The sequence below is a fragment of the Aristolochia californica genome, unplaced genomic scaffold (genome assembly GCF_029961685.1).
Source record: "Aristolochia californica isolate CCGP_79_NKW_82.1479 unplaced genomic scaffold, dmAriCali1.0.hap1 SCAF_1, whole genome shotgun sequence".
NCBI classification, from domain to species: domain Eukaryota; kingdom Viridiplantae; phylum Streptophyta; class Magnoliopsida; order Piperales; family Aristolochiaceae; genus Aristolochia; species Aristolochia californica.
The window spans coordinates 9,141,416-9,277,019 of NW_027181770.1; the positions used below are offsets into that span (position 1 = coordinate 9,141,416).

The window sequence follows — 135,604 nt, forward strand, 5'->3', positions numbered from 1 at the left end:
TCTCTTTGGCTGAGACATTATTATTAAAGGACTTCTCAGTTGCTGATTGTTATCAACATTGGTTATTCTGATGAAGAATAAAACACATGGTGGTACTATAATTTTATCTTCCGGGTAATTATCTGTTACCCTCCCCCCCTCCTAATTGGCATTTATTACCCCTACCATTTGGGAGTCAATGCCCCGTGTTGGGACACCGAGATGGGTGAGTTTTACTACATTCTTGAGCAATGCCTATAGACCCACTACCTACAAAGAATATGAGTATGCCCAACATCTAGCATGAATCATTTGACTGGAGTATGGAGCGATGTCTTACGACTAGGAGTGATTTTACTCTCACTTATATTATGCCACATGAACCTCTTGGAAGAGACCACCAACTTGAGAGGGAGTGTTGAAATATATGGTAAATTGCCATTTTATATGGGAAGATCACATACACTATTTCCAACAAGTTGGGCGTTCATGATATTCTCTCACCCCCAACTTGAGGGGAGTATTGGAAGATGGGTCCAAACCCACACGACCATGGAAGGGCCGCAAGTCCAAGTGTGTGGAATATGGGCTCAAAACCATAAGACCAAATAAGGCTTACGCATCCAAAAGATGTGAAAGATGAACTCAAAGCCCACAGACCAAGGAGAAGACCCATAGGCCAACATAATGATGGCAGGATGGTAAATAAAGAGTCATCTCATAGAGATGACATTGATGTAATTAGTTTAAGTTCCAAAGGTATTATTGTAATATTGTAGTTTTATCAATCTATAAATTGATCTTCAAGGGGACCTCTTATTCCTCCTTTTTTTCTCTCAATTAGTCCCTCTTTTTTTTTCTCCACGAGCTAAATCCTTAGAGTTCGAAAAATCAACATAAACATGGGATTCAAAATTCAACACTCCCAAAAATTCTTGTCGGCGCCGCCCAGACACTCCCCTCGTCGTCTCGGTAGAACCACGCCAGACGAGACCTAAGTCCAAGGGAAGAAATTATTTCCCCCCTATGCTACCTCTTTTTTAGCACTCGTGTGAGCTCACATGTGCAAAAGATTAAAAAACCCTGCTTCTCGAAGTCCCGTATGACTTTGTACCCATGGCTTTTGAAGAGACTAAGACCACTATTCCCAATGCCCATGACCCAACCAAACCTCCTACAATGCTCTCAACATCCACAATTCTGTCAAACTCACATCCACCAATTATCTTTGTTGGAAGCTAATAATCTCTACACATTTGTTGATGGTTTTTATCCTGTGCCCTCAGCCACAAAGACATTCAATAATATCATCGCTCCCAATCCTGAATACCATACATGGCTTCATCAGGACAAACCGAATTTTTGTGCTCTCGTCGGCTATCTCATACCGTCTCTCATTCCGCTTACCACTCAATTGGACCTCTCATGAAGCCTAGAATACTCTGGCCAATACTTATGTTCGACCTTCATGCAATCATATCAAGCAAATGAAGGAACAACTCAAACATGCGACTAAGGGATCTCAAACAATTTCCAAGTATATGCAGTTTATTAAAACACGCACTGATGACTTGTAGCTGTAGGAAAACATGGATGCAGAGGATCTCATTGAGAAATTTTTTGGATGGACCCGACGATGATTACAAATTACTTGTTGATATTATCAATGGTTATAACATGCCAATTTCTTTTGATGAACTACATGAAAAACTTATCAACAAGGAACTCTCTCTACATGTCCATCAAACTCACTCCTCTCCGGTTCTAGCTTCTGCAAATCACGCCAATTCTCGCTCCAATTCTGTCAAGTCAGGTAATCGTAATCACCGACTACAAGGGGCACCCTCCTCCCGCCCACTACCATCTCTTGCTTTAGGTCTCGCCAACGCTATCACTCCGAATGGTCAATCTCAACTTCCACCCTACCTTGGACGTTGCTAGTGGTGCGGTGGAAAAGGACACACCATTCCACAGTGTCATGTCTTTTGTCAGATGGAACCGCTCCTGTCACTACCCCAGGCTTCTCACCAACCTCCACACTGGCCACCTCGCCCTTCAGTGTCATGGCAACCACGAGCCCATCTTGCAACAGTCAACTCTCTTACTGGTTCTACTTGGCTTCTGGATGGTGGAGCATCGCACCATGATACCATCGACTTGAGTAATTTCTCTATTCACACCTTATGATGGCACCGACAACATTATGATTGGTGCTGGCACAAGTCTCTCTATTACTCATACTAGTTACACTTATCTTTCTACACCCTCACACAAATTTTCCTTAAATAATGTTCTTTCCTGCCATACAAAAAAGTCTTATTTCTATTTCTCAGTTCTGTAAATCTAATAATATTTTCATTGAATTCTTACCTACTTCTTTTCGTGTGAAGAATATTTGCAAAGAGGAAATATTTTTGCAGGGTCAAACTAAAGATAGTGTGTACAAATTGTCGTCATCCTCAATTCTTTTTTTGCCAATAATTACCTTCTCCAGTGTCAAGACCACTTCGTCTGTGTGGCGTCCTCACTTATATCATTTGTCGTCTACAATTCGTAGGTACATCGTGTCCACCTTTAAGTTAGATTTATCATACCCTCTAAATTTTACTTTAATTTCAATTCTTGTCAATACAATAAAAGCCACAAACTACCGTTATCCCGCTCCACCCTTGTCTCTTCTTCCCCTCTTGAAATTATATTCTTGGATGTTGGGACCTCTCCTATTTATTCTATAAATGATTTCAAATATTATATCATTTTTGTCAATCACTTTACAAAGTATATCTAGTTTTACCCTCTTAAATGAAAATCACATGTGTTTGATACGTTTATCCAATGTAAATCTCTTCTTTGGTGTTGTTGGTGGTGGTGGTGGAAGGAAGGCGGGGGGGGGGGGGGGGGGGGGGGGGGGGGGGGTGGGTGTTGAGCTATATCCGGTGACCAATGGCATTTCTCATATCACATCTCATCCACATACACCTGAACACAATGGGTATTCCGAATGGTGACATCATCATATTGCCAAAACAGGTATGTATCTTCTTGCTTATGCCTTCATACCTCTATCTTACTGGTCATATGCCTTCTCCACTACTGTCTATTTCATCAACCGTCTACCTACTCCCACACTTAATCTTCTTTCACCATATGCCAAACTTTTTGACACTCCTCTTAACTACTTTAAACTACGTAGTTTTGGTTGTTTTTGTTATTCGTGACTCAAGCCATACTCCTCCCACAAACTCACTCCACATTCCTTTCCTTATGTCTTTCTTGGGTATTCTACCACTCAAAGTGCCTATTTATGTATGCGTCACATCATGTTAAATTCTTTGAGTTTATATTCCCCTTAACTACACTTTAGTCTCAACTCGACTGTCTTTTATCTCACACTCTCCCACCATTGTCCATTTGTGTTCTTACTTTCGGTTACCGGCACATCCACTGTAGCTTCAATCCATGCACCCTTTGCAAGCTCTATTCAAGACCTCGCACCTAATCACACTCAAAAATCAGACTACCCACACCCATCATCCCTACTTGCTTCCCCCCCTCCTCATGTTATTGTCACAGGATCCAAGAACAACATCTCCAAGCCCATCCAAAAATTAAACCTCATAGCCCAATTTCCTCCCTCTACTGACCGTGAACCAACAATCGTGACTCAAGCTTTCACCGATCCCAAATGGTGATAGGCTATGTTTGATGAGTATAACGCTCTTGTTCAGAATGGGACATGGGAACTTGTTAGGCTATGTTTGAGGAGTAGTTGCCAAATGGTTTCAATAGTGCCCAAGGATTGATTGTCATGAAACCTTTAGTCCTGTTGTCAAACCTACTACTATTCTCATTGTTCTTATCCTTGTCGCAAGTCGTGGTTGGTCGCTTCAAAAACTTGATGTCAATAATGCGTTTTCCAAGGTACCCTATTTGAGAATGTTTTTATGGCACAACCACCAGGCTTCATTAATCGTGATCATTCTCACCATGTCTACAAACTTCGTAAGGCTATCTACGGTCTCAAGCAAGCTCCACGTGTTTGGTATCATGTGTTGTACCAGTTTCTTATTACCTCTGGTTTTACCAACTCACATTCAGACTCCTCTTAATTTATCTCTCACACAGGTACTATTGTCCTGCATATTCTGGTCTATGTGCATGACATCATTGTTACAGGAGACAATGATCAAGCTATGATAACATTCATCTACCTTCTTGCTCAACGATTTTCACTCAACGATTTTGCAGCTACCTCATTCGGCGACTACAAGAGCACTTAGCTCTGATCTTTGGCGACTGAAAGAAGAATAGAATTCTCCCGCTCTGATACCATGTAAAATCGAGACACAGAGAATGGTTTCAAATGATGTTTTTCGATGATGTATTCTTTTCCGTTTAGGAGGCTATTTATAATACATTACATGCTGATTTAGGTCTAATTTGGATCCTAAAATCAAGGAACAAAATCATAGATTGGAATAAAATCACGAAAATAATCCGTTTCCTACAATCACGTTAATCAATTTTACATACAATTCATTACAGATTTGCAAACACTTCCCCTCAAGTTGGTGCATAAATATCGGTCATGCCCAACTTGTCAATTATACCATGAAATGCCTTCCCTGATACTGCCTTCGTGAGCATATTTGCCAGCTGACTCTCAGATTGAATAAAAGGGAATTGTATAATCTTTTCATCAAGGTTCTCCTTGATGAAATGACGATCGACTTCAACATGTTTAGTGCGATCATGTTGAATAGGATTTTGTGCAATTGCGATGGCTGCCTTGTTATCATAGTGGAGTTTCATAGGTTTTGCATATTCAATCCCTAAGTCCCTCATTATATTCCTTATCCATAACAACTTGCACACACCATGAGAAATGCCTTGAAATTCAGCTTCAGCACTTGATCTTGATACTACCTTCTGTTTTTTGTTTTTCCAATTAACAAGATTCTCTTCCACAAAAGTAAAGTAACCCGACGTGGATCTTTTGGTTGTCTGATCACCTACCCAATCAGAATTTGTATATCCTTCAATATTAGATATACCTCTTTTTGAGAATAACAAACTTTTTCCTGCAGCACTCTTTAAGTATCTTAAGATCCGATAGACCGTTTCCGTATGTTCTTCACTTGGTGCATGCATGAACTGACTCACAACGTTAACTGTATATGCTACATCGGGCCTTGTGTGTGATAGGTAGATTAATCTTCCAACTAATCACTAATAATACACTTTGTCTGCTGTGGTTTGATCTAGGAGAATTCTAATCTTATGATTAATTTCTATGGGCATCTCTACTGGTCTACAAGCAAGCATTCCGGTTTCGGCTAAAAGATCCAACACATATTTTCTCTATGAAAGGAAGACTCCATGTTTCGATCTTGCAACCTCAATTCCCAAAAAAATATTTAAGTTGTCTGAGATCCTTCATTTCGAATTTAGTGGCTAAATACTCCTGTAGAACTTGCATTTCACATGGTTCTTCTCCTGTCATGACCATATCATCAACATATACAATTAAAGTTGTTACTTTTCCTTCTTTGTGTTTTATAAACAAAGTATGATCTGAGTTACTTTGCTTATAGCCAAACTCCTTCATTGTAGTCGAGAATCTCCCAAACCATGCTCTAGGTGATTGTTTCAACCCAAATAATGACTTCTTCAATTTACAGACTTCACCTTGACACAAAGAACCACGTTTAACTCTGGGTGGTAGCTCCATGTAGACTTCTTTTTCTAAGTCTCCATTGAGAAAAACATTTTTAACATCTAATTGTTGCAAAGGCCAGTCTCGATTTGTTGTTGTAGATATAAGAATGCAAATTGTATTGATCTTAGCTATTGGTCCAAAAGTATCCTGATAGCCTATCCCATACCTTTGTGTATATCCCTTTGCAACTAGTCGAGCTTTATATCTGTCAATACTTCCATCCGGTTTGAGTTTCACAATGAACACCCATTGACATCCAATTGTCTTTACTCCTTTAGGTTGGGGAACAAGTTCCCAAGTGGCATTCTTTTGTAGAGCCTCCATCTCTTCGTTCATCACCTTTTCCATTTTAGATCAATTAATGCATCCTGCACATTACTAGGCATAGAAACCCTAGATAATTGGTCAACAGTAAATGCATACGATTTAGTCAACCTATGGGAGGACACATAGTTATTGATTGAGTATTTGGTATTGGCTTTAGGATCAGGTTCATACTATTTTTTTGGAACTCCCCTATTCAATCTTTGTGGATATTTAGGGGTTATATTTTCTATAGAAACGCATGTTGCATTAGACTCATCAAACACATGATTCGTATTTATCTAAGGAGGAAAATTCTCGTTTGATTCTTCAGTTGTTGGTGCAGACAGGGGAAACTCTGAGGGTTCTTCAGGAGAAATTAATGAATCACAATCTTGTTGCACATCTTGACACTTGAAAACTTCATTTACTACTTCTAACTCAATAAACTCAGCACCTCCGCTATTTTCTTGTTAAACATTCTCTTCACTTGAACTCTCCCCCTAAAGAGATTTCCAATAGACTCTCCCTGGATAATAAGGCACGGATTCATGGAAGGAGGCATCTAGAGTCACATGGAGCTTTTGGGTGTGTGCATAGCACTGATATCCTTTTTGAAATTCAGAGTAGCCAACAAAAACACATCGTTTGGCACATGGATCAAATTTATTTTGCAAGATTTTTGGGATATGAACATATGTGGTACACCCAAAAATCCCGGGTTCAGGGTTCAGAATATGTGGAATTGAAATTAGGGATTGCAGCTTGCGTTGAGGAGTTTGAAAATCTATTACTCGAGAAGGTGTTCAATTGATGAGGTAGGCAGCAGATTTGACAGCTTTGCCCCAATAAAATCGAGGCATGTTCATGCCAAAGAGGGAGGCACGCACTACTTCCAAAAGTTGTCTATTCTTCCTTTCTGCCAATCCATTTTGTTGGGGAGTATAGGTGCAAGAGGTCTGATGACGAATTCCATGATGGGTCAAAATTTTTTCGAAAGAAGCATTGACAAACTCAGTACCATTGTCAGATTGCAAAACACGAATCTGTTTTTGGTATTGAGTATGTATCATTTTGTAGAATTTCTGAAAGTCTAGACACACATCACTCTTTTTTATAAACAGAGATACCCACGTCATTCTAGTGCATTCATCAATAAATGTAACAAAGTAATGAGCTCTAGAAATAGAGGAAACCTTGGCTAGACCCCAAACATCAGAATGAATAATTTCAAAATGTTCGACACTTTTATTCAAACTCGGTAAATAAGAGATACGGTGACTCTTAGTCAGTTCACTGGTGTCACAATGAAAATCCAAATCATTCAAACCTGAAAAAAAGTTGTGGTTGCAATTTTTTAAGATAACCAAAGGAAAGATGGCCTAATCTTCAGTGCCATAACCATATAGTTGTTTGAGCAGTATCTTCACTGCTAGCTTGATTTACCCGATTGATTTTCAATCTCCCATTCTCTGTCAACTCAAAATAGTAGAGTTTGCCCCGTCTAACACCATAACCAAGAATCTTCCAGGTTAAAATGTCCTAAAAGACACAAAATGAATGCCAGAAGGTTATAATACAAGCAAGAGTGGAAGTAATTTGGCTAATAGAAAAAAGATTGTATTCAAGAGATGGAACCACAAGGACAATTTATAATGTAAGATTATTATATAATATAACAGATCTTTCCCCAATAATGGGAGAGGTACTACCATGGGCTGTTGAAATAACAGATTGCGAAGAAGGTAGGATAGATTGTAACTGGCTGGGATCCCTTGTCATGTGATCGGATACACCTGTATTAATAATCCAAGTTCTATTCTTAGAATTTATAGAGAATATTGATGTTTTACCTTGAATACTTGGATGGGCAACATTTGTCGTAGGTAGCTATTGATTGTCTTCTGCGGATGTCACCATTGCTTTCCCAACAATCTTTTACAGGTTTTTTTTTAAAAATCCCACCACTCCGGATAGCCAATAATCTCATAACAACGTTGTTGCAAATGTCTTTTTTCTCCGTAGTGAGTGCATACCCAATTGTTACCTTTTCCAGAGGATTGAGTGTTTCGACTGCTTGATGATCCTTGTCGGTTTTGGTTGACCAACATAGCTGAGTTCTTTGAGATTGGACGATAACTACCCATTGTCTGTCTCTGTTGATATTCTCGTTTGACATATGCATATGTGCTCTCCAAATCAAGTTTGGGGTCTCTTCGCAAGATTTCTCCACGAACCTGATCAAACTCAGAGTCAAGCCCATTGAGAAAAATATGAACTCGAAGCCTAGCCATTGCAGAGTGTAACTGGATTAACACTTCAACTGTTCCTTCCTGAGATGTAGTTCTATGATCAATCTCCTGAAAAATAGCAACCAGTTCATTGTAGTACGTGGATAATGGTCTACCATTTTGTTTGGTAGAAAATGATCTCTGGTTCAGCTCAAATATACAGGTTTCGTCTAATCCATCATAGAACGTTGTTTATACGGCTTCCCATATCTCCTTGGCAGTGGAGAGGCAAATAAATCGTTGCATTAGTAACATGCTCATTGAGTCGATAAACCAACTTTTTACTCTTTGATTTTCAGTAATCCATTCTCCAAGATTGGGATCTCCAGACGCGGGTTTTCTCATTTCGCCAATGAGATATTCAGATTTGTTGCGAGCACCAATTCACATCTCACATGAGCTGGGACCATAATGAATAATTGGTCTCATCGAGGATGATTCCAGTTGTAAATGCAGAATTGTCTTGGTGGACGATAATCTGCGGTGATGGGATAAGTTCGGTTAATGCGCCTATAGTGGTAGCCATCAATTTCTATCACTATATTATCCAGAATAATCCCAATCACAACTTCGCCCGGTTTGGTTCGGGTCCGGTCACATCCAGTTCTGGTCCGGTTCGATTCCGGCCCGGGTCAGTTTTGGTCCTGTCCGGTTTGGTCCGGTCGTGGTCCGATTCGGATCCACTAGGTTGACCCGTCGGTCTGGATTGGTTCCGTCGACAGATAAATAAAGAAACAATAGTTCCTAAGTTAAAAAAAATTATTCACCTTTCTCCTTCAGCGATAGCGACGAAGCGTCGGCTTCCTTCTGCGACGGCGGTGGTCGACGGCGGTTCTGTCAGCTTTCTCAAGTCCGAGTCCCGTCGACGTTCAGGTTGTGGCTTGGTGTTACGGTGATGAACGAAAGGAGATACGGCTCAGTGTTCGGGGACGACAGAGTGTCTGTAGTGCGATGGTATGGTCTTCGATGATAACGGAGATGGTAGTGCAGTCGTTGGCAATCGACAATGACGTTCTTTCGGCTACGGGACCGTTGGGCTACTGAGTTGCAGAAAATAGAGTTCTGCAACTTCCTTTGGCAACGATTTTTTCTAGCTACCTCCTTCGGCGACTTCTGCGACAACGGGAACACTTAGCTCTGATCTTCGGCGACAGAAAGGAGAAGAGAATTCTCCCGCTCTGATACCATGTAAAACCAAGACACAAAGAATGGTTTCAAAGAATGTTTTCCGATGATATATTTTTCTTCATTTAGGAGGCTATTTATAATACATTACATGCTGATTTTAGGTCTAATTTGGATCATAAAATCAAGGAACAAAATCACGGATTGGAACAGAATCATAGAAACAATCCGTTTCCTACAATCATGCTAATCAATTTTACATACAATTCATTACAAGTTTGCAAACATGTAGATTTGGATTACCACTTCATTCGAGAACAAGTTCAGAGTGGCGTTCTTCGGTGTTACTCAGTCTCCTCTATTGACCACTTAATAAATGCTTTCACCAAACCACTTCCGCGAACACGCTTCATCCTCTTGAAGACCAATATTGGACTCTCATCTCGAAGTTTCATCTTGCGGGGGTGTGATAGAGATAACGGATTATCTTGCAATACTTATATGTAATTGTATCTTTCAACACTTATCACGTAATCGATAAACTTTTATCACGTAATCTATAAACTATAAATACATGCGATTCAAGAAAGTAATACATGGCAAAATATTCTTCATTCTAGTTCCTATAGGTCTTTGGAGTCAGTCAGGTTTTTGTAAGTTCTTAAGCTAGATTTAGGACAAATATTAGCTCTAGAAGCTGGATTCAGTGCAAGTGCTCCAAAGCCGAAGTACTCGAAGAGTTGGACTCTGGGCAAGTCCAAAACCGAACTTAGAGAGACGCACAGACCATAAAAGGGTCAATTAGCAAGTTACGGAAAGATTGGAGAGACAAAAGAGAAGTGAATTAACAAAGAAGGAAACCTCGAAATAATCTCATGGAAGAGATGGTGACTAAGAAGCGGTGATGGCTACTTTTCATCAGCCTTATCTAAATCCAGAAAAGTAGCTTCCACTACCCGGGTGGGGGGACCTGCAAATTCCTCCAGTCTCCAGGCTAGTGTTTGGAAGTGACGAGACAAGAAGACATTTCTGGGATTCTGATTAGGTACATTATGCAGGCCACCAAGGTTGCATTTACTCCTTTATGTCAACTTGTGGACCCACAAGCTCACCTTCGGTGCTTGTCATTCTGCAACTCTTCACATTTCTATTATTGATTACAGTGTTACAAATGATTGAAACTTCTGCTCTCTTATCAATTATACATGGATAATATTCTTGCACTACTTCCATTCCATTGTTCTACAATACGTATACATATTTAAAAGAAAAACAAAGGAGGTATATCGGCAGTGGGAAAGTTGGTGGGAGAGAAAGAAACGAAATCTAAACATCTGAAGCAGAGTTGAATATTGATCTAATATGGCTAAATCACAAGAGAGATGCAACTGAGAGTTCACATTTCAATTTGCCTGTTATATGTGGATTAGAACATATAAGAAGATCGCATCAAAACAACAAGGTGAAGTTGAGAAAGAAAAAAACAGCTCGCCACAGCAATGGGACGTAAAAGGAGATAATCAAGGCCTGCAAAGTGCAAAAGAACATCCACCACCAAACAAAGAAAACGAAAACTAAAGGCTAAAAGCAACATGAATCAATCCCAAATCACGATTTTTTTTATTTTTTTTTTGGATACACATTGAAGACTCAAAATTTCCAACCCATATATCTCCTGTCCAAAACCCTAATTCTCTCCTGACCAGAGAAAGAAGAAGAAGAATTATCCAGAGACTTGATCGGTACTAACTGGTTGGCTTCCAGGCTGAAGCCCAGACAACTGCTTCTTCCTTCCACATCAAGTACAGTCCGGACTCGTCTCCCTCGGCCTGCACGAACGACCACCCTGCTTTGTACCGTTTCAATAGTGACTTCACGTCATCCACCGCGTCTTCGCTCAACCCAAATGGAGAGAAGGCTTCCTTGAGCTTTAAGCACCATTGTCCTCCCCTCTGCCTTCTCTCACAGTCGATCCCTCCCTCGTTCTGATCACACGCTAGTACGCGGACTATGCTCCTGGAACATTCCCTTTCCAGCATCAGTCTTTCATGGCTGGTCGGGACAAAGCTCTCCTCCAGCATCTCGAAGAATAGGCCGTAGAACCTCAAGCACTCGTCGAAGCACTTGACGAAATCGTCCCTTGATCCGGTGAAGTCCGCTTCTTCTTCCACCACTGTCACGACCTTGGGTTGGAGTGACCGGAGCATGCTGATCACCGCCCCCTGTGCCTTGGCGTCTACCCGTCGTAATGCACCGATGCAGTTCACGGCGACCGCTTCTTCTTCTCGCAACCCCAATTCCTCCCTCGTGAGGTCCGCCAGGCGATCCAATCCGCTCACGACGTGAAACTCGAAGGGGACACCCATGAGTCGGGCGAATTTCTCCATCCTCCGCCCGATTTCCCTCATGACGGACCGGGCGGCCGCCGAAGTCACCACCACCGTCAGGCGCAAAGACGGAGTCTCGTCGTTCTTCGTGGCCAGGGCTTCCAACAGGGTCGGCCACTGAGTGCAGTAAGTGTTACTGATGTCGACGATGTGCAACTTCGTCTCCCCTTCCATGGCTTCCAGTATAGCTCCATTGGCCGCGACGTGGCCGAACGTAGTCCAGGGACTGACCTCCTGAAACTTGAGTATCACTTTCCTAGCCGACTCAAACGAGTGACTCTTCTCCGCCACCGAAGACAGCGTCTTGTGGCAACGATCGCCGGAGTCCGTCGCCTTGCAGAAGAGAGCTTGCAAGAAGTGAGAAGCCAGCTTCTGTTCAGTATCTCCGTAAGGCGATGCGAGCTCGTTCAGCATCCACAATAGGTGATGAATCCTGGTGGAATCCTTGTCGGAGATGGCCTTGGCGCACTCCTGGAGGAGCCTAGCCGCCCATTTCCCGGTGGCGGCGGAATCACCGGAGTCGGAGGAGGGATTGACGGACGTTGAAGTGTGATTTGTGTGGGATTGGCTGGAGCTTTGCATGATTTCTTGGGCATGGCTTTGTAGGTTTGTGGGAAGGGAGTGTGGAGTATAGAGGGAGATGTCCATGTTATGGTATCAGGTTAGCATCCATGGATGATGATCCAAGAGGAGAGAAGAGGGAAAGAGGAGAGACAATATGGAAAACCCTGGTATTTTTATATCCCACACATATTATAAACCAAACTATTCTAAGTTTTATTTAATTGTATTTGATACTAACATATGTATTATATGATAAAAAGGGAATAACATGACTTAATAAAAACAAATTTGGATAATTCAAAATCTGATCACTTGTCTTACTAAAGCAATTTTTATGGCGAAATATGATAGATAGAGGTGGTTTTAATGTCTCTAAGACAAGGTCAGGGTCACATCCCTAAGACATATAAACCACCAACAAGGGTACAAAACATAAACTTATTTTACTCCTTAAAAAAGAACCCTCTCTTTCTCTTCTTTCTTCACCTGTAAGCATCCATGGAGACCAAAGTCCATTCCATCACAATCTTCCCTTTCATTTTTTTTCTCCATTTAAAATTCTATTAAGGGGGGTATCTAGATCAAGTTTATTCGTTACTAGGGTTTGGAGAAAAAGGACAAGACGACTGCATGACCCTCGTCACCTACCAATCATTGAGGAAATGCAGATTGTAAAGGAAAAGGAGAAAGATGTGATGTTGTGGCCTTTTTTAAGGATACCCTTTCATCTTCTCCAACTCTTCTCCAGCATCTCTTCTCTGAAGCCTGCGAGACCCACATCACATGTCTCCGCAGAAATATGATCAGTTTCGAGCAACAGACAATTTCCAGACAAATATGAGCAGTTTTTAAATGCGAAAGCGAATGCCAGGCGATTAGAATAAGAAGTGCCTGGCGAGTTTTAAGTTTTTGAAGCATGATGATGCCAAAGGCTGATATAAATTTAAAGACAGAATGTTCCAAGAAGCTTAATGGTTTAATAGCTAGCTTCATCGGATGGAATGCCTGCAATTGCTCCTCAATTTGTTTAAGCAATACGAAAATTAAGAGATCCCCATGGAACTTCATTTCTCACTTCTCATTCTGATGGTTGTTAATAGCTACAGATTTGTTAAAGCAAAAGGAGGGGGTTACTCGTTGGGACTTTTCATTGGGATCCTTCCCATCTTCCTTCAAAATTTTTTACTCGTTTATCCATGGGTTGCAAAGTATAATACACCTCTCTCTCACTCGTTTTCTCTTAGAAGTCATTTTTCCGAGGCTTTAGGATTGAAGACAGGGAATTTTCGAAGGCAAGTAACCAAAACGGACTAAATGACCTCTTTTCTTGAACTGGATTTCCATGGCAAGCAGCTAGCCAAGGACAAGTACATGAAGCTCTTTTCTTGGACTAGGTTTTAAGCCACATTCTTTTGGACTTTGTCATTACACTTTTGACAAAAAATTGTAAAGCAAAAACTTTTTTTCATCAAGATAAAGTAGGTTGAATATAGAAAATAATTTTTCATGTGTACCCTTTCTCTTTCTTTTCTTTTCTCACATTTCTTTCCTACTTTCTCTCTCTAGTCCATTTTAAACTACAAAATATAGAATATTTCTCTCCTATTTTCTTCCTTTTTTCATTCTTTTCACGGCTTTTATGATGAAAGAACGATCTGTATTGCACCTACTGGACAAGTAAATGAAATCTAACGTGTATTCCTTTTGTTGAATGTGTTTAGTCTCTTCTACTAGTTTTTTAGACCCAAAAAAAGTTTCAGATGGTTAAAATAAATATTGAAGTGTTCGATAGAACTATGTTGTTAAGAAAAATGTATTATAATTAAAATAATTTCCTATTGATTTCTTTTTTTTTCTTTTGAGGCACTCCTCAGTTCCTCATCCATTTCCATTTGTAAAATCATTTTGGGCCTGTTAGTGTATCATGAGGGAAAGTGAAAATGAACTCAAATTCATTGTCACTTACCCAAATTGTTAGTGTGCGCCCACGAGGAAAAGTGAAAGTGAATAAACTATGTAATTCACTTTCATTCATTCCAGTGTAAAATGAGTGAAAGTGAATTCTGAGGGTTCACTTAGTTCATTCACTTTCACTCACTCAATCGACACTCTCTACATCCTCTTTTTTCTCGACGCTCCATGTATCCTCCTCTCTTGACACTCCCTGCATCCTCCTCTCTCTCGACGCTCCATGTATCCTCCTCTCTTGACGCTCCCTGCATCCTCATCTCTGCTTCCCAACCCTCATCTCTCTCGTCTCTCTCGACATTATGGTCTTTGTCATCTCGCCATGGTGTCATGTTGCCTCCTCTCGTCATCTCGTTGTGTTGTCGTGCCCTCGACGCCTTCCTCTCAATCGTCTCACTAAACCCTATCCTCGCTCATTATCTATTTTACCCAACCACCTTCTCTCAACTCTTCTCTTTCTTCGATTTCCCCCATTCGGCTTCGATTTTTTTCTCTTTCTTGAATTTCCCCCTTTTGGCTTCAATTTGCCTCTCGCATTATCTATTTTCCCCAACTGCCATCTCCCAATTCTTATTTTTCTTCAATTTCACCCCATTCGACTTCAATTTCTCTCTTTCTTTGATTTCCCCATTTCAGCTTCAAATTCCCTCTCGCATTATTGATTTCCCCAACTACCTTCTCTCAACTCTTCTCTTTCTTCGATTTCCCCCACTTAGCTTATATGTCTCTCTTTCTTCGATTTCCCCCTTTCAGCTTCAATTTCCTTTTGGTATTCTCTTTTCCCCAACTGCCATTTCTTAGCTCTTATCTTTCTTCGATTTCTCTCTTTCTTTGATTTTTCCCTTTTGGCTTCAATTTCCCTCTCACATTATCTTTTTTCCCCAATCACCTTCTCTCAACTCCTCCCTTTCTTCGATTTCCCCTTAAGGTATTTTATTTTTATATTTTTTATAATTAATTACACTAATAATTTTATTTTACTTCATAATTATACTATTAATTTATACTACATTAAAATCTATCTTATGTTATTAATAAAATATCATATTTATTTATTTATTATATTTGTTACACTTAAATTAAATTAAATTATTAATTTAAGAGTGATAATTTGTTAAGTTGTGGAGCCTAATCAACGCCTTACATTGAGTTAGTACATAGATCGACCTTCATGGTAAGGTTGTCGTGGGGGTGGAGCCCCCGCCAGATCTACGATATATTGACTGTTATTTCATTAAGGGCAGTTTGGGATTTTCACTCTTGTAAAATGGTTGCCTTATTTTTCTTTTTATAATTGGGAGGGTGCCACTATTAGGGTTTGATCATTCATTTGAGGAGCATTTTGAGTTGCGGCCCAAGAGAGAGGTTAGAGAAAATACATGTAAGTGTGTACAATTCTCTTGTAAACTATTTCATCTTTATAGTGGATTACTGTAGCAGCGAAAGACACGACGTAGTCTCACCTTGAGGTGAACCTGTATAAATTTTGTGTTTTTTTCAGTGCTTGTTTTTTCCTTCTTCTGTATTTATTATTATTGCTCTAATTAGCTTGGAATTAAGACGTTTAACTCCTTAAGATATTTATAAATTAAGAATTTGATCAAGTATCTAGACATTATAAAAGTAAACATTTTTGTTTGAGTATTTTATATTTTATAAATAATTAAATTAATAATTTAATTTTAACTTGTGATTATTGTATTAATATAGTCTAAACTACAATTTATTTTAATTTATTAATAAAATATCTTATTTTATTATTTATTTTATTAATATATTTTAATATTATATGTAATTACTAATTATAAAAGTAACCATGTTTTTTTAGGTATATTATAAAAGTAACTTATTCTCTTGTTTTCACTACATTTTCTAATTTATACACTAACACAAGAAAGTACTTTCTAGTACACTTTCTAACGTGAAAAAATGATTTACTTTCTATTTCACTTTCACTTTTCATTTCCCTTCCTCCATAAAAGTGCACTAACCCCTCATTTGCGACCTTAAAAGGAAAATATTAACAAAAATGTTTGTTAGTTTTGAAGTAACAATTACTATGAAAATCATATGTTTTTGGTAAGAATTCTATGTAACAAATGGCTACAGAAAGGGCTAACAATTTACTTGATAACCACAACCTCTTGTTTGGATAGATATAGAAAAATGATGTGCCTCAACCTCTTGTTTGGATAAATATAGAAAAATGATGTGCCTCGGCTCTCTTTATTTTCTTCTCTCCTATTCATATTTCTCTTGGGTAACCAAAATCTAACATGTTTTCCTTTTCTGAGTGTGTTCAGATATCTTTATACAACTTGATCCAATAAATCTCTTGACCCGAGTACGAAAAACCTTCTGATCAATGACTATTTCAGCCGTCCAATCATGATCGAATGACTGAGATAACCATTTCGCATGTTTTGCACCAAATGATTTTTTATATTGGATCAATGGCACTCTTGACCTTGTCAGATTTCATCAGCCAGTTGATTAAAGAAGAATCATAATCCAAGAAAGAATTGCTCTCATCGAGTCAGAATAAACAAAACAATCTAGCCTCCAAGCTAGTTTATTTTCACATTCATAATTGGAACCAAACATAAATCTGGGCCACCGTAGAGGACAGGAAACGACTCAAGTGCCAAAATTCATCTGCTTAAAAAGAAACGACCCGTGGGTTCGTTGTCAATCAGGTCAACTATCTCCACTGATGTCTTCTGCTCAGCTCTATGCCATTATTCCCAACTTTTTCTCTTCGAACGTCCACAGTGATCAGAAGTTCAGCTCCGTACTCGTACCCTTTTCAGTGACAGAAATAAGACATTACCTAAATGCTGGAACCCGCTTGGCTGTGTCGAAATCAGTCTAGGACTGTCAAAGAAAAAGTGATTCTGACAGTTTGAGTTCCACTTAAATTTACACTTTCTGCAGGCATACCCCTTAATGGAGTTTCATGTTTTCCAAGTCAAGATTGAGACATTAGTGGGTAGCAGAGGTGCGTATTCAATTTAAGGCGCTGAACTTAAACCTACAGCAGCAGTTACACACACACACACACACACAAAAAGAAGCAAAAATCCACTTAACAACTTCAAAAGTTCAACTTACTGCCCTTCTTCAAAATCTGTACCTCAGGACCAGTATAATTAACAGGAAACTAATGCTTCCATCCATTGGAGTAGCCGTCCTCTGTATATGGCTCAAGAAACCCTATGAACTGGCATAGCATGAACAAATTTTAGGATATCAGCGGATATGCGTGAGAAGAAGATGAGATTGATTTAATAAAGTACCTTTAAACCATCTTGAGACCAGCGCGCACCATAGCCTTCCACAACCCTGATCTCAAAAACACCACCATGGGGTTGCATGATATAGACATTCATCCAACAACAGTTGGTTATTAAGTGACTAATGACTTTTAAGGCAGTCTGGTTTTTATCATAATCTGAAAGAAGCAATAAGAGTAATCATTCCTTCAAGTTGGATGAAAAGCAACAATCTGCCAAGTGTAAAACACAATATGATATATTTCTGACAAACTTTATCATGTAAATCTTTTTTAGGTCTAGTTTGATGAAGGGTTCTTCATAAAACAGGTACCGTTCCAGATCAAGTACTTGCCATTTCCACTAAAAGCACCCCACCAGCTATTCCTGCTCCGGCTGACATGCTTAGATAATGCCCTTGCACCAGTTGTTAAGGTACTGCCTTTAACCTCCAATTCAACAAGCAGAAAGACATAATTACATAAGAGAAAATCCTTTTGACTATGATAGACATTCTAGCAGTTTTTCTCTCAACTCAAGCTGGGCTTTCACAATTGTGTAGTCATACTATATAACAATTTTGGGTTAGATGTGATTTTCAACAGCCAGAATGTCTCTTTTATTGGCTTCAGTGTTTGGCATTGTCACCAGAGAATTCTACTTAAAACCTCAAGTTTGCAAGTTCAAGTCTGAGTTACATGAAAAACAAATAAGAGCATTTTTTCAGACAGAATGTTCACAACAAATTACAGCATCATTCTTTAGCATAGAGACAGAGACAAAAAAAAAAAAAAAAAAAAGGAGAAGAGTGATCATCAAGAATGTGGACCTCACATTCTGATGATGAGGTACAATGAATGATGACAACAGAGCTGATCTTGAAGGAGGTAGTGCATCCGGAACTGTGCCTGCAGTTTGCACCAAACCCAAAGTTCTTCCTATACCACTATAACCCAACCCCCGAAAAACAAAAACAAAAAATCCGAAGGCTTTCTTATTTAAGGCAGGACATGATATTGCATGCATCAATTGGCAATGACATCACAAGCACAATAAAAGCTGAACCTAGCATGATGAATGATGAGATACGATTTGTAAAACAATAATTTACAAATTAGAGTATCCCTTCTACTTAGTCGTAGCTCAGATGTCTTCCCACAATCACGTCTTCGAATTTTCATGCAAAATTTCCTGGCCAGCTACTTGTTGGGGTTGATCCTGTGATGGTTATTAGCAGGTGCAAAAATAACATGGATCCAACTTGGGGGTTCAGCCATATCTTTGATGAAATTTTTTATATTTTTCATGCATTTCAAGCTCTCGGTACCATGTATTAAGATGAGCAAATGGTTTTGTTAAAAAAAGGGCTATTCTACAACAGCTTGTGTGCACAATAACCTCCCCACCCCCTCTTAGTTTTGTCTTGTTTTTGACTTTTCCATTTTAATAAAATTTGCTCACTATTCACCCCCCCCCCCCCCCCCCCCGCCCCCCAAAAAAAAAAAAAAAAAGTCTATTCCGATCATCTACAAATTATTTGATAAAATGGACAATAAAGAACCCGTGTTTGCCATTCCTCGAACTGGCTCGTTGAAACACCTGAGAACTTACAGAAAGTATGCTTGTCACATGAATGTATGGTTGATCAGCTGGTCTTGAAACAGAAATTCCAAGGACACTGTTGATCTTTTCCTTCTCTTTTGTGTAAAATTTTCGGTAAATCTGCACACCTGGAATATCAAATTACCTAAAATCAGGAAAATAAAGATTTTTCCTTTAGTTTTTCTTTTCATGAACACAATGAGAAAGAGATTTCTAAGAAAAAGAAGAGAATGAAAGAGGACAAGAGTTTCCTATTGTTCGTTTCTTCGACAATGGATTTTATTTTATCATTCTTTTCACCTTCCAGACTCTTTGTTATCCTTTTTTTCCTCTTCATTCAAGTTTTGGATTATCAATTTCAAAGACTTCACACACTCTCCATGCTCGACTCCTATTTGAATTCTTAGATGATATGAAATGTAATTATCAAGATATGGCTTTTACTCCATAAATGGAGTAGAAAAAGCAAACACACCTGCTGCATTTCAGAAAAGTTTTATACAGGTTAAAGAACATCACTTTATTTCTTTAAGTAAATAAACCAAATCCTTCATCATATATACAAAATGACAATTAGGATTCAATTAGATAATGCATCTACCTTCTTCAATACTTGTGATGCCAGGAAGAACTTTGGAGAGGCCCTCTGCTTTCATCATCTCGGAGAATGAAGGATACTGTCTGACACACTGCATTGTATAGAACATGTATCTTATGATCTCAAAAGTATTTGGCAACTTACTGCTACGAACTGAGGTGAATATTAATCAAGAAAGCAACATGCAATATATACAACCATGTTTTTGGGAATTTGCTTCAACATGAAGCCTATTATTACTACTGAAGTTCTAAAACGCACTCACATAATACTAAATTGCAACAGAATAATTAGGATTTCTTTCTGTACCTTTAAATTTTATCCCAAGTTTCTTCATTGTCAGAAGATTAGAAGGCCCCATTTTTCAGAAAACAAGAGAACTTAACATTATTAGGATTACCAAAATTATGTATGTTTTTATGAGCTCATGAAAAAATAAAAGAAAAAATTCCTATTATTGAATAGTTATCCTCCAGTATAAGGGAAACAAATGCCAAGCATAGTCACCTGAACCTCCAGCAACAAACATTTGTTAAAGAGTAGCAGATCACCTGGTGCAATTCTGAGGAAGAAACGAGCAAACAAACAGACAAGCACATAAAGGATTACAGTCAGTCGATATGAAAGCCAAGCAGTACAAGGAGGAGGCAAGAGTAATCAGATTTCTGTTCTCCTTTTTTTTGTGTAAGTTTAGGTTTAAAACCCTTATATCAGAAAATGGCCAAAGGGTGCAGTCCTATGTCTATACACATCATGATGGAAAAGCAATTCTCCCAATAGAAAATTTCACAGTTTAATAAGAGGGAGATGGCCCTTTGCTCTACCAGCTAATCCATGTGACTTCGCACGCATCAACTGATGAATGACAGGAACAAGCAATGCACTTATAAAAGGATAGTCCAAATTGTGTAAATCAAAATTTTCATTAGCACATTAGAGTAGACAAACATTCCTTAGAATGGATTTTTATTCTTACTGCTAGTCAAATTCTACTAAGACATAGTGATAACCTTCTGTGACTGAGTGTGCACCAGAAGTGGGTAGAAATGTAGATGCAAAGTAACAAACCAACCGCATAGTCACAAGGAATAAGTATCCCTACATCACATTGTTGATAAGAGCACCCAAATTTTTTCAAGGAATAGATATTACAACTCAAAGAGATTTCTTTTTTGTCTTTTTGATAAAGGCATGCCAAAAACCTACCAATTTGTCCATCATTTTTTTTTCTTCGAAAAATCTCATACCTATTATAGTTGCCAACAGCACAACTTCCTTCCACTGTTTTAAGGCCATCTGTCAATAATTTCAAACTGTTTCTCAGAACGGAAGTCTAACATTTCTTTTTCTGAAAGTCATAACTTAAAATCCAGGTTATTAGTATCAGAAAATTAAAACAGAATCAGGAACTTTTAACTTGTTTCACAAGGTCATGCATTAACCCAGGTATAAAGCAAAAAAATAAAATAAAAAAGATTGGTCATGTACATAATATTGAATACTAAATTGCTAGAATATGACAATGCCCATAACATAAAGCATGACTAAGATTGTAACTTTAAACATATTTAATAGTCTTTTGCTACAATGTGAACAGTGCGAATTATAATAAAAACTGAAATATTACCTCTTAACTGCGTAAAAAAGGGTTCTTGGACATGAAGTTCAAACTCTACAGCGTTCAGGGTCTGTTAAATTACCAATATGCCGCTTAAGTGACATTTTAGGCTTGATCAGGAATAAAGAAACAGAAAAGTAATACATATAAAATGGTTTTACATAACTTCAACAGTGCTAATCCTTTCTCTGATAACAATCTGTTCCATTCATTTTCCTTTTGCTTTATCAGTTCACTTTCTTTGATATTTTCAATTCTATGGGACGCTCTCAATGAAGTCCCAGAAGTAATGCATCGGTACAAATTTGATGCCAGTCGCTTGTAAAGAGGGCATAAAGGGACGCCGTAATTATCCACAGCATCTGAAAATATGCAAATAAAAACATTCAACAGATAAAACAATTCAGTTTCTTTGTCTTTCCGTAGAAAAGAAGAATAGAAAAGCTGAAACAATTCAACTGTATTGAGGGATTTAACGCTCAAATTCACAAGATGAAATCCATCCCGTAATTCAAAGAACCGAAGCCTTCAACATTACTCTTGCCCTTCCGTCCCCTCAGACTACCAAATGCCACTATATATCCATGATAGCTGGAATAATTAATCCAGCGGGTCACATTAAAAACACAAACCAAAACATCACTTTGAAATGCAACAGGTCACAGATGATTCCTCAACATTTTTTTTGTTTTTTGTTTTAATTTCCAGAGAAATCCATCAATGGTTATCTGAGCAAGGTGCCGATCACCCATACCCAGCATCCCAGCTCAATATGTGCCCTCCCGCTTTACCATAAAGAGGCATCCGATAATAAGGAGTTAACGACCAAAATACCCAAGCGATGATACAAAATGAGCAAACTCACCTTTGCTGTGTATGTGGTTGTCCCCCTCGTCTCTGAGGAGCTCGGAGCAGTACTGCTTTGAAAGCCCTAGTTCAGTTGTCCGAAGCTTATCGTCCTTGAAAGAGGACAAAACGTATCTCAAATTCTCGTCGATACAGTCTGAGAGGACGACAGGGAAGAGACATGGAGAAGGGTAGCGAGGGTGTCTGCATGTTTCTTTGGTCGACATCCCGCTAGGAACACCTAACCGCCAAGGCTCAACTGAGAGGAGTCAAATTTATCTATTTGATTTTTTTATTATATAAAATGACAGTAAAATAAAAAAACGTTGGAATATTTATTTTAAACAGATAATTATTTTTATAAAATATATACTTTTTTTATACTAAATATATAACTATTTCTATATTGAATATATGATTATTGACTTCACCTTCCGTGTGCACGGCCTGGCTATACCTGGTTTTGCCAGCCGAACGCCCAATTCTTTGTGCCTTAGACCTCCAGGAAAAATGATGAGAACTCGCTTGCTCTCCTTCGTGCTGGGATTTACAGTAATGGGGTCTGCTATTTCGGTCGCATGGAAGGATATGTGGAGCGATCGATATTCTCTATCTGCTGAAGTAAGAAGCCCTTGTCGTAATCGTTAATTATTTGCAATTTTGCGATCATCTTCATTGATCATTTTTTTCTCTTTTTCTTCATTTAATTCGAACTTATTTTTTCTGCTCCTTCATTGTTAGATGACGAGCCAATTTGGTGCCCTAGAGTCGAGAATCTCTGAGTTGGAATCTCTTGTTCACCAGAATGCAGAGTCGATTAAGGTATTTTTTTGCTCCCTAGCTGCGTCTTATTGGTTGATTGTGAATAAAAGGAGAAATTAAAGAGAACTAGTTTTTCGGTTTATCATCTCTGTGAAATTGGTGAATGTGCTGTGACATTAATGAGTGTAGTAGTTGCCTTTTCCTCCAGGCTGCAATCAATTTGGAGTACCTCTTGTAAATAATTCTCTCGCCTTGTCTTTAGCAAATCCGATATGTACATTAAGTGACATTATAAGAAAAGAGAAAAAATGTACATTCACAGTGGTGGTCTTTTGCTAAAGATAAGGCCTCTTCAGTTATTGTTAATAGGAGACGATTAAACTTTAGAACAATACAGAAAATCTGGAAATAGTGATGAGGTCCCAAAATGTTCTGTACATGGAATTGGATATTTTCCCTGAGTACAGAAATATAACGTTGAAAAACAGAGCTGTGATTGTGAAGTATCGAAAATGTCAGCATCCTTTCAAAAAAAAAAAAAAGAAAAAAGTTTCGACAATGTGGATCAATGAAGAATTTGGGGCAATGTTCTGTGATCAAACTAGCCTCACCCACATGGAGGATCAAGGTGTGGAGATATGAGTACTTTCTGCTGTAAACTTGATGTAGTGAATTGGAAATTAGAACCAAAGGAGCATATATATACATATATGCACACACGCACACCCACGCACATACCCATGCCCACCCAAGATAGGAAAAAGAAAAAAAGTATAAAACAAAAATTGCAACAAGCTATATGGTCTTGTTGGATGTGGATTGTGACTAATCAATGTTCATTGGGCTAGATGTTTAAAAGTTGCTCAGACTATCAAAATCTCATCTTCTACTGTTCAAGGTACCGAGGTCATTAATCATGGCAATTTGGCAATGGTCTTCTAATACACATGCAGCTGTGCTGAGAATTTTATAAAAGGAGAAGGAAAGCAGTGCTTAAAAAAGGTGTCTTGAGACTTGTATGGTTTATAGTGTGAAAAGAGAGGGGGATGACTTAATCAGTCAATTGGTATGGTGCTTGCAGTGTCCAATATAAGTCTTTAAAGGGTCTGTGAATCCTAAAAAGGGCAAATTCAACCCCCTCATCTTGCTTGCATTTTCTTATCTGATGGAGGCGTTAGCTGTTAGATATCAGAGATAGACGTCGGAGGTTGTTTTTTTACTCGCTTATGCTGCTATGGGTTATGCTAGCAACCTGGTCAATGAACTCATTAAGATGCCTGAGGTTTGCTTCTTGTTTAGGAATTTACCTTCAGATCAATAGCTTATGCTGCTGCTTTTGGTTTTACCTTTTAAAGAATATAGAAGTTGCATGTGAACTCTATAAAGTAAAGATGAAGAAAGAATTTTTGAAGAAGAAGGTGGAGGAAAAGAAGAAGAGAAGAGAAGAGGGTGAAAGGGAGATTGCACGTTGAGAGAAAGAGGCTGGTTAGTGGATCTGGTTGATCCCTAACCTCTTTATTGATAACCTAAGTGATTGTAATACAAAATAACCAAATTGCCCTTACTCTAGTTATCTTAATTACAGCCATCAAACAGTAACAAGAAAACGTAAAAAGTACATTGGTGAACATGTCTAATTCATCTCTATCCAACTAGAATGCTGGACAAATACCCTATAGTAAAATTACCAAATTATGCCTTACCTTTAACACTCCCCATCAAGTTGGAGCATGTATATCCACTAATCTCAGCTTGAGACAAAAATGAATGAATGCACGTTTTCCAAGGGCCTTGGTGAATAAATCATGAGCTTGCTCAGTGGTGCTTAAATATGGAGTAATCACTTTATTGCTTAGCACTGCATCGTGAATAAAATGACAATCCACTTCTATATGTTTGGTCCTCTCATGAAGCATTGATTTGCTAGCTATAAATATTGCTATTGGGTTATCACATTTCAGTTTCATGGGACCAATTCCTTCCAAATCAAATTTTTGCAACACAAATTTTACCTACATAAATTCACTTATAGCATGTGCTATCTCTCGATATTCAGCTTCAATGCTTGATCTGACATTCTCACTTTTCTAGCTGGTAAGATTACTTCCCGCAAATACACAATAACTTGTTGTAGATTTCTTGCCTAACTTCGATCCTGCATAATCAACATCTGAAAAACCCATAATGTCTAAGTGTCCATATGGCTCATAACATATCTCTTTTTTAGGAGCCCTTTTCAAATACTTCAAAATTCTTAGAAGTATCCATAAATTGACTTACAATGCCAACATCAAATGATATATCGGGCCTAGTTCATAAACCAATTGTTCAACAAATCCCCACTACATTGTTTTATCACTAGGTATTGGGCTACTTTCATCATGTACAAGAATTCATTTCCATAGGAGTGTCAATGGGTTTTGCGCACAATAATCCATGTTCACTTAACATATCTATCACATATTTCCTCTTAGATAAAATGATACATTTTTTGCTTCTTGCTACTTCTTTTCCCGGAAAGTAATTTAATGCACCAAGGTCCTTAATCTGAATATGTTGCGTTAGATAATTCTTCAATATCTCTAAAAAAATGATAATTCTTCACATCCTTGATACCTTCAACAACATCTCCAATAAGCACTATATCATCAACATATTCTTCTAATACAACAATTTCGGTTTGTAGTGCAAAATAAACAGAGAATGATTGCAATGGCTTCTATTGAACCCAAATGACATCATCACTCTACTAAATTTCTCAAACCATGCTCTTGCCTCTATTTTAAACTATAAATGGTCTTTTGGAGCTTGTATTCTTTACCTGTCTCCCCTTGAGCAACATACCCAAGTGGTTGCTCCATATACACTTTCTCGTACAAGACTCTATGTAAAAAAGCATTTGTTTTTATCTAGTTGGTAGAGACCAGCCGTGATTGATGGTGATTGACACCAAAATCCAAATAGTACTAAGTCAACTTACAAATGAAAAAGTGTCAACTACCAACACAAATGTTAAGGAAATGCCAGATGAAGGGTAAATATCTCCTTCACCACAAACAAATGAAGTAGAAGCATCAACCTATGTAGTTGTTTTATGAAATAAGGATGGTGACACATTTGAGAAAATGGAAGACATACCTGACATGTTGCTGGAGGTGCCAGAGTCTATTAACCAAGAGGATGGAGAAGAAGCATGAATTGTAGACATACCTGAGCTTGTCATTGTGATATTACCAGTTGGAGGATTCGAATGTGCCTGAGCAGCTGGAGTAGTGGTCAATGCTAGCTGACCCAATTGCTGTAATATATTCTGGATACTCCTAGAAGATCTAATTCCATTAATAGCCACTTCTCAACTCTCTATAGAAACACTAGAATTTACCCAATCAGGTTTCCAAATTTATCCCAACACTTGTCTGAGAAGTGATTGGATTTATCACAATGCACACACTTTCTATCTATACGACCTCTAGCTCGGCCTCCACTATCACTCTTACGTCCTCTGGATCAGCCTTCACTATCAATCCTATGTCCTCAACCCCCAAATCCTCCTTGTCTACCTCAATCCTATGTCCTCAACCCCCAAATCCTCCTTGTCTACCTCTAGACGATTCAGATCTAGGAATAGAATTAATATTAAGGGTAGCATCGGAACCAACTGTAATTTTACCATTTTCACCCCTCCTTCAGCCTGAAGAACTTTGTTATATACTCTCCAATGTATCATCACCATCATCAGCTAGTATTTGTGCTTGTACAATGTCTTACTCTGGTCCTAGTCCATCTAGAAATCGGGTAAGCTGAATCTGATTTTCCTCTTTTCAAATCTCAATAGCATCAATTGTAAAAGGATGAAATGCGCTAATCTCTTGCAAAATGCTTCTCATCTTTGTAAAGTGTTGAGTTATAGTTCGATAACCCTTGGACATACCAAAAAACTTTCATAAAACTCATATATTCTTGACGAAATTAGTTTCTTGTGAAAAAAATAGTCTTCAAAGTGTCCCAAATCTCTTTTTATATATTACCGCTCATAACCTGGTCACTTAGATTGTAATTTTCTTTCGTTTTATTAATACATCTTCTTCAAAAAAATAAAAACCTGGTCACTTAGATTTTTCCTTCATGCTATTGACCTGCCAAGTCATAACTTGACTATCTTTAACTTCCCAGTCATCTCATTCCCCTCTTAGGAATTTCAGCTTTCTTTTGGCCTGAAGAAATATTTGAACAGACCTGAACCCATTAATATAATTTCTTCCATTAAGCTCGGTAGAGATTATTTGAATACTATGTGACTCCTTGGAGTCTGAACTTCTTGAGCCTCTTGAACGTGTAACTACTTCAAATGTGCCTACCATTAGTCAATATTCAACAAACAACTCCACAACACTTGCTAAAATATAATTCAGATGCACAGAGATCACAAAACTCATAGCATTAGCCTATGCAAGTAATGTGGTCCCACACACTACAAAATAATTAGGCACCCAAACTTCAATTGATATAATTTCACTAATACAATCCACCAATCCACCAAAAACAGCATTCCAAGTTGTTAATTAGGGCTGGTGTAAAAAAAAAAAATTAGGGCTAGTGTCAGCCTTGATGCTGATGACGTATGCAAACATGGGGTCTGTGAAGGGTGCACTGCCAAGAATAGGGTAGAAGAAACCCTATCAACCCTCAAAGGGTGGCACAAATATCACATAAAGCTGTTCAATTGACGGCACCAGCCATCAACACTAGGGTTATGGCATAAATAAATAAATAAAAGTTGGACCTTTACCTTCAATCAGCAGCAATTTTGTGAAATCCCCTTTCATGGGAAACTTGTACGCTTGAGGGGAAGAGAATTCTCTCTTAAAACCCCACTGACAATCAGATTGATTGCTCTGATACCACTTGAAATACAGAAAAAGTAAGAATTTTGGAAGAAGAAAGGGGAGGAAAAAAAGAAGAGAAGAGAAGGGAGAGAAAGGAAGGTTGTGCGTTGAGAGAAAGAAGCTGGTTTGTGGATCTGGTTGATCCCTAGCCTCTATATTGATAACTGAAGTGATTGTAATACAAAATAACCATAATGTCCCTACTCTAGTTATCTCTATTACAGCTATCAAACAGTAATAAGAAAACGTAAAATTTACATTGGTGAACATGTCTAATTCACTTCTATCCAACTAGAATGCTGGAAAACAATACCCTATTGTAAAATTATCAAAATACCGTTGACCTTTAACAGATTCTGTGGCATGGTAGAATCTGAAGCCAGTTTTACTTGATAAGGTCTTGCATAAATTTATAGGATTGGTTTCTAAACATACATAAGTCTTTCATATAGTAGGTACCTTGCATGTAATGCACATGTATCTGCCAGAGAAATGAAATCCAGAAGGGTACATTGGGAGCCACAGAGAACTTTGCTTGAAAGATGCAGCAGCTAATTTGCTTGCACCTTAATAATAGATAACTCATCATAAATAAACTTTGCTTGTATTGATAATAATTCCCTGTAGGTTTCACTCTGTTGCTTTTTTGTTGTTCTCTACAGAAAATATTACCCTGTAGTTTTATTTGCTGATCAGGTAAATGGTTGTGGAATTGTCTTCTATCAGGACAGTTGATCATGGTTTTAGTTTTCCATCAGGACTTTGGTTAGAGACTGTGCAAACTTTGCTATAAATTCATCTTGAGAACTGAATGAGGCAAGGAAATATCTTAAGAAATACTTTCAATAATAGGAAAGAAAAAGCAGTGAGCAGTAGAAAATCCTAATGCAGCACCATGCAGGAGATTTTGTATTGCTTTGTGGATCTTGCATTCTCTCACATGCGTACTAGGAAGAATTATTTCAAGCCCAAGCTTGTGAACAACAATTTACTGGTCTCCTAGGCTGTGGATGTGTGTGGTAGAGTCATCCAATGTCCTAAATGAGAAAGTTTCCCCCAGGTACCCGTGTAAAAGTTTGTTAGCTTGAAACTCACTCATTTTAGGATTGTGTTTATTCTCTTTAGGATTAGTGGCTTGAGATGTTGGAATAGGCAGGTGGACACAAGACGAGCCGAGCTGAGTTTTTGCAAGCTTGGCTTGACCTGGTCATAAACCTTTAAGCTTGAGCTTGAGCTCATCACCCGCTTTAAAATGGAACTCGAGCTTAGCTCAACTGTAACTTCATGTACTTGAGCTCAAGTGGTTTCTCCTTCCTAAAAGGCAAGACACACAACACACAAGAGAGAAGGAAAGAATACCCTCTAGGTGTGGCACTAAGCCAATCTGGCTAGCTGCTTTGTCTTGACTGGATTTTGGCTAGGAGTGGCTCGGTTTGGATTTAAACTCGAGCTGAGTTCATGCCTGGAATTAGGCTTGTTAGATAGCTCAAGTTGAGTTTTATCTCAAGCATATCTATGTTGTTAATACACATTTGAGTTTAGATTTAAAGGATAAAAATGTAAAGGCAAAAAAGTTATCTATTTGTTCATTTAATGTTTCTTGTATTTGAAACTTTTTATTATTTTATAAATTTTTACATGCACGGTGTCCCATGGTTGACCTGTGATTGAGCTTGTTGTTGACTGCTATGTGGTACGTGAAGAGGGAACTTTGATCTCATGTACGGTTGACAATCGAAGGAGCTATCACGAGTTGCAGCAGATTGTTTGCTGGTTGTGAGCAGATTTTCCTTACACAAGCTCTCAAAATTTCTTAAGCAATTTTTCTCTCCAAAAAATTGCCAACAGGTGTAAGGGCGAATCCTATTTATAGGGTACTGGAGGTGATTCAATCACCCACTTTTTTCTCTCCTTTATCCCCTCCTCTCCCCTTGACTAGTTCCACATTCAAGGGGAGAGAGACTTTTTATGAGCCATTATATCGTTTCATGAGAATGCAGCATTTGTCCTCTCATATAGTTTGAAATAGTGCCACCTGCTTCCTTTAGGTGGCATTTTCCTACAACACCACTTGTTGACCTTGTGAAGATGCAAGCATTATTTTTTAATAAAATGGAAAGTCCACTTCCCATTATGGAATCTAGGTTATCTTATTTAGTCATGGAGCTTCACGTCTTCTTCAGTTTTCTTCTTTCTTCTCATGACCCCTTAGGATTTAGGGCACTTTTTGGAGTGGATTGCAGGAGAAATCAAAACTTTAAGCTCTAAGGAAACTCAAAAGGGTAGCTTCAAACAAAGACAAGCCAAAACTACAAACTCTAAGCAACTTGGAGACAAAAAAGTTGTCTTTGAGATCCAAGTTTCAAGTACATTGGGGGCAAAATTCCTTCAAAAAAATGTCAAGTTTTGAGAGAATTTGGGGAAAACAAGTTGTCCTTCAAATTAAAGCTTCCAAGAAACTTGGAGGTTGAAAATTGTAGTCAAACACAAACTTCATGAAAACTTGAGGGTAGAAAGTCATCCTTGAAATTCAATATCAAGAGAATTGGGGGCAAGACCTCTCCAAAATTTGTCTCTGCAAGGAAATTTGGTGGCAAAAGTTGTTGTCCTTGAAATTCAAGGTTCAAGCAACATGGGGGTGAAAAATCATCTTCAAAATTCCAAGCTTGAATTTCATGAGGGCAAAATTCTTCCAGTGTCAGAATTCACCCAAAACCTTAACCCCTAAAATAATTCGAGGACAAGAAAATTTTTTAAGTCTTCCACCATGCAAATCTTCCCAATGGTTTAGGGGCAAAATGTCATCTTTCACGAACTTCAGCAAAATCCATTTTCCTGCTTAGGGATGTCAAAAATATGATTTGGCCAAACCACCATGTAACTAGAAAAGTCTACAACAGGCTTCTGCAAAATCAGTGATGCTACTTCGTGACGCCAACAACATGATTTGGGTAAACTACCTTATAACGGAAAAGCCTACCATAAATTTAAGCAAAACTTGTCTCCCTACTCTGAGACACCAAAATGAAACTTCAGCTAATCTACTTCTTGGCTCAGAGAGGCCACAAACAAACTTTGGCTAGCTCACTTCATTGTTCGGAGAAATCAAAATTGAGCTATGAAAGGCTTTGATGAATATGCTTAGCTACTTGAAGACACCAAAAACACTCTTTGGCTAACCCACTTCATTGCTTGAAGATGCTTAAATCAAGCTTTGACTAAATGTCTATCTGGTTTCGAGACACCAAAATCAAGCTTTGGCTAAATTTATTTCGCGGCCTGGTTAGACCCTGAACAAACTTCAAATGATCCATCTTGTTGCTTGTGGACATCAAAGACAAGCTTTAGATAATCTACAATGCAACTCAAATAACTTTTGCCTCCCAATGGCTTCTTTCTTTAAGTATCTTACGAGAAAAAGGAAAAGGTGGAATGCAACAACCACATGTCTGACCATGACCTTGATTCACAGCGCCTGTCACCATTTTCGAATTGTCTGATCCAACTCGGACCTCCCTTGGGAGGGATCCTTCTTTGGCTGACCACAACCTTGATTCATGGCCCCCGTTGGGCCACCACTATCAGATCTGTTTGATCTACCAAAACAACTCTTGGGAATGCTTTTTCTTTTGCTGACCATAACCATGATTCATGATGCCTGTCAGGCGCCACTATCTGATCGTTCAACCTGGCCAGGACCGCTCTTGGGAAAGCTTCTTCTTTGGCCAACCATGACCATAATTCGTGGTGCTCGTCAGGTCACCACTATCGGATCATCTGATCTGACCAGGGAGGTTCTTGGAAAGACTTCTTCTTTTGCTGACACAGCCCTGATTCATGGCTCCCATCGGGTCACGACTATTGGATCTTCTGATTTTCGCAAAATAATTTTTGGGGGGCTTCTTCTTCAGCTGGAACTGCTTTTTACTTTGGTACATGCTGCTCTTCTTCATGTAGAGGTGTTCCTGCAAATTCATTAAAAAAACTAAAAGGAAAAAAAAGGAATTGAAAGACCATAAATGGCCGCTTCGGCCATGCAAAGGCAACCTAATCATTATGAGCTTCTTTTGGGGAAAGCACGAAATGGGAACCTAGATGAACTTACTTCATGTGCTCAGCACAATGGGTAAGAGGGCGTGTTTTGTGTTACGTCTTTGGAGTCTTCGATGCTTCTCCCTTCAACAAGCTTTTGGGACTCTTTGCCATCGGCCGTTTGCTGGTGAATCCTTGCTGAAAATGTTTAGCCTTTGGTCATCAGCTGTGTCATTGCTGCCTAAATGAACGAAGAATCTTGATGCCGTAGGGTCCAGCTTTACATAATGGATGCCCAATTCGTCTCTCAAAGAAACAGTATTCCTTGTTAATGTTGGAACAAGCCCACCCATCCTTTGCTGAGGATTCTTTCATGCAGTCTTTAGTTTGAAAACAGTCCCTTCTGCATCCTTTGCCTAAGACTCTAAGCCCAACCGAGATCTGAAGGTGAGTCTTGCGAGCCCCACGAACATGTTTCCCCACACCAACCTATACTTCATCAATCATGAGAAGTTCCTAGACTGATCAGAAGTGGAAGAAACATGTAGGAGCCTCCAACAGAGAGGAAGAAGAACCATGCTGGCCCTTCAGGTGACGCCACTGTTGTCTCAACATAGTCAAAAGTAATGAAGAGAATTTCGGAAATTTGAATGAAAAAAAGAGAAGCAACCGAACCTGTAGTGGAAGACAAAAGAGTCTCACCTTCAAAGAGTTGATGCTTCATCTGGTTCTGAGGCTTCATGGTGGGATTACAGAATTCTTTGATGGCTGTGGCCAGGAAGGATCACCTCTACCTGGTGCTGAGAACTGCAGAACTGGAAAGGCTTGATCAGCTTGGTTTGGAGATGACAAGATCTTCTAACATCCCATACAGACCATTGAAGTTCCTCTTCGATACAGTGGATACAAGTTGATGGTGGTTCTTCTGGTCACACCATATAAAACTGAAGTAGGTCCAGCATCTTCGAGCAGTCATCAGTACCAGAGTTAGATCAATGTGCCAATGGTGCATCGAGAAAGCTGTTGCACAAGAGGGCAGCAAACAAAGATTTCATTCATCTACTAGGTGCTTCTTGAGGAGAATGTTGAGAATGCACTGATGCTGTAGCTTTCACAAAAAGTGAAGAACTTATGAAGCCCAGTGAAGGTCAGGCTAAAAAAACAGCATAGAAGAACAGAAAAAAAGAAAGAAGAGAGAAAAAAAAGGACTCGGAGCTCATCTGAAATGCAGATGCAGTGAAAATGAAGACATCAGAAGTTCAATGACTAGAAAGACTAGAAAACTTCACCTGCCTCTGGTTATGCAACAACTACAAAGGAAGATCTTCTAAGAGGCCGCAGGTGTTGAGTCTCTCATTGAATAGTATAAAGCTAGAGAAAGTGGAAAATTGAGCTCCATTGACTCCTCTATCTACAATGAAATAAGTCATTCAAGAAGTTATGAAAGATGGAGGAAATGGAGGGTGTTTACAGTCATTAATTGAACAGCAACTGAAAGAGAAATATTGTTCGGCAAAAAGAAAGCAGGAAACAAGATAAAGAAGAGAAACCAAAAGGAACGAGATGAGCTCGTTATAGAGTTTAAAAGTTGAAACTAGTAATGAGGATAGAGTTTGAGAAGCTTAAAAATTTCACTTCAGAAGATTTAGAGAAGAGTTCGTTCTCAGAATCTCAGCCTTCAATTACATATTTAGCCAAAGAAAAAAAATGATACAGTGCTTCAGCATGAACAATACTGGGATGAAGAGATAAGCTTTACACGTCTTAAATTTTGATGAAAATCTGAAGCAACCTTAATGAAGCCCCATGCTAGCTTGGTTTTTAAAAGTTGAAACTAGTTAAGAGGATAGAGTTTTGAGAAGTTTAAGAATTTTGCTTCAGAATATTCAAAGAAGAGTTCATTCTTGGATTCTCAGCTTCAATTACATGTTTAGCCAAAAATAAATAAAAAATGAGACATTGCTTCAGCATGAATAATACTGGGATAAAGATATAAGCTTAACATGTTTTAAATTTTGATGAAAATCCAAAGCAACCATAACGAAGCCCCATGCTGGCTAGATTTCTCAAACCAAAATTGCTGGGCCTTGATCGTTATCAAATCGGATAATAGTTGGGGAGGAAACTATGATTTGAACGTGGGAATTCGAATTTTATTGAAACAAGTGTTCATTGAGATTGAGCCTGCCGCATTTCTGATTTTTTTATCAATGTTCAAAGGTTAATTTGGGCAAATATAATGAGGTTTATATTTGAGTGTGCGTTTGGAAGAGTTCAATGAAATTATGGTAGGTCCCCTTTCTATCTTTAATCGATATCAGTCTCTTAACTCAATGAAGATTAAATTTCGTATGTTTGCTATCCCTTGTACATGGGCCCACCTCCAAGTACTCTCTTGGAATCTTAGCTAAAATTATTGCCATTGAAAGGCCCAATTGAAGGCACATGGCCCCACCACTGAAATCATTGAAAAATCGAGGATAGTAGGGATGCAACGGTTGTAGCTATTCAACCTAACTTTTTTTTTTTTTTTGAAAAACTATTCAACCCAACTTATTCAACCTGACAAATGACAAGTTCACAATAGGAGATCCCTACAAATCAAAAGCACTCTTATCCATCCATGAAGAAAGCTTTGAAGGGTGGTGTCTGTAGATATGAAAAATGAGCGATCAAGATTATAGACTGATTAATGGCCACAATTGAGTTAGAAGTATGGGACCATTAGTGGGGATAAATTGGACTCTCAAATCATGATTTTGATCATCATCAATGGTCGAGAATATATTTAGTGGGATTGGGTCCTCCATTCAAAAGGAGTGACTTGTGTCATTGTCCAGGAATGATGTGTGGCATGATGTGGAAGAATCACATAAGATGAGAGGTGGATTAAGGGTAACCCCATGATTCTATTCATATCTGGAGTTGGCATGTGACCTATTCTCATGAGGAAAAGAATGAGTAAAATAGTAGATGACACACTTGTATCTAATTAGATTAAGTAAAGGTTGAGGAGGAAAAAAAAGGGTGATTGGTTAAACTACCTAACCTTAGCCTATAAATAGAGGTCTACTCTCTAGGAAAAGGGAGGATTTTAGAAGGAAGAAACTTTGCCAAAATTGACGGAGCTGGAGATTTAGAAGAAGAAAAACTCTAGATATTGGGCCAAATTTAAGAAATACCATGAACTTTGCCAAAGTCCTCATAGAGCTTGCAACAAGCAAGGAGTTCTACTGCAACTCTATCGAGATTCCTGTATGAAGCTTGTAATAAGCAGACACTTTGTTGGAACTTCGTGATATCTCCTGAATCGTGAAACGTATATGAGATCAAAGTTTTCTTGTCATGCTTCATACAATGGCCAACAACAAGTTCAAACTGCTAGTTGATCAATTAGACCAAAATCCAAATGTTGGATTAATTGCATAACCAACAAAGATTGTTTGTGGATATCGAATTAAAAGACCAAGTTTTTAGATTTTACCCTACACAGTTGATACTTACTAAAATCTTTTGTTGTTTTACTTAAGGTCGCGCTTTTTCACAGACTAGCCACTTTTTATATCGATGTTTTTTCTGTAATTACAATAACAAAGTTTTTAGAAAGTATCAAGTGATGAAAGGGTCTTATGTTTAATTTGATCCTCTAATTTAATATCTTCGCTTCTTTTGTTGGTCTTGTAGTTGAACTAATTATTGGATTTGGTCTTGTGGTTGGTGGCTGCCATGTGTGATGAAAGTACTTTGATCTCGTGTATATTTGACAGCCCAAGAAGGTATCACAGAGTTGCGGTAGAGTCTGCTTGTTGCAGGCTCCAAAAATGGAATTTTGATAGAGTTGTAGCAGTTCTCTGCTTGTAGCAAATGTTGTCAAGATTTTAGAATTTCTAGTGATCTAGTGACTCCTTTAGAGTCTCTTTCTTTCTACCCTGTCCTCCCTTTTCCTAGAGAACCGACTTCTATTTATAAGCCAAATCCTTTACTTGGTCTAATAAGATGCAGTTGTACCATGTGTTCTTTTACTCATTATTCTCTTAATGAAGATATGCCATGTGTCAACTGAATGCATGAGTTGAATCATATGGCTATTCTTGTTCCACCTCTCATCCCATGAGTTTCTTCCATATGGTTCCATGTTTGCCTTTTTGATGAAGCCATGCTTCACCTATCCCTTTAATAATGGGGCCTATTTTACCAGTCACAATCCAAGCCATTGATTATATCATGATCAAAGTCATGAAGTGCATAGCCAATATGACTTTAGTGATAGACCCATGCTTTTGGAGATCATGGTTGTTGATTGGGGCTTGTAATATTGATTGTTTAATTTTTCATGTCTACAAGGCAAAGGTGTCAACTAGGAAATTCTTGTGTCATCTTCTTCTAATAACTAGAGGGGTAGTTTCTTCATGGGGTAGAAAGTTAGAATATTTCAATCGTTTTTTTTAAGAATGTAAGAAAATGATTGACGGTGCAATAGTTGTAGTCAAAGATTACAATCTATATAAAATAAAGAAATTGAGTAGAAATTGCTTGTATCAATTGTTGTGACAGAAAGGTGAAGATTTTTGGGGATGACAATGATATAGGTATCCACTCTAACTAACTATTGGTGAAGCATTTTGGATCTGCCTCTCTTATTTCAATTCTACTATGAGTTTTCAGTTGAAAACTCCTCGCGTTCCTCCTTTATCACATCTCTTGTGTTGTCAGAAAGAGAAGAAACTTCCAAGGTGGTGATTGGTTGGTGCCACCGCAATTCTTCTCCCCCATGGAGGCATTGGGATGTATTCTAGGAGATTTTGGATATTGTTTCTTCCTTTTCTTGTATTTGGTCTCACATTCCGAGATCTGCTAATTCGGCAGCAGATGCGCTTGCCAAGGAGGGAGCTTTCCTGCAATCTCTCGTTGTTAAGGATTTGCGCCCTCCGCTTTTGTGCTTTTGTAGTTTTGTAGTTTTGTAGTTTTGTATTTTCTTTTCCTTCTTGTTAATAAAATTACATCTTCATCAAAAAAAAAAAAAAAAAGAAGGAGAAGAAACTATTTGAGCCTGAGCCGAGCTCAAGCTCATGTCATTTTAGTCGAGCAAAGCTTATACTTCAGTTTTAAGGCCCGTGAGAAGCTCAAAGTTACACCTTTATGATTGAGGCAAGCCTAAGCCTGCAAAAGTTCAGCTCAGCTTGACTTGTGCCCACCCCTAGTACCCCTTTGTTTTCCATCAACTCTCCTTCATTCCTAAGGGGCATGAGAGAGGAGAGCTTTTCAATGGAGAAATGAAAGAGGGATATCGTCTCAGGGGTTCATCATCGATTAGAGCCCGTGGTGCCAATATCATTGCCATAGCCAAAAACCTGCATTCTGCTGTTGCTACTTTTGATCCAGCAAGTAATCTTTGATTGCTGCCATTGCATTGTTGATGGCTTTTTGACCTTGTTGATGTCCAAAGCATTCCAGCTATGGGGTAGAAAGCCATAGCGGAACCACCCATCTGCTTATATGTTATTGACGCTTTTGCCCCAATAAAAGTTCTCCATTTCGCAAATAAGAAGCATTTAGTCTATCAAATCAATAGTCAAACATTAAATAGAAACAACTCTTTTAGAAAAACTATTTAAAAATAAAAAAAGTTAGAGAATTGTACTTAAAAAAGCTATAAATAAAGTATATAATGAAATGGGACAATGTGCCCTTTGTGTTTAAAAAACCATGAAATAATAAAAAAATTCGAAGAGCCTCATATTAACAACTTTTTGTATCTCTTAAAAAGTATTGATGAAATGGGACAATGTGCCCTTTGTGTTTAAAAAACTATGAAATAAAAAAAAAAAATCAAAGAGCCTCATATAATCAACTTTTTGTATCTCTTAAAAATATAAAAAATACAAAAAATGTTAGAGAAATGGGATGTGGTGTCCTATTGTGCCTTAAGAAATTATAAATCAAGTATAAAATGAAATTTGATGTTTTGCCCGTTGTGTTTAAATACCAAGAAATATTAATTAAATAAATGGATAACTTTTACATATCCACTCTTCATATTGTAATGCAAATATACTTCCAAAATGTATTAAAGATAGGGCCATGCGTGAGAAAACCTGATCAGGCACGAGTTTGGATTAGAACCAAGCAAATCTGAGCTAGATCCTGCTGGCTCAGTGCCTCACCATTAGCTCCTTGCGGAGATGTGTTTGCACTCCATGGGTTGCCAGGCATGTCATTAGTGATGCTGTAGCAAAGTTAGTTTTCCTTAAGATTGAAAAGCTGAGCATGTCTATAGGGAAATCAATAATCAGGCTGATCTCCTATCCATCTCTCTATTGCTCCTCTGGGTGCTAAATGTTATAGTTCTATTTGGGGCAGTTCTTCTCCACCCTCTGTTTTCTTGCTTTGTAATTTAAAAAAAAAAACTACCCTTTGGGGTCTATTTCTGTCGAACCTTCCTATGCTTTGTGCTTTTCTTTTGTTTAGTTAGTGGCATAGATTGTGTCAGTTTTCAAAAAAAAAAAAAAAATCTACTCAATGAGAGTTGGCCCTGTGGTAAAATAGTTTATTTACTGCTTAAGAAAATTTTATTTACCATTTTCTGGAGTAACCTGTGAAAAGGGTTTCACTAACCAGCTTTTCTTTTCCAGCGAAAAAAGAGAAAGGCAAAACAAACTGTAAAGAAATTTTGTAAACAAGTAATATGGGGAATAAAAATCAGAATGTTGAGAGGCTCTAGACATAGTCTAATAGGACTCAATGAGGTTCAATTTTGAGTATCTTAAATGAAAAGTACTACTCTTTGCTTTGTGGCAGCTGAAGTTGATCCATCTGCCTTCTGAAGTGTCTCACTATTTATTTTCTGGAAAAGCAAAGAAAAAAGCCTATCTGGCTTTGTGAATTCATATGACAAAAATATTCTTCTTTATCCATCTAAATTCTACAGTACTTGATTTCTTGTGGCCGATTTTTATAACTGGAAATGATCCTGAATGTGGTTGTAGTTATTTACAAGGTATATGGTTTTGTGCCTGACAGTTTTTTTTATGTTGTGTAGCAGGACGAAGGCTAACTGATGCAGTTTGGTTTCTAATGTTTTAGTTTCTCGCCATTCTTACTTGCTGGTGCTGTACTGCTACTGCATCTAATGGTGATCGTGTCTAGAGTTTCTCCGGGATGGGAATCTGACTCTCCTTATGATTTTTGGAAGAGAACAGAAAAGAATGAAATGAAATAGAAAAAAAGAAAATCTGCGATTGTGAAAGCTTGACAAGTTGAACATTTGAAGTTAAAGAGGCTCAAGTACTGGGTGCATCAACATATGTTATGAGATCATTTATCTTTCAAACAAAATTTTAACTGTCAGCTTCTTTGCATCTCAGAGTCCGTTGGAGTAGTTACTGGTGAGTGGATTGCAGAGATGGACACGGTTGAAAAAGGCGTAACCTGTGCCAGTATAAATGAGTAGGAATTTTCTGTTCTTGTATATAAAAGAATAAAAAAATAGAAGAATACCCAAGGTGGACTCTCTCCTTCGGATCAAGTCACTACTCTTGGCTCAAACACCTCTCTCCTATCTTCCAGGGAAAACACTCTCACTTCAAATCATTTCCTCAGCTCTACTCATCTAGAAACCGGGCGAGTGAGGTTCGGTTGTTGCCGAATGAGGTTTCACTGATCCATCCGATGAATGTTTGTCTCTCATGGTACGCTTTTGTCGTCCAATTCAGAATCAGAATCACCATGATTGTCGACAATGCCACCAGTGCCGCCCACACCATCCGAATGAACTTCTTCACTGGTTTGCACTGGCTGAAGAGGATCTCGTTAATAGCATCGTTAACCAGTTGTCAGTCGACCAGGCTTTCCATCCCTGGAAACGCATCGAGTAAATTTTGAACCGCCGTCGTGTAGGCTAAGACTTCATCGTATGTGCTGGTAGGGATGCAGGTCCCGGATTCGCTGCCCGAACAGGTAAACCTGCCGATGAAACTTCAATACAGGTAAAAAACGAAAAGAATCGTGGTGTGATCAGTACGAAGCAGGAACTGTTTTAGTGAAATCGGAATACGCAGAGGTTACCTGAGGAACATCTCCAATTCGGATTGTATTGGCTGGGCAATTCTCTGGTTGGTAGACGTGATCGGGTGAACCAGAGAAAGGATTGCAGATGCGAACCTGATCCAGTAAAAAAAAGTCTGTTCGAGCCGACAAGTTGGAATTCACCTGCAAATTTATTCCATTACGAGGCCATTGGGAAACTAGATTCGAAGATAATCGCTTTCCATTGATTCTGTACCTGATCTATAAGATCATAAATCTCTGCTTTGATATCCTGTAGAGCTGGTTGGGCCGAAACCAAGTCGCAAGGGAGGATAGAGCTCAAGCTGCTGTTGCTGGGATCCGTCCGGTAATCCTCTAGCGCTGTGCATGTGTCCCCAGCAAACCTGAAAATATTATTTTCAGTTTTGTTTCGGTCGGAAAAATTTCACCTCTTTCTTGCAAAACAATTAGTCTCCTTACTTTTCTATGAAGAAGTATGCTCCAAAGTACATCCAACACAGAGCTGTTAAAAACCAGCACAGAGTAATCAGCCTGAAAACATGGAATAATATGAGAATTTGAAATTTGATAAGATTATCACGTCTTGATAGGCAACAAGAGACTAATCCACTTACACATAAAATAACTTGTCCTTGCCAATAAATTCGAGAACTGCGGTGACAGAAATGTTATATAGTTATTAGAGTAGATTCCAGCATAAAGCTTTTAATACAGTTTGGCTGCTTGATTCTGTTGAAGTTCGATTCAGATTCATCTCAATATCAATCAGCTCTTAATCTTGAATCCAAGTGAGACTATTGTCAACAGATGCTTACCCAACAAAGCAAGAACAGCAATCAGATTCATGGAAATGAACCCAATAGTTGTGGCATACCTGCAGGTAGCAAAACATGTTTTTCAGTATTCAGTAGGTAGAAGCCTGTACACTAGAATATGCCAGAGATTTTCCAGAAAAGCTGAGAAAGTGCTGAAATAGGAAGAAACTCACATTACAGAGATTTTCCAGAAAAGCTGAGAAAGTGCTGAAATAGGAAGAAACTCACATTACGGTAAGCCCCAAGCTAACCCAGCGCCTGTTCTTCTCCGCCTCTCTCTGTATATTAGCAGCTTCTACGCCTAGCCTTTCCGAGGTTGAATTCAGGCGGCCTGAAGCATCGAAGAGGACCAAGCTCTCCGGCATCGTTGTAATGACCCTTGTCACATTGTATATAGTCTCGGATGCATCATCTGCCGTGTCCAAGACAATGTTTTTTACAGTTCTTGCCCTTGAGTGGAACCTGGAGCTTCCACCCAGAACTACTCCTGTTGCTGTTCTGCAACAGAAGAGTACATCAGTATATTAGTATTAGATGAGTACATGGGGCAGACTGTGATCATCTGAGGTGTCTGCTGCAGCATATAGAACAAATATTTGAGATGAAAACGTGACGAACACACATGGCAAGTACTGTGAAGAGAAGTCCCAAGAGGATGCGCCAGAAAGAGCAGTGAGTGGTGCAGTTGGGTCTCTTGAAGCTTTTCTTTCTTCTATTATGAAAGCAAAAAGAGGTGAGCAGGAAGATGACTAAACCCAATCCGCAGAGAAGCCAGGCTACTCCAATGCCGTACCCATATATCTCTGTGAATATGGTAGACTGGAAACAAGAAAAAAAAATATTGAAAGTCACAGAACAACAATGACTCATTTTTGGCTGTTTTCACTGATTCTGGATGACAATTAAAACCAAAATAATGGACAATTAAGAAATTTTAGTGTCAGAAGTACAAAGAAATTTTTATGCAAACAAGAAATACAAATCTGAACAAAGAGAGAGAATCTACACTCCAATAGTGCTTGTTTGATATGTTGTAGCCTCCTCTGTACTTTCTCAAGTTATCGAGAGGATCCATCCTCACTGTGTCATCTTCAGGTTTTGCTGGTTCTGAGACACTCACTTCTTGCAATAATTTCCTGCCTAAAATTACATTTGAAAAAAATAAGAATAATTTTGATTAAAAAATCCATATCCTAAGTCAAAGCTCTATATTTGTTTGCAAGCTATATTACCTGTCTCAAACCCTGATAATGGTTTGGAGCCTTCATGAGTGGTACAAGCAGTAATTTGGCTGATATATGAGACCAAAATTGCCATAAGAAGACAAGTGCTTGCAGTTTTTCTAACAACAGTTCTTGAGGGACCCATCTTCATACTTGTCAAAAATAATCAAATTGACCTTGCTGGTATTTCAGGACCTGTAACAGGTTCAAGGAAGCACAAAATCAGAAAAAATGTTGGATGAGATGGTTCATGTAAGATACAGAATATGAATCTCACAGGAATAAATCGTTTAGTATGAAATGAATGATTATATAAGATGAATTGTCTGAGTATCAACTACTCCACAGGAAAAAAAAAGGTAGAAAAGAAAGAAATAATTGATTCCGGAGCTTATCAGGAATTCACAATCCACTTTTGCAATCTTCTTCTGCAGATATTTACCGAGGGAACTCGAAGAAATCCTTAAAAAGCTTAATTAAATCTGAAAACCCCAACATGCAAAGCTATGCTCATCTATCCTCTGAGTTCTGAAATCTTTCTCTTCGCAGGTCGTTAATGGTTGATTACCCACGTCAATGTAATCTTTTCTGAAAGTCTGCTGTGCCCCTGATCAGTAGTTCCTTACGGCGTCTTGCGGAAAGGTACGATACCCAGAATCCCTTCGATCGTAAACAAACTTTCCTAATTCGACAGAACGTCTCCTTCTGAAAGCTTGAAGCTCTCTGAGTTTGAGAACTGGGAAGGTTTTAAGCCAGTCCACGTCGAAAGCGCTGATATAAGACCTTTAAGAACAGACCCAAACAAGTAAACTTCCGAAATCTGCACCCCTCGAAGCCTGCTGAAATTTCTCAAAGCGACACCCAGAAATTCAGAATCGTGAATTTCTAATGTCAGTGAGTTTGAAGAGCGGATGATTTGAAGGGTGTTACGAGGCAGACCCGTGTCGAAAACTCTCTTGTAAGCTTCTCTAGAAGCTTTATATACAATCGCCGTGCCTCTGGTTGACTCCCACTTAAAGCCATCGTCACCATTAAATAAAACTTTTGTTTTATCAGGGAAGGTTAAGAGATGCGCCAAGTTTTTCTGTTTTTAGATTTCTTCTGGTGTGAAAACCCGTCATCGAAAAGAGAGAGGAAAATGAAATATTCCAAGTGTGTTTTTCTCTCTCTCTTTCGGCCTCGTAAAACTATTCAAAGAATTCTTCGTGCTTCAACGTTTTCGTCTTCCAATAGTAATATTCTAATGGCTTATTCAGCTCGTGCTATCATCAGCACTGCGAAGGGTAGAAACAGGATGATCTTAATCGTATTTACAGAGGAGGTAAATTTGGGTCTAGGTCCGATCATCTTCGCCGTATTCCGACCAGCAGAACAATCGAAGGGGGATGATGCCAGAAACGAGCCACAACATAAACATTCAAAATACAACAGTGAACACGTTCCGGCAGCCAGGCTTCTGAGCGTTACAACGCTCGTGAGCTACAGTAAAGTAAGTGTAGAAAAACTGAGCAGGAAGAAAGAGAGTGGGAAGTAGTCAGAATTCTGAACACGGCTGGTTTCCCTCCATAAAGAAACGATTATAAAAAATAAAAAATATCTGAGGATTAAATTGGATCAGTAATTTTGATAAAAAAAATCTGCTAAAAGAAAGATTGTTGTTATATGCCTCGATTCATGCACTCTAGAAGAGGACTTTTCTGGGTTTCTTTTCATCGATTTTCTTTGTTTCTTTACTGTAAAGCAGCAACGATGACTTTTGATTTTCTACTTTTGACAGTTTTCAAAGGGCCGTGGGGAATCCAATAGAGGAAACGGGGAAAAGCAGACAGTCGCAGCTCATTACGTAACAAGGAAAAGTGTCGTAAACTTTGGAGGAAGAGGACTTTTCTGGGTTTCTTTTCATCGATTTTCTTTGTTTCTTTCCTGTAAAGCAGCAGCGAAACGGGGAAAAGCAGACAATCGCAGCTCAGTACGTAACAAGGAAAAGTGTCGAAGGACTCTCGGGCGTGCATGGGGCGAGCAAGCAAGACGATGGATTTTGTAAGTGTAAAGATTGATTCAATCTTTAATCACCACTTAATTTATTGTGAGTATTCATATTTAATTTATACAGTTTTGTATAAATTACAATGGAAAGTTACAGAGTGATTTCCTACAATTTTTAGAGTGATTTCCTGTCAATTTACAGAATGATTTGTTGTCAATTATGTCTTGATTAAGGCATAATCTCCTCTGCAATGCAGGCGTAGAATCTTCAATGGGTCTTCTATTATGCCTATGATTCAAGCATGATATCCTCCACACCCCCTGCAAGTTGATGTCGGATTGGAACAAACGTGAAGCTTGGAGGGAAAAAATTCAAAAAAAGGGCACATATACTTTTGGTGAAGATGTCGGCTACCTGCAAGTGAGATGACACTGAAGTTTGTCATCAACAACTAGTTTGTGAAGGCAATGATAATCTAATTCAACATGTTTGGCTCACTTATGAGAAATTGGATTGGAGCTAAAAAAAATACACTTTTGTTGTTACATAAGATAAGAGGTCGTTGTGGAATAGTAACATGAGGTTCACAAAGGAGATGTGTAAGCCAAAGAAGTTCAAATGCAGTATGCGCAAGCGTACGATACTCATATTCACAGTTGAAACGTGATACAATATGTTGCTTTTTAGCATCGTCAAGATAACCTGCCCAGTTAGCATCAGAGTAAGCAAGTAGAGTACCAGGAGTAGCAAATGGGCAAAAAGATACAATATGTTGCTTTTTAGCATCTTCAAGACAACCTGCCCAGTTAGCATCAGAGTAAGCAAGTAGAGTACCAGGAGTAGCAGATGGGCAAAAAGAAAGGCCAAAGTGAATGGTGTATTTCGCATAGCGAAGAATACACTTTGCAACAAACACATTTTTTACGTCAAGTTGTTAAAGAAACCATTTATTGGGTCACAACAATTGAGAGCACAACTCGGATAGTGGTAGCCTTTACAGCAGGACTAAAGGTGTCAGTGTAGTCGTAGTCAAGACCAGATACCTGAGTGCAACCCTTGGCAACAAGGCGTGCTTTGAGATGCTCAATGGATCCATTAGGTAGATATTTGGTCCAAAACACCCATTTGGAGCCCACAATATTAGTGTTGGTAGGTTAGGAGACTAAAGTTCAGGTGTGATTACTTTGCAGAGCTTGAACTTCTTCATCAATAGAAGCAAGCCAAGTAGGATTCTTAGCACCAGATTTAAATTCTTCATGCACATTAGAGACAAAGAGAGTGGAGAGAAGTCCAGAGGATCCCACGATACTGAGGTTGGTTGGATGGCGAGTTTTGAAAATACCAGTTTAGCTCGTGTAAGCATAGGGCGAGAACCCAACAGAAATGCAGAAGTAGGAGCAGGAGGAGTGATATGTGTCTCAGTAGGTTTTGGACCGGAAGCTGGGTGCAACGAGGAGGGACCTGCAAAAGAATTAGTGGCCTGCAAGGACTTATCTATTGGATCATTACAAATAGCACACAGGTTAAATCCGGATTAAGTAATGGGTGGAGAATTGTGTGCAAAGGAAGGAGGGGGTTCTACGCATGGAGAATACTAGGTTCTAGAAAGTTGAAAAAATGAAGAGAGGAAAGAGGTTGGGCCTGAGAGGTTTGGATGAAATGAAAATTGTGTTCATCAAATTGAGCATGGCAGGTAATATAGAGCCTAAAGGTGATGAAATCAAGGCATCGAAACCCTTTATAAGAGGGACTGTAACCCAAAAAAAATGTATGAAATATTGCGAGGCAAAATTTTATTAGACATATAATCACTAAGCAAAGATAAACACGACAACCAAAGGGATAAAGAATTTCATATTTCGAAAGGGAACCTTATAAAATTTGTTACGATGATTTACCTCCAAGAAGTGATGAAGGCCAATAGTAGATGATGTAAGCTGCAGTGTTGAATGTGTCAACCAAAAAACGAGGAAACAGATGGGAGTGAAAAAAGAAATGTCAGACCAATCTCAGTCACATACGATGATTGTGTTCAACACGACCATTTTTGGCAGGAGTGTATGAATAGGAAAGTTTATGGTCAATGTCAGAAGTACAAAGATGAGTTTTGAAGCAAGTTCTAGAAAATTTGTCGCCACCATCACTTTGAATTTTTTTAATATGGGCAGAGTATTGATTTTCCACAAATTTTTTAAATTAGATGAAAACATCATAAAAGTCGTATTTGAATTTCAAAGGATAAAGCCAAGTGAACCGTGAAAAATCATAAATGAAGAGAACATAATAGGCAAATCCTAAATTGAATTTAACGGGTGAAGGCCCCCATATTACACAATGAATAAGATATAGCACATTAGACGACCTATGTTCATGACGTAAATATGGCAAACGATGATTTTTTTGCCAATTGACATGTACTACATAATGATGGAGAGGGCAATAAGGATTTAAGATAAACATGTCCTTGTTTATTTAAATAAAAAATAACAGAATGATTTACATGTCCAAGGCGAGCATGCAATAAATCATAGGAATCATGTAAAGATTTATTTTTAAGGACAAAAATACGGGCAAAGTTGCCATGTTCTAACACATATAAGCATCCATCTCTCTTACCGGTCACCACCACCTTTCTAGTGAGACGGTTCTGAACATTGAAAAGATTTTTAGTAAATATAATGGATAAAAGGAAAATGAAATGTGAATTTACTAATGGAGAGAAGATTTTTTGTGAGATGATGAACGACTAAAACATCTAACAACTAGATATTTTGGGGTAAGAGAGAAAATACCAATGTGTGAAATAGGTAAGGAAGCACCATTCTCCACAATAATAGAGTCCTTACCCATGTACCGAGTGGACTGATCCAAGATGGATGGGTCATTGAACATATGGGCCGAAGCCCTAGTGTCCAAGAACTAGTCAGAGGGCGCAAATCCAGTGAGAAAGCACGATCCAGTGAAAGCCTCAACAAGATGGGTGTGAGACTCACTGCAGGCATAATGGTGGTTGCAGCGTGTTGAAGAGAAGATATGGAAGACTCTTACAGGACTCTCACAGTAAGAAATTTCATAGAGCTAGAATTAATATGGAGTTTTACAGGAGTCTCACAGTAGGAGGTTTCACAAAAGAGTCTCAGTTTAAAGATCTTTTAGTTATGTTAGTTTTCTATTTATGTTGAGTTATTTAATTATACTAGAACTTATCTTTAAGTGTTAAATTTTGGCTATAATTGAGAAAATAGTAGTTTAATTGTAATTGGACTTTATTACTTTCTTCTATTATAAATAGGGGTTCATGTATTCAAATTACATCAAGTCAATAAAGTTTTTATTTTTTTCATAAATTCAACATGGTATCAAAGCAGTGATTTTCAACATTCTGATTATTTTTCCCTGGTGGATTATGCATCATGAAGGCGTTCTTATTTTGATGAAATCTGACAGAGTCTTATTCTAAGAATCATCTTCTTCTCTGTTTTGTTTATTGCATGATCAACATGATGATCGCTTTATTTTTATTTTTCTCTATCTTTGCTGCCCTAGAGGTTTGGTTTATGGATCTTGGTTTCCAATAACCTTATCATTGTGGATAAAAAAAATATTTTTTGTTGCATGTTTTCTTCTCTGGTTTATGAATGAACGTGATTCAAATTATATTGTATTTATCTTCTTGTTATCTCTGAGTATCTATGGTTGATCAATGTTCTTGTTTTTCAGGAAGTTACAACAATTATATAGAATCCATATCAAGTCTTTCTCGGTTCAACATAGTAATTGTTCATATCCTAATCTTATCAAATCATAAATTTAAACATCTATTGTCATTTATTGTCTTATGTTTTCTACTACTATTTTTTTCTTGGGTATAGTCATTAATGCTGCATTGGATTTGGAAATCACTATGCTCCTCTTTATTTGCCTGGATATAACAGCAGAGTAAAGGAGATGACTTTACAACAACCTTCTGTTTAGTTTATGATCATCAGAGGAGTGTTATAGCTCTTCTAACCTTTGAAATTATTACACTTGAGCCTTTGAGATTATCTTCTTTTTGTTGTTGTTGCTACTATCTGCTGCTTACAACAGTGATTATCTTCTTGCTGTTGGCGTTGCTACAATATGTTGCTAACAGTAGTGATCATCTTCTTGCTGCTGGCGCCAATTATATTTTCTTGTTGGAGATGTATTTGCAAAAGTTATTTTGATTTTGTATCATCGCTCAATCGGTGCAAAACTATCTTCGGAAAGTTTTTTTTGGAAGAAGTCACTCTTCTCTGCTCGAGCTTGTCTCTTTTTTTGTTTTTCAGACCTAATTGCAGCAAATATATTTACAGTAGTAGTTGAACTTTGGCTCCCCTATTCCTTATCTAACCAACGTAGAGAACTCCATGAAGAGGTCTTCATATCTCTGTTATTGATCGATCCATCAAAGGAAGAGAGAGTGTTTAGCAGCTCTTTTATTGGTAGTAATCTTCTCTATTTTGTAGCAGTGTTGGGAGCATAAACAAAAGCAACAGTAAAAACAACATTATGTTGCTACTATACTCCATTCTTCTTTTAGCCAGTATATAACTACAAAATTCCTTATCTGCTAATTAACACGTTGCTGCTATTCTGGAATTCTTATAACAGGCTAAACACATTGCAGAACTCTACCCACCTGCTTCGATAAGAGAAGCAGTTGTTGCCTTCTCTGCACTCTTGAAATCCAACACTTGGTCACATTACTGCTCATGTGCAATCCTAGTGTTGTAATGAATCATACTCTTGGTGATGAGATAATTGGGTGGCATTGTTGTTTGTTGTTTTGTTTTATTTAGTTGGTGAATAAGCAGGTAGTCGAGTTTCAAGTGTTCTTGAATTTATACCATCTAGCAGGTTACGTTGCAGCCTCTTGTTTGAATTCCAGCAAGATGGTTGTTTTATCTAATTGGTGAGTCAGCTATTGTAATCAGCAATGGGTTTAATAAGCCTGCTTTGATTTATTACTGAAACATATCTCCGTTGTTGTTTTAATCAAGTTGTTGTAATCAGCACCTTCCCATCTTCTATTTGACTCTAGTTAGTCAATAATTAATCTCCATGGGGGTATCATGGATGCACACGTGAGTTCATCATGGTCCTCTTAAGAATTTGATTTTCTCACTCTTATGTTGATTATCATATGTTGTTATCTAGTATATGTATCTGCGTTTTTTTATGTATTGATTATCAGGAGACATAATTTTGGTTATTATTGAAGTCTCTTGTTGTCCAAGAGGCTACTGGTGTTTTTTGTGGTAATAAACTTTCATTTTGTTACATTGATGATATATTGTTGATATACAAATGTTTGGTGCTGAAGGGGGATATAAAGCCCGTCAAATTTGGACTATCTATATCAGACGATCAACAAGTGTTTTGTGAATGTTGTTTGAATAACAAAAATTGAAGATTACTGAATTGGATTCCCACTGAAGAATCCAAGTTTCATGTTGTTGCTTATAAGTAGTAAATCATTGGTTCAATAATTATATCTAGCGTTGCCTGCTCGATTTCAGAATTTGTTTAGTTCTAGAGTTATACCTCAGCTTATCATTTGGTTCAACTTATTATTAGCAGTCTATTAATTGGATCGAGTTTATTTCTTGGAGCACCACTTCCAGATGGATTCGTTGTGAATTATTTCATGTGTCTTTATTACTCTTAAGGAGTTCCATTATTTACCAATTATCTGTTGTCATACAATTGCACATTTGGTACATGTTATTTGGGCATTGGCTCATTTCTGCTATTGCTATTGTGTCTCTTTGATTGAGACATTATTTCTAAATAATAACTCATTGGTTGCTTGCCTTGGATTCATTATTTGTGACTCTTGTTGCCATTGGTTCGTCTGATGCAAAATTTGAGTTTCTTAAAAAAATAAATCACATGGTGGCCTTACGATCGTATCTTCCTCATTACCCATTACCCATTGGTTATTTGACAAACTTCCTCCTACCATCCTTTTATTTGACTCCTACCATCCTTTTATTTGACTCTCACTTACCCCTATTGGCCAACCCTATTGGAGCATTGTTTTGGTTGGTCCCTTTTATTTATATGGGTGTTTTTAAGTCCATTGAGACTTTTTATTGGTACTTGTCGTTTTTTTATCCTTGTCTTGTGAATGACAAGCATTACCCACTTTAGTGATTATTATCACTATATTTATTCGAAATCCTTTGAGTTTGGTTTTGACTTATATTTTATCACCCATTTCTACCTTTGAGAGTCGGTGCCTAGTGTTGGGACACCGTGATGGAGGAGCTTATTACTATATCTATATTATTTGGTTCAATATGGGATCACTGTCATTACCTCCGAGTTTGAGGGGACCGTTGAGGAGAAGATATGTAAGGCTCTTACAGGACTTTCACAGTAAGAAGTCTCACAGATTACTATGATGGATTTTTACTGGAGGCTCACAGAATAGTCTTAGTTTAAAGGTGTTTTAGTTATGTTAGTCTTCTATTTATGTTGAGTTATTTAATTATACTAGAACTTATATTTAAGTGTTAAAATTTGAATGTAATTGGGACAAGAGTAGTTTAATTGTAATTGGACTCTACTACTTTCCTCTATTATAAATAGGGGTTCATGTATTCATATTACATAAAGTCAATGAAGTTTTTTTCTCTTTTCCATAAATTCAACACAGCAATCAGCATAATAACTGTCAAGATGACATATATGGCAGCGAGGAGGGTGGCGTCCTTGACCAAAATGGGTTCGGCCTCGATTGGCATAATGACAAGAAGAACCATTGGTTCGACCAGAGTCAAGTTGGGTCGACAGGTCAAAGCTCTTGGCTTTGGAGACGAGGTCGGAGAAGCACAGGAGAGGCGTGCCATTTGTGTGGTGGAGAAGGTGGAGAAATCGGCTCCGAGTCCATGGATAAACCAGTGATGTTTATCAGTGTCGTCAACAGGTCTATCGATCGCATAAAGTTGATCACAAAGACCCTTGAAGACGCGGGTATAGGTGGCAACAGATTGGGTGCCACGCTTCAACTATTGGAGGTCGTCCTTGAGACGGATAGCCTTCGACCGGTAGCTGAAGGAATTTTCCAACGTGAGCCAGACCTCACGTGTAGTGGAGAGGCCAATAACTTTGGCCATCGCCTCCTCCGTGAGGAAGGAAAGGAGGAGGTTGAGAAGGCATTGATCGATAGTTCTCCATGCCAAATATTTGGCAGTAGGGGTGTGAGAATCAGCAGCGACAAACTGAGGTGGTGGCACTAGGGTTTCGTCCACATAATCAAGGAGAATTTGGCTCTCAAGAATGAGAAGAAGTTGGTTTTTCCATAGACGATAGGTTGTGGAAGAGAGTTTAATGGTAATCATATAGATTAGAATATGAAAGGGAAGAAGTTAAAGAAAGGATTTGGCGGCCATTGGAAGGGAAGACGAAGGGATAGACGAGGACTCTTGATACCATGTAAAGATTGATTCAATCTTTAATCACCACTTAATTTATGGTGAGTATTCATATTTAAGTTATACAATTTCATTTAGATTACAATGGAATTTTACAAAGTAATTTCTTACAATTTACAGAGTGAATTCTTGTCAATTTACAGAGTGATTTCCTCTCAATTATGTCTTAGATTAAGGCACAATCTTCTACCTCTAATGCAGGCATAGAATCCTCAACAAGTCTTATGTTACACCTATGATTCAGGCATGATATCCTGCACAGTAAGAAATCAAAACCCTTTTGTGGCCAATGATGAAGTAAAATGTGTTTCCTGAGGCATCCATGAAAGTGAAACAAAGCAACAAAATACTCACCATCTACCTTACAAAGAACTACTTGAGATTTAGACTGGATTTATCCAAATCTCACAATATCAATCAATAAATAGTAAAATAATTCAAATAATATGCAGGCGCAAAGGTTGCATAATTAAAGAAAAATCAAGTATGAGGGATTTACAAGTTAGAAAAGTTGTCCAAAAAAATGGGCTTTTGTTAATCCCAACTCTCGTAATCGTATAATTGAAATTTTAGATTATCAAAAAACATTTTATATTTCGGCATTTTACACTTCCACCTCACTAGTGGGTCCGGTAGCAACAAAGAAATGAAAGCATTTGCTTCCTTAATGGACCTTATTATAGCTACCATTGACTTTGGATCTGATAATCCGGCTACCACTGGCAGGGGGCTCCTCTATCCAGCTCATGAGGAGGATGACTTGCAAGTTTATTAAAGTTGGGTCTAAGTGAGTGTTGATCCAATACGAAAGTCATTAGGTGCGAAACGGCTATCTCAGCTGTCTGATCATGATCAACGGTTATCTCAGTTATCCGATTGTGTTCAATGACTTGATCATAATCAGATAGCTGAGATAACCTTTTCTCACTAAATGATTTTTCATATTGGATCAATCATGGGGTCTATGTAAGATAAAGGAAAAGAAACACTGGAAAAAGAATTTCTCCTATATTCACTATGAATCAAATGAATTAAAACTGTACAAAGAACCAAAATATATACAGTAGTGACAATACCTCCATAACAAAATCTGACACCCCAATACTAACAAGAAAAAATAACAGAACCAATTACAATTGCAAAGCACAGCAAGTGAGATAAAATAGAAAAGGAAAGAAGATTTCAAATTAATTTGGTCTATCCTTATGCGTCTGATTCAGAGTGAGTGAACGACACGTAGGAGGAGAGGCTTCTTCTATATGAACACGACAAGTAGTTGAAAGAAGACGACATATAGCCTTTGTCTCATTAGAATGACTTGTAGCATTGTCAGTAGTAGAAACAGGATGTCGTAATCCCCCACCCACAAGATGGAGAATAGAAGTTTACTATTCTCATTTTGAGCAAGTGGGATTGAAGGGTTGTAGAAGGGTAGAGCCTTGGTGAGGAGATCAGCAAGTTGTAAGTGGCTAGGAACATGAGAGCTAGAAATGGAACCATCCATGATTTTATCTCGAGTTAGATGGCAATCTAACTCGATATGTTTTGTATGCTCGTGAGAAATTGGATTTGCAGCAATGTGAATGGCTGTCTGATTATCACAGAAAAGATGAGCAGTTTGAGGATGAGAAACTTGAAGATCTGCAAGTAGAAACTTGAGCCAAGTGATTTCAGCACATGTTGCTGCCATGGACTTGTTCTCGGCTTCTGCTGAAGACCTTGAAACTACCGTTTGCTTTTTAGATTTCCATGAAATAAGTGAATTGCCAAGTAGAATGCAGTAGCCTATTACTGACCGACGGGTGTCAGGGCAAGAAGCCCAGTCAGAGTCACAGTATGCAACTAACTACAGTGATGAATGAGCAGCAAGAAAAAGTTTTTGACCAGGAGCTACCTTAAGGTACCTCAAAACCTTATGAGCAGCAGCCATATGTGCAGTAGTTGGCTTGGACATAAATTGGCCGAGTGTGTGAACTGAAAAGCTGAGATCAAGAAGAGTTATGGTCAAGTATAGAAGCCTTCGAACCAGCCTTCGATAAGTGGGGTCCTACAATTCAAGGCCAAAATCTTTGCTAAGCTTTAAATTTTGGTCCATTGGAACCTTGATTGGTTTAGATCCCAAAGTGCCAAAATCTGCAAGTATCTCTAATGCATACTTGCGTTGAGAAATATGAATCCCTTTGGAAGTTCTGGCCACCCCAATACCAAGGAAAAACTGAAGAGGACCAAGATCTTTGATCTTGAAATTATCATTGAGAAAATCCTTGAGTGTAGCTATAGAATCAAGAGAATTAGTGGCCACCAAAATATCATCAACATATACTAAGAGAGTTGTAAAAGAATTGTCAGTGGCCTGGAGGGTATCCGTGCAATTTATAACACCTTTCAACTATATGACCAGTTTGCTTACAATGGGTACAACTAGGTACTTGTGCATTCCCTACTTTAAAACAAGTTTCAAGGGTATGTCCTTGTATGTGGCAATGGGTGCAATATAGCCTCTCTCCTAGTAGTAGCAGATGATTTGGTATTGGTTTGGAAAGAATTATAGGATGTGTTTGTGACTAAAGCCATAGTCTCCAGATTTGGGAAAACATATATGATCTTGTGATGTTGTTCTTGTTGCTGTATAAGGGAGAAAACCTTATTAACAGGAGGTATAGGGTCTGACATCATAGTTTGATCTCTAACATTAGAATACTTGTCATCCAGTCCCATAAGAAATTGAATGACATTATCTCTTTGATACCTATCATTCAGGATATTCAGTTGTCCACAAGTGCAAGCAGGCATTGGATCATACACAGCGAGTTCATACCATGGGGTCTTGAGCTTACCATAGTATATGCTCACAGGATCTTGTTCTTGTTGAAGACTTGCCAAGTTTCTCTTCAATGAAAATATGTGAGGACCATTTTGTTGAGTGAATCGATCGCTGAGTTCATTCCAGATATCACGAGCATCGTCCACAAAAGCCACACTCAACTTCATGGTGGTGTTGATGGAATTCTGAATCCAAGTCACGACTATATCGTTGCATCGTTCCCATGCATTGAATATGGGATCCTTAGATGAAGCAGGTTTGCAAAGGCTGCCATTAATAAAACCCAATTTGTTTCTTGCTTTGAGTGCTCTACGCATAGTTCGAGACCAAGTCACATAGTTCTCTGATGTAAGAAGATCAGTAACAAGCGCAATGGTGGTATGATCTCCACTATCAACTCTGTATGGGTTATTTGGGTCCTTGAAATTGAGAAATGAAGGGGGGGTTCTTAGGAATCTCTTCTTGTTTTTCCATTGTAGGAAAGGAATAAAGGGAAATCAAAAACAGAAAGTGAGTCTGTGCTCTGATACCATGTAAGATAAAGGAAAAGAAACGATGGAAAATGAATTTCTCCTATATTCACTATGAATCTAATGAATTAAAACTGTACAAAGAACCAAAATATATATAGCAGTGATAGTACCTCCATAACAGAATCTGACACCCCAATACTAACAAGAAAAAATAACATAACCAATTACAATTGTGCAACACAGCAAGTGAGATGAAATAGAAAAGGAAAGAAGATTCCAAATTAATCTGGTATATCCTTATGTGTCTAATTCAGAGTGAGTGAACGACACGTAGGAGGAGAGGCTTCTTCTATATGAACACGATAAGTAGTTGAAGGAAGACGACCTGTAGCCTTTTTCTCATCAGAACGACTTGTAGTATTGTCAGTAGTAGAAACAAGATGCTGTAATAGTCTATGTTAAAATGAGTGCAGTTAAAGAGGACTTTTTCCAGCTAATAGTCACATTCTCTTGCCCATTCCAATTTTTACCCATTTATAACCCTATTAATATAAGAAAATTGTTCATAACAATGTTTTAGGCCGTCTCAAGCACTGATTTAAGCCACTGCCGTCAAGATTAAACATTTGGTCTGCCATTCTCTATATGATGCTTGTCGAATCACCTTCTCACGTCTCATTTAGCTTGGCCACTTTGTTTTGGACTCTTCATGTCGAGTAAATATAGTTTACTGCCCCTCATTATCTTTTCATATTCGTTGTTGACTGTTCCAGAAGCAATTATTGAGGTTTGATTCTCAAACCCTTTTGAACATGTTTCAGGGCACCCTTTTTCTCAACTATTATCTTGTACAGTCCTTTTGTCTAATTTAGAGGCATCTTCTTCTAGAAAATAAAGAAAAGAAGAAAAAAAACAGATTGCATACAGAAAACACTTTAAACAAATTGTTTCTGTCAGATTAATGAAATTATCTGTCACCTTACACTAACAGCTACATCAGAAATCTTTCCACTAAAAAAAAAAAAAAAATACTGATCCTAGAGTCACTTTCTATACTGCACAAACCAGGTCATCAATATGTATTTAATGTAACAAATTAGGCCAACTGATGCACATGATGCAACCGACCAAAACGGGGAGCTGAAGATCTAATTATTCCGGGTTGATCACGAAAAAAACCTGGTTGTTAATTTTATCGACAAATTTTATTTGTTCTTCCTGATTTCAAGTGAGCATTTGTCGGCACTGAGTGGCCACGCGCCCAGGAGGAGCTCTCGGATTAAGTTCAGGATTGCATGGGTATAGAGGACCTAGGAAGGATGGAGTTTGCCAGGTCTTCATTGACCTTCACAGGGAGTGGTGGCATCTGCTTCATTATTCCAGGCATGTCATTCAGACTGCAAAGGAACTGTCATCAGTAATCCATAAATGGAAAAGGTGGTGTATAGAATACAAAAACAGGGAATTTTCGGTAGGGAGCCATACTCATTTAGGATGGTGAGAATATTATCACGAGTTTGGCAGAAGAGATTGATGTTTTCATGTATCTGCATAAAAACATATTAGTTTGCCTATTGCAATGCAAGATCAGAAGCAAAAAGTCACAGCAAGTTACTGAAATAGCATCAATCAAGTGTACAACGCCACAAAGATTTCAGAAAAGTAACATAAAACTCAAATGATGAGACAGAAAGCAAGTTCAACGCCACGATGTGCAGCACTACCTCTCAACAACTCTTGCTCATGGTCCATTCAAAACAGAAGTCTAAAATGATATGAAAAGGTTCCTGCCTATTTGTTATCCATTCTCTCAGTCTTACCACTGGTAATTGACTAGTTTTTTATTGTAAGCATTGGGTTTTAATTTTTAATTACAAAATATTTGCCAACGAATTGTATTCTTTTCGACTTTATTAATAGAAAAACTGAAAGAGAGGGAAATTAAATGTAATCAAAGTTTTACCTGCATGTTTGCAAGATTTGCAGAAATCTGATTGAAGACTTGTGCATTTTGTTCAAGCAATTGTCCAGTTGGACCACCAATTGCTGCAAATGGCAGATAGAATGTTACTCAAAAAAGTATGTATTTTGAGTAATTACACACAAAGTAGCAAAGAACATATATAATGCATTAATAAACAAATGCTTTTAAAGTAAAAAATGAACCAGAGACAGTGGTGAAGAAGAAAATAAACACAAAACAGCAATTATCATAGGAGTTGTATCATACGAGATAGAAATCTGCACAAGTGAGGAGATATTGAAGTGACTAGATGATTTGTCAAAGTGGACATGATAAAGCCATGAGTTGCAGATAATGAAACACAAATTGAGGGCCTCAGTGTCATCATGAAAGATGCTTGAAACAAATGACCAACCACACTCAACACAAGCTGCACGTATTATACATAGAGCTGTCCAGACTCAGAACCTAGTCCATGAAGTATCATCTAATGGATCCACTTTGCCCACACAAATGTCATATGCATAAACTACACATGTCTCTTTAGGAACATATATTGAAAAAAGAAGACAGGCTTGAAAGCTTCACCAGCGGGTTAACAAATTATCACTGAAGGAGACTGAGAGCTCGTGTGTTACGAGGGTGAAATAGAAACATGGCAGAACTTCCAAAAGGACAACGGCTAGTTTATGAGTGTCAAAGAGAGGTCATCAATCTAGAGGGTTGATAGCTCAGCTGGAAGGTGCTCTCTCAGTTTGAATAACTCTGACTCAAATTTTTGGTGTTGAATTATGTTAAAGCCCATTAAAGGTACATTCCCAGAAAAAAAAATTGCTTTCACAATATGTAGACAAGTTTCCTTGAAATCTTGCTTTTTATGCTCCAACTAAATAGCTAATTTCAGAGAGTCCTATGTTTCTGAAAGACTTGCTTGTGTAGAAAGTAGAGGGTGGCGACCATTCCGTTAAGGTGGACAGAGCTATTGAAGCAATTTGATTCCATACTGAGCAAACAGGTGGGACCCTGTATTTTTGGCAGACTAAATGATACACACATTGCTTCTCCCCAGACAAGCACAAAATTTGCATATGTTATTTGTGGGTGATAGCTCTCTTATTCAGCTCACAAAAATGTTTTCAGAGAACAGGTATTGGGCCAGTTGATGTGAGAAATATAACAAAGACGCATAGGTTCAATCTCAGTGGTTTTTCCACTATAAAAATAATGGAATTATTTCTAGACAACCTCCCCCACCCAAAAAAAAAAGATGTGGCAATGAAATGAAAAGGCAAAGCTCAATCCACAAGATCACATAAGCTGGCTTCATAAAACATGTGTACACCTTTGATCCGTGTTATGGCTCTAGCATGACATGGTGGATTAAATAAATCATCAGCTAAAAAGTGACTTCTTCTCATTAAATGTTGAACCAAGTTTCCACTCTATTGCAAAAAGTTCTTCAACATCTTGTAGGGAACTTAAGTTCCCTAAATTCTCAGCTTCTCCTCTTTGTATTTTCTTGAGAGGAGAAAGTAGACTATTTTGGGCCTCTCCAAATATAAAGAACCAGTATCACTTTACTTGAACCTTTGCTTTCTAAAAGAACAAACCTTTTACTTCTTCACCACTCATAGGGCAAACTTCTCAAGCACTACCCATTCTCAAAACCACAATGAAAAGAATAACAAAGAGAGAAAATAAAAGGAAAAAAGTAAAAAGAAAATTTTCCTCTGTAGGATAGTAAAAACCCTTGTCTCAAGGGCCTCACAATGTCAAGTGCTTTTATATACACATATCTCAAGTTAGTTGTTTGGGGGAGTAAAACTAATTGGCAATGGGTAAATTGTCCCACATTAGCTTATTTTGGAAGTGACTTCCTAACTTGGCTAATCATTGTTGGATGGACCGGAAGTTGACTTTTACTTCTTGACAAAGCAATGCAAGCCCAAATCTACCTGAACATTCTCTACATTTCAGGACAAGTTGTCTCTTTAGGCCTAAATGTGAGGAAGGGTATTGGAAGAAAGACTTGAATCAAGCCAGTGGATGTAAAACGATCTTGTAAGACTTGGGTCATACATGTGTGCATGCCTCAAGCCAGTTATTTGAGACTGTAAAACCAATTGGTTGTGGCTGAATAGTCTGACACTAGCAATGGGTTTAAACGATCTTGAGCTGATTAGGCTCCTAACTTGGTAGTTATTTTGGGATGGACCACGACTTGACTTCTTCAATTTCAATTTTGAGTAGTGGTGACGCTTCTATATCCTTCAACAGTTTTGAAGGAATCAATACTATTGAAGTCATGTTGACGAAAAGAGATAATGTAAGTCCGTAATAATAGCTCCTATATTTTGGTATAAAGTCCAATTAAGATGTGTCAGTGGGAAAAGTATAAGGGAAATAGTGTTTCAGAAAAGTAAAAGTGATCGGTCAAAAAGTTTACTAGTCGGGCTGGTTCAATCAATGGAACCGCACCCATGAACTTTCTGGGCACAGCCAGGCTGCCAGGCCCTGAAAGGCCACGGTACCACTCCCCACAAATGGAAACATAACATTATAAGAAAACCTAAGAAATATGGCAAAGCCTCTTCAAACAGGAAACCATTTTCCAAAACTGTTTCAAGAACCACATGGGGGATGTTTACTGAAAAACACTAAAACATATCTTGAAACGCATCCACAACCTTTCTTGAAACAGAAAAAGACTTTCTTGCAACAAAAATAAACACCTTGGAAACGGACTAAAAACATATCATAAAATCTTCTAGAAACGTGGACATGTGAAAATGTGTCACAAAAATTTCAATTATGTTCAAGAAACAACAAGTTGATCCGGGAATTCTTTCACAAAATGAAATTTAAAGATAATCACATACTTGAACATTTTTTAATAACTGCAAAGTTGACAAACAGTGGTGAAGAAATAAAAATATAGGTGCCAAGGGTATTTCCATCCAAATACTGTTTAAGGGATGGTTTAGTCATGAAACCAGGTAAGACAGGTACAGTACTAAAAATATTGTTGGGATTTGACATATGAAATGACTTCAACATAATAGAAAATAAACAAACCCCCAATTAAGAAATTATTTAAGGGGAGGTTTGTGAGAAAATCAGCTCAAGGGTATTTTGGCCATTTTACATGATCAAATATTTTATATTATGGCACTATTGTTCAACATGTTTGATTTAGTCAGTGTACAAATTTTTATATTTATAGGAAGAGTAGAATGGGAGTTATAAGTGAATAAGTGTTTTCTATGTAAAAGGGGCATTTTTGACATTTCTGTAATTTAAGACAAAACCTAATAAACAGCATTGGTGGTCGTGCACAACCCCCACCGCAGCTCATTCAGAGCTTGTGCCTCTTTTTTCTCTCCTCTCTCTCTCTCTCTCTCTCTCTCCTCCTTTCTCTCTCTCTAGATTTTTCATACTTTTCACATGGTGTCAGAGCAATAATTGTTGCTGGGAGTACATCTTAGCCAGAAAACCTCCTCCTTATCTTGACGTCTTCACAACATCAAGATTTTCCAAATCTCCTTTTCTCTCTTTTCTTCTACCATAACCTTAGGGTTACTAGTTCTTTCATCATTTAAAGGATTATTCATGCTTTGATTGACAAAAAGAGGCTTTTGTTTTAGAGATCTTGAGATGTGTGTCAATTATCCCTGTGCCAGCCTTATCAGTTTGCATGCTGACATCAGCCCTAATTGTGGCCTATTCTTGAAGGATCTTCTATCTATTTGATATATGGTGTTAATTTAAGCATAAATTAAATATTTTGGGTGACTCTATACTTAATCTATGGCTGATTTGGGTGAATTTTATGTACCATCTAGCAATAGGGGTGGATCTGATGGCAAAGATGTAGTGTTTATGACATCTGAGAAGTTGATAGTTATCTTAATTGGGCCATGTCAATTAGAATGTTCTTGAAGGGAAGGAGGACAAAGTACATCAAAGATGATCCTCCAATCCCAATGATTGTTGATTGGGAAGTTGAAGACAACCAAGTTATGACTTGGATTGTCAATAGTATTGATTCAGCATTAAGGAATCAAGTGATACATCGTGAAATAGCAAAGGCTATGTGGGTTTCTTTGGAGTATGTGTATGCTCAAGAGAGCAATTTATCCAGAGTTTATGAATTGTACACCAATTTCTTTGGTTTGAAACAGGATAACAAGATTGTACAATATTACAGTGCATTTGAGGGAAAATTAATGCATATCATCCATTCACTACAGATGAGTAGGAATTACGAAAACAATAGAAACAACTACTGGCGGCGAAGTTTCTTGATGACCTAGGTGGGGAGTTTGATAGCTAAGGCACAAAAATATAAAATAGCATGTTTGATTTAGTCAGAGTACAACTTTGGGAGTTATAAGGGAATAAGCGTTTTCTATGTAAGAGGGGCATTTCAACATAATAAAACTTTGCAAGACCCACTACTTTCAATAGAATTGGGAGGGCAGAAACAACTTTGGTATCCAAAGAAGAAAAATGATATTTTATATCATGGCAATATCTTGTTCAACATGTTTGATTTAGTCTGAGTACAAATTTTTATATTCATAGGAAGAGTAGAATGGGAATTATAAGGGAATAAGTGTTTTCTATGTAAGAAGGGCATTTTTGTTATTTCTGTAATTTATAACTTAAAACCTAATAGATAGCATTGGGCATCGCGCACAACCCTCAACATAGCTCATCCAGAGCTTGTGCCTCTTTTTCTCTCTTCTTTCTCTCTCTTTTTTTCTAGATTTTTCATATTTTTCACAAGGCTTAGTGCATGGAGAAATCACCAAAGCTATACTCTCCGCCACTCTTCCTGTTGCACTTTTTAAAAAAAAAAACATACTAACATAAATCTAAGGTTGAGGTCAAGGTGACATTGTACCACCTCATCTCACTTAAACTTTCTTTAAAGAAAGTGAAACTTCACACCCTTAAGTACAATTCTACTCTCTTTTTTTGCATTCAACAAGGCAATTTTCTAGGTAATGTAGATTTCGCATAAACTTTCATGTATAATATTTTTTTAGCATTTTCCTTGGGGACTTCACCATCCCTCCCAACATTTGTTGTGCACTAATAGGAGCTAAGTTATTGTTTTCCTTCCTATCGACTCCAATTTACTAAAAGTTTCCTTTATAAGAGCAGAAAATTTAGTTTCCTAAGGGCTCCTCAAATATTTCCATTGTGGTCCCCTCATAATTCTTATAGATTTTGGAAATTAGAAGGTTTAGTAACCATCTTTTCTTAATGTTTTATAGAGGTTTGTCAAAAGGTCTCTCGTTCTTTCCCAACATGTCATCAAGTTTTTTCAAAATACTGCCTACTTCTCTACCCATTTCATGTTTCTTGTGATTTGCTTTTTGCCCACTTCCCCACTCTTCTCACCCCCCAATCTAGTAGCTATAGATAAGACACTCAGAAAATCATATATATTAAAATATCAACATTTGAAAACAGCAAGTATCTTAAGCAATACACGCAGGTAAATAAGAAGCAAACCTTTGTATGAAATTTCATCATCATCCATTAGGGGCATTGGCATAGAGTATGGAGGGGCATTGGGTCTCACCGCCAAGTGAGAAGACGGTTTTGAAGATAGATCTGTAATTTTTTCCTGAGAAATCACACAATACATAGTCAAATCTCTATTTGAAGAACAAAGGATATCAAATAAGCCAAGACGAACGCGGCAAGAAAGAATGAGACAAAAACAGGAAAACACTGAAAATTAACATTTTTTTGTTTCTAATAATAAGATGCAAAATACAGATTTAAGGACATCTGCTGTAAGTACTAAAACCCTGCAACCCACCAAGATATCAGGAATAACTGACCTTCTTTTCTTTATTTTTCCTCACATTATCATCTTTCCTTCGCTTCCCAATCTCTTTCTTCTGCAGAAATAATATGTTAAGTGAAACTCCTTGAAACAAAGTCACTTTTTCAGCCATCATATTGCGAACAGCTTATAGTTATGTTTGAAATAAAAGATACTCAGGGTACTAATCAGCTTCCAAATGCATTTTAGTTGGCAGTAACTCAAAAATCTCATATTACATCTGCTTAAATATTAAGTGATGACTGCAGGCTAGCAGGACAATAAATTCCAAAATCACATTTACACAATTATTCAGTATGCAAATACTTTCACTGGACACATTAATCCTTGTCTACCAGAAGTTCTAAAATTGATCAAGTGCAACGCCTCTAAAACTCTGAAGAGTTTTTAAAGAAGTGACAATGAATGTTTATGGGGCCCCATTATGCCTCCGTTTTGCAGCTTTTTGAAATTCTAATTAGGCATTTGAGTTACTTGATATGCTTTAGATCAGAAAACCCCAGCAGCTGAGTTCACAGCTTCTGTGGAAAAACTTCAAAAATTCTACCTTCTCTGGGCTTTCGACCAACTGTCAAAACACAATTCAATTGCTTACTTCCCAATTCCCAAAAAGTTTCTCAATACTTTCTATAAGAAAAGTGTTTAAACCTTTGTTGTAAAGAAAAACAATGATAAGTGTGAATCGCCCTGTGCAGCTCATCAGATCAATCAAACAAGCTGAAATATAAGACCAGAAAATTCCATTACTTTGCCCCTCACTCAGGGTATCAAAAGTTATGTGCAATCTAAAGACCACTTCCGAAGTCTTTTCTTCAACCTATGACAACATGTACAATTTAGACTTTTTTTTAGCTTATAATGTCACCTAAATAAGCTATTAAGAATGTTCTGCAAACTAGAGAAAATTACATGCACTTCAGGAGATAATGTAAGTTCATAATAATTTTTGTGTGCAGGAAAATGAAAAGCCCAACATGAATTACCAGTACTTTTGTTCCTATGAGAAAATTAGATTAAAAAAAAATGGAAAGGTTTTGGTGAGAATGCCAGTATACCCATCGGGGCCCAACGGACCTGCCAATTATGATTGAAATCATTTATTTATTTATTTTTATTTTATTGGATTTGATAAGATAGTGATCTTATCTATTTTGAATTTTAAATTTTAATATTATTTTTAGTTTATCTTTCCTTATTTTAATGGATTTGACCAGATAATAATCTTGTCTATTTTGAATTTTAAATTTTAATTTTAGTTATTTATAGGCCAAGATGTTGAAAACAGCTTTAATGATGAATTAATAAAATCTCCTAGTTTATGGTCTCTGCCTCTATCTCTCCCCTTTCTTCGTCTTCTTCCCCTCCTTCCTTTCCCCTTCTTCTTCTTTCTTCTCAATTCTCTATTTATTATTCCAAATTCTCCTTTCTTCCTCTCTATTTTCTTCCTTCCTTTCCCTAATTCCAGCAATTAACCGACATTCAGATACGACAATTAAAATCGCACATCATCCCACATCAATTTGGTATCAGAGTGAAGATCCACCTACGAGCAATTGTTCCGCATCGACGACCCAATACTCATCATTGAGATTCCAGCCTTCGTCGTTCCAATTCAGATTCGACACTTCTGACGCCATCGGCTAATAGTACCCCCCCCCCCCCCCCCCTCTCTCTTCCCACATAACTTCTAACGATGGCATACAAATCCACCACCCGCCGACAACTATGCAATGCCCAAGCACCATATCATAACACAATCATGTCCCCAAGCCCACCATTAGAACCATTGACCCCTATTGACGCTACAAATCACTTTTCGTCACCGATCTCCCATGCGAACCTCCGACCGAACAACAAAGCCTCCCACTAGCAGAAACTGGTACCACCCATTGTCGTCTGACATCGTCTACCATCACAGGACCTTTAGCGACTCCCTAGCAAGTCTTCAAACTCTCATTCATCCAGACAAGACAGACAGCAAATTGTCGCCAAAATCGTTGTTATTGTCATTGCTACCATCAGCCGAAACCTCCATCAACGCCAATCCAGTTGCCGTTTTCCTGGCAAGCACCAAACCAGGTTCCCCTGTGGAACCACCATCCTTTGTGTTTCCCTAAGTTCCAAGGGGAAAAATAAATTTCAATTTTAGTTATTTATAGGCTGTAACAGGATGTTTAAAGTAGCTTTGAAGATGAATTAATAAAATCTCCTTGTTTCTGGTCTCTCTCTCTCTCCCTCCCCTTTCTTCTTCTTCTTCTTCCCCTTCTTCTTTCTTCTCTATTCTTCTTCTCCTAAATTACTCTTCTCAATTCTCCTATTTCTCATTCCAAATTCTCCTTTCTTCCTCTCTATTCTTCCTTTCCCTTCCTAATTCCAGAAAGTAACCGACATTCAGTTACGACAATTAAAATCGTGCCTCATCCCGCATCAAGTTCGGCCGGTTATGTGACTGATGCCTCATCCACTTAGGACTAGGTAATAGGGTTGCAAGCCAAGTCTAAAGACCACACATAATTGTAAGCTGTTCGAGGGATATGAGTTCCTAGGTTTAGGTGCTCCAGCTCTAGATGTTGTTCTGCTTTTCCTTTTTATTCAATTAAAAATATGAAAAAGTGAAATTTTTTACTAATCTTTTACTTTTTACTGTTATTTTCTGAAGAAAAAGTACCCTAAAAATGTTGGGCTGTAAAAAACCTCAAATTGTTTTATCTTTAAAAAAGTTGGAAAGTGGAAAAGCCTATAATACTTACATTCATCCATCTGCACCTCAGAGCAACATCTCGGACTGTCTTATCATGCAACTGCATAGCAATTTTGGCATAGCGAACAATGGTTGACTCTGATGCATACCTACAAAATTTATATAAAAAAATCATAAGAATAAAAAGCAATTCTGCTATGGTTTTCGAATAGAACTGGCAACTAACACAAACTGCTTTCTGCAACTGCATAGCAAACGAAAACTATAAAATATTTATTATTAAGTCATCCAACATCATTTTAATAGGTCAGGAAACCAAACGACAATTTCCAGATACATAATAAAGAAAACAAATGAAGTGCCTTTTGTTCCCTCTTTTGCTGCGTGGACAGCAAATAAAATAAATATTGTGAACCAGACTTTGGGAACCACCAATCTTATCAATTCAAATGGAAACTTAGTTGATTAAACCTAAATTGGCAAAAATAGATCAGGTCTTGACAGATGCCCTGGTGTTCGCTTTTTCTTTTCCCTAAGAGTCTTCTATGTAAATGTTAGAATGTAAAATAAGATTCCCGTGTGAAACCCAGTATGGAAACTCAATCAATCAGTGGCTAACAATAATGTGGATTTGGATATCTTTCTTTTATGTGAATATTATGTAAAATAAGATTCATGTGTGAAATCCAGTGTGGAAACTCAACCAATCAATGGCAGACAATAAATGTGAGTTTGAATATGTTTAATTGAAGGATCCAAAACCTCCACCTATGCCTATGTAATGGACATTGACAGATCATCCCAAAGAACAAAACATTCTTCCCTGTTTTCCACAGGCCATTCTGGCACAACAAAATAACTTTTCCCATGTCTTTTCCCTTATTATCTCAATTTATCAACTAAAGGAAGGCAATTGAGCCTTTGGCTTAGTGGTCACATGGCGGGGTTTCTAGTGTGAGGTCTTGGGTTTAAGTCCCACCAGGGAGCCCTCAAAATGGTCGTGAAAAACAGCAGTGACATCCCAACAGCACCAGTGATGCTTCAGAGTAGAAGTCTTTTGGATCCCATCAGACCAGCATTTCCTAGTAATAGCTAGAGTACTAGTGAGCTGGTTCACATAATGAACTAGTTCTACACTGCTCAACAAAGCCAACTTAAAAGTGTAGCTGGTAGGACCTCAAACCATACCAAACAAAAGAATGGTGGTTCACAAAAGGTCTTTATTTTTTGTTTGGACGCTGTAATGAGACAACTGGTGATACAGAGACCATTTAGACTCATTTCTCAGACTATTTGATGAAAGATGAAATTTCTTCCTCTAGTTTGCCATGTGTTTGAGTAGTTCCAGGTTTTTATCTTTTTATTTTTCATTTTTTTGAAAATGGAGTAGTACAGTTAAATGTGTGAGGAAGTGTTACTATTCCATCAAATTTTTAGTTAAAAGTAAACATGGCATGTACACCTCCTAACAGAACTGTAATTTTCTGTTACGGACAATAGGCAGAATTTTATAAGTAGCAAAAGTAAAAGAGAGACAAAGATTAGAGAGGAAAACAGCAGCCCAAACTACAGTTTGCTTGGCTACTCCAGTTGCTGGCCAATGTGGCCTCAATTAGCCTTAAATTGTGGCCCAATGTCCAAGTCAAAAAGTACAGAATGAAACTCAAATACTACCTAAGAAGATTAAAAGTTGAAATCCTAATACATGCAAAAGAAGAATTCATAATGAAATTAGACAGCCAGCCCTGAGAACGGCCATTTAAAAATAATCGCATTGAATATCAAATTGCTAAGGGGAAAACTAAACACTCAAGCAATATGAGAGTACAACAGAAATAAACCACAAAATGAAAAGGAAATATAGGATAGTCGTTCGAACAGAAAAAGATAATATTCCAAACTAAAAAGAAAACCTGGCAAAGATCTCAAACAACCAGGAAGGAAGCTAGAAGGAAGCTAGGAGCAAGCCAAATGTGCACTCCGGAGTAAGAAAAGCAGGTAAGAAAGTCATAAGCAACAGATAAGATTATATACTCAATGAACCCAAATATAAAATTGGTAAAAGATAAGCTCATAAAGCGGAAAAAATTGAAATTTACTACTGCAGCAAACCAAATTTTGCAACTAGCTTGAACCAAAAAACATATAAAAATATACACGAGCCCTCATAAACAACAAGAATTCGGTCAAACACTAAAGTTAAAAAACAATTTTTTAAAAATAAAGTAACGACGCGGGAAAAAAATCGCAGTATTTGCAAGAACCCAAGGAAGCTTGAAACCCACTATGGCAATATCTTTCGTTAATGAAACATCCATAAAGGTTCGAATAGAAGACAAGTAAGAGAGCCAATATAAAATAGAAGAAGACAACTAAAACATCCAACGCCGCAAAAGCAAAACACATCATACTAAAAATGTATACAAAACAAAAAAATACGCATGAAAAAATCCTAGCCTAGATGATACAAAGAAGACTCACTTGTTCAATCCGTCTTCCAAAATTGACTGCTCCTCAGCTGACCACTCCACAGAGAGACCCGGGTTATGCTTCAACGCCTGAGCAGGTCCCGAACTATCCACTGCGGTTCCAGAATTGGCGTTGTTATTGTTGGCAAGAACACCATTGAAAGAGGAAGGAGCGTGGGCCCCGTCCTGACTGTTAGAAGGGTTTGCACTGGCAGCCATGAAAGCGGAGAGAGGAGAGCAAGAATCTCACAAAATATCGCCTTTTCCGGTCAATTCTAGTCTAGCAGCCATGAAAATATGAGAGAGAAAAAGCCCGGGAAATTGAATTGGAGACTTTGGAGTGTCTGTGAGACTGAAGGGAGCTCTCAGATTTGACAAAGATTCAATCATTGAAAGAATAAAAACAGTTATTTCGTGATTGGTTGGGAGTTCCTTTAGAAGTTCAAAAGGGTGAACAGAAAAAAGAAACGGGGAACGAAGGAGTACCCAAGGCAAGAGAAATGTACGGAGTGGGAGACTTCGAAGAGAGAAGGTTTTCTTTCGCCTCTCTTTTTGTTTTCTTGTATTCCTTTGTTTTTTATTTTGTTCTGCAACTTGTGTTCGACGACGGGTAGAGTTTTTCACGAAAAAGATTCTCTTAAAAGGCCGCTTTTTTAGACTGGAATTCTGTGCGTAACTGAAATGCCCAAAATACCCGTCTCTTTACCGGATTCGGCTAACAATAGGCTGGTAAGGATCACGGCAAAGCTCAGAACGTTCGAGTTTCGCTTCAACTCAAACTCAAACTTTGAGTCTAAAATTGAAAACGAATTCTAGTTCTCAAAAATTTTAATCGACTTTGAACTCCGATCTATATTTAAAATAAATAAGTATAAAAATAAATAAATAAAATATTAATATATAATAATTAATTTAATAGAGTAAACACCTCCATCAATATTATTTATTCCATTGAAAAATAATAACACTAAATGTTAAGAGACCCAAAAGGGTTGAACCATCGACCGTTTTTTAGGTTTGAAGTAAATAAGAAAAATTATCAACCAACTAATGACAAGAACAATTAGAGTAACGGGTATTTTTATAAAAAAATATATTATTCTAACGAGTCAGCTCACGAGAAAATAAGTCGAACTTGAAAAATCTTGAACTTGCTTTATTATAAGTAACGAGCCTTTTTTTCGATCAGAACCGTTGGAACAGTTTGCAAGCTGATTTGGCTTGGTACCACCCCTAAGCAAGGTAGGGTTATCTCTATAAAAACATATGTAGGGTTTTTTCATAGGGATATGTTTCAATTTTACAAATAGGGGATGAATATAATGAATTTAAAATGATATAAAATCTATAAAAAAAATTTAAATTTACATTATAATTAAGATACTATATAAATAAACCCTAATTCAAGGTGGGTACATGCAGGTCCATTAAAGTATTATTGGATGATGTGGAGGATCTGCCTTTAAGCATCAGGCGATATGTCTTAAACCCTTTTTTTTAAGGTTGGTGAAAAACGTTATTATCTGGCTCTTAACCAGTATCTAACTGGCAAATTGGACGAGTCAATTCATATAAAGTTGGGCCAAAGTTAAGGTCCAAAACTTAAGGTTTACGTTATGCTCTGGAAGTCAATGCAAAGGCCCTGCTTGATGCTTCAGTAACATCTGTTGAAGCTTAATTTGCCAATCCTTCACATCATGGTCCTTCAACAAAGGTTTTTAAAGGCCCAAACGTGTTTACGAGCTTTTCGACCACCATGCAGGGCCATCTTCTGTTGTAATTCATGGAACCAAAGCACCATGTGTCGTCCCATGGAGTGTTATTCTTCTTCAAGCGGATCCTCACGTGACGTGCCTCTTCCTTCTCTTACTGCTCCGTTCCTGATTCGAGGTAGGCCTCATCTCTATCAGTTTTGCCCCACTCTCACGAAACAGTGTCACCATTGTTTAGCGGTCTTGAATGACTACGTACGTCACCTGGTCATGGAGGGAGAATGTCAAGACCTTGGCATCTGGAGGAGCACATGAGAGGAAGGCGGATCACCCTATAAACAAATCAAAACAATTCTGCAAATTGCCGCTTATTCACAGAGAGGAAGCACGTAAAGCAATCTCAGGACCCTATATAAAGGTTTCTTCTCTTCAACCAAAGCAGCAGGTGAGGCTGGAATAGTGATAATCACAGAGAAGACGAGAGATTACAGGCCCAATTAATGGAGGAGAGGAAGACCCCTCTTCTTTTGGTTGCTCTGGCTCTATTCCTGGTTTTCGCCCACAGCGACAATGGATCGCCGGCTGTGACTCTGCCTCCAGCGAAAACGGTTCTCCATTTTTACAAAATCAACAAGACGTGCGAGTACGCAGAGGAGTTCGTCAAGCACCAAGTGAAGCTCGTCTGGGATAACGATCCCTCCATCACTGCCGCTCTCCTTCGTCTCCTCTACGCTGATTGCTTCGTCACGGTTAGTAATCGCCTAACTCTCATCTCTTTACTCCATCACACTGATCTCTTTCCCTTTGCATCTTCTCACTACTTTTAAAATCTTCTCCACTTAAATTTCTCCTCATTGTCGTTCTGCATGCCTTCTACGCCGAGTTAACTTGCGTGTTTAAAGGAAATTAATTTCTTGCATGGGAGCAGGGATAGTGCAGTCATCTGTCACACCAACTGATGTTTGTTACCACCATGCATGTTATGTTGATCATGTCTAGGGCTGCGATGCATCGATCCTCTTGGACGGACCAGAGTCGGAGAAGACGGCGCCACAGAATCTAGGGCTGAGAGGGTTCGTTCTCATCGACAATATCAAGAAGGTTTTAGAATCAAGATGCCCTGGTGTGGTCTCTTGTGCCGACATCCTCCACCTCGCCACCAGAGACGCCCTTGCTTTCGTAAGTCTTTTATACGTCCATGAACAAATTTATCATGCATCTGAATTCTGATGCTAGACATTGATGCTTCAGAGTAATATCTAATTATTTGTTGATATATAAATTAATTACAGGCGGGAGCACCAGCTTACCCTGTCTTCACGGGGAGAAGAGACGGTACGATTTCGAGCAGCAAATCTGTAGACCTTCCGCCTCCTTCGATCACTTGGCAAGAAGGCCTCGCCTACTTCAAATCGAAAGGCCTCAACGTCTTGGACTTTGCTACTCTTTTGGGTACGTAAACAAGCATTTAATTCTATGAACATCTTCTCTTGATCTTCTGATCCGTGATCCCATGCATGCATTAATGCAAGTATTTGATCCTGAATGAATACAGGAGCTCACACTATGGGCAAAACGAGATGTCGCCACATTAGGGACCGCCTGTACAACTTTAACGGCACGGGAAAGCCGGACCCAACGATCAAACCCTCCTTCTTAAAAGAACTCAGGGAACAGTGCCCGGAAAAGAGAGTCGGCCGTTATGACCCCTCGGTGTTTCTGAACCCCAGCTCCGGCAACAGGTACGAGTTCCAGAACTCCTTCTACTCTAACGTGCAGAACAAGACTGCCGTTCTGGGGATTGACCAGCAGCTTCGATTCGGCGAAGACACGTTGGCTATTGCTGAAGAATTCTCTGCTGGGTTTGAAGATTTCCGGAGGGCGTTTGCCTTGGCGATTAGTCGGATGGGTAACCTCGGCGTCTTGACTGGGAAGCAAGGGGAGATCCGTCTAGACTGTAGGACAATCCGCGCTTGAAGTAGAAAAGAAAGCTTATGGAGGCCCTTCCAGCCTGTGTCGGTTTACACATCAACGAGAATTTAAAAGTAAAATAAGGAGAGAGGACTGATAAGGTCACTCACTTCCCTCGTTGCTAACCAGACATTAATATTACTGTTATTTCATGAACTTTTGTGCTTTCTCCACTTGTACGGCTCCTAAGAAATTTCCACATAAGACGTGGCAATGATGTGGCATTAAATGCCACGTTGGTTATTGATCCAGTGATTTCTGCTGTCAATCTGAAACATAAGCAATTGCATTTTTCCTATTCTGTATAGATTCATTTGGCCCGAATATGATATGGACAGGAACTACAATTTGATCTTTTCCTTCTCCTTTGAAAAGCATATTTGCAATATTCACAGATACAGAAGCCAGTAAAATCTTCTGCAGCACTTGTCGCTTCAAAGAAAGACATTTAGGAGGCTGTAACTTGCTTTTCGTTTATTGCTTTAATAAGGAATTGATGTCCGCAAGACGTGGGCATCCTCGAAGAGGCTCTGACTAGATTTTTGGGCGTTAAATAGTAATTGTCAGCACTTTTAGACCATCAGAGGCTTGAATTACCTGCATCAATGTTCACTGACAGTGTTATTGTGTCAATACTTTTTCTAAGAAGACCATCTGTAGACAAAATTTATAAAAATTAAAAAATCAACCAGACAACTGGAAGTACAAGTTTTAAAGAGTTGACCAAACTTTGAATCCATGAACTCCAAATTCAAGTGTAGGAATAGTAACTTGACAGGGATTAGAAACAAGTATTCCACAGATTTACTCTTTCCTATTTTGAAGGGAAATCCAATTAAAAATAAAGATCACAGACAGGGGTACAACGAGAACCAGTTGTTTACCTCAGGTGTGCTGAAAGGAAAAGGGCCCAGATGAGATGTCCCTAGCAAACTAAGAATCCCTTCCTGTTTGCAACTCCTTCCAAATTAATAGGAGAAACATGAAAATCTCTATACTTTTTCATTCAGCAATTGCTCGGAACTCCCAATCGCTGCTTGCCTTGTAAGCTGGGTCCAAACATGAAAAAAGTTTCAAGTCAAACTTCTCAAGAAACAGTACAGTAACAAAAAGAGAAGAGCCACTTTAAAACAAAGACTGGTAAAAAATAATTGCTACTATTTAAAAGAACGGCACTATTGAAATGCCTATTACACAATATTTCCAAGAGATCCAAAAGGCCTGAGATCCGCTGCTTTGCTTTTCCTATATGGACTCGAGAAGACCCATTTATTATAATGCACCTCTACCAACAGATATGTTTTCTTTTCTTTCCCCCCTTGAATCTTGTGGGATTAGTTTCTCTCATCCAATGAATTCATTTTATATGTTAGGGATTCTATGCAAGTGAAAGAAAGTATAAGAAATGAACCAAACAAGATGTTTCATATTAGTTTAGACAAGAATGAATGTTCAGAAGTAATGATAAGCTAAGAACATGATCAAATAGTGGAGCTGATCCCAAAAATACCACGAGAAGAAAAAAGAGATGGTAATCATAATCTACAAGTAATTATGCCAGAAACATGCTTTGATCAAACAAACTTGAGACCTGACAATGGTCCCAAATTTAGGCAAACAAAAATCTTCATTTTTTTTTCCAATGGGAATTACACTTATGTCAGCACAAAATTATCTGATGTCTCTATCAGATTCATTCTACCGGCCAAATTCCAAAGCTGTATCATAGAGTGGAGCCTTTCATACTGTACACTTCTATAAATCTCTACAGATTGGCTTATTTGTATATATTTAAGAGCCACAATAGACCAACATTTCAGAAAATTTTACCTTGTAGAAGTACTTCCTCCGTAGTTTGACGGCCATCCTTATGCATCGTTTTATATTGATTTTCAGCATCTTGTCATTGAACATCTGCAAGAGATTGAACAATGTGTAAGCAACTTGTCAACTATTTGAGGAAATTACATGAAACTCCCTGCAACTCAAACCATAGCACTGATCTGAGTGACAAACAAATTGTCGTCCTGAACTCACCAAAAAAATCAATAAAAGGAAATTTTTATAAAGCAAAATGGAACAATTTTATTTCTTCTGGGAATCATGAATAAAAAAATGGAATTCCATGACGGAAACCATTTTAATTGACTCCACTTACTGACATATTCTAGAACATCTTTCAGAGCGTCCATATTGGAGCTCTAGAACATCTTTCAGAGTGTCCTTATTGGAGCAGAAGGGGGGTGGGAGGGGTGTGTGTGTGTGGGGGGAGGGGGGGGGGGGGGGGGGGGGGGGGGTGGGGCGGGAAGGAAATTGCCCTACCTTTATGAGGTCATCAAGTGAATGAGTTGCTCTAAGAACCCTTTGACGGTTAAGGATGAGAATTGCAGCTACACAGAAGACAGGTAATTCATCATCACTATTTTTAATCGATGAAGCTGATGAGTAATATGACATTCGGCTCCTAGCCCAGAAGCTTGCACTTGTCAATCCACAAAAGGGATAGCTCGAAACAGATTTCGCTACATCATTGTCACACAGGGAATTCTGTGTACTGCCATTTTCGCACTGTGCACCCTTCATGCTTCTTCTACCATCAACAACACTTTCTACCATTTGTCCAGCTACAACAGAATCCCATGGCAGCTGTACAACCAATGACTGTAGACAGTTTGCCTCCAGTTCCTGAGCTGTGGCTTCATTAAAATCAGCAGCCCACATCATCTGAAGATGAGAAAGAAGAGCTGTAAGAAAGAATCATCATTACTTTCCATGAAATATGCACTAATAGAAAAATAAGAAGAAAAGGTATGTATTCAGTATCTAGCTTAAAAATCCTCATCTAAAAGAACAATTATACATCTTTAATCTTCAAGATATCAAAAAACATAAACTACCAGCACCAATGGCAAAAAATGACCCAATAAGCCTGCAACATTTTCACTAAAGGAGGGAAGCTTTGAAGAAATGCAAATAGAAAACCATTCAGGTAGATGAATGAGAACTTGAAATCAAACAAGTTACCGGTCATGATTACGACAAACTCATTTAGTTTCATTTGACACCCTCAGGTGGCCTCCTGCATGCATTCCGCTGTCCCCCCCTCCCCATGGAACTTTCAAGCTAAATTTTGATGGTAGCGCTCGGCGTAGCCCGGGACTTGCTGGCTTTGGAGGAATTATCAGGGATGCCTTGGGTAACATCCTTTTTTCATACACGGGGCCAATGGAAGTTTCAGACTCCACCGCTGCAGAGCTCCGGGCCTTATATCATGGTTTAACCACTTTCAGAGATCATCTCCACGGTCCCCTCATTGCTGAAGGAGATTCCAGCGTTATTATTCATTGGTGCCCTGCTGCTTCTACCCCTCCTTGGAGACACTAGCCTATTTATCATCGTGTTTTGGACATTGTTGCCAACCTTTCTTGTATTTGGTCACATATTCCCCATTCTGCTAATTCTTTGGCCGACGGGCTTACTAAACATGAGACCTCCCTTCCCGCAATGGTTGTAACGGAAGGCCCCCTTAGTTTGTAATTTTTTCTCTGTTAATATATTATCACTTCTATAAAAAAAAAAAAAGTAGCTCATTAATGTTCCACTTACAACTTTACCAGGACTGATTAGACACTGACTCAACAAACCATGAAGTTTCTACATTGGAACTAATCAATAGAATTCTTTTGTCCTCCCCCTTTTCCATAAAGTAACAACTTGAGTGCAGAAAGCATCTTCTACTTCCTCAAAAAAGTATGTTTATGAAACTACCTTCTTCGTTCACTAGATCAATTTTTTCCTGGGCGGTTGCTTCTCCATATGATCAGTCCTTACAGCACACAACATTATTGTTTTCAACTCACTGCCCTCCAATTAGAAATAATATAGAAATAGAAAATAAAAAATCACAAATTTATGAGTATCCAGTGACCAAAAGTCAACATACACATTGAGCAATAAAGCACATGGTTAAACTGTGCAGACTGACTACATGATGAGAAAAAGGGATTAATAAGTGAAACATTTTTTTCAAAAGATAGTAAAAGTATTGCTAAGATATGTGAGTTTAAGATCAAAGGGCTTTTTTGCTCAATTTATCTTCCCAGTCTCAATTTTACAAAAATAATGTTGCCATTAAACATATAAGAACATTGAAAAACTAATTTGCACATAGAAAGAAACAAAGGATGTAAGAAACAATCTGTTCAAATAACATGGGAAGCATATATCAGTACCTGAGAGGTAACTAGTGTAGACTTCCTCACTAAATATGCTAGCTCTACTACTTGATAACTCCCATCACATTACAAAGAATGACATCTGAAGGTTTTCTAAATATTATAATAATAATAATAATAATAATAATAATACCATTATAATAACTTATTAATCAGTAATATTAAAGCCTAGCTCTTCAAATAGCTAAAAACTAGGGAGATAGTATAAAAAGGGCTTTCATTACTAACAACAAGGTATACAAACCTCCCACATGCAGAGTGCCTCAGTAAAGGACAATTCACGGCGGAAAAGCACCAACAACATCCGAAAAGCAAAATGAAGGCTTTCAGCATGTATTAGCGATAAATGTGTGAATATCTCAGGATCAGTCAGTTCCAATATTTTCCACAGTGCTTGCAACTGTTTCATTACACCAGTTGGTCCTTCCATCTGAAAATTCTCACGCTGGAAATAGAAGATGAAAGCAAAGCATAATAGCCATTAGAGTAAAACATCAATAGCGTGCAAAATAGTCAAGTAGGAAGAAGAGAAACAAAGAACAAATTTTGAACAGTGAGTTGAATACCATTCTCCGCAGCAGCATTTCAAAGCACCAAAATGCATCAGCATTATCCTCATAGAGAACAACAAAAGGGGAGAGCAAATCGCTCATACCTACGAATGATTACAAACAAAAGTCATCTCTTCATATGCCCAAAGTTCACAATATTTAATGTGAATGCATTTAAGAAATAAACCAAGGGAGGACATCCCCAGCTAGCCAAAATACACTAAGAAATTGAACAGAAGACAAGGTACAACCTTGGCAATATCCAGTAGCAGGATCAACCCATGCATAAACAGCAAGTATATCAGACATTCGTGCCATATTCTTAGAGTCACTATAAAACTCAAGGTGACTATCTGTTCTTACCACGTCAACAACTGCAATGACACAGTATTGAATATTAACAGTAAGGTGATTTTAACAACAGATTTATATTCAATATTTTTAAATTAGAAAGATATACGGAAAAGTACAAGAGGCTTACCAATTTGATGAAGTGTCCACAGCCATTCAGCAACTTTGTCTCCCCCAGCTGCCACTCCATTAGATGTGGATGGAATGGCTGTATCTGATTCACCTGATATTCTTAGAGTATCCACCATTTCAGTTTTGTAATCCAAATTTGTTGACTCCAGTACATGTTCTTCAATGTTGGAACTATGCATTTCAATCTCCCCATTACTCGCACATGGAAGATCACTGGATGGCGAACCATTTGACTCCATGATTAGATCAACATTATTATTAATTTGAAAACTATGCATGGCTCCATCCACCAATGTGAAGGTGTGTTCCGTGGAACATCTACCATCACCCACTGCGTCCCCTAACTCATCCCTTCCACTCTTTTGAAACAAGTTTGTGACAGGTAGAGGTGGAAAGTCAAAGTAGGCCCCTGGTTTTGAAGAAAAGGAGTCATATACTACGCTATCAATGCTGCCTCTAACACTGGCAAGGTCATGGGAATCGGTGGAGCTTTCGCTTTGACAGATAGAATATTTATCAATACAATTATTATTTAGATCACCATATTGTTCAACTTCATCTGTAGCACCACGAGAAGGTTGGCCATTTTCACCTTCAGCTTCCCTGCTGCCATTTTCTTTAGATGAAGTCCTCATATCCATCACTTTGGACCCCACAACATGAGCAAGGTTACCAGTGCCAATGCTTGAATTCACCTTTTGACATTGCTTTATTAAATCCATGTAGCGCTCCCTGCATCAGTAAATCTCATATAGCAAACCAGTTGTTGTGCACAAAAGTATAACATATACAAGTCTATGACCTATTTACATTACTTTCTTTTATTTATATATATATTTGATAAGCATTATGCTCCAGTTTTTAGGTATTTTACATCCTCAATTCTTTGGATTATCAGAAAATTCTAGTTGAGAAAAGTTCTGTTAGTTGGTACAATGCTATTTCTTGCAAATGCTTGACACTTTGGTTTTCTTAAGAAAAATCACTGATAAACTTTTGAAAGATATTGTTAAACATATATACACAAGATTAAGATAGAGAAATGACGCCAAGAGGAATGATGAAGGTGCCATGACATTATAAGCTAATAGAAACAATCATTCCTCCTTTTGCATGACAATGTTTTTCATTCATAAATAAGATCAACTTTAAAAAAGAAATCATGCAAGGAAGCAACAAAATACTCTCATATACATAAGTCGAATAATGAAATAAATAAAGCAGCAAAGGCTTCAGTTTTTTTGTTCTTTTTCTTTTGGATTGTTAAGCAAAACAAGCTATGTATGGTAACAATTTGATATCAGATGGAAAAGGCTCCAGATGGTTCTATCATACGACTTTCTTGTTAAGAACATAAATCAAAGATTTCGTTAATATGTATAATGATGAGTCAACATATATCATGAGAATTCCAGTACCTTACGATTTTTTGTTTTTAAAGATACCTTCAATTTATTTATTGATCAAACATAGGTAGACATTTCAGAATTTTGTTTGACAATGAGCCATTCGCCATCAAGAAAACACCATAAGTGTAAGAATGCTAGCATATTAAAAATGTTTTACATACTTTGGTGAGTGGTTCTACAACATAGTTTTCTCCTTCCCCAGGAAGATCAAGGCAACAATGAGATTTTATACACAAGAAAAGGGCCAAAAACCAGCAGCACTAATGCGATAGTTATAAAAGGACCACATACTTGCGTGCCATCCGCAGTTGCCTTCTATACTCAGAAGTGGTGCCCAACGCATAACAACCAAGAAGAAATTCCCAAACCTCTGCTCTTATAGATGGATCCACACCCTGATCATACAAGCAAAAGAAAAAAAATCATTTCAATTGAAAGATGTCATTTTCTACTACAAACTGACAAAATCATCAACTTCAAAATGCTGTGATAGGCTTTAGAAAGAAGTAGCAAAAAGGTTTTATAACAGTTTCTTTACAAAGCTTTGGTTGTGATAATTGATAAAGGATCTTAACAAGCTAAAAAAAATCATCAACAATAAACTGCTCCCCGAAAATTCAAGGAATAAAGCAGCAGAATGTTCTAATAGCAGTTCAGCTTGAAGGCATTCAAGGAGAAAGGGTGTTTTTTCAGTACTACAATAGAAAAAGAAAAAGTGAATCAACAAACAAAAAGGTGTCATGGCATTCATAGCATGTCTTCTAAATGTAAAAGGAATACTTCACTCTCCGTCATATTACCAAAACCATCAAGGGTCTTTCCAAAATTTGGGTCAAGGAGATGCAATCAGGGACATAATGTAAGACGGGCCACACATGATTCTGGCAAACAGCATGAGTTCTGACATCCTTAAGGCTCATGGTTACAAAGATGAGTAACATAAGGTTGAAGGAACTATTTAAGATGCTGGAACAGACAAGCAGGTTAGTTAATAATATACCAATTCAAGCTGTTCTTTACCATCAACAGACAAGCATGCTGAGATAAATCAAGAGGCAGCAGCACTATAAGTTGGGAACTCAACCGAAAGATGCAGTGCATTCTCGCAAGGTTTAACATTTACTATGTCAAGAAGGTAACACTGGTTTTTTTGCAGGGGCAGAAATGGAAAAGTTTGACATATACCAAACCCCTGAAAAGAGAATTTGCCCACGATAATAAAAAAATTTATGTAGGAAATTTGTATAATGTCCAATTATAGCTTGACTTGCCAACATCTAATTCTTGTCTATATTGCCTGAAAGCGCAAAAGAGTGTAGTAGCTCCAAGGTGGACTGCAGATGTCAAGAAAGTGATCACACTGACACAAGGGGGAGACAGACAGTTTGGCGGAATATCAACTTGTCCGATACTACAAAGCACAGAAGACGAAGCGTTTGATCATCTTACCCCCAAAATGATCAACTTTAGTGCCTTTTTAAAACCCAATATCCTCCCATCATTGTCAAAAACAGCTTGCCACTTATCAGGCTTCAGCATTTTGTTTCCCTGCACATAGAAAAGAAGAAACTCAAATACAAAGAAGGATTTGAAGGTAGTTAGATGCTCCAAAAAAGATATGAACAACCGATATAACATGGTAGGCACAGAACAAGAAGATTGGAACCACGTACAGTAACCCAACTTGTCGAAGGAGTACAAATATATATATATAGCACGGAACTACAAAAAAGCTGCAAAAGTCCCCAATAACCACAGTTTCCAAGGGCATGTTTTGCTATGCCACCAGAGACATTAATGTCATTAACCACAAATTTCAGCACGTTAACACAAGAAGACCCTCTGTTTGCTAGCTGACATTGACAAGAATTCCCAACTTCTACAAGCATAAACGCGACCCTTATAATTAGAATCTAGTTCGCCCGTGCAACCCAAGAAAAGCTGACACCTTTTCCTCTCGTTGGTAAGCTGAAAACTATCACTGAAAAGGAATCAAAGAAAAGTTAGCATGGCCAGATTTGGAACTTCGCCAGCTGACCTTGGCGGGAGTGTGATGAAGGCAGGGCTCCCCGATGTCTCGAACAATGGAAGTCACACGTTGCAGATTCACGGCACCTACCCTCCCACAAATCCATCGATTATCTTCTTCCTCAAAAGACATCGGCACCCTTACTTCTCACTACCTGAAACAATTCAACCATTTTACTAATCAAACCACTAAAGAATACCAAAATAACACCCCCAAGGTTCCTCAAATTTTAAAATGCAGTAGGAAGGCCGAAAGATCAATCAACAAAGAAACCTCGGAAATCAGAATCGGAATGACATTAAATTCGACTAAAGTATTTCTTAGCAAATCTACGGTGAAAGAAACGAAAATACAAAACCTCCAGATGGCAACAAAACTCTCCCAAGTTCTAAGTGCAACCGAAATGATCAACACTCGTCACAAAACCAAAGAAGGAAAAATAAGAAAGAAAAGAGCAACAGAATCTAATACGTAGTCTGCGAATCACAGTATCGTCGGTCAAAGTTCATAGATTCATAACTGATGACTGCGCTAAACAACGAAAACGCATAATACCTTGCATTGGAAGCGATTTCAGGAATTTGGAGTTTCCGGTAGCATGTGGAGATCTCCGTCGCCATTAACGAAGAACGGTTTTCCTTTTTTTTCTTTTTTTTTTTTTTTTGGTTGTGTTTGTGTGTTACGTCTCGTTTTATTTTTCTTTGTCTCATAGACTGAAACCCCGGGAGCGTGAGGAAGCGGTATTTATTAGTCCTCAAACGCCTCTAAACTGCGCAGTTGCGTGTGAGACGACATGCTTTGAAGCTATCCTGACCGCTGATTAATCTTTAAATATATATTAGGTTAAATTTTATTCTAATTGTTACCAAACTTGTATTTAATTGTATTAATAGTGTTAAGATTAACATTGATTGTGACTTACATATTGTTTATTTGTTTTTAAATGTTTTTATGTTTTTTATTATTTATTTATTTAAATTTTAAAATTACCTATTACTAATTAATATTTATTATTTGTCAATAAACTAATTGCTATTGCATTGTAATTTATATATTACTTTTTAGTTATTTAAGAAATTAATTATATATCAATATGAAAATATTTATAGTAATTACTCATTATTTTTTATAATAGTTTAAGTGAGTAATCTAATGTTAATTGCTAGTTCCACAATCTATATCTATTGTTGGAAGATATGATGTAATTAAAATATCATTAATGTAATTAATTTATATTTTTTTGTCTTTTCTTTACTTTTACTAGGGTGAAGAGTATAATTATAATATTGTTACTTTTATCATTTATAAATAGGATTTGGACTAAGTCCGTTACCCTATTCTTCATCACTCTTCATCTTCTCCTCATAAAATTTTATCTCTGTAACTCTTATTTTTCTTGTCACCCCTTAATCCTCTTCTACTATGATTATACATCATGAAATCCTAAGTTTCAACATGGTATCAGAACGGGGAAAGATTTGAGATGGAAAAGGAGAAGAAGATGGAGAAGAAGGGGAAAAAGAAGAAAAATAAAAAGAAACAAGAAGAGTTTCTCATTTTTCCTTTAGTCTTTTTTTCTAATTCATGTTTTTCATTGGATTTTACCATATATTTCATATAGAAAATTATATATTATTGGAAATATATTTAAGTCTACTTTCCAACTAAAAAATAATCGTTGAAATCAAATTTTTCTAGAAAGAGAAATCGACAGCAAAAGGTAAAGCAATAGAAAAGTTTAGTGCAACACCAGAAAGTTTCAATTTTTGAGCCATTTTATGCTATTAAGAACGAGACTTTATATTGAAAATTATATATCAAAAGAAATATTTGTAAGTCTATTTTCTTACCTCTTCAACCAATTCTCAATATGAGATTTTTATATGGAGATATCGATATCAGAAGAGTCAATGGTCATGCTAGCCAAAGAAGAAAGAGTACTCAGTTTGGCCAGATTACAAAGTCCAAAATCTATCAAATTGTTTATCTCAAAAGAAGTATATTTTATGAAGAGAATTTATACTTGGATGAAAGATATTTTAGTCTAGTTTCATAAAAAAAAATCATGTCAATTGGATCTATATTTAAAGAGATATTCAAATTGGAAGAATCAAAAGTCATGTTGGTATCCTGTTGCATGCGAAGATCCGAATTTTTTGCTTTATTTTTTGAGTTGTTGTTATTGAATAACAAAATCTGGAAAGTATCTCATGATCCACCCTTGGAAAGTTTCTATTTTTTAACTAACAATATCTAGAAAGAATCATTAGAGGATCTTCTTATTTAAAAAAAAAATCCTTGATTTATTTGTCAAAGAGAAGAAGTGTTCCTATTCTAAATTATGGCAACTTCGAAAAAAAATAGTTATCTGATTTAATGCTGCAAATTACAGAAGCATCTATGTAAGGAGTTTTTTTAATCTAAGATCGGATTCAAAATGTTTGTTTCCTCTCTTGTTATGAGAAATCTTTGCAGCATATTAATAGCAAGTTGGAGCAACACTTGGTGTATTTATCCCCTTATAAAGTGAGTATCCTCGCTCAGCCTATCACTCAGTGAAATCCTTTCAAACTATAACTGGTCTATCCTCAAGTTTTGCCTTCAATTTTTTATCTTGCCTTTCAAAATCGATTTCATTTTGTAATTATGTCTCTAAGTGTGGATTATATTAAGAAACATGACACTTATGTCTTTTGCTGCTAATTAGTTGGTTTAATATGGCTAACTCTCGATTTGATGTTTGAATTAATCATTGATGTAGTAAGCATGGAAGGAACATCCATTATTATTTTATTCACTCTTCTCTATTTTTGAGAAAACCTTGTAGCTGCTCTTAGAACCAACAACATTCAGTTTAGTTATTCTTTTTAAGAAGATTAACAACACTTGGTTCAACTTGTTGGCAGCTTATTACTCAGTTCCAACTTATTATTTGGTGCACATCTTCCTTATTTAAGGATGAACTTGTTATAGATTATCTCATGTGCCCTTATTACTTATAAGGACTTCTACTATTTATTGGTTATCTGTTGCTATATAACAACATATTTAGTATGCGTTATTTGGGCATTGGCTCATTACCGCAACTGCTATTGTGTCTCTTTGATTGAGATATTATCATTGAAGAAGAAATCCTTGGTTGCTTGCCTTGGGTTCATTAACTGTTATCGACATTGGTTCATTGGTACATATGATGAAGAATTTGAATTACTTAGGAAAATAAAACACATGATGACCTCGGCTTGTTCATCTTATCTTTCTCATTACCCATTACCCTTTTATTATTTGGCAACATTTCTCTTATAGTCTTTTATTTGACTCTCATTTATCCATTTGGCCAACCCTTTTGGAGCGTTGCTTTGGTTGGTCTTTTATATATATATATATGGTTATTTTTAAGTCCATTGAGACTTATTATTGGTACCCTTGGGTTTTTTATCGTCGTCTTGTGAATGACAGGCGTTACCCACTTTAATGATTATTATCACTATATTTCTTCAAAATCATTTGAGGTTGGTTTTGATATATATTTTATCACCTATTTCTACCATTTGAGAGTTTGTGCCCAGTTTTGTACCTATCATTGGGACACCAAGATGGAGAAGATTATTACTACATTTATGTTATTTATTTTTAGTTGGGATCACTACTATTACCTCCCAGTTTGAAGGGAAGTGTTGGAAGATATGATATAACTAGAGTGTCATTGATGTAATTAGTTTATGTTTTTTTGTCTCTTCTTCACTCTTACAAGGGTGAAGGGTATAATTGTGATATTGGTATTTTTATCATTTATAATTAGAGCTTAAGGGGGGGAGGGTTTGGACTATGTCCATTACCTTATTATTTCTCCTCCTTTCTCCAAATTCATCACTCTTCCTCTTCTCCTCCCATAACCTTATCTCCACAAGTATTATTCTTCTTCTTGTCATCCTTTAATCCTCTTCTACTGTGATTATATATCATGGAATCCTAAGTTTCAACATTTATAATATAATATAATATTTATTTCATCATGCCTTTGCCAATCATTTATTACTTTCCTTATATTGATTTATCCATATAACGGATCATTACTTAAGTAATTAAGCTAGGAACTTACATAAGGTATATAAAAGCACGAAACACATAAGTTTCAAAATCAATACAACCTATACAAACATATAAAATTAAAGTATTAAAGTCTATTGTGGTTCTTTGATCCTAGTTTGACTTTTGTACCCACATAGGATTAAAGGAGGAGATGACAACAAGAGCATCTAATTTTTAAACTAAATTTCACTAAAAAATAGTCATTTTCTTAAAGATTACTCTCACTTAAGATTTGCATGAAAAATCAAGGTACTCAAAGTGAGACTTACCATTTTTCATCAAACTCTATGGGGGGGTTAGTCAACTTGAAGTCCGAGATGATCTTCAACCACATGACACCCTTCAACAGTTGAAGTCGTTAGTGGAGCGCAGATGACATTTCATCAAGATGCAGGGGATGAAGCGGTCCTTCATCTCCACGGTTTAAAATCCTTCATCTCAAAGAAGGCCATATTTGATCTTCTTTTAGGTGAAGGACGCGCGATGCTTCTTTTCCCCTCTCTCTCCTCGCACCCCGCTCTCTTACGCGTCCTCATTTTCCTTTTTTTCTTCCTCTCTCCCGCACTCTGCCTCAGAAACTCTCCAAGCGGCGAACCCCCAACGAACTGTGATTCGCCACCGGAGAAGCAGGAGACTCCGTTAGCGAAATTTCCGCAAGGTTCTCTATTCCGGGGGGTTGAGAAACAGAGCTTAACAGGTTTCCGAGAGCCCTCTGTCTCGAAAACTCTCCACGCGGTGAAGCCCCAACGGGCTGCGATTCGCCACCAGAGAAGCAAGAGACTCCGTTGGCGACATTTTTGCTCAACCTCCGTCTCGACAGCACAACGGCAAACGACCCATCAACGAAATTTCCATAGAAGGAGGAAGAGAAGGCTTCCGATTACAATTTTCCTAAGTTAGGAAAATTTAATCAGCACAGTACGCTAAGTCGCGCGCCGGATCGGACTTATTGAACCGAGTCAACCCAGGCCAACTCGGACTGGGACAACTAAAAATAAAAAATAAAATAAAAATAAAAATAAGCTTCAGTTTTGGACGTCCAGACGGTGGACATAGTTATCACGGATGCTACTTGGGCATAGGTGGATACGTCGGCATACAGACCCTACTTTCGAGCTTGAGGCCAAGTCGTATTGATCTGCTTCGTAAATTCGGTTGGAGCTTGATTAACAGCCTGGATTGATTTTCTCTGTTCGTCAAGATCTCTGGTTTTTTGGTGCCATGGGAAGAAGACACTATTGGAAAATTTGATTTTCCTAAGTTAGGAAAAGATTAATGTGGCACCGGTTCAGAGCCTGACGCAACCCAGCACTATATCAATTTTATTACTATATTAAATTTCATATTTAAGTCTCTAGTAAATAAAATATAATTAAAGTATACATTTGATTAATTAATTACTTTTAATTTTGTGAAAATATATTATTAATTAATACCATGTAAAAAATATATCTTATGTCATTAATATAATACTTTTTTATTCATTAATCATATTTATTTTTTATTTACTCTATTGTATTAGTGATTTAATAGTGGTAATTAAAATATTATTAACTCAAACACTTGGTTTAATTAACTCATTTTTATAATTAATAAAATCAATGGTTTTAAATTTCAAAGATGAAGATGAAGATGAACTTGTCCATACTAACACTCTATTTCGAAGATTTCGAACATGAACTTGTCCACACTAACACCTATTTTGAAGATGAAGATCAAATTTTCACCCCCCCTATGGTCATTGAGATTTTCTCATAAATAAGAGATCTAATTTTAAAAGAAATACAAATCAAGAAAGGGCTTCATTTGGTAGAAATCAAGATATTTCCTAAGAGATCTAACAAAGTACCGTGTGCTACTATTTTTGTATCAAACATTTGTAGCCACTATATTTATACTGTACTAAAAAAAAACTACCAAAGTTTTGTAAAGTCAAAGCAACCGCTTCCATTGTTAGCCATTGCGAGTATGAATGTCTCACTAGGTTCAATCTTTGATAACAAAACATCAAAAGTATCCTTCACATTGCTTATGTTCAATGATACCATCCCTTAAATCGTCAAACAAGTACAAAATTAGAAAATATTGCAAGTAGATTATTGAAAATTAGAATTCTCTGTTAAGAATCATTCTCAACCTATTAAGTTATTTTTCTTAAAAAAAAGGATGAATCAAAGGTTTGAGCTTATTAAGTTTTGGTCTATTACATAGCCTAACATATGATATTTGATATATCTCAACTTTTGAACATTACTTTATATTAATTAGACTAGACCTCTAGCTTTTTATTTCATATAATTAAATGTAACCATTAGTCGATTACAACCTTATAGGGGTGACAATCTCGATTTCTTGAAACATTTTATTTTCAATAGTTTTATCTGTTCGAAAATAATAATGGTCAAATTTTCATTTGGGCACCCTATGTTGTTATTCGGATTAATATGATATAAATCGATATTGTCTATGCGAATAAAGTTCATAAATGGTAATAATATATGTATTATTAATGGGGCAACAAGCATTAGAGAGATGAAGGTCTAATGGGTCCCATTGACCACTCATCGGAGGACCAGCACATTATGTCTTCAGTAGACGACCCCGATAGGAAGGCGACCGAGCCCATTCACCCCCTCCCACTTCGGAGGAAACGGGAGGTACTGCGCCCCGGTGGCTTTATTGGTGACGACCGACATCGATACTTCCCCGCCATTGTCAGTTGAGTTCCCTGTCGGGATGCCATTTCTCTCGATCTGGAACTGAAGGAATGGTTCACACCGCCTATGACTCGCAGGAGCTCCTCAAGAACTACCCTGCCAAAATCCAATGCATCGGATCCGACGGTTCGAACCTCCTCCTTGGATGCAATGACGGCTCCCTCCATATGTGCGCCCCTCAGTCTGACGACCGACCTCTTACGTCTTCCGATCATCACATCCGGCGGGAGCCCTATGTCCTTGAGAAAGCCATTAAAGGTTTCTCCAAGAAGCTTTTAATGTCCTTGGAGGTCTCTCCTTCCAGAAATCTCCTCATCTCGCTGTCTGAGTCCATCGCTTTCCATCGGCTGCCTGGGTTGGAACCCCTCGCAGTTATTGGAAAATCAAAGGGCGCGAATGTCTACGCCTGGGACGATCGAAGGGGGTTCCTGTGCTTTGGGAGGCAGAAGAGGGTAGGAATTTTTAGGCACGAGGGTATGTCCCGTAACGCCAATTTCGAATTTTTTCGCTATCTTCTTTTTCTGTTCCGGAAGTGCTCTATTGAAGCAAACATGCGGGAGTTTTTTTAGATCTTTGGCTTTTGCATTATGTTTGATCATGAACTTCTGGTGCTTGATTTATTACTCAATTGACAAACCCAATGCCCAATACACTCCTATTTTGGTGTTTCTTTTATTATTAGGACCTTTATTTGGGTGAGGATCATGTGATTTTGGAATTCGGTTGAAATTTGGTCTCCTTGTTTGCTGTTTAAGGAGGTCGCGATTTTGTGGAGGTGAAAGAGTTCAATGTCCCGGATGTAGTGAAGTCAATGGCTTGGTGTGGCGAAAACATTTGTTTAGCAATAAGAAGAGAGTACATGATCTTAAACGGGACCAATGGTGTATTATCTGAGGTCTTTCCTTCGGGGATCGCACCACCTTTAGTTGTCCCTCTTCCTTCAGGAGAGCTTCTTCTCGGCAAGGTAGCCTCCTTTTACCTGTATTATCATTCACTACCTTCAAGAGAATTTCCTTTTAAAAAAAGGCATATCAGCAAAAGCATTATTTCTTAGAGCTTCACCCTCTTGATAGTTCTATGTCTTTAGTCATTTCAAATTTATCAGTATGTATCTATGGGATTGCCACAGCTAGTGAATCAACTTGGTTTTTCTGCTCATTTTTTCACTGAATCTGAAATATGGTAAGACTGCAGATGGGTTTAATTGGCTTCTGCTGTGTAGGATAATATTGGAGTATTCGTGGATCAAAAAGGGAAGCTTCTTAAAGATGGAAGGATTTGTTGGTCTGATGCCCCTGCATCAATAGTCATTCACATGCACTTTGCAATTGCTCGATTACCAAGATATGTGGAGGTAGTTAACTGATGTGGAAGGAAGAGAGGCAATTTCATACTCTTGGCTTCTGCCTCTAGTACCTTCCATTGTCGCACTCATGGTTCTGTTCAATTGAAAAATGAACATGGGAATCTTGCTTGTTGTAGCAGTCGCCTGTAAAGTTTTTGCTTCTAATCTAATTTGTGTTTCTAATACTTCAACCTGTCAGATACGATCTCTTAGGCCTCCTTATCCGCTGGTACAAACTGTACATCTTCGGGATGTTCGTCATCTTGTACAGACTAAAGATTCTGTTATTGCTCTACTGGAAAATTTTGTTTATGGTCTGTTCCCTGTCCCGTTAGGAGCCCAGGTAAATTGCCTGGATTTTTCTTGTTCTTTTATGGAGCCCCTTCTTATTTAATCTCTTTCTTATTGTGTTAAAAAAGGAAAAAAACTCAAAATTTTTTATTCTTTAACATTTTGATTTTGTAGTAGGAAAAGTCAGGATTCATTGGATGTGGTTTTGCATTTAACATTTGTGTAAGTCATTGCTGATTCCTTCTTTGGTGATTGTCCTTACAGATTGTACAATTAACTGTTTCTGCAAATTTTGAGGAGGCATTGTCTCTCTGTAAGCTACTTCCACCAGAGGATTCCACCCTGCGAGCAGCAAAAGAAGACTCTATCCATATCCGGTGATTATTTAGCTTTAGCATTAGCTGTATCAATGCCAGGTCTTTATTATTTGGCAAGACATGGATTCTTAACATACGGACACTAACTTCTAATAGCTAAACCTCTTCTTCTTCAGATATGGAATGCATTTGTTTAACAATGGCAGTTATGAGGAAGCAATGGAACAGTTTTTGGCATCTTCTGCTGACATAACCCACATACTCTCCTTATATCCATTTTTGGTTCTTCCAAAAGTGATCTCTGGATCTGAGCCTGATAATATTTTTGACTTGGCATCAGAACATCTCTCTAGGGCTTCATCTGATGCATCAGATGAGATGGAATCATTATCTCCATCACAAGACTCTGAGAGATCAAGCCTTGAGATAAAGAAAATGAGTCACAATGCTCTCATGGCTCTCACCAAGTATTTGCAAAAGAAACGGTTTGGTATTATTGAGAAGGCCACTGCTGAAATAACCGAGGAGGTTGTCTCAGATGCAGTGACATCATATGATGCCAATAGATCAAAGGCTTCAAACAAGGTATGCTTATTTTTGTTTGTATTGGACCGCGTAATGTGATGTTCCCAAGTTTTGCATAATCGACAAATTTTATGAATTTCCCTTCCCCTGCTCATGTATACAATTTTAGTGTGAGGCTAAGAAAGGTCACATATTGGAAATATTGTTGAACTTAATCTTCAGAGGAATGAGCAAAACAAAGAGAGAAATGGAGTTGGTGTAATATTGCTCTCAGTCAATTGAAAGTGTGCCTAAAGCTCAAAATTGTTGAAACAATGTGATTGGAGAAGAGGATATCTACATATATTGATCCTGATTGTTTTTAAAGATGACATCCTGATTTTATGTAGAGAACAAACACATAAATTTAAAGGAAAAAAATTGCTAATTTCAATGACAGAGCAGAAGGGCAGACAATTCACATAGTCTACTCCAACGTAGCATACATGTATAACAGTGATAATGATGGATGGCAAAATTGTTGGACGGTTAGTGATTATTGTAGCAGAATTAGCACTAGGGCAATTACTCAGCGGAATTGGCATCCTGAGTTTGATAAAATCAAATCCAGACTAGGATGAGTTATAGAAACATTGTTATTAGACAAAATCCACCTATCCTTGGTAGTGGTTTTCAGCCTGCAAAGGCTCTATCATGACCGTGTTTCTTGTGTGATGTCACAATACATTTCTCTATAAAATTGAGCATAAGATATTGAAAAATGTAAAACAAACAAAGCATTAAAAATATTATAAAATATTTGTCTCTCTTAAGGGTCGCATCATGTTTATAGGCACTTTAAAACCTGTCAAACAGCAGAAAAAAATAATTCATGCTTGATGGGATGGATTAAAAGGACTACTAGCAGAACCTAATGTGGTTTGTTCAACTCTTTGATGATGATGGTGATGAAATTACCTTACCCAAAGCCTTGTGAGGCCAGACTTCTGTCTCAAATTAATCTACTCAAATGTACGTCACAGATGGATAAAACTCAGAATGACCTGTTAGTCTGATCAAACTTTTGTCATTTGCAAAGAGTTGGTAACATGGTTGCTGATATATATATTTTCCCTTTCCGCTGTTACATCTATACGATATATGCATAAGAAATGGTGAACTTTGCTCCTGCCAATAAATTACTTGTTCTTAGCTAATGCAGCAGCTAGTAATTACATATGTGTTCTTTTCTCACTTTTTCTTCTCTTGTTTCCCTTCATTCTGCTGCCCGTTCTATCCACTTCTTTTCCCCCTTTGCCATCCTATCCTGTTGCACCATGTTCTTAAGTAATCTCAAGGAAGATTGTCTTTACATGCTCTAAAAATATACATGACATATTTACCTTATCTATCTTGGACTCTGCTTCCAGTTATTGGCTAAAACTAAATTTTGTTGGGAGTTCACTGGGCAACCAAGGAAACTGCAGGTCCTGGGGCAGTGATTAGGAACCAATTTGGGCTAGTAGGTTACTGTGGTTCTATGGTTCTTCTCACTAGAGTCAAGCTATACTCTCAGAGGTTCCCTACACCAGTGGTAGAACGAGCTCAGCTATTATAATCAGTTTCTTTGTCCACGCTTCCCCCTCATGGAGGATAAAATATCTATTTTAATGACATAGAAGTATCATGTTATGAACTTCATGTTATTTGGCAGCACAACTTGAGGCCTCAAAACTGCATCTCAGACACTCTTCCCAAGGATGGTGTATCACGCAATTCTGCAACTGTGGGGGTCTTTATTCTACTGCCTTGTGAGGCTTGACGCCCTGCATGTCTCTATCTTTCAGTATTATTCTTTATAATTTTTAAATGTCCCAAGTTGGTGGGTTGGGCCTTTGGCTCAATGGTCACATCGGGTGGTTTTTAGTGTGAGGTCTTAGGTTCAAGTCTTGCTGGGGTAAATTTTTTTGTCTTCACTATTCCATGTGACTGGAGTTTTTGAATTATTTTGATCAGGGTGGTCGTAGTCGCATCCAAATTAATTCAAGTGCAAGGGAGACAGCTTCTATCCTTGATACAGCACTGCTCCAAAGTTTGCTTCTCACAGGACAAACTTCAGCTGCATTTGATCTCTTGAAGGCTCTTAACTATTGTGACATTAAGATATCTGAGGAATTTCTAAGGCAAAGGAATCATCATATGGCATTATTAGAACTCTATAAATGCAATAACATGCACCATGAAGCTCTTAAACTTCTTACTCAGCTTGTTGAAGAATCGAACACAGATCCTTCAGAATCTAGTCATGGACACAATATCAAAAGTCAGGCAATTATCGACTATCTCAAGGTAAACTTTTTTCTTAGCTTGGGCAACTGCAGTCTTTGAGAAAATAAGTTCATAAAAGAATTAGGTTCCGTCAAGCTCAACGGCGTGAAACATTTATTGATCACAAGGGAGGATTTCAGGGGATCCCCATTTTTTTATGTCTGTTCAGATTTGGTATTTGTTTTCCTGAAATTTTTTCCTTTGCAGCCTCTCTGCAGCACAGATCCAATGCTCGTTTTGGAGTTCTCTCTGCATGCTCTTGAAAGTTGTCCGGTGGAAACCATTGAGCTTTTTCTGTCTGGAAATATTCCACCAGATTTAGTCAATTCATACTTAAAACAACATGCACCACAGCTGCAGGCTACATATCTGGAGCTTATGCTGGCAACAAGTGAAAGCACAATCTCCTCCAATTTGCAGAATGAACTGGTGCAGATTTTGATCCTTCCATCGTCATATATCTCATAATTATTTTTTTTTTTCAGAAATTTTTGATGGATCACGGAGGAAGCTGGTAGCATTTACACTGGAATTTTGCTTCTTTTCCTGTGTTGTCAGGGTTTAGTTGACATAACTACTTTTTTTCTTGGCAATTCCTAAAATAGTAGCTCCTCCTAGGTGCAAATCTATCTCTCGGAAGTTCTTGACTGGTATGCAGATCTGAAGGCTCACAATAAGTGGGAAGAGAAGGAATATTCACCAGCTCGAAAGAAGCTATTGGGAGCTTTGGAGGGCATTTCAGGTAATAATGCAGACATTCTGTTGAAGCGTCTTCCTTCCGATGCATTATATGAAGAGCGTGCACTCTTGCTGGGTAAATTAAATCAACATCAGCTTGCCCTGTCTCTCTATGTTCATAAGGTACTGAACTAATTTACAGAAATGGTATCTTTAGCTACACATGTGATTGTTTATGCCTCTTAGGATTGGCGATACTATGAAAATTGATAAAATTAAAAACCATTTGGTGGTATTTTGACTTGGAGACCAGGAAACTTAAAATTTGCTATTGTTTGTCTGTGTAGCTTCATATGCCTCACCTTGCACTTGCATATTGTGATCGAGTTTATAAGGCTGGAGAATACACTCCATCTTCTAAATCGAATACCAGTATCTACCTCACACTTCTTCAGATCTATCTTAATCCTCGGAAGGCAACAAAAGAATTTGAGCGGCGGAGTGAAAATGCTGGGTCTCAGCAGAGGACCACCGGCTTTCAGAAGGCGAACTTGTTCAAAGCCAAAGGGAGTCGAGTATCTAAGAAAATTGCTGAGATAGAGGGAGCAGAAGATATTCGCATCAGCCCAAGTGGCACTGATAGTGGACGAAGTGATTATGATGGAGATGAGCCACAGGAGGATGGAGGTCCCATTATGCTTGATGAAACCCTGGATTTGCTGAGCAGAAAGTGGGATCGGATTAATGGAGCCCAAGCTCTCAAACTTTTACCACGAGAAACAAAGCTGCAGGTGTGAAAACGTCAGAGTAATTTTTATTTTCTCCTGATTTGTGAAGGAAGCTGTATGTTGCGTTCTTGGATCTTACTTGAGCAATGACCTGTCTTCCTCTTCATTTGGACAGAACTTACTTCCATTTCTTGAACCATTGCTGAAGAAATCTAGTGAAGGTTGTCGTAACTTTTCTGTGATTAAGAGTTTAAGACACAGTGAGAATTTACAGGTATGCCTTCCTGAGTTTGTTAGCTCTAACTTGACGTTGATATATCTGTCCTGTTTCTAGGGCCAGTTATATAACAAGAATCCAAGATTTTTATTGTTTCTAAATCTTGAATTGGATTCTGATTTTTCCTTTACATTCTTTACCTATTACTCTCTCTGGGTTGCAGGTGAAAGACGAGTTTTATAAGCATAGACGGATGGTTGTGAAGATTACTAGTAATAGCATGTGCTCACTTTGTAACAAACGAATTGGAACTAGTGTTTTTGCTGTCTACCCAAATGGAAAAACCCTTGTACATTTTGTTTGCTTTCGAGATTCTCAGAATATAAAGGCTGGGAGGGGAACACAACTGAAGAAGCGGAATTAGTAAACATTTGACTGTAAGGATCCTCTTCCATTCTCCTCTATACGTTTTCTGGATCTGCCTTTGAGGTGTTGTGCATGCTACTTCAAGTAATTTCATGAGTTCATATGTAATTATCTTCCAGTTTTAGCTGTCAAGGAATTTGTATTGATTAGGATGACAAAGGCCATTAGATTCTATTCAACAAGGATTTTAAGGCTTTTAGGCTTCATCCTGCGGACTGATATGCGATAAGAAACTAATATTTTGATTCAATAACATAGTCCTCAGAGCAGAAGCCCTGTCAACTCTCCTTGTTTTTTGAAATTTATGCACAAACTACCATTATGCTCCATTGCTATCTCTTTTATCCTCTGAGACAAGAAAATACTATTTTTAGCTTTAATTCTATACATGTTATTTCAAATAACAAAAATACGCTTGTTATAAAACATGTACCAGATCAGTGAATTGAACTAGGTCTAATAGGACCTGATCTCTTCTCTGGGTCACTGTTCTACAAGACCTAGATTGAAGTCAAAACCCAAATTTTCTTATATGACATGGAAACAAGGGAAGAGAGAATTAGGAACTTAAGGATTATTATAATTAGGGACTTAAGTTAGAACAAGTTCCTAACAATTTTGTATATCCCAAACATTTGAGATTTTTCATAAGAGCCATAACAATGGGGGTTATTCAAAAGAGCTAAATCCCTTTCATTTGTTACTTTGAAATATGTTGTGTTCTTAGTAATTTTCTTCTTGAACTTTGTTTGAACATATTTTGAAATCATTTTGCATTGTTTAGAAGTTTTGGTTATGAACCTATTGTAAGCAACTCTATTAAGGGCATTTTCATGGTTTTTTAGAACTCCTGTTGTTGAATTTTCTTTTTAATCTCATTGTGCTCGTATTTTGAAGTCACAGCTAATTGTTGTGGTAGAATTACCTAGGATGGGGTTCATTATTTTGAGCTTTACTAGTATAATATCTATCTAATTAAGAGCTTTATTAATATCTATGTAATCAAGACTTGGACATGCTGATTTGGAGTTGTTTTAGATGTTATAATTTGGACCCTTTGGGTTTGTTATTGTAAATGTTGTTAGGCATTAGTTATAAACACCTTGGGAGTAACTTGATTTTGGATTGTGAACCACTATAAATTTATTGCGTTTATTGCTTTACTCGACTATTTTAATGAACTTAGAATTTGATATTACCTATTCAAATTCACCCCTACCCCTTCCTTCTAGGTTTATTCTTGCAAGACCTTATTCTTGTAAAACTCTTTTACGTACTTTACTTATATAATAATATAATATAAATTAACAAAAAACCTTTTAATATACTTTATACATATATAATATAATATATACTAATAATGAAATGATATTATAATATTTTTTTAAAAAAAAAACAAAAAAAAATATTTATATTATGAAATTATGAAAATACCTTTGTATTTAGGCATGTGAAATAACAAAAATATCATGAAATAATAAAAATGCTTATATAAGCTTTATGCATATAATATAACATAAAATATAATATTATATAAAATAACAAAACTATTTTATGCACGTTATACATAACAATTATATAAAATATAAAAATACCCTTGTAGAAATAAAAGATTCATGGATGTGCTTTAATACATTATGCATATAACTTATTATAAAATTAAAAAAATACCATTATACAATATTTTTGCTTGAGATGACAAAAATACTTTTTTACTTCATGAAATAAATAATATTATGATAATACCCTATATAATAAAACCTGAACTAGGTCAACTAATTGAACTGGGTTAAACTTGGTCACATACATGTGAAATTTAGAATCAAGTTAAAACTTGGTTGGCCAAATAAGGTTGTGCATATGGGTGGCAATTTTATCTATTTATTGGATATGGAATAAAAATTCTTAACCCATTAAATATTTGGGTAATTTTACTCATTTACTTGCTTACCGTATATTTTATGGAAATGATATGGATAATGGTTATTTCGTACTAATTACGCAATTATTTATAATACTTAAAAGATAATTTTATAATTCTAATTTTTGTTGAGAGAGTTTTCCTCCATTGGGTCATCATGTTGGGGAAGGCCTACCTGCCTTTCATTTTTCTTGTTTACAAAGATTTGGAGAAAAAACATACCTATGCAAGGAGAGAATATATATATTAACTACCATATTTACTTATTTATATAAATATTTTGATTTTTATACTAATTTATAAGAAGTTTTCATCCATTTATCTACCCATTCACCCAATCATCCGCTGGTAATCGGGTAAACAAATGGGCAAAAGGAATAGCTTATTCTGTTTTAGCCAAAACGAATAACAAAAGTATTAGAGAATACCCCTTTACCCGTTTCATTCATTGCCCGCTTGCACCCTAGTTGTCCAATTGCGAGAAATTTCTCCTACTTGTGAACAAATGCAGGGTGAGGGAGGCAGCAATCCCTCCCCTCTCCCCTCTCCTCTATTAGCTTTGATGTGTGAAGAGTTGGGGATTCTTCCCCAATCTCTTCAAAAGATAATGACAGAGTAGGGCTCCCAATCGCAGATTTGAGGAAGCTTTTTTTGTTTTTAGATTGATGTCATAATTACATCACTAATTCGACTGGCAGTGAACTGAGTTTGAACGAACCTGATCACTTAGTCAATTTTTATAATATTGACAATACCTTAAAATTAATATATTTTACTTTGAAACTTGAAGATTGCACCTCACAGACTTATTTTCTCTTTTCTCCTTATTTCCTCTCTTTTCTCTTTGATCTCTCTTCCATCTATCTATTTTACATGGTATTAGAACTATTCAATTCATAAATCAAAGCTTAAGGTATTTTTTTCTCTTCCACGATTGAATTTCTCAATTGCATCTAGAGATTGAACTTACAGGTTGTTCTTTGTTCTCTTTTGTGCCTTAACCTAAGGGTTAATGGCTTGTATTGCTGTCTAAAGCAGTTATTATGTGTTTTGTGATCTTGTCAGGATCGAATGAAGTCTTGAAGAGTAATTTGGAGTTCCTGTGACTACATCACCTAGTCTAGGACACAGGTTTGTCAACACAGACATAATTAGGCATATATTTTTTATTGTTTCTTAATTAATTATTGCAATTATTATTTCTAGAGGACTGCCGAGTATTAAATCTGGGTGGTTTCTTTATAAACCCTAGGTAGTGAAGTGTGGGACCCACAGGTGTTGTTTTACAAGGTGTTTTATGCAGCTTATTGGCTGATTGTTATTATTATATAAGAAAGGATCCCCCAGATCATATAATTGAAAATTGGGAAGCAGAGGATCATCAAGTTCAGACTTAGATGTTGAATTCTAGGCAGTCCTTTATTAGTAATCAAGTAATCAATTGTGACACTCCTAAAGATATGTGGAAGACTCTCAAGTCTATTTTTATCAAGAAAGAAATCTGCCTCATGTGTATGGATTGTAAGTGAAGTTCTAGCAGGGATGAAAAGATTGTTACAAAGTATTTTATAGAAGTGTGTGGGGTGTTGCAGGAGATTGCAGTGCTTTACCCTTTTATCACAAATCCTGTATAACTACGAGAAAGAGAAGGACAGATTCAAGTATGAGGCCCTACGAGCATATAAATTAGCAGGATGATGATGTCCTTATACTAGAAAAAACTTATAACTATGTGATTAGAACTGAAAGTGCAGTTGAATCCAAAACTAATAGGAACACTAAGATTTCAAATGCTGCAGCTCTTTAACCTATCCTCTACTCCCACTTGATTTAAGACATCTAGAAGGAGAGGGCGAGGTCAAAGATGCGGTCATGATGGTGGCGGTCGAGGCCGTAGTCGTGGGGAAAGGAAGTGTACACATTGTGGTCAGTCCAATCATAATTCTGAAAAGTGTCAGGAAATTTGGAAAATCAGCATGAGACGATTCCACTTAATCTGATGGCACTAGAAGTGCACAGGGATCTAACAGTAGCTCACAAGATGAAATTCAGCCTTTGGTTCCTTTCGAGCCAGTGTCACCAAGTGACACCAAGGGAAGAAAGCAAGACAAACCTTGAACATGACTTTCCTGAAGAAGAGAAGGGGCAGGTCCAAGCCAAAGGTGATTAAGGCGCCAAGTGAGGTGAGGAGGCATAGAGACAAATTGAAGAGATTGAAGAAGTAATTCCAAACCCAATAGGAGAAGTCGCAATGAATAGGTGGTCCAACAATTCATCAACACTTCCACAACAAAGGCATGTCAAAATGGGGTGTAGGATCCACAGCAAACGAAGTTGGTTTTGTTTAAAATCTTGCCATGTAGAGCACTCCAAAGTAAGATTTTTATTTTAGGTGGGGAAGAGGCGGCCAAGTGGGTATTATTGTCATGTGGTAATAGAAAATTGTAACAAAAGGCCACAGAGAATTAATACTGATCAAGGAGTTAGGTAAGATTACTAAACTCCACTGCCTCAGTATCATTCGGCACTCTCCGGATCGCTGCAATTGATATTCAGCAGGTTGCTTGTGATCAAACTAGCCAGGAGGGCTTGCTGATTTTTGGATAAAAAGCCATCGTCAAGGGTTCATGGAGGAGCCATTCGTCAAGCCAGAAATGCATATCAATACCATCACCAGCACTGAACTGAATATTTTGAGCAAATAGTTCAAAGTTTTTGGAAATAAATCTCCATAAAGTAGATAAGCAGCTGAACGATCCATCTCCAAGATATCAGGATCCTCCCAATTGCCCCATTTTCTGAATATCAAACGTGACCCAAGGAAGATGCTGGTAAGTACTCAACCTCCAACACCATTTAGTGAGAAGAACTTGGTTTATATAATGAATTCTTCTTATGCTCAGACCTCTGCACTTTTTGGGTTGGTATTCACCAAATGATGTTTGAAGCCATCGTTGGTCCCTTTCCAAAGGAAGTTCCGCACAATTCTTCTTATGCTTTTTGCCACCACCGCCAGATTGTGAAGAAATGAGAGAAAATAGGAGAGAATGCCAAATAAACAAGACTTGATCAAAGTGACCCTGCCAACCTGTGAGAGAAGACGCCCCTTCCAAGCTGATAAGCGCGCACAGAGCTTCTCAAAAACTGGTTTCCAAAGGGTTCTATCAAGACACCCCACAAGGAGAGGAAGGCCCAAATAAGTTTTGGGAAGGAGACCAGGGCATAAATCTGTACAATTAGCAGATGTGTCTTCATCTATCACAGGTGAAAGGGCTGTTCACCCAAAACACAAGTTTTCGTGGTCTTCTGTCTGATATGTTCCAAAATTTCCAATCAATCTACTGTGACTGAGCCAACTCACTAAATCATTAAATTATTCAGTTACATTTTTTCATTCTTATGGTGTATTTCAGGATTTGCAAACGTGAATGATTGGTTCAAGACACGAGAGAGGAGGCCTCTACTACTTAGATATCGTTTGAGACAATCAACAAACAACACTTAAGGCTGTTGTTGTGACGCCTTGTGGATCAAAGGCTGGGACATCCATCTCCTTTGAAGTTGCGTTAGTTTCTTCCTACCTTACCTTCAAATTTATCTTTTCAATATCAATCGTGCCAACTTGGAAGCACCACAAGAGCTCTTTTGCATTGAGTAGCAACTGTAGTCAAATTCCCTTTGAATTAGTACATTCAGATATTTAGGGTCCTTGTAGTACTTCCAACTTGTTTGGTTTCCAGTATTTTTTAACATTTATAGATGATTGTAGTAGAATCACTTGGGTGTATCTCCTTAGGGAGAAATTTTTTATGTATTTGATAAAAAATTTCACGAAATAAAAACTCACTTTGGTGTTTCCATTGTATTTTTGTTCAGATAATGGTCTTGAGTTCATAAACCATAAGGTTTCTTGTTTTTGTGCTTCTCATGGGATTATTCATTAGTTGTCATATGTATATATCCCACAACAAAATAGGGTTGCAGAAACGCAAAAATCACCATTTATTGGAAGTAGCACATATCCTTTTGTTCCAAATGAATGCTCCAGAATTGTATTAGAGAGATGTCTGATGTAAAATTTAGTTATATCGGCTTTAATACCTCGCAAACGTACGAATCGTTCATGTAATTTAGCAGGAAGCGAGGGTCATATCCATAGGGAGGACTAAATTTTGTGTATTCTTTAGTCAACTACCCTAACCAAATATGATGAATTAATATTAACTAAACACTAATTATATCCTAAATTATCAAGCAATCATCTAGTTAACTACTTGCACAATAGGAAACATCAACTCTGGATTTTATGGTGATTCATGCCTCTCTCGAGCGCCACGTAACCACGGATCCGATTTCTCAATCCTTGCGTCTAGCCCTTCTTGGGCGCATAGAGTGAAAGACAGAAATCGGATTAAAATACCAAAATCCAACCTCAATTATAATCCTACCCTAATTAGCTAATTTAATCAAATATCCGGAAAACAAATATTCAATAAACATTAATTATCAAATCAGATTCAATAAACATTCAAAACCTAAGTTCAAACTATATAAAAAATTAAATTCAAAAATGACGAATTACTCTCCTTCTCCTTCCTCTCGCTCGGGCATCAACTCGTTCTCACGGGTGCTACAATTTCCCGAAATTGATGGCTTCGAGTAGCAAGAGTGAGTGGCCGGAGGTAGAGACAACACCGGCGACGAAGGATAGAAGCTGACGGACGGAGTTGACGTCCGGTGAAAAATGAAACAGAGCTGAAGTCTAACCGGCTCTCTTGAGTCTCGGTCGGAGTCGGAATAGCTCCGGGAATGGTCGAAAATAAGTAATCGACGCCGGCGGATGGTCGAAAAGCAGAATTGGCACTGGAGAAGCCCTCTTGGATCACTTCTCGGCCTGGTGAGCAGAAACTGTCGAACTCACCTCGACGGAGACTCTCTCGAGCTCTTCTCGGGTTGGTTCTCGATTGCCGGATGACGGTGGCGCGGCGAACGACGGTAGGAAACTCCTCTCGGGTATTCCCCTGTTTCCGGTCCAAGGTCCTCTATTTTGGTCGATCTCCCCTCCGTTGACACTCCCCTCTTTCCTTTAATACGATTTTTCTTATTTTAAAACGATTTGCCCTAAAAATTACCTTCATTTCACTAAGGGCATTTTGGTAAATATCTCCATCTCCACCAAAATTCTCCTAAAATTCCATAATTGAATCCATAAAAAGCATTTCAGGACTAAATAAACCCTTAAAGCAATGGAATATAATTCAGGAGAGAAAAATATGCAATATAGACAATGATTAATACCAAATTCAATAAATGCACGTTTCATTTGAAAACTGATAAATAACCACCTATAACACAATTATAAAAGTTATTCTATTATAATTAACCTAGTTCCCATGTTAGAATATGACATCTATCACACCCCCGAACCTAAATCTTTGCTAGTCCTTAGCAAAACAACAATCGAACCAAAATTAAGCCTAGGAAAACAAAATGCCACTTTCGTAGGGAGCACGATTGCATTTAGCGCATGCAACAAGCCGTTAAACCCCTACTTTGCAGTAGTGGACGAGTTATGTCTCGTGAGGGTTTGCATAGAATTTACCCACAAAATTCATCTAAATCAATAAAAAGAAAACTGAAGAAAATTTACTCCTCATTAGCATATGACTAACACTTAGTATCGTAAAATATCTGAAAATCATATGAGATCCTGCGCAATTTGAAAACCTGTGTAAAATATAGCATATTATCAATCCAAATACATTCATTGTTACTCCATCTGAACCAATGTGACCCATAAGCAATTACTTCAATAGAACAAAGAGGCAACAAATAACAATAAAATCCTGGTCATATCACAATTAAGAGAAAATAGTAGAGTAAGCCTGTTGTCTAACAATCTCACAAAAGAAATATACCAATTTCAATCTTGACTTGCAACTTCTTTCAAATTACAATCATCAAAGTTAAGGAAACTCATTGCTTCCAAATTTAAAACCATTTTACACTATTACCAGCGCACTTTTACTATTACCAGCGTAATTTTTGTTTCACTGAATACTTTTGGTATTATCACCATTTTGTATTCATCTTCACTGTACATGCACTTATTTTTAAGTAACCGACTATTTCGGTGCATGTCCCCAGGTTTGCCGAGGCTGTTTCTGAAGTTATCTGTCTTTTGCAAGAAAGAGCATTTCCATTTGCATTCATACATTACAACAAGGAATTTCATTGAGGTATAAAAAGGAATGAGTTCAAACAGGCATACAAGACTATTCAGACTAACATAGATCAACACTAGATTTACATGTTCTCTTTTGCAACTAAGTTCCAAGTCTAATGCAATAGTAACTTATCCCACTGAATTCTCATGGATCACAACAAATGATATCAGATTTCTAATAGGCATATTCTACACAGTTTTACGAAAAATTTTGAAACACATTTGAGCAACTTATTTTAACTCTACTAATGTTAACCACATACTTATTTTGAAACCACGAACAGAAATCAAAAGAAAATTATTGCTAAGACATAAAAGAGTCGTTTCCTCCCCCCCCCCCCAAACCTAAACCTGACATTGTCCTTAATGGGGAAAAGTTAAAACACTAGAATGACTACAAAAAGGAATAACAACTTAGCTAGTTATACTCCAGCAAGGTAAGGGTTAAGCTCCCTCAGGGCTCCTAAATCCATAGGTGGGACCATATGTGTTTGGTCATCAACAATAATACCGAAAAGTCAATAAAGACCCCTAGGAATGATACATAGTCTCCCTCGAAGAAGGTTTACTCGTATCAGCCATACCCGTAGGTAATCATCCGTAGATGAAACCGCTATCCCACATCACACTTTGAAGAAATCTCCGTGTGACTGGCCACTGAAGGCAGCAGGAATCACGCGCTGAACACAAGTCCTTAAGTTACTCACCATAAGGTTTTCATTCAATACTTCAAGATTGAACTGGTCAATCCCAGAACGGTTGTTTGAGTACAGACCTCTCAAACTAGGGACCAAAAGTCTGGTCATCGACTATCGGAACCATTTATGCTCTCAGCCGACAAGAGAGTACCCCGAGTCCATGATGGGGCCGGCATCGCCGGGGGACCTCCAATCAATCAAGACCAGAGTACACCAAAGGTTATCCCAAATAAGAATGAATAAACCAAAAAAATAAAAATAAAACAGTAATGTACAAAGGGATAGAAACGTGGGGATTGCCCACAATGTGCTAAGTTTATAGTCGTAAGCAAGACTCTGACGCATTCAAGATGAAATGACAGGTTCCTCCAAGAAAATCACCATCACCTCCTCCGGTGTGGGGATATTTTCAAGATACGGTTTGAGCCTCTGACTGTTAACTTTGAAGATCGACCCGTCTCCGTGATTGCGGATCTCAATAGCGCCATGAGGAAACACCTGTGTGACTTCAAATGGATCGGACCACCTGGATCTTAGCTTCCCTGGAAACAAATGCAATCGTGAGTTATAAAGTAAAACATTCTGCCCAATAGTAAAAGACTTGCGAAAAATAGATTTATCATGTAAAAACTTTGTTCGCTCCTTATACAGTTTAACATTCTCATAAGCATTATGACGTATCTCCTCCAACTCATTCAATTGCAATTTTCTCTCCTCACCCGCTTGAGTTAAATCAAAATTCAAAGCCTTAATGGCCCAATAAGCTCTATGCTTAAGCTCAACAGGTAGATGACATGCTTTGCCGAACACTAGGCGAAATGGAGACATCCCAATAGGAGTCTTATAAGCGGTTCGATAGGCCCATAAAGCATCGTCCAATCGACTGAACCAATCTTTCCTATCAAAGCGAACCGACTTCTCCAAAATCTGTTTGATCTCCCTATTAGAGATTTCCACTTGACCACAAGTTTGCAGGTGGTACGAAGTGGACACCCGATGAGTGATGAAATATTTCTTCAATAAGGTCTCAAATGCTCTGTTACAAAAATGAGATCCCCCATCACTGATGATCGCTCTCGGGGTACCAAACTGATTAAAGATGTTTTCTTTTAAAAACTTTACCACCACTTTGTGATCATTTGTCTTACATGCAATAGCTTCAATCCATTTAGAGACATATTCAACAGCAACAAGGATGTATTGATAGCCAAACGAGACAGGAAAAAGACCCATGAAGTCAATACCCCACACATCAAACAATTCAACAATAAGAATGGGGTTAAGAGGCATCATGTTCTTCCTAGACAAACAACCAGTTCGTTGGCATTTATCACACACACGACAAAACTCATGGGCATCTCTAAATAATGAAGGCCAATAGAAACCACATTGCAAGACTTTAGCCGCGGTTTTTCTAGCACCAAAATGTCCACCACATGCGTGGGAATGACAAAATTCAAGAATGTTAGCAAAGTCTTGCTCATGTACACAACGCCTAATGACTTGGTCAGAACACACCTTGAACAAATAAGGGTCATCCCAAATAAAATGTTTGATTTGGGAAAAGAATTTCAACCGATCTTGTTTACTCCAATAATCGGGAATCTTATGAGTTACAAGATAGTTGACTATGTCAGCAAACCAAGGCAACTGGGATACTTGGAGAAGTTGTTCATCAGGGAAGGAATCATTTAAAGGAAGGAATCCTTCTTGAGGTGCTACACAGATCCTAGATAGATGATCAACAACAACATTCTCACAACCCTTCTTATCTCGAATCTCAAGGTCAAATTCTTGCAATTGCAAGATCCATCTAATCAAGCGAGGTTTAGTGTCCTTGATAGATAATAAGTACTTCAAAGCAGAATGATCAGTGAACACTATAACCTTTGACCCTATTAGATATGATCTGAATTTGTTCAAGGCAAACACAACAGCTAACAACTCCTTCTCAGTGGTAGTGTAATTCAATTGAGCATCATGAAGAGTGTGGCTAGCATACTGAATGACACAGGGAATTTTATCCGTCTTTTGCCCCAAAACAGCCCCCAATGCATAATCAAAGGCATCACACATCAATTCAAAAGGCAAAGACCAAGGGGGTTGGACAATGGTCCAGTGGACAAACATTTCTTCAGTGTCTCAAAAGCATGAATACAGGCATCATCAAAGGCAAAAGCAACATCTTGAGCAAGCAAATTCGTCAAAGGACGAGAAATTTTGCTAAAGTCTTTAATGAAACGCTTATAGAACCCAGCATGGCCAAGGAAAGAACGCACCCCCTTCACAGAAGTAGGTGGTGGCAGATTGGCAATTAGGTCAACCTTGGCTTTGTCCACTTCTACACCCCGCTCAGACACTACATGTCCTAAAACAATTCCTTCTTTCACCATGAAGTTGCATTTCTCCCAATTCAAGACTAAATTGGACTTAATGCAATGGGACAATACAAGTGAAAGATTGTGCAGACATATATCAAAACTACAGCCAAACACAGAAAAGTCATCCATAAAGACCTCTAAAAAGTCACCAATCATGTCGAAAAAGATACTCATCATGCACCGTTGGAAAGTGGCGGGCGCATTGCATAAACCAAAAGGCATGCTTCTGTAAGCATAGGTGCCAAACGGACACGTGAATGTGGTCTTTTTCTGATTTTCTGGAGCAATGGGAATTTGATTGTAGCCGGAGTATCCATCTAAGAAACAATAAAAATTGTGGCCGGCCAATCGCTCTAGTACCTGATCAATGAAAGGTAGTGAGAAGTGATCCTTCCTAGTGGCGGAATTAAGTTTTTTATAGTCAATGCAGACACGCCACTTGGTGGTAGTTCTTGTGGGAATCAATTCACCACTCTCATTTTTCATTATCGTTATCCCCCCTTTCTTAGGGACAACTTGAATTGGACTTACCCAGGTGCTATCGGAAATAGGGTAAATGCTTCCTCTCACAAGCAACCTGATGACTTCTTCTCTCACAACCTCTAGCATATGGGGATTTAACCTACGTTGCATCTCACGTGAGGCTTTAGTCCCCTCCTCCAAATGAATACGATGCATGCATATGGAGGGGCTAATCCCTTTTAAGGCATCAAGAGTCCACCCCAATGCCTCTGTGTGTGCTTGTAAAACTTCAGTCAATTGTTCCTCCTGCTCAGTACTCAAATCAGAGGAAATAATGACTGGTAATGAGTTTATGGGCCCCAAGAACGCATACTTCAACGTGGGAGGAAGTGGCTTAAGATCTAGCTTGGAAGTTTCAAGAGGTTTGTCCAAGTCAAGAGGAAGTTCCTGTGGATGATCAGCTGTGATAACCTCATAAGCTTCCTCCAACAGAGGTACAAAATTGAGTAAAGAATCAACCTCTTGGAAATATGTTTCCTCATCAAAATAGTCCATGTCTAAAGATGTTATGCAAGACTCAAAAGATTCAAGAGTGGATTCGTCATCAAGCATAACAGTTTCTATCTTAAATGCAGGACTCAGATCATCAGACTCAAGTGGGTGGTGCCCGGCATTAAATACATTCAATGAGACCTTAAAATTTCCAAAAGAAAACTCCAAACTCACCACTTTTACAATGAATGATAACATTAGATGTGGCTAAGAAGGGACGTCCTAGGATGACAGGAATTTGGTTGGTCACATTGACTACTGGTTCTGTATCAAGAACAATGAAATCAACTGGGAACAGAAATTTGTCCACTTTTATCAAAACATCTTCAACTATTCCTCATGGTATCTTGACAGAACGGTCAGCTAGTTGAAGTGTGATGGGAGTAGGCTTCAATTCCCCCAAACCTAATTGTTGGTACACAAAGAAAGAAGCAAATTCACACTTGCCCCTAAGTCAAGAAGAGCTCTCTGGATGGTATGTTCACCAATGACACATGAAATTGTGGGACATCCAGGATCTTTAACTTTAGGAGGAGTGTTGTGTTTTAGAATTGAACTTACATTCTCAGTAAGAAAAACCTTTTTGTTAACATGTTGTTTTCTCTTCTGTGTACAAAGGTCTTTCAAAAATCGGGCATAGGTAGGGACTTGCCTAATAGCATCAAGAAGTGGAATGTTAATGTGAACCTTACTAAACAGTTCCAATGTTTCATGCATGCTATCTCTTTTCCTAGGTGGGCCCGATAACCTCTGCGGATAAGGAGCTAGTGGGACTTGGTTAGGGATCTGCTTGGCTGTTGGTGGAGAACTTGGAGGTTTTTCACTCAATGATGTGTCCCCATTGTCATCCTTTGACTCCTTAGACTTAGTGGTCCCTACCCCATTGTTCAACTCACGACCACTCCTAAGGGTGGTTATGACTTTGGCTTGCTCATGGTGGGGTTTAGAACTCAACCCACTCTCATATGTGCTTTTGGGGTTAGGAATGGTTTGACTCGGGAGTCTATTTTGTGCTTGTTCACTCATGTGGCTGGCCAACTGACTCACTTGCATTTCAAGTTTAGCAATGGAGGACTGTGTATTCTGCATGAATAATTGAAGTGTATCCTCAAGTGAAGGTTTTTGTGGAATCAATGGCTGCTGAGTGAAGTGTGGGCGCGGAACTTGAGGTTGAGTAAACCCTAGAGGACCCCCAACCTGTGGGCCCGTGGACCATGAGAAATTTGGGTGCCTAGCCCAACCCGGATTATATGTTTCTGAAAAAGGATCGTTCCGATTTGGTTTATGAAAATTCTGGACTGCATTCAAGTCCTCAATGAGCTCTGGGTAGGATGAACTAGATGGACACATTTGTGTGGGATGAGATGAACCAGAGCATATGGCACATACAGTAGATGGGTTAGGAGCAAGTGAACTCTTGGACACCATAAGGGCATCAATTTTTTTAGTCAACCCCTCAATTTTGGCCATGAGCATAGGTGTTTCATTAACCTCGTAGAGACCCCCTCTTTCTGCTCCGTGGGATCTCCTATCAACATTAAATGATGAACCCCATTGCTGAGATTGATCACTCAACGTTTCAAAGAAGTCCCACGCCTCACTAACACTCTTACCCATCAAACTCCCACCACTCGTTGCATCTACCATGGATCTAACCTGGGGTGTAAGACGTTGATAAAAGTATTGCACTAAATGCCATTTCTCAAACCCATGATGCGGACACCTACGGATCAAATCCTTCCATTTCTCCCAAGCCTCATAAAAGTGTTCACCCTCCTGCTGCATAAAGTTGGAGATTTCTCTCGGCTGTAGTTCTCTGAATGGGAAAGTACTTGGATAAAAATTTTGTGACTAATGTGTCCCATGAAGTAATGCTGCCCACCTCTAAGGAATTAAGCCAAGACTTGGCCTTATCCTTAAGTGAAAATGGAAAAAGTCTTAACCGGATAGAGTCATCTGAGAAATTCTGGAATTTGAAAGTTGCACCAATAACTAAGAATTCCTTAATGTGGTAATATGGGTCCTCCTTCTCCAACCCATAGAATGTAGGGAGGAGTTGGATCACACCCGGTTTCAACTCATAACTGGCGACAGTAGTGGGTGGCAATATAATGCAAGAAGGTGATGTGAAGTGGGATGAGATAGAATAATCCCTCAGGGCTCTACGATCACCTACAACAGGTAACTGTAATAGTTCACCTTGATTGGCCATGGTAGCTCCTACTTTGACTTCTGGTGTTTTCTTACAAATCTGTTCTACCTCTTCAACAAAGGGCGCTAATGGTCCACCTAGGGAGCGGCGCCCGTGCATAAAAACACAAAAAGAAACAAAACGAACTATCAAATTAAGCTAACAAACTCATTACTGAAAATACGAACTAACTAGAAGAAATAAAAATAATTCCACACAAAATCACCAAGCTAAAATTATGAAAGCAAAAAAAAAAAAAAATTAAAATTAAAATTAAAATAAAATAAAATAAAATAAAATAAAATAAAAATAAATCTAACCTAAGACCATGGAGAACAAAGAAATACACTTAATACGTGCTTCCCCGGCAACGAAGCCAAAAACTTGATGTAAAATTTAGTTACATCAGCTTTAATACCTCGCAAGCATACGAATCGTTCATGTAATTTAGCAGGAAGCGAGGGTCATATCCACAGGGAGGACAAAATTTTGTGTATTCTTCAGTCAACTAGCCTAACCAAATATGATGAATTAATATTAACTAAACACTAATTATATCCTAAATTATCAAGCAATCATCTGGTTAACTACTTGCACAACAGGAAACGTCAACTCTGGTTTTTACGGTGATTTGTGCCTCTCTCGAGCGCCACGTAACCACGGATCCGATTTCTCAATCCTTGCGTCTAGCCCCTCTCGGGCGCATAGAGTGAAAGACAGAAATCAGATTAAAATACCAAAATCCAACCTCAATTATAATCCTACCCTAATTAGCTAATTTAATCAAATATCCGGAAAACAAATATTCAATAAACATTAATTATCAAATCAGATTCAATAAACATTCAAAACCTAAGTTCAAATTATATAAAAAATTAAATTCAAAAATGACGAATTACTCCCCTTCTCCTTCCTCTCGCTCGGGCAGCAACTCGTTCTCACGGGTGCTGCAATTTCCTAAAATCGATGGCTTCGGGTAGCAAGAGTGAGTGGCCGGAGGTAGAGACGATGCCGGCGACGAAGAATAGAAGCCGACGGGCGGAGGTGACGTCCGGCGAAGAACAAAACAGAGCTGAAGTCCTCTAACCGGCTCTCTCGAGTCTCGGTCGGAGTCAAAATAGCTCCGGGAATGGTCGAAAATACGTAATCGACACCGGAGGATGGTCGGAAAGCGGAATTGGCATCGGAGAAGCCCTCTCGGATCACTTCTCGGCCTCGCGAGCAAAAACTGTCGAACTCACCTCGACGGAGACTCTCTCGAGCTCTCCTCGGGTTGGTTCTCAATTGCCGGACGACGGTAGAAAGTGGTGGCGCGGAGAACGACGGTGGGAAACTCCTCTCAGGTCTTCCCCTGTTTCCGGTCCAAGGTCCTCTGTTTTGGTCAATCTCCCCTCCGTTGACGCTCCCCTCTTTCCTTTAATACGATTTTTCTTATTTTAAAATGATTTGCCCTAAAAATTACCTCCATTTCACTAAGGGCATTTTGGTAAATATCTCCTTCTCCACCAAAATTCTCCTGAAATTCCATAATTGAATCCATAAAAAGCATTTCAGGACTAAATAAACCCTAAAAGCAATGAAATATAATTCAGGAGAGAAAAATATGCAATATAGACAGTGATTAATGCCAAATTCAATAAATGCACGTTTCATTTGAAAACTGATAAATAACCACATATAACACAATTATAAAGGTTATTCTATTATAATTAACCTAGTTCTTATGTTAGAATATGGCATCTATCAATGTCACTCTCACATCATGTTACTTGATTAACAGAACGTTAGCTTCTGTTTTAAGAGGAAAAATTCCTTCGCAAGTGCTCAAGCTAGAATGTTCATTGATTGATATCACACACAGGTGTTTGGTCCATTATGTTTGGTTCATTTTGTTGGTCCACAAAAAGATAAGTTGCCTCCTCATACTCAAAAAAGCTATAAATGTTATAATCCTAATGACAAAAAAAACTTATATTTCAGCAAGTGAGACGTTTTTTGAAACTACCCCATTTTTCCATGCCTCTTCTAAGTCTATGTCTCATCCTCCCTATACCTTGTCCAATTATGGATAGTCCAATGATACCTTCAACTTCTATTCCAAATAAAACTTTGCAAGTATATCAACGCAGAGAGATATATAAGCAACAATCCAGCAGTGACATACTACATCAAGCTCCACATATGGCCCCTTCTAACATGTTTGAACCATCTTCCTCCAAGCCTATAGATCCAATCTTTGATGATTTGGATCTTTCCATGGCCAGAAGGAAATAAACCCACTGTCCTATATCAAAGTATGACTCTATCGATAGTTTATCTTTATCAATTAAGTTTTGCCACGTCGATATCCAGTGTTTCTATCCCTACTAAAATGCAAGATGCCTTGTGTTCGCCTAAATGGAAGAAAATTACGGATGATGAGATAGACGCCTTAAAAACTCGACCAACATGGACCTTAGTTGAGCCTCCTACTGATGCCACCGTTATTCGTTGTTGTTGGGTGTATACCATCAAATATAATGTTGATGAGACAATTGAAAGATATAAGGAGCGATTGGTGGCCAAGGGTTACACTCAGACATATGAAATGGATGTATTTGATACCTTTCCTCTTATGGCTCGCATGAGTACAATTCACATTTTGATATTTTTTGTAGTAACTATAAGTTAGTCTTTAGTTCAGCTTGATATTAAAAATATGTTAATCTATGGTGACCTGTAGTAGGAGGTTTGAATGAAGCAACCTCCTGGATATATTGCTCAGGGGGAAAATAAGAAGGTTTGTAAATTACATAAATCCATTCATAGTTTGAAACAGAGTCTTAAGGACCTAGTAGGTGATACTTGGATGAGCAATAAGGTTGGATCTGATCTATTTGGAGTTGTATTCACCTTGAGAGGATCACTAGAGTCCGTAGAAAGAATCCAAGGAAGAAGAACAAGTTTCAACAGAGTCAAATCACTTGCAACTCAGCAAAAATCCTGATTCAAGCCTTCCTTCTTTGGCTCATCTAGCTCATCAATGTGAACAAGCTAGCCAAACGACAAATTTGGAATATGAATTTCAAACTGATTTTGCTGCAGATAAAGATTCTCAAGCTGTAAAAGCCTGTCGGGCTGTTAATTGCTCACATGATGTTGAGTGGGTAAAACACCCACATTGAGAAATGGGAAGAACAATTAATGGAGCAACAAACGTCCTAATTGGCTAGTCATTTTGGGATAGAATTGGGCTCAACCCAATAGTAGTATTAGAGTAGGATGTGTACATGAGTCGAAACCAAGTTTGTGCTCCCCAGGTTATCTACTTATTGGAAGATGGGCCCAAACCCACACGACCAAGGAAAACCCACATATCCAAGTGTGTTGGAAGATGAGCCCAAACCCATAAGACCAAGGAAGGCCCACACATCCAAGAGATGTGAAAGATGGGCTCAAGGCCCATAAACCAAGGAGAAGGCCCCAGGCCCATACAATGATAGCATGATGAGTCCTACACAATAAGAAGTCTTACAGAGCCAAAACTATTATGGAAGTAGGTCTCACAGAAGATTTTCAGTTTAAAGGTATTTTAGTTATGTTAGTCTTCTATTTATGTTGAGTTATTTAATTATGTTAGAACTTATCTTTAAGTGTTAGAGTTTGGGTGTAATTGGGACAAGGGTAGTTTAATTGTAATTAGACTTTGCTACTATCCCCTATTATAAATAGGGGTTCATGTACTCTGATTACAACAAGTCAATGAAGTTTTTTTTTTTCTATAAATTCAACATGGTATCAGAGCAGGTTATGTGAGTTGACTCGGTCAAACCACAAAGATAATGTGATCCATTTCTGATCTATTATCTCTAGTAGATTATGTTTATATTTATCTTTTTTCTATCTTTTTAGTCCCTATACCCGTTGTTTTCTTTGCGTTATCACCTCTATACTGAGTTTTTTGGCAATTGGAGTTATCTACAAAGAGAAATCGATATTTGAAGTAGCAAATGTCAAATTGCAAAAGAGGTTCCAGCAATAGCAGAAAACTTCAACTTCCTAGCTATTTTATGCTATCAAGAACGAGACTTTATATGGAGAATTATATATCGAAAGAAAGATCTGTAAGTCTATTTTCTTACATATTCAACCAATTCTCGATCTGATTTTTTTATATGGAGATATTGATATTGGAATAGTCAATGATTATGCTAGCAAAAGGAGAAAAAGTACTTAGTTCGGCTAGATTACAGAGACCAAAATCTAAAAAATTATTTATCTCGAAATAAGTATATTTTATGATGGGAAGTTATACTTGGATAAAAGGTATTTCAGTCTAGTTTTAAAACTAGAAAATTTCATGTCAATCTGATCTATATTTAAAGATATATTCGCATTGGATGAATCAAACATCATGCTAGTATCCGGTAGCATTGAAAAATCCGAATTTAAGCTGAATTTTTTGTGTCACTTTTTGAGTTACTATTATTGATCAACAATATAAGGAAAATATCCCACTTTTTCTCTGCCTCAGTTATACAAGTCCGGGTCACAAGGTTTATACCTATTTTCCTGCGACTCGGCTATATTGGTCCGATATCTTACTTGGTTCAACTCGATTCTATTTCTTCGTCAGGATTATTATTTTGAGGTGTTCGCAACATATTCTTTGGTCAACATATTATTTAGTACAGATACTTGCATCGGATTATTTCATGGGTCTTTTTACAAGGATTTTTATTTTTTCGTTCGTGTTATATGGGCCCAGACTCATTTTAGCTACAACTATTGTGTCTCTTTGGATGAGACATTATTATTGAAGGATTTCTCAGTTGCTGATTTTTATCAACATTGGCTATTCTGATTGATGACGAAAGCCAAGGTAGCCCCAGGATATTATCTTTTGGGTAATTACCCGTTACTTCCCTTAATTGGCATTTATTACTCCTACCACTTGAGAGTCGGTATCGCGGGTTGGGACACGGTGATGGAAGAGTTTTATTACATTTCTGAGCACTGCGTATAAACCCACTACCTACAGAAGATAGGAGTGTCCCCTACATCCAACATGAGTTATGACTGGAGTATGGAGTGATGTCATACGACTTGGAGTAATTTTACTTTCACTTATCTTATGCCAGCTAGGCCTCATGGAAGAGACCACCAACATGAGGGGGAGTGTTGGAAGACTGCCATTTTATATGAGAAAATTCTATACACCATTTGCAGCAAGTTGGGAGTTTATGATGTTCTCTCACCCCCAGTTTGAGGGGGAGTGTTGGAAGATGAGCCCAAACCCACACGACCAAGGAAGGCCCACATATCCAAGTGCGTTGGAAGATGGGCCCAAGCCCATAAGACCAAGGAAGGCCCACACACCCAAGAGATGTGAAAGATAGGCTCAAGGCCCATAGATCAAAGAGAAGGCTCCTGGCCCATACAATGATGGCATGATGAGTCCTACACAATAAGAAATCTTACAGAACCAAAATTATTATGGAAGCAGGTCTCGCAGAAGAGTTTCAGTTTAAAGGTGTTTTAGTTATGTTAGTTTTCTATTTATATTGAGTTATTTAATTATGCTAGGACTTATTTTTAAGTGTTAGAGTTTGGGTGTAATTAAGACAATGTAGTATAATTGTAATTGGACTCTACTGCTTTCCTCTATTATAAATAGAGGTTCATGTACTCTGATTACAACAAGTCAATGAAGTTTTTATTTTTTCCATAAATTCAACAATGAGGTAGGAATATGTTAAGGGCTATGTAAGGTAGGAGTATGTATGTTGTAGGCTCCATGAGGTAGGAGTCTATGTGTTGTTTGCTCCATTGGGATTTTATGCCCATGTATAGGTGTTATGTGTCTACCTGGATGTGAGGGGAAGTTAAATATTAGAAGCCCTTTTCTACCTTTGGTATGTGAATATCAGAAACATGGTTGAAGAAATTACAGATTCATAAAAGAATTAGTGACCAAAATAGATAAAATAAAATTTAACAAACTGAACCATCTTAATAAATGGACATATACTGAGAGAGAGAGAGAGAGAGAGAGAGAGAGAGAGAGAGAGAGTTAGAAATACCAATATCTTCAAAACATAGAAAGATTCACATCATAAAAAAAAAAAACAATGCATACCTCAAAGTAAGACCCAAATGGAAAATCATGTGCCTGTTGCACTGTTTCAAATACCTGAAAAGAAACATGAATTTAAGTTTTGTTTCACATCAGCAGGTGAAGATAACTAATGCAAATTAACAAGTACATTGTTGTATAGGCCCACACCTGAGTAGATTTATTGGCTGCTAGTACAACATGTTGCCACTCAGTCATGGCAGAGTCTGGAGGACACATGGGACTATTACATAGAGTTCTAAAGGTAATTTCTCTAACATGACCCTCGTACTCATCTGCAACATGCCACTGACCAGCCTAAAAGACAACACAGAAACAAAAGTCAGTCTTATATTGTCATATTTGAAAGAATCCTAAGCTTTTTTTACAACTTACACTAAGGTTTGTGTCTTTTCTTGCTGAGAGATATTCATGTAAAAATTTTGAGTCGTCACTCAATAGAACATCAAGGAAATGTTCAGCTGTGCAGGGAAACACATCCTACGGATAAAAATCAATAGGTCTCCTTTTATAATTCAAGAAAAATTTCAGAGGTAATTATAGAACCGTAGAGGAAAGGCTGATGATGCTTAAGTACATTTACAATTGGAACTAGAACTTCTTCTTTAATGAAGGCCAGGAACTTTTCGGTCTTGAGAATATTACTGTCCTCAGGAACTTTAGCCTGCTTTTTACTACCTCTAATAGAGCTACTATGAGCACGCAATGCAGATTGCTCTTTTTCCTACATTTCAAAAGACAAAAACAGATTAGATTATGTTGATTTCAACTGGTAAAAACAATTGATCAAATTTGCCTTATGGAAGTCGAACACCAGTTTAAAACAATTTCCTTTCTTATGTTTGGTAGCAAGAGAAGTAGATAAAGCAATGACGAGTCCTGAATGAAATAAACCTTTTTCTCTGCCTCCTCCATTGTGTGAAAGTTCTTAGCTGCACGTTGTAAATTTCTTAATGCATGATTTCTATTCCAAAAAGATGCAAATTTATATCTCACTCTACCTGAAAAGAATGAAAAGAGCAGCTAGAATTAAGTATATTTTGATAACGTCATTTATTAGTAATTTTAAAACACAATCTTTTGGATACATAAATGAAAAGACCTTTAAAGATCACTACTGTTTCTATGATCTGAATACATCTTTTGAAAAATTCAATAGAAGTACATAACATATTAGGTTATCATAAGATGATCTCTAACACAACACGGCTAATTCCATTTGGGAATTGTTACTAGTCATTACTCAGAGAAATGATGAGAACAAACATAGAAAGGGAGATGAGAAAGAGAGGAATGAGAAAACAGAAATATTAGAATCCAGTAAAGGTGCTCCCACATCAAACAAGTAACTGTAAAAGCTAATGTTTCTTTCAAGAGGAGCATGTAATTTCTTGTCCCTTAACACAAACCAGATTAATACTACATTATGCCAAGGTTATACAGCTAAATCAAACAAATACAAATACTTTTAGGCAGTTATACAAATGTATATGATGACACAGAACATATAAATAGTTCTTTCCACAAACATTATATAAACTACGACGTTGACGAAAACAATTAGTGAATACCATGTTGGTTACTGAAACAAGAATCAAGCCAAAGAGAAACTATGCATGTCTGAATGGAGAAGGTTGAAGCATGGTTTAGGTTCCGCTGCTCCCTCCATGCCATTATGACTTGAACCAACACTCTCACAGTAGAACCTTCCAACTGCCCACTGCCACCCACCCCCACCCTTCTCCCATTACAATTCATGAGCAATGACTTCAAATACTACCAACTTCTTATACTTTTCCATGTTTTCTTATTTTCATTATTTTTTACCTCTTTTTTTCCTTTGGAGAAATGACCTTATCTTCTTATTCTTTGATCTACAAAATTTATTGTGGTTGACATAACATAATGAAAATACCTTTTTCATACTTTTCATATAAAAGAACAAAATTATTTGAATCTATTTGTATACAATTAATATAGTATTGATTGTACCTGTTGAGCAACATTAAGTGCTCCAATGAGCTCCAATGACTAATTCTTCAGAAATTCCAATGAGTACATCAGCAGTGAAATTTTATTGCCTGAAAATATGAACATGCAGAGATCACAATAACAATAGAACTGTATTCGGGAAACAAAATTATAGTAATATAATTCCATTAGATAATCCCAAAAAAATAGTGCAAGAAAACAGAAATGTGAGGACTTTCTCACCAAAGCAAAAGATAAAAAATCATTTTTCGCTCAGAGAAGAAAAAACGAAAACTACCATGGTAACATTGACTAACCATCTGGACTTCCCAAAGGGGGTACTCCATGTCCACCACAACCCATGCGAAGGATTATAATAATAGCAGGGTTAATGAATGCGTGTTGACTCCTTTTTATCTGCATTATGAATAACGATTATATTCTTCATTTAACCCACTCAAAAAAGTTAGATGAGGCAAATTCCAAATACGTACCTCATGAATATCTTCAAATGGAATTACCACCTATCAAATAAAATAAAAACCAATAACTTTACATTACTCAAGAAGAAACAAATAAAAAAGAACTGCTCAACATATTTGGTTACTCACTAATGTTCATGTAACTTAAGCAAAGAAAGATGAGAGAACCAAATTAGTAGCTCTTCTCATAAATGAAACCGAAATAAAATAAAAACCAATAAATTTACATTACTAAAGAGGAAACAAATAAAAAAGAACTGCTCAACATATTTCGTTACTCATTAATGTTCATGTAACTTCAGCGAAGAAAGATGAGAGAACCAAATTAGTAGCTTTTCTCATAAATGAAACCGAAACATCAAAACCAGTGTGAACATGACACTGTAACATCCATACACTATGTAACTTATTCATGAACTTTATAGTCGTATATTTCAGTGAGAGTACTGTCATGTTCAGAATGGTTATGTCTATGGTCCAGGTTTTGTGTTGTTTAGAGGCGTGGTTAGGAAGTAACAAGGAATCATATGTAAGAGGAGTAAATATGTAATTATCTCTCAAACTCCCTTAAGTTAATAAGAAGGAAGAGGGGTCGATTACAGACTGTAACGAAAGCTATCCTCCATGCTCTCTTTCAGCAACTCTCTTCTCCTTTTTCTTCTTCCTCCCTTCTCTCATTCTTCTATTTCTCATTACTGCTCATCATCATTAGTAGAAAGAATTTATAATCACATGATTAGCAAAGGTCAGTTCCAAGAATTCAGAAACTGTCAGGGAATGATAAGTATCCAGAAAAGCAAATGAAAAACAAACTAGTTAACTGTGGTGCCTAATGAAGTGCAGACCATCAGTTTCAAGCAACAAAGTAAACAAATTAAAACTCAGAATGTCTCATAAGGAGATAACAGACAAGACCACTTGAAACCTTCAGTTAAATAATGACATGGTATCACACTTTCAAAAGCAATCCAAATCACAAACACCACATCGAACCAAACAAACGAAACACAGCTAATGCCATTTAAACAATGAAAAACAAAAAGTACCTTCATTTGTTTTGAAAAAACATTGGAATGGAAGCAAATATGTCATGCAGAGACATACATGCGCCCATGATATAAGAATGACCTCTCTAATGCACATGAATAACTATGGTCAACCACCTGAAATAATTAGCCGTTAAATCAGCAATTACATATTACAAGCACGCTTTCAAGCTGTAACTTGAAAAACAAATTTTACATAAAAGTAACCATTTAACAGTATTGACCTCATCAGGGTGAAGACTGAAAATTGTTCCACAAAAATGACAGAGAGATGACAACGAAGACGGCGACATTAACGTGTAGGAGCTGAAAATGCACTATATACGGAAAGTTTGATTCCATTATTGCCACCATCAAGGATCAAAAAATATCAGAGAGGATGGAGAAACAGCAAGCCAATTAGGAGCAGAAAACAAGGTAAAAAACGACTAACAGGCGTCGCTCTTCGCAATTTTCCGCGTGAATCCGACAAGCAGAGCCGATCCGGAACGGAAATCTCTCGGAAAGGATCATTTCAGTTTAGGAGAGTTGCTATTGCGAGCCATGAAGGGTATATTAGGTACTTCCGCTTTCAAAGGAAGTACAACGGTAGCTACTTACGGACGGGTCCCACCCACACACGGCCACATCGTAGATAGTTACATAATAAAATGAAGATTTTCCAAGGCCATAATTACACATTTTTGAAGCATGGAATAACGTTATAACATCTTAATTTAGATTATTTTTTACGAAAATTATGAAGAGATATAAAGCCTGTGTTCTTGATGATTTCTAACCAATATTTATATAATATTTTAGAAAGTCATAACAAATTATTCTATAGATATCATACAATTTATGACAAAAATAATTATACATAATAAATTTAATGAGTTCTGTTTATTGTTTTAATGAGAATTTTTTACTATATGTTACTATTAATTTCATTTGTTAGAGAAAGACACTTACATATATTAATCACCTTTTCCTTGGTTATAGAAACGACTGAGAGCACATATAACACCGATAACCATAATCTCTTTCAATTAGTTTTTTTAATTTTTTACAAGATAAATAAAATCATATGTCTATATTAATCACTTTGGAAATAAACTAGAGCTAAATTCCTCTATATAAAGCCTTTTTTTTTCTTTTTTTTAGCTCATATATTAGAGCATCCTTGTCATATGGAACAATTTGAATCAACATAAATGGACTTACAAGAAGTGTGTGTTAAAGGCCCTAACTGTAATTTTCTTCTCTCTCTTCTTTCCTTCGACTCCCTTCTCTTCTTCACCCATGTTCACCTTCTGATGATGCTATCAAGTGTTGCTGAAATTACTATCAAATTGGTTACTTTTTTGTTTACTATATAAGCACAAATAAGTTTTTCACTTGTTACATTCTTCTTCTAAACTGAAGTCTATTTTTTTAATCTTATTATCTCGAAGACTTATTTCCTAGCTCATGTTCTATCTCTAGGTTGGAAAGTTTAAAATTTTATCGGTATGCTGGGATCTCATGCTAACTAATATTCCACCTTTTTATTGTTGTTTGTTTATGCAAAAACCAATTTTCTATCCCTTTGATGAGTTTCGAAACCCCCTCTACTCTATCTTTTATCATCATTACTTCTAGAGTTTAAATATTAAAATTTTCTTTTTTACCACAATAATATGTGTTCAATCAATTGTTCTCTCACTGATCATATGATTTACAATCTCTTTATTGTGTTTTGTATGATCGATCATCCTTATAAGAACTAATCAATGTTACATTTTAAAATCCTTCAACTAAACATTGATTGATCATTCATTTTAGGACTTCTCTACTATTCTTTGTTTGATAGATCATACATTGTTTACCTTGATCAATCATCCTTGTTAATTGGAGTGTATTTTTTCCAACAACAAACCTTGATTATTCACTATTATTCCTTGAGTCATGGCTGAACAAAATTCCAGTTAACATGTTTGGAAAAAATGGTCTTTTAAAAGTTAATTTTCCCACTCAAAGGTTTGTCAAATTACTTAACTTGGTCTCAATCTATTATGAAGTTCCCGATCACTAAAGATCTTATTGAGCACGTAACCAAACTAATACCTCACGTGTGAACATTGAATATGTTGCTTACAAAAAGTGACTCAAAAGAAGATACTTTAGTTATCACTTGGTTGATTAATAGTATGGAGGAACATATTGCTTGTTGAAGAAGTCGTCATATTAAGGAGCCTAAGACAAGTTTCATACAGAACATATCTCACAAGTTTCATGGAGTCTAAGTTGAATCTTATGCAAGACAAGTATAGTAAGAGAAGTAAACTCAAAAGAAAAAACTAGGATTTAAAAGGATATTTCCTAGTTATGTTTTGTCTTTTTATGTTGGTTTAGCAAGTTAGTTTTTTGGGTGTAATAAGATACTTTTGGAAAAAAATATTTTAGTAGGATTCAAGTTGTATTCCATTATTAAAGGACATGAATTTAAGAGAGAATAACACATATCTCTCTCATATTTCTCCTCACATATCAATCTACACGTGTTCTAATGGTTCTCTCTTTTCTTACCTCTCCTTTGCATGCTTTATCTTCCTCTCTCTCTTTGATTATTCCTCATTTAAACTAAACATGGTATTAGAGTGGGCTAGGTTCTAATATGGAAAAGGAGAAAAAGATAGAGAAGAAAAGAAGTAAAAAGAAGAAGAGGAAGAAAAGGAGAAAAAAAGAAGATTTTTTTTCCTTTAGTCTTCTTCTTTCCCGGTTTATATTTTTTCATTAGTTTTATGACTCTCTTACTACAATTTTCATATAGAAAGTTATATATGTACAAAAATATCTTTGAGTCTAGTTTCTAACACACATAATTTTTTCAATCATAGTCTTTTATAAACATAAATCGACATCTGAAGTAGCAATGATTAAGCAACAAAAAAGTTTGAGGGGAAGCAAAAAGCTTTAATTTTTAGAACTTTTTTTGTCAAAATGATAAAAAAATTATGTAGAGAAGTATATGTTAGGAATTAGACGCCCTAATTCCAAACTAATGAGAGCAATAATAATAATTACAGAAGAAAGGAAAAGCAAGCATGGAAATACAACAAGATTTATACAGGTTCGCCTCAAGGTGAGATTATGTTTTATCTTCCGCCATTACAATAATCCACTATAAGGATGAAATAGTTTATAAGATAAATCACACACACTTACAAGTGTTTTCTCTAAATTCTCTCAGGCTGCAATTCCAACTCCTTCTCGGTGATGATAATCATGAAACCCTAATAATGGTGCCCCCCTAATATAAAGAGAAAACTAGGGCAACCGCGTTACAAGAGTGAAATTTCCAAACTTCCCTTATGAAACAACAGTTAATATATCGTGAACGGGGGGACTTTTCGCCCCTCTTCCAACCCCCACGACGGCCTTACCGTGAAGGTCGATCCGCGTAGGGCATTGATTAGGCTCCACAACTTAACAATATATATCAAAAGAAAACTCTTTGATTCTTTCTAACCCAACAAACTATTTCTCAATCCAATTTTTCTACATAAACATATAAGTATTCAAAGAATTGAAGGTCAAGTTGGAAGTATGTTACTTGCGAAAATCTATTTATTTAGCACTCATTGTTTTTTCTTTTTACTGTAACTAAGAGCTTAAAAGATTTTCTACAAGACCTTTGTTTCTGATATGATTGAAGTACTGAGATGAATTCTCAACCCATTAAATAGAGAAAGCATCACATAACACTTCACTAATTAAGAACCCAAAAAGGTCGAAAAGTTTATACAACATCAATCTCTATAATTGTTTTTTAGTAAGAATGTTCCATTGAAGCTCATTGCTTCTCTCATTGTCTTCTCTCCATTCTTTTGCCCAAGTCTCCAAGTCCCCCTTAGAACAAACACGATCTCTAATGGTAGACCATGTCTGCCATGGACTTCAAGGCAAGTAAACTCAAGCCTTTGCAACTATTACTTTCAACAAACGTGCATCAGCCTGAGATAAACCACATGCCTATCGACTTATACTATTAGGAATTAGACACCCTAATTCCAAACTAACAAGAGCAATAATAATAATCGTGGAAGAAAAGAAAAACAAACACAAGAACAAACAAGATTTATATAGGTTCACTTCAAGTGAGACTACGTCTTGTCTCCCACTGTTGCAATAATCTACTATAAAGATGAAATAGTTTACATGAGAGATCACACACACTTACAAGTGTTTTTCTCTAACCTCTCTTGAGGGCCGCAACATATGATTCCCCACGATAATCAAACCCTAATAGCAACGCCCCAAATATGACGAGGAAACTAGGGCAACCATAATAGAAGACTGCCCTTAATGAAACAACAATTAATATATCGGGAGGCCGCAATTGTTAATGATCTGTGTACCTACTCAGCTTAGGGCATTGAATAGGCTCGACAACTTAACATATGCAATATCCATTAGCCTCTTCAGGCATCTAATCATGTTCCTTAGAATTCATCACACTTAAGTAGCCACCCCTAGGCGAAGACTGCACATGATGCACTGACCTCCACTTCATGGACTCATACAAAGAACCAGTCCTCGTCATGCTACAAATTGTTCCTTCACCTACAAAACACATCTTATATGGTCTAAAACTCTTCTTCATCATTTCCAACACCTTCTGATGAAAGGTTTCTTTTGGGTGTTGCAGAAAATCACGTATGTCTTGTAAAAAGAGGACTAGTTCGAGGTGACAATGATCCCTCCTCTGAGTTCCAGCACCCATCCATTGACTATAGCATCATAATGCGTTAAGTACCTTGGAAGCAAATCCTTTGATCAGGATTTCAGACTTGTTTTGGTAAGAAAGAAGAATTGGTCATTTAGAGACTGCCAAGATTATTTAGGATACATGTACCAAGTGATATTCTAGTTCTAATGGACTATGAAATTTTTATTATATATCTCAAATGATGTTTAATACCAAGTAAGGAGACAATCTCCATGAATTTTTTGCTCATTTCAGAGGAATTATCAAAGAATGAAAGCTGGTCCAACCTTAATAGACAATGTTGTAATGAATAGCCAAGAGAGGCTTTAGTTGCTGCAATTTGCCTTGCAAATTTGAAGTCATATCTTAAGGTTGCTAAATGTTGTAGTATAAGTAACATCTATTGTAATTGAGTGAGTGAGTGATATGGATTCTAATTATGATAGATGTAATGTTCCTCTTTTTATTGATGTACTAGGGTTTTTATCCTGAAACTATAAATATGAAGCTAAGGGGGTGGGATCTATAATTTGTGCTCTAATTCCTCACTTTCTCAATCTCCCTTCTTGTCTCACATGCCTAACCTTTTCTCGTAAACTCTCTTCTCTCATTTCCTTCTTCTTTCTCCTTCTTCTTTCTCTAAAATGTAGTTTTTCTAAGCATGAAACCCTAGAATCGAACATGGTATAAGAGTAGGGATTCTAGGGTTTCAAGTAAAGTTTCTCCCAAAGCGTTAAAAGTGCGCAAATGAGTTTTTTCTAGCCATTGAAGGAAGCAAGGTGCTGGATTTTTCAAATTCCAACAAGGTTCTAAATTAGATAAGTGGTTCCTAATCCTAAAAATTCATTTCAATTCGTCTAAACCCAAGTCCTAAATATTCAAATTTCATTTTATGTTCAATCTCCACGATTTGATGAAAAATTAGCCTCTTCATAGTCATGTAAGGCTGAATTGCGATTTTTTTATAAGTTTTTCTATCACAATTGTTTAGCCACAAATTTGAAGCAAAAAATTCAGGCATTCAATTTATAAAATTCCTTTTTAATTCTGGATTAAATTTCCCCTTGTTCATTGAAAAGTTTAGTTTTCAAATCAATGAAACCCTAAAATAAGGTTTGAACTGAACTGTAGAAGGAAAAGTGTTTGTTGAAGTCAGCCTTCAATCCCACCTTTAAATGTGTTATTTTTGTGGGTTAATCATCAAATTTTCAGCATTGATTCAATGTTTAGTTTCTAGAATTGATTCTATTTCATAATTTTCTTGTTTAGTTCATAAATGAAGTCATATTCTTCATAGAGTTATTCTACATCTATTCAGCCATACCTTGTGAATTTGTGTTGATTTCTAATTATAAAAATGTGTGTTTGTTTTACTAATCTCTTGAGTTCATTACAAAACAGAGTGTTTTTAATTGACCTATCATTGCAGAAATCTCAAGTAATTCTTCTTCTTCCTCATCGTATGTTGATTTCAACAAGCATGATCCCTAGAGAATCACTATAATTCCCCTCAAGTTTGAGTAATTACTTATCATGGTCTCGAGTTGTTAAAAGTTTTTTTATTTTTAGAGACTTTATTGGATGTATAAACCAACCACTTATACTTGTTGATGAAACTTCCTATCACAAGTGGTTGAGGTAAGATACCTTAGTTATCAATTGGTTGATACATAGCATGGAAGAACAAGTTACAAATAATGTTGTTAACTTGAAAACAACTAAGGAGATTAGGGACACCTATCTTGAATTGTACTCTACTCCTTACAATCTTCAAAATATTATAGATATAATTAAGGAGATGTGATTGACGAAGGATAAAGATAACTTTCATGAATACTTTGCTAGATTCAGGTCTATTATAGGAATGGAAGGTTGCTCAACCTTACTCAACAAATAGTGCAACTCAAGAAAGCAAAGAGAAGATTTGGTCACAACCATATGCCTTGCAAATCTACAGCCTGACTTGAATGTTGCAAAGTCACATGTACTTAGTTCTACAACCAGAACTTCTTTAAATGATGTGTGTGCTACCATGCTTAGGATTCTAGTTAAGGGATCCTCGGCTAAACAAGAACAAATAGAAAATTCAGCAATGCTCTCCCAAGGAAGGGGAGCAACAACTATGGAAGAAGAAGAGGAAGATGTTATGGACTCAATAAGACTGAGTCATCTACTTTACTTTTATTATTAATGTTGCTTTTAATTTCGAATTTTATTGATTTGTAATAAGACTTAAAGGTAGGGGTAGAATTGGGTTTTATAACCCTAACCTATGTTGATGTTAATTACCCTATTTAAGGAGTAAGGATGAAGAAATAAGGTAACTTCGGAATTAGCATAAACTAGAGTAAATTAGGTTAATCTAGGTTCTCCTCGAGCTCCCTCTTTTGGGATTTTGGGCGTGAACCTTCCCTATGGCGTTGGTGCTTTTGTGAGTGGTTTGGGAGGTTGAGAAGGGAAGAGAAGAGGCAATCTCTACCTGACGGGGTGGAGAGAGACCTGGTGTTTCACAGAACTAAGGAGGAAGAAGGGTTGGTGTGAACCCCTTCTTCAGCCAAGGCGAGGGCAGAGGAATTGCTGCTTCATCGTGACTGCAAGAGGCCCTTGCTTCATTATCGGAACTGAGGAGGGAAGAAGAAGGAAGAGGATCGAACCCTGTCCAGGAAGAAGAACTCTTCTTCCCGCACAAAAAAAAAGTCTTCCTTCACGACGAAACAGAGTTCCTCCACGGCAAAACAGAGGAGACGATTTTCCTAAGTTAAAAAAAGGTAAATTTAGATTGATTTTTCCTAAGTTCATAAGGTTGGAGTTCTATTATTAATTTACCTGCGTGAATAGTATTTTACCTATGCATGAATAGTGTTTGAACCCATTTGTGAGAGAAAAGGAATTCTGTTTCCAACTTAGAGTGGTTGGAGACGAAATTCTTGGTTCTTTACTGAGTTTAAAATCGTGTACATGCTGGATTCATCAGTATCTCGCCTAGTTACTAGATCCATGGCTAGGGACCATAATAGAAGAGGTGAAAAATCTTATGGTAGACGGAGAAAAAGAATAGTGGTTGAACCCACTTCCAACTTCCCAAACTTTACTCATAATAGAAAGTGCACTTTTTGTGGTTTAAACTATTATTCGATTGAGCGCTGGAATTTACATGGTAAACTAAAGTTTTCCAAGGATAATCAAGCCTCAACTACTACAACAAAAACTCCATAAAGTGTTACCTTTAATCATCCCAAAGAGAATATGGTTCTTACAGAATAAGATTATGATTTATTTCAAAATTTAAAGAACCTGATGGTTCCACCTCCAAATGCCACTACAACTTCGGTAGCTATTACTAGTACATTCTCCTTTGTTTTATGTTCTAGTCTTTCATCTTGGATCATTAACTCTGGTGCCTCTGAACATCTTACCGGTAAAATAGATAACATATCTTCCTAGACCCCTTGTACTATGGAGTGGTATGTATTTATTGTAGATGGGTCCCAAACTAAAGTTCAAGGTACTAGTACATCTACTTATCTCCCTCTCTTTCACTTTCTAATGTTTTATTTGTACCTCAATTCCCTCGTAGACTTATGTCTATTAGACAATTAAGTAAGAGGCTTAATTGTTTTCTTACCTTTTTTTCCTTCTCATTGTGTTATTTAGGACATCAAGACGAAGCATGTGATTAGTAGCTGCCATGAGAGAGGAGGTATCTACTTTATGGATCCAACAATTCTGACAACCATATCAACAACCTATAAAGAAGGCATATAATGGCGCAATAGGTTGTGCTATCCTTCCTTGCAAGTTTGAAATTATTAGTTCCCTCGTTAAAATCTATTGCTTAGTTATCTTGTTAGTTTTTTGAGCTTTGGAAGCATCACTATGTTGTATTTCAACCAAAGAAAAACAATATATTGTCCAGTCCTTTCTCTTTGATTCATTCACATGTTTGGGGACTAGTTAATGTCCCAACAAAATTAACACTCTAAGTATTTTGTGATTTTTGTGGATGATCATACAAGGGTTACTTGGTTATATTTGATGTAAGATAGATCTGAAGTGTTTTCTATCTTTAATTCTTTTTGTGTTATGGTTGAGACACAGTTTCAAAGAAAAATTTAGATATTTAGGTCTGATAATGCAAAGGAATACTTTTCTCTCATTTTCAGAATTTATGCCAATAAAATACGTTATCCATCAATCATTTCTTTTATAAACTATTTCATCTTTATAGTGGATTACTACAGCGATAGAAAATAGGACGTAGTCTCACCTTGAGGCGAACCTGTATAAATCTTGTGTTTGATTTCATGCTTGTTTTTCCTTCCTTCTACGATTATTATTATTGCTCTAGTTAGTTTGGAATTAGGGCATCTAATTCCTAACATATTATTCAGCTATTCTCAAAAAGATCTTTGTCTCTATTGATGTAACATTTTTTTAAGATCAACCATATTTTTCTGCTAGTTCTCCTTCAAGTTTTACACCTTCTGTAGGAATGCCTAGGTCAGTTGTTATATTGGATAACCAAGTGCAGGAAAATGGGGACTCATTTTTTATATTAGGGGCTACTCTTCTCTCCTCCGACCAACCACTTACCTGTGGAGTCTCCTAATGCTTCTAATACACAATCTCCTCCTATTGTTTTTGGCCCATCATATGACACCAAACCAATTGGCCTCTATTGCTAGACCACCATCCATATCTCAACTTATTTGTAACTTTGTTTCCACAAACCATCTATCCGAACCTTGTGTTTCATTCTTGGCTGCAGTATCATCCTCTCCCTTTCCTGATACATATGAGGAGGCATTACTTGATCCCAAGGTGGAAGGCTGCCAAGGATGAAGAGATCTATACCATGTATAACAACCATACTTGGGATTTGACTTCCCTTCCAATAACTAAAAGGGTAGTATGCTATAAATGGGTGTTTTCCTTTAAATATAACCTTGATGGTATCTTGGCCAGGTATAATGTTAGATTGGTTGTAGAAAACTACACTCAACCTTATGGTATTGATTATAATGAGACCTTTTCTTTGGTGGCTAAGATTAATTTTGTCAGAGTTCTTGTTTCATTAGTGGCCATTTCTAAATGGTTATATATCATTTGGATGTTAAAAAAGTATTTCTTAGTGGTGACCAATCAGAAGATGTTTTTATGAGTTGACCACCAGGCTATGAGGTTGAGAGAGAAAAGGTGTGTCACCTAAATAATCCCCTCGTGTTTGGTTCGAAAAATTTACTATTGTGGTTATTCACCTTGGGTTCATAGGATGTGAAAGTCATCACTCCATATTTACAAAAAAATCAACAAAAGGGATGATTCTTATGGCTATTTATTTTGGCGATGTTAATATTACAGGGTGTGATATTAAGGGTTCTCAGCAAAAACAAAAGGACATAAATAAAGAATTTCAAACCAAAGACCTAGGAACCTTTAATGTTTTCTGGATGTAGAAGTTCTGCGATTCAATCATGACATTATCTTGTCTTAGAGGAAGTAAGTTCTCAACATATTAAAAGAAATCGAAATGCATGGGTGTAAGCGCATTGATACACCAATGGAACCAAACAGGAAATTGTGTGTTGAATCTTGAGAAATAGTTGATGTTGGATGGTTCCAATAGCACATGCATTTGATTGTTCTCTCGGAGGAAGAGACTTTGATGAAGTTCTGTTCTGACACTTTTCTGCAAAATTCGTTACTCTTACTCTTCTCCTTCTGAAACCTTCTCTCAACAACTCTTTTTCTTCTTCTTACTCCTTAATCCTCTTCTAATGTGATTATACATCATAGAATCTTAAGTTTCAACATGGTAACAGAGCGTAAAAAATAATTAAGGTATCCTTGCCTAAAAAATGAAGGCAATAAAAGATTGAAATATTTGGCTTGGTTTGAGTTACTTGTTGTACAATATTTGAGTTGGGGAAGTTGTTGATCCTAGCCTTCTTTTACTTGATCATACAAGAGGTGGATTAACACTTGAGTTTGTAAAATATTTGTTGACTTCAAGTTGGGATCATTGACATTATCTCCCAGGTTGAGGGGGAGAATAGAAGGAGAAATATGAAGGATGAGCACATTGGAGATTGTTTAATTTATTGATTATCAAACAACACTTGGTTGAACTTATTATTGACAGTTTATTACTCGGCTTGACTCACTCACTCACTGTCAAAGATATTATTTTCTATCTGCTACCAGCTTGACTCCGGCTTGATTAATACCTTAGATTATTACCTTGGATTATCCTCAGCTTATTAATTGGTGCATAGCTTGCTTATTCAAGGAGGAACTTCTTGTAGATTATCTTATGTGTCCTTATTTCTCATAAGGACTTTTACTACCTATTGGTTATCTGTTGTTATATAACTAGTTATTTGGTAAGTGTTATTTGGGTCCAGGTCCATTTTAGCTGTTGCTATTGTGTCTCTCTGATTGAGACATTATTAATGAAGGAAGACTTCTCGTTTGATGATTGTTGTCAGCATTGGCTATTTTGATGAAGAAGAAAACACATGGTGCCCCCAAAATATTATCTTCCAGTGATTACCCTTTACCCCCTTATTTGGCTTTTTTACTCCTACCATTTGAGAGTTGGTGCCCTGTGAAGGGATATCGTGATGGAGAAATTTATTGCTACACTTCTGAGCAATGCCTATAGACCCACTACCTATAGATGATAGAAGTGTACCCAATATCCAATGTGGGTGAAGTCTATTATTCACCCAAGAGGTGTTTTTTTTAGCTATCCTGAGAAAGTGGGTAGACTTTGTGCCCCCATAGACTTTGACCTTTTTTTTATTGATTTATGAAATTTTATCATTTGGTTAGGAATCATTTTTCTTCTCCAAAATTTATTTTGTCCAAGTTGAGTCTTTGTGTCCTTTTGATCCCCAGTTTAAAGAGGAAAAGTAGAATAAGAGGTACAAAGAATAAGGTCTTTCGTCCCAGCCTACCATAATAAAAAAAAAAAATTCAGGTAACTAGTAATGAAGAAATCAATAAGTTGTGATTAAGAATATCCAAGTAAAGAGGAGAGTGGCAGAAGAAGAGTTTGTTGCATTGAAGGTTGAAAACCATAGAATCCACTTGAGTTTCCTGAAGACCATTTTTTTGTTAAGGATAACTTTTTTGTATTTTGTTTTTATGCTTATGGGACTATAAGAGCAATTTTGTAACTAGTTGAAGCTATATGCTTCAACTTGAGGGGGAGTATTAGAAGGTATAATTATGTTTTACTAATTTTCCACGAAAGTGTTTTCTACTTAGAAACTAAATTCCTAGGCTTTATGGGCTACATGGACGTGGATGTAATCTTTTGTATTTTTAAGTCATAAATAGGGGAGAGGGATCTGTAAACCCTAATTTTTCCCATCTTTTTTCTCCCGGCAAGATTTAACAAGGTCCATCACTATATGAACCGTTTTTGGTATAATTCAGTTTTTGTTAGATGTGCTATTCAAATAGTGGGGAGGCCAAAGTAATAGTTTATCTCTAGGACAATTTCTTTCAAATTGGGGCTTATGTTATAATTTTCTTGAAGTTTGAACTTTTTATTCGCATAGTATTATCACCATATAAATAGTTTGTCCATTGCAACTTCTATTGAAGGCTCTAATCAAATAGCATAATCATTATTAAATAGTTTGTCTTCTACAACTTTTGGTCTACATTTTGTGTCTTGACAGTTCCAATACTCCTTCCACAGTTTGAAAAGTCAATGTCTTACGAGCTTGAAATGATCTGAAAATCTACTCAAAACTTAACCAAAACACTTTAGTATCAAATTGTTGTTACGATTAAAATTTGTAAAATGAGTATTTTGGGACCAACAAATCTTATACATGATTCTGTTAGGCGTTAATCAAAATTGTTAGTAATCTTATAATATTTTGTATATTCCTATTCGTAAATAAACTATAATTTCAAATAAAATTTGAATTAATGACTACGAAAATGGATGATAAGAAACTCAATGAAACTGTTGTTATTATTAATAATTATTCCAATTGATTTATCTTTGGCGAAAGCTATAATCTCTACCCACAACTTTTTTTTTAGGATTATTAAACAAAACAAATATGGGTAAAGATTATTGTTAATTATTCCCCAGTTGGTAATCTTATCTATATTTCTTATATTAAACAAAAAAAATATGGGTAAGGATTATTTTAATTGAATTACACAATTAACCATTTGGTTTGAGACTAATGTAGTAACTCTATTCCATAAATGTTGATTTTTTGTTATATTTTTAGCTAAAATATTAAAATATTTAAGTTAATATTTTTAGATATATTTTTTAATATTGTTTTATGTTTTTCACAAAGTCATATCTTAATTTTTTATCTTCCTATTTATTTAGGTGTTAGCTAGTAAAAAACGGGTAACGAATCGAATACCCCTTAACCATTTGGAATTACCTGATTTCGATATTAACCATTTACGACTTACAATCATAATTTTTTCATTAAAAAGGGGACGGAGGTCGGGGGTACGGAATAAAAACCTAATTTTATAACAAGCAAAAATGAACAAAATGATCCATATCCACTAATATAATGACCCTTAAGATTTCATTAACAAAGTATTAGATCTCGAATCATAGACATCATAGGGTTTTCCACTTATGGCCACGTATCATATGAAAGGGCAGTGGCATATGCACGTGATTTACTCAAAGATCTTCATTGCACATGATTAATACGGTCTACATGATAGAAGCAAAAGGGGACTCAATTGGCCCCAAATGTTTCTCCTTCTCCACCTTTTGACCCACCCAGAACACCATCTTTGAGCCCTTCTTCATGACCTTTCTCTTCTTTCTACACTCTTCACTAATTGCAGGAGATATCTCATTAAGGTTTCATTGGAGAAGAAATGGTAAATATCTCCCATACAGCTGCACAGAAAACCCTAATCATCATATGCCTTTCCTCTTTCCACCTCCTTTTTCAGCCTTTGGACAATACACCACCAACATATGAAATCATGATGCCATCCCTTCCTCATTTATCTATCAACCCATCTGCTTTTTTAATTTTTTCTGCACAAATTTTGATCCCCATTTGATCATTCCTGTAAAACCCACATTCATCAGAACAAAATGGTTGGAATGAGCTGATCTAGAAGAAAGACATACCTGGAGACACAGACTGTTCCCACTTCTTTCTGCTCAAATCAAATATTCTCTTCTATCATTGACTTTATAGCTTTAGATTGAAAAACACCCTGTTCTGTTTTTGTGTTTTTCTCTTTTCTAGTTGTGCTTTGGATGACGTTATATGATGCCATCATCTGAGCAGGGATTATCGTTTATGAAAGTTGAATTGAGGTTATTTTCAATTACCCATCTATGTAAAGCAACATTTTGGCCCTGGATGAACTTCTCCTTTCTCTCCAAATTGTAAAAGGAATCCTGTCAAAGCAAAAGCAAGTTATAATAAAGAAAGAAGCAAGGGAGGGGGGAAAAAAAAGAGAAAAGGGACACTCTCATCCTATCTCCAACTCACAATTTCAACCAAAAGGCAGGCCCTTCTGTATCCTAATGAACCCCATCACCCTCATCCACCACTTCTGTGATGCTCCACCATTTCTTGTTCATGCAAGATCCAAATAACTCACAGACGAGGTATGTATCTCTATACCGCTGTAGATTCAAGACTTTCAACTTTTCTCTTTCGAGTTTTGAATTTTTTTGACATAGAGGACATGATTAAACACACAAATCTTACCAAAAGATACAAACTAAACTATCTCCGGGTTCTTGGAGCTTTAACCTGTTCAAATGCATAAAGAATGCACAACCATGCTGCATAAGAACAAACACATTGACTGCAAAAAAAAACTTTTTAAGTTCTCAATGAAGCTCTGTTTGACATGTTCGCGTTTTTGCAGGAAACCTTGGTACCAGAGAGCAATGGAAGCCACAAATTTATGGAAACCCATATCAAAGACCAACGGAATTTCAACAAACACAAACAGACCAAAGCTAGCCAAGTCCACTTCCCTGAAGGTTGCCACTTCGTTCACCAGAGTTTGTCTCTGCGCCCCAATCTCTTCATACACAGAGATATTCAGAGCCGACATTCCCCCAAGGAGAAGCTATAGCTATCCGAGATCAAAATCGTTTGTGGCGCCTCAAGAGAAACTCCCAATTGCCAGAGCTTCAGTAGAGGGCAGACGAGTATTCAGGGGTAAGTCGCTAACGGATGATGTTTTGATGAGAAGATTTGTGGTGGAGGAAGAAGCCATGATGCAAGTAAGGAGGAAGAATCAGATGGAAGTTATCAGGAGGAGAAGCACGATGAGAAGGAAAAAACTTGGTCCTAGTCCTCTAAGTCGAATGGTAATGGCTGAAGAAAATTAAACTTCTAAAAATCTTTTTCTTTTCCTGGGAGAGTTAGAAGAAAGCATTTGAAGCATTCTTCTTCTCCCTCCATCAGTTTGCTTCAATGGGGTTTTCCTGTTCTGCATTTTTTCTCATGTCCATTTTTTTTTTTTTTTTTTGGTGGGATTGTCGAGCGGTCATAGCTCGAAACGAAATCGGTTCAACTCGGCTTCTTTTGAGCAAGAAAAGGGAGAAGCTCCAGCAATTTGCCGAGCTCCATGGTTTTCTGCTACTCAAAATGCATCTTTACTAGCGGGAGTACTTTTTAAAACTATAGTTCTTTCTCTTGAACATCGTCCAAGCTTGATCCATATTACGCACTCATGAAGTTTTTGGCTAAGATAGAGCAAACTATGTCTGAAACAGAATTAGGACATCAAGGAAACTCAGAATCAATTCAACCTCTTGAACTAAACAAACAAAATTGATCATTGTTTATTAGTTTTGCATAAAATCTTTCGGTATAAGGATTGAAATATTGTGGATAATATAAATTCAAAAATCTGGTTTTATTTTTTATGATGAAGCATATATGCATCACAATAGAGAAATATCACATAAGAGAGATAAAGATGACTACTTTAGGGGGAAAAAAGAAGAGATCAAATAGTGGGAAGAGAAAGAGGTGCTAAAGGAAGTTGACAAGAATAAAGTGGATGAAGAAGCAAAGAAGAGTTCTTCAAACCCAATTTTTTTTTTTAAAAAAACTTTATATTATTTCAAAGAATGATATTTACTTTATTATATTTATAATGATATCGTTATATTCATCTTACGATCTCAAATGGACATCAACACGAATGCATGAGATATCGGACCACCTCCTCCTTCATCATACTAAGGGGAATCGAATCGATTTCTTCTCTTTTGCAAGACAAGACATTATAAAAAGAGACAAAGGTTTGAAAAAAAAAAATCTCACGTTATTAGTCGATTTAACTTTGTCTAGTTATTTTAATATTTAATTAGACCCAACTTTAACATCCTTTATGTAAGTGTAAAATAAAATGTTTAATTAACTTACTAAAAAAAATAAAATTTATAACCAAAAGATCATTAGAATATTTTCTAATCCCCCTCTTTTTCTCTTTTGTGGGCTGATTGATTTATATTTTTAAAATTCCATGAATTCAATTGAATTGGAAAGGAGAAAAGGCAAGTTGATGTCTACTTTCCCAATTTCTTAGGCTATAAAAGTGGGAGAATGGAGATTGGTGAAAGAAACAAAGAAGATTTTGCTAAACTAAAGGCTTTATCAAAAGATCATTTAAATCACTTTTGCTTTTTCTTTTCACTCAAATTTCACATCAATAAACAGAACATAGTTCTGGATTTGAAGCCATGAACATAACCAAAAAGAGTTGGATCGAGCATAAATTAATATTAAGCTTGTCCTTGTCAAAACAACAATCTTCTGCAAGCATGAAGCCAAAGTCTAATGCAAGATAGAAGTTGTTTTTATCTTCAAACCACTTTTTACTAAAGTCTAGAACACAATATTCTATTCTTTTAGTAGTCTCTTTTTCTTCATTTATATATCATACTTACAAGAATTTTCTTGTCAAGGGTTGAAACCTGTTTAACCAAAGAATTGTTTTAAATGTTCAATTAATAATTTTTCTTAGAGCGTGTTAAAAAGTGTAGGAAAAAATGCTTTTAAATTTTTTTCTTGTTGACCAAAGTTTTATAACACTTGGACCGGAAAGCTTCAATTTCATTTCTCTTAATTCGCGTGTTGAAAAGTGTAGGAAAAAATGCTATAATTTTTTTTCTTGTTGACCAAAGTTTTATAACACTTGGACCGGAAAGCTTCAATTTGATTTCTCTTAATTCTTTTTATTTTAAAAAATAAGAAAGTTAATGAGGTTTCTATGGAAAAATAAACCAACAAGTACTAAAGTGTTTTTTTTATCATTTTCGCTTACTTCAATCTTTTTTTACTATTTACAGAAAAAATATTTTATTTTTAATATAAAAAAAAACACAAAAACTAATATTCTCATGGCAACTAGTTAAAGAGAACATTTTCTAGTAGAAAGATTTTCTATTAAGAAACCTATTTTTCATCATTTTGTTTTCGTAAAACACTCTTCAAGATTATTGTTTTCGCAAAAGATTTTATAACATTCAGGAGACTTTCTTTGTATACAACTAAAAGCTTCTTGTAGAATGGCAACAAAAAACAGGAGTTGAGTCTTCTGCATAAAAAAAGACATTTAGAAGAAAGAAACTTAAACGAGAATGATTGATTTTCTTACATAAATCAGTCATTGGTTATGGTCCGTTGATACTCACGTAGAAATATTTTAGCAAAAGAATATTTCAAAATAATTATAACAAATTTAAATCATGTTTTATGTCAAACATACATTAACTCAAATAAAAATTTATTTAAGTACTCTCGTGTATAAGTGAGTAATTAGTCGATCGAATACATAATAACCGTTACCCAATTCTAATCCTTTTTTACAAATAGGTAATCAGATAAAATTGCCCGATTACCTAATTAGCTAAGAAATTTTATTCTGTTTCATTTAAAAAATTACAAATATAAAAAACGGGTAAACATGTAAAATTGACACCCCTAACTAGTGTCACTTTTAATTGCTCGATTTATGTAGCACAA

The 135,604-nt window shown here is 37.2% G+C and overlaps 8 protein-coding genes, 1 non-coding gene and 1 pseudogene across 15 annotated transcripts; 5 read left to right on the forward strand and 5 right to left on the reverse strand.

The window, feature by feature from the left end:
* Window positions 1–10,837: 10,837 nt before the first annotated feature.
* Window positions 10,838–12,496, reverse strand: LOC137958720 (protein SHORT-ROOT-like). The gene has a single exon (XM_068805818.1). It carries the CDS (start codon window positions 12,450–12,452, stop codon window positions 11,163–11,165), a length of 1,290 nt encoding a protein of 429 aa, XP_068661919.1. The 5' UTR covers window positions 12,453–12,496; the 3' UTR covers window positions 10,838–11,162.
* Window positions 12,497–16,820: 4,324 nt separating this feature from the next.
* On the reverse strand, window positions 16,821–22,509 carry LOC137958730 (uncharacterized). 5 transcript variants are annotated; one of them, XM_068805863.1, is made up of 11 exons: window positions 22,292–22,509; window positions 21,592–21,788; window positions 21,436–21,496; window positions 21,056–21,104; window positions 20,316–20,370; window positions 19,812–19,899; window positions 19,220–19,338; window positions 17,964–18,057; window positions 17,633–17,787; window positions 17,470–17,556; window positions 16,821–17,138 (listed from the first exon to the last, which is right to left on the reverse strand). In XM_068805863.1, the coding sequence occupies exons 1-10, from the start codon at window positions 22,497–22,499 to the stop codon at window positions 17,497–17,499; spliced, it is 1,086 nt and encodes a 361-aa protein (XP_068661964.1). In that variant the 5' UTR covers window positions 22,500–22,509; the 3' UTR covers window positions 16,821–17,138; window positions 17,470–17,496. The 5 variants fall into 5 exon arrangements, with proteins under 5 accessions (XP_068661964.1, XP_068661947.1, XP_068661954.1 ...); XM_068805846.1 differs by having other exon boundaries at window positions 16,821–17,210; XM_068805853.1 differs by having other exon boundaries at window positions 17,448–17,556.
* Window positions 22,510–22,708: 199 nt separating this feature from the next.
* Window positions 22,709–39,299, forward strand: LOC137958755 (uncharacterized). 2 transcript variants are annotated; one of them, XM_068805876.1, is made up of 3 exons: window positions 22,709–22,893; window positions 23,014–23,094; window positions 38,992–39,299. In XM_068805876.1, exons 1-3 carry the CDS (start codon window positions 22,783–22,785, stop codon window positions 39,004–39,006), a joined length of 207 nt encoding a protein of 68 aa, XP_068661977.1. In that variant the 5' UTR covers window positions 22,709–22,782; the 3' UTR covers window positions 39,007–39,299. The 2 variants fall into 2 exon arrangements, with proteins under 2 accessions (XP_068661977.1, XP_068661984.1); XM_068805883.1 differs by having other exon boundaries at window positions 38,995–39,299.
* Window positions 39,300–55,723: 16,424 nt separating this feature from the next.
* Window positions 55,724–68,371, reverse strand: LOC137958766 (uncharacterized). Its single transcript, XM_068805895.1, has 7 exons — window positions 67,792–68,371; window positions 65,360–65,459; window positions 62,605–62,664; window positions 62,270–62,384; window positions 56,747–56,829; window positions 56,269–56,330; window positions 55,724–56,180 (listed from the first exon to the last, which is right to left on the reverse strand). Exons 1-7 carry the CDS (start codon window positions 67,995–67,997, stop codon window positions 56,069–56,071), a joined length of 738 nt encoding a protein of 245 aa, XP_068661996.1. The 5' UTR covers window positions 67,998–68,371; the 3' UTR covers window positions 55,724–56,068.
* A 1,366-nt stretch (window positions 68,372–69,737) lies between these two features.
* On the forward strand, window positions 69,738–71,467 carry LOC137945844 (probable peroxidase 26). The gene is made up of 5 exons (XM_068791904.1): window positions 69,738–69,949; window positions 70,056–70,239; window positions 70,490–70,669; window positions 70,783–70,942; window positions 71,046–71,467. Exons 1-5 carry the CDS (start codon window positions 69,738–69,740, stop codon window positions 71,465–71,467), a joined length of 1,158 nt encoding a protein of 385 aa, XP_068648005.1.
* Window positions 71,468–71,604: 137 nt separating this feature from the next.
* LOC137958775 (rab GTPase-activating protein 22-like) lies at window positions 71,605–80,862 on the reverse strand. 2 transcript variants are annotated; one of them, XM_068805907.1, is made up of 12 exons: window positions 80,724–80,862; window positions 80,178–80,322; window positions 79,589–79,687; window positions 78,431–78,534; window positions 76,729–77,462; window positions 76,499–76,621; window positions 76,263–76,351; window positions 75,941–76,141; window positions 73,784–74,185; window positions 73,292–73,375; window positions 72,346–72,510; window positions 71,605–72,058 (listed from the first exon to the last, which is right to left on the reverse strand). In XM_068805907.1, the coding sequence occupies exons 2-11, from the start codon at window positions 80,298–80,300 to the stop codon at window positions 72,454–72,456; spliced, it is 2,016 nt and encodes a 671-aa protein (XP_068662008.1). In that variant the 5' UTR covers window positions 80,301–80,322; window positions 80,724–80,862; the 3' UTR covers window positions 71,605–72,058; window positions 72,346–72,453. The 2 variants fall into 2 exon arrangements, with proteins under 2 accessions (XP_068662008.1, XP_068662017.1); XM_068805916.1 differs by having other exon boundaries at window positions 71,605–72,073.
* A 6,023-nt stretch (window positions 80,863–86,885) lies between these two features.
* Window positions 86,886–93,922, forward strand: LOC137944836 (vacuolar sorting protein 39). Its single transcript, XM_068790605.1, has 12 exons — window positions 86,886–87,451; window positions 87,733–87,941; window positions 88,200–88,331; window positions 88,522–88,665; window positions 88,878–88,990; window positions 89,107–89,515; window positions 91,451–91,783; window positions 91,970–92,191; window positions 92,381–92,623; window positions 92,788–93,231; window positions 93,344–93,442; window positions 93,609–93,922. The coding sequence occupies exons 1-12, from the start codon at window positions 87,028–87,030 to the stop codon at window positions 93,807–93,809; spliced, it is 2,973 nt and encodes a 990-aa protein (XP_068646706.1). The 5' UTR covers window positions 86,886–87,027; the 3' UTR covers window positions 93,810–93,922.
* Window positions 93,923–107,756: 13,834 nt separating this feature from the next.
* Window positions 107,757–107,865, forward strand: LOC137965304 (small nucleolar RNA R71). Its single transcript, XR_011116051.1, has one exon. It is a non-coding gene; the product is annotated as a small nucleolar RNA R71 (small nucleolar RNA).
* A 6,447-nt stretch (window positions 107,866–114,312) lies between these two features.
* On the reverse strand, window positions 114,313–118,342 carry LOC137962088 (BAG-associated GRAM protein 1-like; annotated as a pseudogene).
* Window positions 118,343–132,047: 13,705 nt separating this feature from the next.
* LOC137961149 (uncharacterized) lies at window positions 132,048–133,229 on the forward strand. Its single transcript, XM_068808352.1, has 2 exons — window positions 132,048–132,219; window positions 132,486–133,229. Exons 1-2 carry the CDS (start codon window positions 132,170–132,172, stop codon window positions 132,955–132,957), a joined length of 522 nt encoding a protein of 173 aa, XP_068664453.1. The 5' UTR covers window positions 132,048–132,169; the 3' UTR covers window positions 132,958–133,229.
* The last annotated feature ends 2,375 nt before the right edge of the window (window positions 133,230–135,604 follow it).

Bases quoted from the DNA above. Each gene is read 5' to 3' on its own strand.
- LOC137958720 (XM_068805818.1), bottom strand. From the start codon at position 12,452: ATGGACATCTCCCTCTATACTCCACACTCCCTTCCCACAAACCTACAA.
- LOC137958730 (XM_068805863.1), bottom strand. From the start codon at position 22,499: ATGTCGACCAAAGAAACATGCAGACACCCTCGCTACCCTTCTCCATGT. The intron at 19,900-20,315 runs GTGACTATGCTT...TATACAATGCAG, and splicing joins GTTTGTTGCTGGAGGTTCAG to TGTGTCAGACAGTATCCTTC. The intron at 17,788-17,963 runs GCAAGTACTTGA...TGCTTCTTTCAG, and splicing joins GGGTGCTTTTAGTGGAAATG to ATTATGATAAAAACCAGACT.
- LOC137958755 (XM_068805876.1), top strand. From the start codon at position 22,783: ATGATGAGAACTCGCTTGCTCTCCTTCGTGCTGGGATTTACAGTAATG. The intron at 22,894-23,013 runs GTAAGAAGCCCT...CTTCATTGTTAG, and splicing joins GATATTCTCTATCTGCTGAA to ATGACGAGCCAATTTGGTGC.
- LOC137958766 (XM_068805895.1), bottom strand. From the start codon at position 67,997: ATGGCTGCCAGTGCAAACCCTTCTAACAGTCAGGACGGGGCCCACGCT. The intron at 56,331-56,746 runs GTAAAACTTTGA...GTTTTTATGCAG, and splicing joins CAAATCTTGCAAACATGCAG to ATACATGAAAACATCAATCT. The intron at 56,181-56,268 runs GTATGGCTCCCT...GTTCCTTTGCAG, and splicing joins ATTCTCACCATCCTAAATGA to TCTGAATGACATGCCTGGAA.
- LOC137945844 (XM_068791904.1), top strand. From the start codon at position 69,738: ATGACTACGTACGTCACCTGGTCATGGAGGGAGAATGTCAAGACCTTG. The intron at 70,670-70,782 runs GTAAGTCTTTTA...AATTAATTACAG, and splicing joins CCAGAGACGCCCTTGCTTTC to GCGGGAGCACCAGCTTACCC. The intron at 70,943-71,045 runs GTACGTAAACAA...GAATGAATACAG, and splicing joins GGACTTTGCTACTCTTTTGG to GAGCTCACACTATGGGCAAA.
- LOC137958775 (XM_068805907.1), bottom strand. From the start codon at position 80,300: ATGTCTTTTGAGGAAGAAGATAATCGATGGATTTGTGGGAGGGTAGGT. The intron at 78,535-79,588 runs GTAAGATGATCA...TTGTATGATCAG, and splicing joins TAAAGTTGATCATTTTGGGG to GGTGTGGATCCATCTATAAG. The intron at 76,352-76,498 runs GTTGTACCTTGT...AATCATTCGTAG, and splicing joins TGCTACTGGATATTGCCAAG to GTATGAGCGATTTGCTCTCC.
- LOC137944836 (XM_068790605.1), top strand. From the start codon at position 87,028: ATGGTTCACACCGCCTATGACTCGCAGGAGCTCCTCAAGAACTACCCT. The intron at 91,784-91,969 runs GTAAACTTTTTT...TTTCCTTTGCAG, and splicing joins CAATTATCGACTATCTCAAG to CCTCTCTGCAGCACAGATCC. The intron at 93,443-93,608 runs GTATGCCTTCCT...TCTGGGTTGCAG, and splicing joins GACACAGTGAGAATTTACAG to GTGAAAGACGAGTTTTATAA.
- LOC137961149 (XM_068808352.1), top strand. From the start codon at position 132,170: ATGCTCCACCATTTCTTGTTCATGCAAGATCCAAATAACTCACAGACG. The intron at 132,220-132,485 runs GTATGTATCTCT...GCGTTTTTGCAG, and splicing joins CCAAATAACTCACAGACGAG to GAAACCTTGGTACCAGAGAG.